Raw genomic sequence first — 130223 nt, 5'->3', positions numbered from 1 at the left:
AAGTGATATGCGGCATGCCTATATTCTGTGTGCGACTGTGGCAGTACCTGCATACGGAATGCTATGTTACAGTGATTTCCATGAAAACACTATTTCATATGCAGGTACAGCCTCACTCACACACAGAATATAGGCATGCTGCATATCATTTTAATCAGCCGAAGCTGCTGATGCCCCTAGGCATTCCAAATGCCCTAGGCAATTGCCTAGTTTGCCTATGCCTAAGGCTGGCTCTGGTCACAGCGCCAATGATCGAACAAGTGAGGAGCTCCGCCCCAGGAGAGGTAACACCCCCTAGCCGGCCCAAACACTCAAAATTTATACTGCATAGGAGTGCGGCCCCTGTTTTAGATTATTGATCTGGACAGATTCACTTATATGGTCACAGTGACCAGAGAATACAGCCTTAAAGGGGAAGTGTCCATCTACGGACTTGGTAAATATATGATGCCTTAATTCTAATTAATTTATCGATGTTATGATTATGTGTGGGTCATAAACTAATATATATATAGTACAATCTGACTATAATTCATCCATGTCAGCCTTATTCTAGATTCATTAGGGCAGATGTTGAATTCTACATTTAATCACTGCTGCCTTTGGCCAATATTGTGAGATTTGAAGTGGTCAAAAATGATTAGAAATGACAAAAGAAGGACTCTAGGAACAAAAAAAATCCCCAATTATATAAATGTAGCTTTTCCCCCCTACAATTAAAAAAAATAAAAAATCCAAACCAAAATCCAAATCCAAAACCAAATTTAAAGCCGGATCCCCCACTCTAAAATCCTTCAATAACAGACTCAAGACTTTCCTGTTTAATCAAGTATTTCCGTAATTATCGTTACGGAAGTTTCGTTTATGAAAATATTTTCTGTACTTCATTGTTCCTGTACTGTATTACATTTATTGTATCTTTTAAGCACCATGAGTCCTATTGGAGAAAGAGCCCTATAAAAATAAAATAATTATTATTATTATAAAGCCGAATCAGCGCCAATTCCAGCATACATGCCCCATCGTACATCTCTAATTATTACATTCATTTATTAGTAAACATTACTGAATTAAGAAAAATGATTTCCCCTATTATACCACCCCCGCCCCCATCTCGGGCGCAACAAGGGCTATAACGAACAGCTATATCTGACTCCCCTGTGTGCGCCACTGATAGTCTATATTAAAATCAGCCTTTATTTTGTAGAGACATCTGCTACCACTTCATGGAGACCTGTATTATTGCTTTGTGGAGTTGGAATGGGGTTCTCCGTTCCACCAAACATTCTAATTCTTTCTAGAACAATAAATGACACCTCCGTTGGCATAGGGGTCTCTGCAATTACAGTATACAGCATGCAAGGATATTAAAAACTAAATTTTCATTATTGCCATACACGGTTCCGATGGCTTTGAAGGTAGCCTCCAGCTTGTAAACCTTTTATCTTTTATTACAGCTGATTTCTGCCCTCGTATAAAAGGAGTTTTTTTTTTTTTTTTTCAAATCTTGTTTAAATTTATCATTATCCTTTTTTTTTTTAAATATCAGACATCTTCTTAGCCAATCACTAAATGAGTTTTATTCGGAGGGAGTGGGGGAGGGGGTCAGGTCATGTTCATCGAATATTACTTTGTGTTTTCAAATGGACTAGAAATGTTTACACTCATTTATCAGGTGATTTATTTGGAAGCTCTACTAAGTCCTAGGAACCGCAATGTATTCAAGTATATCTACAAGGCTGGATACAAGTTCTAAGGTCAACGGGTAGATGAACGGTAAGATTTATTTAGATCATACTTGCCTACCCTCCCGGAATGGCCGGGAGGGTCCCGCAAATTGGGTCCCCCTCCCAGCCCCCCGGGAAGGTGGGTAAGTCTCCCCTATTTTGACCACAGCCCCTGCTCCCCCCCCTTCCCCGTGGTATAAAATGCCGATTTCCGCGGGTCCGCGGTAGGGGGCGGGGCTAAAATGACGCAAATTGCATAATTTTGCATCATTTTAGACCCTCCCCCATCCACAGACCCGCAAATGAATGCGGCTTGTTATAATGGGGGCGGCGCTAGGTGACATCAGCCTGGCTCCACCCCCGAAACCTCGCCTCATCCCGCCCCCCCCATTCACTCCTCTCCGGGCTTCTCCCGGAAAGGAGTTTTTAAAAGTCGGCAGGTAAGATTTAGATGTGCAGATCCGGATTTACCCGGATCTCAAAATGGGATCAGCTGTCACATGTTTTGGCTTGGATAGCCAATAAGATCCCGTTTTGAGATCCGGGTAAATCTGCACATCCCTCTACAAATAAATATCGCTCGCAATATGATACGCAAACAATTATTATTATTGTTTATTTATATGGCACCACAAGGGTTCTGCAGCGCCTGACAATACATAGATAAGCAAAGAACAATACAAGAAAGATTGTGATTTACAGTACAAATGCAAATTAGGACAAGTACGTGGTAAATAAAAAAGACAGTTGCAGCAGCGGACACTGGCGCAATTATAACAGTGGCAGAGATATATTCTAAGCAAAGCAGGAGAGAGGGCCCTGCTCGTTAGAGAATTCCAGAGATACGGAGCACAACGGCCAAAGTCCTGGAGGCGGGAATGGGAGGAAGTAACCAGTTTGCAGGAGAGGCGATGTGCATGTGTGGAGCGGAGAGGGCGGGTGGGAGTATAACGAGAGACAAGGTCAGATATGTAGAAAAATGGGTGATAGCTTTGTAATTGAGCGTAAGGAGCTTGAATTGTATTTTGAAGGGAAAGGGGAACCAGTGCCCGGCTTGTAAGAGAGGTCTTGTAATTATAACAAGAAATAATAGCTACTGAACTATATAAGACTTAGGGGCAGATTTATTAAGCTTGGAGAAGAGATAAACTGGAGATAAAGTGGAGAAAAGGTAAAAAGCACCAGCCAATCAGCTGTGTTTGAAAAAGACAGTTGGGAGTTGATTGGCGGGTGATTTATCTCCTTTTACCTTTTCTCTGCTTTATCTTCAGTTTATCTCTTCTCCAAGCTAAATAAATCTGCCCCTTAAAGTGTAGATTTCACTCTGTGAAAATGTATTGTCCAATATAGTTTGTAGACTATACTAGGATATTATTCATACAATACAGTATATGCATTACCATGTAACCCTATTCACATTTATATAGAACATTGGCATGATGAGGATCTCCAGGGACAGGGGCGGAATCACAGTGACTCCGCCCCTCTGCCTGGATGTGTTTCCTCATCCAATTGGACGGCACAGAATTTATTATTGCAAGGGTTGCATAATTGGTGGATGGAACACATTGCATGTATACAGTGGGTTATCATAGTGTTACACTTCTGTCCCGGACCCGCCGGGACAGACAGTGTAGACGAGTGCCGGGGGAGACGTTAGCGGCGTCGCACAGCAACGCCCCTGGCTTCCGTCCCCACGGCATCGTCAACAGGCATCGGGGCGTTGCCGGGCAACGTCCCCGAGCGTCTCCGTCGGCGTGCCGGCGCGCTGAGGTCATGCGCCCGGCAGTTCGGCGCACGTCAGCGTCAGCGGGGATTTTGAATAAAGAGCCGGCGTCTGCCCAGGACAGACGCCGGTTATAGCTTTTGCACCTCAGGGTCTCAAGTGTTCCTGGTTCCTGCTTACCCATTGCTCCTGGTTCCTGTGTCCAGTCGTCCTGTGTCCTGTCGTTCATTCCCAGCCGTGTCCTCCGTTCTGTCTCTTGTCCTCCTGGTGTCCGTGCGTAGTCCAAGCTGTCCGTCCCCTGGTTCCCGCTGCCGTTGTCTCCTCGGAGCACAGATAAGTGGGGTTTATCCCCAGACTGCCCCTTACTTGTATCTTGATTCTTATGAAACACCTCTGTGTATTGTTACACCTGTTTGGTATAGGTTTGTGTTACATCTCTACGTATTGTTACGTTTACCCAGTTTGCTACAGAGCAAGGGTGACCTCGCCTTCTTGGGTTAGTTAGTCATCCCCTTGTTCATCTTTGACATTGGTGGCAGCGTTGTCAACTCTCAAGACCTGGTGGCATCGGGGGCGGAGCCTGACTAACGGGCTCTGTCGAACGCGGCTATTATAGGCGAAGCCTAGCACTAGCACGCAGCCATCAATCCCATTCGATGACAACGGAGTTAGGGTTGGCGAGGACTCCCGGATATCATAACATTATAACCGGCCAGACCATACTCTGAGACTGTTGTTGCCCCTACAGCTCAGAGGTTCGGTAGTCGTGGGGAAACCCAATCATGGATCCGTCACAGCAGGCTGCTGCCCACTCTCTTGCAGGACAGATGCACACACTGACGCAGAAATTGCAAGAGCTCACCCTACGGGTAAACTCACACGAGCAACGGTCTCAGTCTAGCTCCTCCTCCGGTGGGAGTCTGGAGCCCAGGTTAAATCTCCCTGACCGTTTTTCAGGTGACCGGTCTTTGTTTTTTAATTTTAAACAGTCATGTAGGCTTTATTTCAAATTGCGCCCAGGATCTTCTGGTTCTGAGGCTCAACGGGTTGGAATGGTTATTTCACTCCTGCAGGGAGATCCTCAGTCTTGGGCCTTCGGCCTTCCAGATGGTGCTGAGGCTCTCTCTTCTGTGGATGCATTATTCTCAGCAATGGGGTTATTATATGATGACCCAGACCGGGCGGCCTCGGCCGAGTCAAATCTTAGGGCCCTGCGTCAGGGGCAGGACACAGCTGAGGCATACTGTACTAAGTTCAGACGTTGGGCTATTGATTCTGGCTGGAACGACCCAGCGCTTCGTAGTCAGTTTTGGATTGGGTTATCTGAATCCCTTAAGGATGCATTAGTACAGTACCCCACTCCCAAAGACATTGATGGGATCATGCAGTTAGCCATTAAAGTGGATAGGAGATTTCGGGAGCGGCAGAGAGAAAGACGGTCTGGAGTGTTGCCTTCCTCATCTGTAGACGAGTCTACCGAGGTACCCGGAGACGAGCCTATGCAGTTGGGGGCCACTCGACTATCTTCATCCGAAAAAAACCGCCGACGTCTCAAGGGCCTCTGTTTGTATTGTGGGGGTCCCGGTCATCTTGCTGTTGCTTGTCCGCTGAAGGCGGGAAAAGACAGGGCCTAAGTGATACTTGGGGGGTTCACTTGGGCCTGTCAAGCTTTTCTCCCTCAGATTCTGTATTAATTCAGGTATCAGTCTCTGTTACCGATCGTTCTTGGAACGGATCTGCCTTTGTGGATTGTGGGGCGGCCGGTAACTTTATAGATGAAGGCCTGGTGCAACAATTGGGCCTTATGCCCATACCCCTGGAAAATCCCGTTTCTGTTTGTGGGTTGGATGGCTGTCCACTGTCTAAAGGCGGTATATCTTTTAGGACTCCCTCCCTTCGGCTGTCGGTGGGGGCTCTTCACTCCGAAGATATCACCTTTCTTATTTTTCACTGTCCTCTCACTCCTATAGTCCTGGGGCTGCCCTGGTTGAAAAAACACAACCCTGAATTTAATTGGGAAACTGGTGAGATCACTCGGTGGGGAGGGTCCTGTTCGGATGTTTGTCTCACTCTCCCTCTCCGTGTGATGCACCCCGATTTTCAAGCTCTCCCTCCTCAGAACCGTGATTTTTCAGATGTTTTTTCTAAAAAAGAAGCCAACACCTTGCCTCCTCAGCGCCCCTTTGATTGTGCCATTGATTTAGTGGCTAATGCCAGACTTCCTAAGGGTCGTTTATATGCGTTATCCGCACCTGAGTCCCAAGCCGTGGACCTCTACATTAAAGAAAGCCTTGAAAAAGGGTTCATTCGGCCCTCTAAATCACCGGTGGGGGCGGGGTTTTTCTTTGTTGAGAAGAAAGATGGGTCTTTACGGCCCTGTATTGACTACAGAGCTCTTAACAAAATTACGGTAAAAAATTCCTACCCATTACCCCTCATCTCCGTATTATTTGATCAGATTCGAGAGGCAGTGATTTTTTCCAAAATAGACCTCAGGGGGGCCTACAACTTAATCAGAATTAAAAGTGGTGATGAATGGAAGACCGCGTTTAATACCCACTCGGGGCATTTTGAGTATCTTGTGATGCCTTTTGGTCTAGCTAACGCCCCGGCAGTCTTCCAAGACTTTATCAACGAAGTCCTTCGACCGTTTTTAGGGGGTTTTGCCGTAGTTTACTTGGACGACATTCTCATTTTTTCCAAATCTCTTCCTGAGCATCGGCAGCACGTCCGCCTGGTGTTGCAGAAGCTACGGGAGAATCATCTATATGCCAAGTTGGAAAAATGTGAATTCGAAGTGTCACAAGTGACTTTTTTAGGGTATATTATTTCCCCTCAAGGTTTCTCCATGGATCCATCGAAGGTTCAGGCCATTCAATCCTGGGCTCGCCCAACCACGCTCAAGGCCATTCAGCGATTTCTTGGTTTTTCTAACTACTATCGCAAATTTATCCGCTCCTTTTCGGACATCGTGGCACCCATAGTGGACTTGACTCGGAAAGGGGCTGACCCAGGACAATGGTCTCAACAGGCGATGGATTCTTTCATAAAATTAAAGAAAGCGTTTTGCTCAGCTCCAATTCTGCACCACCCAGATCCCAGGCTTCCCTTTTTAATTGAAGTCGACGCCTCTGATGTGGGTGCTGGAGCAGTCCTGTCTCAGAAGAGTCCGGTCCATTCATGCGCTTACTTCTCCCGCAAATTCTCTCCAGCCGAGAGAAATTATGATGTAGGCAATCGTGAGTTATTGGCCATCAAATGGGCGTTTGAGGAGTGGCGTCACTGGCTTGAGGGAGCTCAGCATACCATCACCGTGATCACCGATCACAAGAATCTCTCTTATATTGAGTCCGCCAAACGCCTCAACCCACGACAGGCTCGGTGGGCACTGTTCTTCACCAGATTCCGGTTTATCATCACCTTTAGGCCGGGATCTAAGAACGTGAAGGCGGAGGCCCTCTCCCGCAGTTTTCAGACTTTCCAGGGGTCTGAGGTGAAAGCATCTCCCATTGTCCCTTGCTCAGTAATCATGGCGGGCCTGACCCAAGATTTAGCCACCTTAGTCATTGCTGCCCAAGCGTCGGCTCCTCAACAGACCCCACAGGACCGTTTATTTATTCCCCAGAAATTACGGCAGGCGGTTCTCAGGGACTTTCACTCGGCAAAAAGCTCCGGGCATCCAGGTATTGCCAAAACTTTTGAACAGTTAGCCAGGACTGTTTGGTGGCCCTCTATGAGGCAAGATGTCGACAAATTTGTGGCCTCATGTCTGGTCTGTGCGCGACACAAATCGTCTCGACAGTCTCCTATTGGGCCGCTGCTCCCCTTGTCCATTCCCAAGAAACCATGGTCCCATATTTCTATGGACTTTATAGTTGACCTGCCTCCGTCTAGCAAGTTCACCATCATCTGGGTTACGGTGGATAGATTTTCCAAAATGGCTCACTTTACTCCATTACATGGGCTTCCCACTGCAAAAATCCTAGCAAATTTATTCATCACCAACATCTTTAGGCTTCACGGACTCCCGGTCGATATTGTCTCGGATAGAGGTTCCCAGTTCGTGGCCAGGTTTTGGAGACAGTTTTGTGCAGCCTTAGGGATTCAGGTCAGTCTCTCCTCTGGCTATCACCCGCAGTCGAATGGACAGACCGAGAGGGTCAACCAGGCTTTGGAACAATACCTCCGCTGTTTCGTTTCAAAGTGCCAGGACAATTGGGCTGAGCTTATTCCATTAGCAGAGTTCGCATACAATAACTCTTATCATTCAGCCATCAAGAGCTCTCCTTTTTTCTGCAACTCTGGTTTGCACCCCAAATGTAGTTCATTCATGCCCCCGGTTGATCCGTCAAGATCCTCGTCCACTGTCTCGTTTTTTAGGAAAGCCTGGAAGAATGTACACATAGCCCTTAGACAATCCTCAGCCCGGTCTAAGATTTTCTTTGATAGGCACAGGAGACCGTGTCTCTTTAAAGTGGGTCAGAGAGTATGGTTATCCACACGTCATATTAGACTTCGACAGCAATGTCCCAAGTTGGGTCCCAGGTTTATCGGTCCATTTCCGATTATCGGACAAATTAACCCTGTGGCATTCAGACTTCAGCTTCCCAGGTCTCTGCACATCAATAATGTCTTTCATTGTTCCCTGCTCAAACCTGTCATCGGAACCCTTCCATCCAGCTCTACACGTACTCAAAGACCTGTCTTGGTTCGAGGGCATAAGGAGTATGTGGTGGAACATATCTTGGATTCCAAGGTAGTCAGGGGTCAGCTCAAGTTTCTTGTCCACTGGAAGGGGTTTGGAGATGAGGAAAGATCTTGGGTCCCAGAAATTTTTTTGCATGCGCCCCGACTAAGAGCGGAATTCTTTAGAAAATTTCCCTGGAAACCGGGTTCTAAGGGTTCGGTGACCCCTCCTCAAGGGGGGGTACTGTTACACTTCTGTCCCGGACCCGCCGGGACAGACAGTGTAGACGAGTGCCGGGGGAGACGTTAGCGGCGTCGCACAGCAACGCCCCTGGCTTCCGTCCCCACGGCATCGTCAGCAGGCATCGGGGCGTTGCCGGGCAACGTCCCCGAGCGTCTCCGTCGGCGTGCCGGCGCGCTGAGGTCATGCGCCCGGCAGTTCGGCGCACGTCAGCGGGGATTTTGAATAAAGAGCCGGCGTCTGCCCAGGACAGACGCCGGTTATAGCTTTTGCACCTCAGGGTCTCAAGTGTTCCTGGTTCCTGCTTACCCATTGCTCCTGGTTCCTGTGTCCAGTCGTCCTGTGTCCTGTCGTTCATTCCCAGCCGTGTCCTCCGTTCTGTCTCTTGTCCTCCTGGTGTCCGTGCGTAGTCCAAGCTGTCCGTCCCCTGGTTCCCGCTGCCGTTGTCTCCTCGGAGCACAGATAAGTGGAGTTTATCCCCAGACTGCCCCTTACTTGTATCTTGATTCTTATGAAACACCTCTGTGTATTGTTACACCTGTTTGGTATAGGTTTGTGTTACATCTCTACGTATTGTTACGTTTACCCAGTTTGCTACAGAGCAAGGGTGACCTCGCCTTCTTGGGTTAGTTAGTCATCCCCTTGTTCATCTTTGACATTGGTGGCAGCGTTGTCAACTCTCAAGACCTGGTGGCATCGGGGGCGGAGCCTGACTAACGGGCTCTGTCGAACGCGGCTATTATAGGCGAAGCCTAGCACTAGCACGCAGCCATCAATCCCATTCGATGACAACGGAGTTAGGGTTGGCGAGGACTCCCAGATATCATAACACATAGACCTGACAGTTACAGACGGGTCCACAGCCTAACAAATACACATCATTATAATTAGCAAATTACTGGATGCCAACAAGGAAAGAAGAGGGACGCAATCTACGCCAGAGGACCCTGGTGAGTATGGTTTTCTTCCACAGGTACCCCATATGGATTTTCTTCAGGACTGTCGGCCAAAGGATACCTACCTACGTGTCACCGGAGACTGCCGCGGGCTGGTAAATTCTAAAGGGGGGGGGGGCTTCATTGGGGGGGTCCTCACTTGCCCAGGATCCCTGCCCATGCTGACTGGTCAGGGGTAAATGCTTTGGCCGGTAGGACTTGTATAAAAAGTCGGTACTTGTTTCCTAGCACGGCCACAACGATCATAATCGCGGTCATCGGGGGTAAAATCGGGGCCATCGCGGGCATCGCATGCGCAAAAAAATCGGGTGCGATGGGCCAGACGCGATGCCCGCGATTTCCCCATAGAGAACAATGTTAAATGCCTCAATTTACCCGCGATGACCACGATTTTCCCAAACAATGTGAAATGGCTCAATTTACCCAAATTATCATAGGAACAATGGTAAATGGGCCAAAAACACCCCTGAACATTGAAATGTCCCCCCAAAAGTAGTTGACGCCACGACGTGATCAACGTGAACCCGAAGCGTGGCGAGCGCAGCGAGCCCGCGAGGGGCGGCGGTACGCGTCCTCCGACCTTTTCATACCCCTACTATCCACTAGGGCGTGGAGTGAGAATAGAATAGTGTGGCGAGCGCAGCGAGCCACCGAGCCCGAAGCGTGGCGAGCGCAGCGAGCCCCGCGAGGGGCCGCGGATACCTGTGAAGCCCGTGAAGGGACGCATTTACCTGTGAAGGTATCCGCGTCCCCTCGCTGCGCTCGCCACACTATTCTATTCTCGCTCCACGCCCTAGTGGATAGTAGGGGTATGAAAAGGTCGGAGGACGCGTACCGCCGCCCCTCGCGGACTCGCTGCGCTCGCCACGCTTCGGGTTCACGTTCATCGCGGGCTGGCGTGAACTACTTTTGGGGGGACATTTCACTGGTCAGGGGGGTTTTTTGGGCTTTCTGGCCCATTTACCATTCTTCCCTATGATGATTTGGGTAAATTAACCCATTTAACATTGTTTCCTATGGGATATCGGGGTCATCGCGGGTAAATTGAGGCATTTAACATTGTTCCCTATGGGGAAATCGCGGCCATCGCGGGTGAACCATTTAAGCATTTTTAGGCGCACACGACGCGACCGACCCGATTTTTCACTGTTTTCAATGCATTTCAATGGAAAAATCGGGGGCATCGCGTCGGTCGCGTCGCAAGCCACTATAATTACCCCCGATGGCCAAGATTTGTGGCCGTGCTAGGAAACAAGTACCAAAAAGTCTCCTCCAGCTGTGACATTACCCTGCTGGCTAGTTGGGCCCAGTGCTGGTTCTTGAAATACGGGGGACCCCTACTTGTTTTTGTTCCACCATATTTTGGGAACCAGGACTGGCCCTTGAGCCTGGTGCTGGTTTTAAAAAATTTGGGGGACCCATAGTCGATTTGCCCCGTGATTTTATGAAACTGGTTATGCTCAGGAGGGGGGACCCCATGCCGCTTTTTTGTTTTTACTTTTTTACACAAAATCACACATGTCCTCTAATGCACAAATTTTCATGACTAAAAATCGCACCATACTGCATTTTTTGGCCGCAAATCTGCACCTCATTAAATAGTGAAATACTGGCTAAAAAAATGCGATTAAAAAAATGCGTTATGGTGCGATTTCGGAACCATCCTTTTAAATGTCACCACGTGTTTCTTGTATCATTGTGATCAGTGTGAGGTACAAATGAAATACACCAACCCTCCAGCACATTGTAAAAAAACAAACAAAAAAACCCTCCTTTTTTATCAATCTCTTTTAGAGCTGTGGCAGGCTCTCTTACATATGCAGCAGCTGGGTTGAATGAAACTAGGATAATGTTAAGATTTAATTGATCCTTGAACAGCGCCTGGGTTATAAGAGAATGGATGTAACACGAGGGTTCCGCCCAGTGGCGTAACTATGAAAATTGTGCGCCCCCCCCCCCTGCTGAATTTCTGCAGCGCACCCCCCCCCCAGTAAATGTAACAAACACTTCCCACCCACCCACCCCCCCCGCCGCCACCCATGCCCCTGTGCCTTACCCTCCACTACTCCGCTGTGCTGTGGCTGGGACCCACTGGTTTTGTCTGCAGTCCCGGCTCCCCTACTGCCCTGACTTCAGCTGGTATGAAAACGGACCATCACAAAATGTCCGCCCCCATAGAGCAGACAGCCGGGTGGGCAGCTGACAACCTGCGATGTCAGGCATCAGCCTTGGACGTCCATAAAATGCAGGGCGTTCCCATGGGTGTTCCCCGTCCCCACCACCATCAACCCCAATGCTTGCAAACGGCTCGCAGAAGCCAATCGCAAAGGGGAGCTGCACATGCGCATAATAGACCATGTAAATGCAGGGCAGCCGAGAGGTATGCCGGGCCCAGGTAATTAGTACCCAACCCCCCCCCCCCCTCGGTGGCCCTGCGTACATGCGCAAAACATCGAGATGGGGACGAACTCGCAAAATAGCGAGTAAACTAGAATCACCCCCTATGGGTGGGCTACATAAAGGCCCTCATTCTGGTTGACTCACAAAGCTGCAAATTTTCGCAGATTAGCGAGGCAACCAAACCCCGCCCGCACGACTGGCCGCCTCCCCCTCGAATGCCGAGTTATCCTGCACACATGCGATTGGACGTTTTGCAAAAAAAAAATCATCCATTTGCAGCCTTGCTTGCAGGGGGCAGAATCATCCAATGGTCGTGGACCACGCTAACACTAGCCACCGCCAGGGGCGTAACTATGCCTCCGCAGCCCCCGCCATGGCGGGGAGGCACAGAGTAACTATGAGCGCCGGGGGGGGGGGGGGGCTGCGGGGCTATAGTTACCTGCTGCGCTGCTGTCTACTCTGTCCGGCCGCATCTGCGGTCACTGTCCCGTCACTCGCTCCCGGTGCCGGCTCCTGCTGATAATAAAAACTGACACTTAGAAAATGGCTGCCCCCAAATTGCAGACAGTTTTGGCAGCCATTTTCTAAGAGTCACTTTTCATTATCAGCAGGAGCCGGCGCCGGGAGAGACTGGACGGGACAGTGACCGCAGATGCAGCCGGGCACTCTGTCAGGTATGGGCAGGGGAGGGGAGGGAGAGGGGGAGGGGGGCGCCGAAAAAAGTGTGGCGGGGGGGTGCAAATTATATAGTTACGCCACTGGCCACCGCCCCCTGCTCTGCTCCATATGCCCACTCGCAAACAGCACCTACTCATACGCGTACATGCGCACTCGCAGGAAAAAAATTGCTTTAAAAACAATGTAACTTTTTGTAAGCAGTAATCATTAACAAGGAATGGTTTTGCCCTTTAAATGATAGCGGCTTTAAAAAACATCTGAAAAACTCAGACCCTGTTACGTATTACGCCCCATAATATTGATATCATATTACACCAGGAAGCAGTTACAGAAAGTGAGATGAGAATGAACGAAGGCCTCTGCAGTAAGACGCTTTCCTACTCCGGTTATCAGCGGTCGGAGATAAGTTCTAACCAGCTGACGAGAGATGAAGGGGGACCTGAGAGATGAAGGGGGACGTGATAACACTGTTTATGATTTTCGGAGTTGGCAGAAAATAATTTATGTGCGTTAATGATGTAAGATGGACATAGGCTCATTGCCGACAAAGAGATAGAATCCCGTCTGCGGTAATCAAGAGAGCATCTGACACAAAGAGAGATATTGATGGAGAAAGTTGGCGTCTGGAGCGGTCTTCAAGAAGATCATAAAGAATTTCACAGAGTCCCATCATCAATTTCTGAGGCTGTGTTTATAAGTTCCTGCGTTATCACACATCAGGCTTTGGCGATGTCGGGGGAAGTGGTGCGAATATCTGTGCGTCATAGTCGCGAGGCGCAGGCATCGAGATGCAGAGTCCGATTGGCGAATGAGGTGCACGGTTTAATAATTATTATTGAAAATGTATCTGGCGTTCCTGGGCGGTGACAGGGATGTGGCATGACGGATTCACAGAGACATGCTGCGTTATGGGCGGGTTAGGGGAGAGACCGGCTGTGCTGATAATCGTGTACAGGGATGATCAACTTCTTACATAGGACGACATACTGGGATGGAGAAAATGTACCTGCCTTAAGGCTGCATTTATCAATCAATATTTGCGGCTAAATCCTGGAAAACACCCATTTTGGGGGGTTAGCTGCAAATATTAAGTATCCCCAAAATGTATCAGGAGCGACAGCAGCAGGAATCTCCGATCCCTCCTGTACCGCCGCCGGCCGCCTCCCTCATAGGTTTCTATAGGGGATGTGAAGCTGCCCGATGTATCAACATTCTTTCTGAGCCCTTTCCCTGCGGATTCGGTATGAAATACCGACGGTCAAAATACAGACGGTCAAAATATCTACAGCTATTGACCGAAGGTCAAAATCCCGACAAGGTCGAAATTCTGACAAGGTCAAAATACCCACATATAGAATGTAGACAGGTAAAAAAGACAACATGACTTTCGGTCGACATTCAATTCTTCACTGTTTTTTGCCCCGAATGTCGACACAGTTGACATGGACACAGTTGGAAGTCAACCGCAGCCGCTCGCAATGCTTCGGGCACGGTGCCTTGCTGCGCTCGGCACACTATTTTATTCTCACACCATGCCCTAGTTGATGGTAAGGCATGAAATACCGCCTGTCGGCACATGTCGGGTCAAAAAACAGTGAAAAAAAAACCCATGTCGACCTCGCGACCTGTCGACCGAAAGACATGTAGACTTTTTCACCTGTCTCCATTCTATATGTCGGTATTTTGACCTTGTCGGGATTTTAAATGTCGGGATTTTGACCGTCAGTCAAAAGTTGTCGGTATTTTGACCGTCGGGATTTTGACTGTATCCCGTCCCTGAGAGTGGTGGATGATACATCCCACTATTAGAATCGCATTTTTCAATGCGATCCTGGGCGGTAATATTGCGCATTGTAAATGCGATAAATGATAAATGGGCCCCTTAGTAACATGATTCATTTCTATTGCTTACACATCAAATACTCATTATTCACACGTAATGACCGTAATGTGGAGAGTGCTCCGGCACAATCTCCATAGTGCTCCTTTGGGGAGGCGCCAGCCATTTACCAAGATGGCCGCCATTTGGTCTCCTGTGTATATTGCTTAGTGTGTTACACATTGTGTGTATGCTCAATATTGTTAACGAGTCATGCTCCCGGCGGCCGTTAACAGTGTTTTCTGTCATTTGTACATGCAGCTCAATTTGACCCCCCCCCCCATATAGAATTAGTGAACGTTACCTCACCTATGAAGACGCAGGTGTGTTGCAGCCAGTTTGGGGACGTGTGACTGCCTGCACCTGCGATCCCATACTACAAAGGCATTTGCGCACCTGTCTGTCCCTGGCCCTTTGTTGTTTGCTGCCCACAGGGGCCGATTCAGCCCTGCACACACAGGTCTAAAATGGTCGATGGTGGGCCTACTACGCAGTCGCATTGTCTGTAATTCGCATGTGCAGCCCCCAGCTGTGATCGCCGCCGCGTAACCCAGGAGTCACTCGGCGGCTACACGCGAAATCGGGGTGGCTGCCAGCATCGTGGCTCGTTCGAACGCTGGTGGGATTTCACGTACATGTGTGCAGCCGCCGAGTGAGTCCTGGGTCACGTGGCGGCTGCAAGTGACCCGGGAAGAGGAGGAGAATTCATTTGAAGGTTACTTACCCCCCGTGTACATGCGTTTGCAGCCCTGTGCCATTAACCTGTTCGATGGGCTCCGAACGCATGCAGCCCAGTTAGCAGATCTCGATATGGCCACTGTCCCAGCATCTGTTACAGTTGTCTTCCACCCTGATACTTTTCTCTTTCTCTCTGTTACAAAAAAAGGTAACATAGAATTGCGTTATTTTGCTTAATGTGGAGAACAGCAAGTTGCATCACTTCCATCCACTTGTTATACAAGAAGTGCCGCTGCAGCCACTCTATAAGCAGGACTGCAGCTAGTAAAGACACACTTCTGCAGATCTCCAGAAGCCTGTGATTTGCAAACAGACCACTTCACAGATGTAATTACATTTTTGCCCTAACATATTCACTGCCTGTCTAATGGTGTCAGTTAGCCTGACATGAGGGTTTTTTTTTTTTTACTTTTTCATACTTTCCCCTCCACGTGGACGAGTGAAGAGGGGACGCAGTACACTAATTTGGAGTCCTTTTTTTTTTTGCTAAATGCTTTATATGAAATATATCCTTAATACATGGCCTGTATAGTGGCTTGAGTAAATTATATAGGGATAGATGGCTGGGATAAATCCATCAGAAGATGTTTACTTGCTGGGACCCCATGATCGTTAAGGTTGAAGACCACCAATAAAGTGTGACGACCAGAACAATACTCTACCTGTTTTTCCAACATTTTCCTGGCTTTCATGTGAAACTTTTTGTTCTTTATTACGAGCCTCTATATTTAGAAAATAATAAAGCGTTCTTACAAAGAGAAATTGGGAAGAAAACGTCCAAGAACTTGGATCGAGTGAACCTGGAACTTCCAAGTCAACTGGTGCTTGATCTACTCAACCTGCCCCTCACTATTCATTAAGGTCAACTCCAGATTTGAGGCGTTTCCATGGAAAGTGCCCAACCGTTCCCAACAGTAGCCAAATATCACAGCTTGTAAACATCTGAAGAAGGATGGATCCCTACCAGTCGGCGCACCATTCTCTAAAGGGGCGTGAAGGTTATAAAATGCCTTTGTGCAGCAGGGCTTGTAGGCTACGGTGATGGGGGAGATGTGGCAGGGTTCCATTTGGAGAAGACATCAGCTGTTTTTATGAATACGAAATCCAGACCAGATTTCTAAACCATTCAAATAGGCGATCCAGATGCTGAAAATTACAAACTCTGAAAGAATGTGGTGTGAAGGAACCTCGATGCCTGCTTTTGTTACAGGCGAGGAGGACATTTGGAACGTACTTAGACAAGCGTGTGGAATAGCAAGGCGAGATTGGGTGACGCACTGGACCAGCTTTGTGTAGAAGTGGATAAACAAGCAATCAATTCCCAAGGAATGTTCTCGCGACCAGTTTGGCAATTGGATTTCCAGACCATCTGCAGGAAGACGGTGGAATACATCACATGATGGTACAATAAAATAAGATGAGCTTCAGGGCTGGATTAAGTCTTGGGGAGGAGGGGAGAAAAGTAGGATACCTTGGACACTTACAGTCTTCGCCGCCTCTCTCTCCTGTGGTCAGGAAGCTCTATGGGTAGTTAATGTATTCTTTCCTGCTCGCATTCTGGTTTACAAGTTCTTCCTCCTGCTGCACAAGAGGGAGAGCTGATCAGTTTGCACCAGCCAGGGGCTCCCCAAGCAGATTATGGCCCAGTTTACAGTGCACCCTGTGCCCCTACTTTCACCCCACTCTTATGAGCCCTTCTATAAATGATTCCCCAGTAGTGTGATATCAGATCCAGATCAGAATAGGACATGTGTGCCTACAGTGGTATAATAAGTCATATATAATTTTTAGTTTTATAATGTGCTATTGTTAGAGCAGACTGACGTATCCTCCACAAGGGCCTACATTACACTGCGCTCTGTGGGTGGACTGTTCCCCCCTCATACATGGAGTCCACGGTTTGTAAGAATTTCATTCTCCGGACTCAAAGGATTTTTCATTTCAGACTTATGAAAGCTGACCATAATTGAGATCATCTTCATTACGCTGGTCGGGTCTTTTTTTCTATTCATACAAAAATTCCTTTGTTAGAGGCATCAGAAGAAGAACTGACATAAGCTCCACGGAAACTCTGGTGACTAACGGGCCCACACATGCTGTCGGGTTTAGTATGATTTGCCGACGGACGTTTGACCAACGGTCATTATACAGACATGTGCAACTGATTGACATGATGAAAATAGCGACATTTAATACGCCGACGGGGTTAGGTGGCTCCGGTTGATAGGACAACAATGTCTAGGTTGATAGTCAGTATCACAGCGTAGACATTGACGGAAGGTCAACATGTCAATGGTCAACACATGAAAGAGTCGACATGAGTTCTTCTTTCTTTGGACTTTGTCATGCTTTGCGTGGCGGGCATACGCATCACACTAACTGGAGGTCTATGTTAACTAATTTGAGGTCTAGGTCAACCATCTCTTGTTGTTCATTGTCATGTCGGCGTTTGCTTGTGTAGGCCTTTTCTCGGTGTCAACCTAGTGTAGATCGACATTATTCAAATATTGACCTTGTGCCTGTCGAACACCCATGGTCAACCTATTCACTGTCTACCTAGTTACTGTCGACACTTTGATCAACATTATTATTATTATTAGAATTTTATTTATAAGGCGCCACAAGTGTTTCGCAGCGCCGTACAAAGGAGCAATACAGGGAGACAAAACTTGGCATATTGAATAAATAACAAAAATACAGTACAAATAAAGAGCACCACAGTTCAATACACATTACAGCTTAAATATAAGTAGTGAGGACTCAATCAACATACAGCTAGAGGCTTGAGGCCAATGATGGAGATGAGTATGCGGACGAAGATGGTCACTGAGTGTTGGAGTATAGGAGAGCTGTGAGTGACATGTGAAGAGAAGTGGGCTTTGACAACAGGAGGGAAGAGAGCCCTGCTCTGAGGAGCTTACAATCTAGTAGGAAGGGGAGACAGACAGATTACAAGAGGTGCAAGCAAGTGGGTGGTGGTTAGATAGCAGGATGTAAACAGGCAATGGGTCGGAGAACCAGCTAGTTTATGCAGTGGAAGGGTACGCTGTGATGAATAGGTGAGTTTTCAGTGCCCGTTTGAAGCTTTGCAAGGTCGGGGAGAGTCTGATGGAGCGAGGGATTGCGTTCCACTGAAGGGGTGCATCACGGGCAAAGTCCTGTACTCTAGCATGGGAAGCAGTGATCAGGGTGGAGGAGAGACGACAGTCGTCAGCCGACCGTAGAGGGCAGGAGAGTGTATGAATGGAGATGAGGTTAGAGATATAGGGAGCACTGGAATTAGAGACGGCCCTGTATGTGAGTGTGAGGTGTTTGAAGAGGATTATGTAGGGGAATGGGAGCCAGTGCAGATTTTGTAGAAGGGGAGTGGCAGAATTAGAGCGGCGGGAGAGGAAGATAAGCCTGGCTGCAGCGTTGAGGACAGATTGGAGAGGAGCCAGTGGGATCGAGCAAGGCCGGTGAGGAGAGCATTACAGTAGTCAAGCCGTGAGATGACCAATGAGTGGATGATCAGCTTAGTTGCACTCTGTGAGAGAAAGGGCCTGATGCGAGCAATGTTGCGTAACTGGAACCGGCAAGAATGGGCCAGGGCTTGGATGTGGGGTGCAAAGGAGAGGGAGGAGTCAAGAGTGACACCCAGGCAGCGGAGTTGATGAACGGGGGAGATGATGGTGTTGTTAACAGTGATCGAGATATTAGTAGGGGGCATAGCTCTGGGTGGGGGAAAGATAATAAGTTCGGTTTTGTCCATATTCAGCTTCAGAAATCGCTCAGACATCCAGGAGGAGATGGCAGAGAGGCAGTTGGAAACCTGAGAGAGAACAGTGGGGGACAGATCAGGAGAGGAGAGGTAGATTTGGGTGTCATCTGCATAGAGGTGATATTGGAAGCCAAAGGAGTTAATGAGTGCACCCAGAGAGGAGGTGAACAGAGAGAACAGAAGGGGGCCAAGGACGGAACCCTGAGGGACCCCGACAGGAAGGATAGAAGGTGGTGAGGTAGAGCCAGAGGCAGAGACTGAGAAGGAACGGTTGGAGAGGTAAGAGGAAAACCAGTTGAAGACTGTGCCAGAGAGGCCAATGTTTTGGAGTGTGTGGAGGAGGAGAGGGTGATCCACAGTGTCAAAGGCAGCAGATAGGTCCAAAAGGATAAGCAGGGAGAAGTGACCCTTGGATTTGGCTGACAGCAGGTCATTGGTGACTTTCACCAGGGCAGTCTCAGTGGAGTGAAGTGGGCGAAAGCCAGATTGAAGGGGATCTAGGATGGAGTGGTCAGACAGGTAGCTGGTGAGACGCCTGTAAACCAGCCGTTCTAGTAATTTAGAGGCAAATGGGAGAAGAGAGATAGGGCGGTAGCTTGTGGGAGATAAAGGGTCCAGGTTTGTTTTCTTAAGAATAGGCGAGACCAGAGCGTGTTTGAAGGGTGAGGGAAAGATGTCAATAGAAAGAGATAGGTTAAAGAGGTGAGCAAGGTGGGAGCAGCCAGTGGGGGAGAGGGAACTGAGGAGACGGGAGGGGAGAGGGTCCAAGGGACAGGTAGAGGGGAGAGAGGATGAGATGAGGGAGCGGACTTCCTCAGCTGTAGTAGGGCAGAAGGATGACAGAGTGGGGTAGTTGGTAGGGGAGGATGATTGGGGGGGGTGGGCAGCAGAGGGGGTATGGGAGGAGATATCATGTCGGATTATCTCAATTTTAGAGAGGAAGAAGGAGGCAAAGTCAGCGCCAGGCATCCAGGTTTAGGCACTAGTGGGGGGGGGGGGGGATTTAGGACTAGGCTGTGGGGGCATGGTTAGAGTTTTTAGAAGGGGCTACGGTCACTAGGTTAACTCTATTTAGGTCGACACGCATGTGTAGACTGAAGATCGATATGGCTAAGGTCGACAGGGTTGGAAGGTCAACACAAGCATTAGGTTGACAATGGGATGATCAATAGTCAAAACGCCGGCTTGAGTGTTTCCCCAGTTGTTATGGCCCAGTGTTGACATACTCCCCATTTGACACCGTCTAAGTGTTCCGCGTCTCCTCGCTGCGCTCGCTGTGCTCGCCATGTTTCAGGCTATTCAATTCTTGGTGGGTTAGGGTATGAAAGACCCCCTGTCGGCACATGTGGCTCGAAAACTAAAATTGTAAAAAAACTCATGTCAACCTTTTGACTGTTGACATCCCCTTTGTTGACCTAATGCTAGTGTCAACTCCCAACCCTGTCCACCTAAGCCATGGCGACCTATTTCAAGGGTCAACCTAAGGCCTGTTGACCTTCAGTGGTCAACCCAATCCATGTCGACCTAAATAGGGTCAACCTAGTGACTGCATACTTTTCTAAAAAATGTGATGCCCTTAGCAACCAATCAGAATGTAGCTGTCATTTCTCTATTGCATCCTGGAGAATGATTGCTGGAATCTGATTCTTCGTTATGGCCGACACCAACAGTTTCCATAGCTAGAAGCGTTAGTGAGGCTTTCCCATAGAGTAGGCCTGATGAATTTGGGGGAGGGGATACGGTAAGTAACCAGGCTTCCTGGTAACGCCACACTGCAGTGCCGGGGCAGAGCTAAAATACCATATGCAGAGAGATTTAGATTTAAGAGGGGCGGTGTCAGTGGCCAACTGGCTAACCACTGATTGGCTAAGAGGGCCATCTCTCACAGCTATCAGCCAATAGATCCTTGCTGCTGCTGCATCTCCATCAGGGGGATCCAAGTGCCTGCTGTCACAGTAAATGCACTATTGGTGTATCCAACTCACACTGTATCCGACCTCAACTGTATCCAATCCACCATGTATCTGATCCACACTGTATTCAACCTGCACTGTATCCAAACTACACTGTAACCCGCACTGTATCCAAACTACACTGTAACCCGCACTGTGTACGATCTGCACGGTTTACAAGTTAACATGCACTGTATCAAACCCACACCGTAACCCGCACTGTATACAACCATATCTGTATCCGACCCGCACTGTATCCAACCTGCACTCCAACCTGCACTGTATCCAACCTGCACTCTAACCTGCACTCTAACCTGCACTGTATCCAACCTGCACTCTAACCTGCACTGTATACAACCATATCTGTATCCGACCCGCACTGTATCCAACCTGCACTCTAACCTGCACTGTATCCAACCTGCACTCTAACCTGCACTGTATCCAACCTGCACTCTAACCTGCACTGTATCCAACCTGCACTCTAACCTGCACTGTATCCAACCTGCACTCTAACCTGCACTGTATTCAACCCACACTGTAACCTGCACTGTACTTGACTGACAGATCGCGAATCCGGTTCATACCATTTTACAATAAACCCGGGTCTCCCATCAGGGCCGCCACTAGTAATGTTGGGGCCAGGGACTGACCTTCAGTCCGGGCTCCTAGCGGCACCACCCCCCCTCGCACGCCGGCACCCCGCCCCCCCCCCCCCAATTACTTACCAGCGGTGGTGTCGGCGGCGGCGCAGCATCTTCTCCCGGGACTCGGGGCTCGAACCACTCACTGCACAGTGCAGCCTGCAGAGCGCCGAGCCCCTCTGTATCCTAGGGTCGGAGCTCTGCAGGCTGCACTGTGTAGTGTGTGAGCCTGGCCACCGGCGCCGGGTGGGGGCATTTGTGCAGGCGCTTGGGGGGTTGTGGTGGTGGTGCCATGCCACCGTGGGCAGCTGCCCGGGCCCCTCCAGAGGCTGGGGCCCAGGACAGTTGTACCCCTGGCACCCCCCTTTCGGCGGCCCTGTATCCCATTATACACAGGGAAAACTGGGGTTAACCTTTCTTATAACCGGGGTTATTGCTACTGTCTGAAAGTGTTATTACACTGTATCCAACTCGCACTGTATCCAACTTGCACCGTATCCAACTCGCGCTGTGTGTCCCCCCACTGTTACCTGCCCAGTATTTAACTGCACTTTTTAGTTGGTTTGCATTAAAAACATTTAAGACTCCCAAAAGTTTATATAAAACTGAGACACCACAATAAGCTTATATTTATCATTTCCGGAACTTACTTTTAAGTTCAAAACAGTTATAAGAAACCCACCGACACTTATAATATTAATTAGAGTTTATTAAGAGTTCAAGTACAGACAGGTTTTGGGAGTGAAAGATTTTGTTGTGGAGGGGACTGTCCTGAACCAGAACATATGGAGAAAGTCAGCACAAGCGCTGCATCTATCCCCCGACCTGTCCACACTCATTGGTTTCATAATAAAACTGCCCAGTAATTGTCCTTTGTGTCATCCTGGACCTACTCACCCCCAGCATGGTACAGATATGACTATAAGATCAATGGGGTGATGACCTTACTACAGTGACACAACCAAACCCTGGCTCTCTCTCATTCCGACAGTCACTCACCCGACAATGAGTCAGTTCTGGCATTAAGCAATGTACAAATGAATCTCAACTGTTGGTCATGTAGTACCAGTGGCGCAATGGTTAGCTGGCTTCCTCCCAGCACTGAGGTCCTAAGTTCAATTCCCCCGAAGTCCATAAGTTTGGGGGGGTTACCTTCAAAAACGTATGCAAGATTAATGTACATCTATCAAAATATGTTCTCTGAATTAATTTCACAAGGGTATGAATACTTTTGCTAGACACTGTTTCTTGTCTCCGCTTAACATAAATCAATAAAATAAAATAATAATAATAATAATAAAAATACTCATTTCAGTCTCTGGTTAAATTTTCTACGGCTTCTAAAAATGATAAGAGGTGAGGTTGCCCGTAGCAACTTATCAGAATCTGGGCCAGATTCACTAAGCTTCAAAAGTGATAAAGTAGAGAGTGATAAACAACCAATCAGCACCTGCCTGACATTTTTCAAACACAGCCTGTGACATGGCAGGTAGGAGCTGATTGGCTGGCTGTTTATCACTCTCCATTTTATCTCTTTTGAAGCTTAGTGCATCTGGCCCTCTATCTATAATTTTCTAGGATGCAATACAAAGTCAGAATCTGATTTTCCCCAATAGTGTGAAGTTCTTATAATCACAAAGATTGGCCAAACTCAATCCTAAAGTAGCTGTTAACAGTTCATGTTTTCCAGATCTCCCTGAAGCACAGATGTGTTCATTCCTGACATATTTCAAAATATCCAAAGGTGGTCTGGAAAACATGAACTGTTAGGTCCCTGAGGACTGAGCTTGTCCGCCTTCGGTATATGATCCATATTCCATTTCCAATACCCTGGACACCAGAATCCTTTGTTGTTATAGCTGGATAATAAAATAAAGGAACTGGTTACAAAGCAAATACCATTATTCCGATACGGACATATTTGTGCGTTTTCCATGCACTATTACACTTCGCAAAGTGTTAATTGGGAGTGACGGGTGAAACGCATTGGAGGCATGTGAAACCCAATACTTTGTTTTTAACGTTGAATCCCGGAGTATGTGAACAATTTTGAAGCAAGTGCTTTTTGGTGCTGGCAAAGTGCGTCCGATTTCATAGCACAAGACTTAAAGCAAATGTTTTTTTTGGCAAATATATGGAGAATGAATGGGGTCAGGAATTGCAAAAATTTGTACCGTGAAACTTTTTTATAGACCAGTGCACACATTACTTTAACGCAGACTGGGGTGGGAGCGAGCTGGGGGAAACAGTTGTGGATGTAAGACCCTCTAGTGGTTGTCTGGCTAATATTATTCCCAGCTATGTGTAATTCCAGTGTACGGACACACAAACCAGTAGCTCTTACTGGCAGGCAACTCCAGAATTGCCAAGAACAACCTACAGAAAAGTCCCAAAATGTATGGGATACGGTCATTAGGTCTACAGTAACTAAGTCGACAAGCATTGGGTAGACACCACTAGGTCGACACCACTAGGTCGACATGCAGCAAGGTCGACATGGGTTAAGGTTGACATGGGTAAGAGTCGACATGGGTCTAGGTCGACATAACATTAAGTCAACACTAGCGTTAGGTCGACATGGGCTAGGTCGACAGTCAAAAGGTCGACACGGGGTTTTTCACTGTTTTTTTAAGTTGACATGTGCGACAGGAGGTATTCCATGCCCTACTATCCACTAAGGCGTGGTGGGAGAATAAAATAGTGTGCCGAGCATAGAGTGGCACCGTGCCCGAATGCCGACTGTGTCGACATTCGTGGCAAAATACAGTGAAAAAACCCATGTCGACCTTTTGACTGTCGACCTATCCCATGTTGACCTAACGCTAGTGTCGACCTAATGTCATGTCGACCTAGACCCATGTTGACCTAGACCCATGTCGACCTTGACCCATGTCGACCTTAACCCATGTCGACCTAGTGGTGTTGACCCAATGCTTGTAAGGCACCTTAACCGATTCTCCCAATAACCCTTCTACCAGCGTAATTCCCCCCTTCCCACATACACACACAGCCTCACCCTAACTCTCCCCACCAGAGGCAAATGCAGGGTTGGGGGGGGGGGGGGTATGATCAACAGAGCTGCCACACCATGCAGTGTAAGGGACAGAGCAGAGCTGCTGCACATGCCCAGTGTACCAGCTTCTTCTACCACATTTACTGTATGTGCGGATCTGAGCCCACAGACATCGCACTGGACCAGAGAGCAGCTGCCAGAAGAAAGAGACAGGAGCCTAACCATGAAGTGGGAGTATGTGAGCTTATAAAGTGCAGTACTGGTTCTATTATGTTTGTGTATTTATTAATTATATGTGTAATCTTTTCCTGACCACTTATCTTATTTAAATGGTTGAAACAGCCTAAACTATAGACCATCTGTACTGTTTATTAATACTGTATTCCATACTGTATCCAGTGTATAAAAAGACCAATTTTTAGGGGCGGTAACCCCAGACTCCCATACTTACTCCAATGCGATGCAGAGTGGGAGACTTTGGATTACATCTGGAAACCCCCCTCTAAAAATCTTGTGTTTGCCACTGGCCACTAGTGCCTAATCCCCACCCCTCACTGCCTAACCCTAAGTACCCTTGTAGTTTCCTAAATGTAACCCCCCCGCAACCTAACCTCAACCTTGCCATCCCTATAGCTCACCGTTATCCCCCCCCCCCCATAGTTCCTAATCCTTATCGCCCCTTCCCGCAAGCTAGCCCAGCATACTTACCATTTGGTATGCCAGCATTGGGAATTGGGATGGGATTCATCAGTTAGGAGCGGACTGACTGACACTTTACCTCTCTCCACTTAATGACTTTTAAGGGCTTAGCACATCTGGCCCACAGTAACAGCCAATCGTCTCCTAACTGCCATTTGCAAGGCTGTTTGAAAAATGATAGTAAGGATAATGATATAAGCAATGACGGTAAGTTGGTCGGTAGTTTATCACTCTCCCACTTTATCACTTTTCAAGGCTTAGTACATCTGGCTAAGTGTGAAGTCCTGTTCGTACTGATTGAAGTAAAATGACAAATTTTACATCTCCGTCCTGTATACGATAAGGGATGAGGTAAGACGTCCAATTTTAAACGGTGATTTCAGCTAATCAATGCTGTACAAATGCTGACTGCATCACCAGGAGCGATCAGAATCTAATGTAATATATCTAATATATTTCTCTGCTCCACTCCAGACTCCTTTAGCTTTCAAATGAGCTGAAGTTTTTTTCCACAGTCCATTAATTCCCCCTTATAAGCCTGACCTGGAGGAGGCCCCATGGCGGCACCACCCCATCTTTGCACTATAAACTTCATTTATTCTTTTAAAAAGAAAAAGAAAGTCTTTAAAAACTCCCCAAATGCCTTTAACTTGGTCAATTATTTGGGGGCTGGAATTGTTTTCCCGGCGTGTTTACTTAATGTGTTTGCTGTTTTGTCTCTCAGGACTGTTTGAATTGTGCTTTGTGCTTAGTGTAATTACATTATATGGCTCGCACAGGGTAACCTTCACTGACAACATGGCTCGCACAGGGTAACCTTCACTGACAACATATATAGAGAGAAATGAGGGCTCTTAAACCATATGGACTTCTGCTTCACAATCAGGAATAGGCAGGCCGCATGTTTCCAGTTTAAATGCCCAGACAGTTGGGACATGCTGGGACTAGTGGTTCCACCCAAAATAAAATAAAATGGAATTTTGGAACTAGAAGTCCTAAAAGCTGATGGGTTAATGCTTGTCCTCGGTTCTGTTACATACTTTTTAATGAAGATTTAGACATCAGGCATTGTCAATCTGCATCCCTTTCCCAATGATCGACAGTGCTGGCGTTCTGGGACTGGTAGTTCTACAGGATGCACAGTGCTGGCGTGCTGGGACTGGTAGTTCTACAGGATGTACAGTGCTGGCGTTCTGGGACTGGTAGTTCTACAGGATGTACAGTGCTGGCGTGCTGGGACTGGTAGTTCTACAGGATGTGCAGTGTTGGCGTGCTGGGACTTGTAGTTCTACAGGATGTACAGTGCTGGCATGCTGGGACTGGTAGTTTTACAGCATCTGCCAGTACTTAGGACCTCTGGTAAAGTTTAAACATACATGGAAGGCAGTTATACAGATAATATGTGAGGTCATACTGGGGATTAACAACAGGGCATGATGAGACTTGTAGTCCCACAGCAGTTGAAGAGGGAGATAGAGAGAGAGGGGAGGAGAGAGGGAGATGGAAAGAGAGAGAGAGAGAGGGAGAGAGGGAGAGAGAGAGAGATTTGCCTTCTGCAGAGGTTTGAATGATATCCCACAGGCAGTGAGAGGGTTACACCGAACAGCCAGAGTGCTCAGACAGCACACTGCACTTGCAGGAGGAGGGTGACCGTCTGGTCCTGAAGGTCTGAAAGTTATCCAGTTTAGGTGAGACGCTGTAAGGAAATCACTGTGCTCCACCAGGGAGGAGGAGGATAAGGAGGAGGAGGATCAGTGTGGAGGGCATTGCTGTATTTAGGACGGCTGGATGCTGAGTGTAAAGGACCAGAGCACCACAACTGGAGCATCAGCCCTGCCTCTAGTCCTTCCCAGGCTACCAGCACAGCAGCACAGCCAGGACCAGCAGCACAGCCAGGACCACCAGCACAGCACACAATCCCATACAGGAACAGAGCACTGATACTCTCTGCAGGACTCCCAGCTGCAGCTCTCTGGATGCAAAGTCTTCCCCAGGACGCCCGGACTTCGCCTTCCTTCCAACCCCTCTGCAAACTTCCAGCACTCACCTGCTCCCCACAGACCTGATTGCTCCAATCTGATCGCAAGCTGCTGCTGCTGCTTTAATTGCTGTCTGCTGGGGGATTACTGAACAGCCGGCTGCTGGATTGCTGATTAGGTAAAATGCAACTTTGTAACAGTTTTGTGTGTAATGTGGAGGGGATGCTAGTAACAGGTGGATGCTAATCCTTTTACCTGCTTTATCTAATTACTTACCCCCACACATTCCATTAGGAAGATCAGTTCTTGGAAAGATCCCTTTAAAGTGCTAATGACGAGATGCTTTATCCTGCAGATCTGTGCAAATACAATGTGTGTAGTGGTTGTGGGTCTAATCTGCATCTCATTCTCCCCATCAGGTTGGGCTGAGGATGGCAGTGTGGAAGAAGAGGAGTCAGACCAGGTTCCTCTGCCCCAACTCTGGTCCTCACTGCTGTTAGGTGGCCCAGGAGGGTCCTACCCTTGCCCACAAGAGACCCCCTCTGTACATTGCATTCATTAATCAGCACTACCCTGTACCTGCCACCTGCCCAAATGCAGTTCAGGCTCTTTTCCTGCGCACTGATCATCCTGAACTGTGTGGATTACAGCCACTGTCAGAGCAACCGCTGGAGAAGGAGCAAGAGAGGTGAGTGCTTGGGGAGAGCGGAGGGTCCTGCTGGTTGGAGGTGTAGCACACACCTGGCTGTATGCAATGCATGTATCCTCTGTTCTGTATATTGCTGCTGCTACTGGGAGATGCTACTACAGTACCTGCTCTCCTCTTGCATTATTGCTGCTGGGACAATAGGTGGAGTAATACTACTGTATAAAACACAATGCACGCAATAGCTGGAATTCAGGGACTATTGTAGAACTTCTGGTTGCAGCAGATTTGTAGGTGTTTATTTTTTTTTCTTTTAATTGGGACACAAGCAATCTTAAATCAACCAAAACCGGTTAATATGCAAATTTTGGTTATTGTTTTGGAGCAGAAAAACAATGATACAAATCTATATAAGACAAAGTCTTCCCTAATGTCATTTATAAGGATATTAAAGTCACATTGAGCCATAGAAATGTCAGGTCGTTTTAATATTGCCCATAATCTACTACCCTAGGGGTGCAGTGTTGCTCCCCCTCATTTGCTAGTTATAAAAACTGATGGTTATACTGGTTTTCTTTACTGTGGGGGGCATATGTATATAGGCGTCAGTTGCTTATTGCAGGTGTATGCTATTTATGTTTGTAATGGGATATCATATAGCACCCTGGGTAGTTTGCTCCTAACAGGCATGCATGTGAGCTCCAGGTCTGATTGATCTCTCACAAATGTCAGTTATTGATTTAGACTTAAATAGAATGTTTTTCCTTGGTCTAAGATTGAAATCGCCTCCCAGAGCAGCAGACCGCATATACCAGCTGAGATGTTCCTGGAAAGCTCCGAAATTCTTACTGTTTATGTTCCAAATACAATTATTTCATTCACGTTACATTTGGAGAAACAGGACATGCCTGAAGCAGGATCGCTTTGTACTTCTAGCCCCAAACATACCCTGCTTCCATTAGGTAATAAGACCCCTTTATGCTAATAGTATTCATATATGCGGCTGTATTTACTAAGCTAGGGACAGTGCATGCCTTACACACACACCCCTACCCAACTACTAATAGGTATGTTTGAGGGAGGACATGGTTATTTAAATGTTTCATTTTAACTTTTGAACATACTGTTTTGACTGGTTATTAACAGTGTAGTAACCCATAGCAACCATCCTACCTGATATGCAGGGTACACACAGGATGACGAGGGTCCGATCCCATCAATCTAGATCCAATTCCGACCGATTGGATGTAGATTGTATGTTGATTGGGCCCTTTTCTGTCCTGTTCCGGTCGGTCAGTCGTTATTGCAGCAGGTAGGATCTGAAAACGACCATACACCCGGGTGCGGGTCGCCATCGGATCGGAACCCGCTCACGGTTCTCCGCGTGATCGTGAGCGGGTCGTCCTGGTGTGTCCCGGGCATTAGTATGAATCCCACTAAATGGAAGCTGATTGGCTCCTCTGAGTAACATATTTACAATATAGTACCACGCCTCCATGTGTATTTGCATGCCTGTAGTGACTCTCCAAGTTGTTTAACCCTTACAGTGCCAACGTCTCTGTGAGAGATGTGCAAAATATCCCTTAAAAGAGCCAGCGTCTCTCACATTTGTTATATAAATGAAAAAAAAAAAATATCGGGGTGAAATTTAATAGGATAACAATCAGAAAGTGAGTGATTTGGTAAGAAATCTCCAGGTTTTTTTTTTTTTAAAGCGTCAATGATTGCTGCTTTAAAAAACTGGAGATTTCTTACCACATCTCTTACTTCCTAGGGATATACAGTATTTACTAAAGGTCAATAGTGATTGACTTCACAACATTTGAAATCAATCTTGTTCGATGTTGGGCTTCCAGGGCTAAAACACACATTTACTATCCGTTCATTTTCTTTATATTAGTTTAAAAATGTTAGTAAATGTGTGTTTTAGCCCTGGAAGCCCAACATTGGTTTAAAAAAATAAGCAAAATCGACATTTATTATATAAACCCCCTAAAAAGAGGCGCAAGCAAGTTTTGGCTGTAATAGTGAGGCGATTGCAAAAGATCTCGATTAGGAAAAATGAAATAACAGCTGAAATTCTCAGTAAGGGTGGGAAAAAAGCGCAATTCCGAATGGCCGAATACGTGGGGTGGTCTCTCCTCCGCCCTTGTCCTGGTTTTCAGATTTTTGTCTGGTTCACTAGAAGTCTATTTGTCTGTTAAATCACATCAAACCAAATCTGCCTGGGTTCTCCTGTAGGACTTGTACGAATGGCGGAGGTCACTTAGTAAGGGGCAAGCTGTAGTTTGCGCACAGCGCAATTGTTATGCCAACCATAAAAGTGGTAATGATGCCAGAGGTGAGGGTTAAGGTTTTGGTAGCCCTGAAGGATTCCTTGGTTGCCTGTTTACCAGATTGAATAGATTTGCAGCACAGGTGATCTCGTGAGAACAGGGTACTCGTCATTACATCATGGATGATCTAGTAGTAGAAGAGTTAATTTTGAAAGTATATTTTTGGAAAGGTTTTAATAAAGTGTATTCATAGTGTGTTAAAGAATAACACACTATATATTTATTTATTAACAATTTCATATATAACGCAGCAAATTCCGTTGCACTTTACAATTGGAGGGCCCTGCTCGCAAGCTTACAATCTATTGTGTGTGTGTGTTTGTGTGTGTGTGTGTGTGTGTATAAAATATATATATATATATATATATATATATATGTATGTATGTATTAATTTGGTTTTTCTTATCTCCAGCCTTATCTAATAATGTGCTATAGCTAAGTAGTGTGTCTTAACTGTTCCTCAAAATAGTTTTGTAAGGTTATTTATTTTATTATTTACCAGTTATTTGTATAGCGCTCACATATTCCGCAGCGCTGTACAGAGAATATTTGAACACTCACATCAGTCCCTGCCCCAGTGGAGCTTACAATCTATATTCCCTACAACACATGTACACGCACACACAGACATTCTAGGGTTAATTATTGTTGGGAGCCAATTAACCTGCCAGTATATCTTTGGAGTGTGGGAGGAAACCCACACAAGCACGGGGAGAATATACAAACTCCACACAGTAAGGGCCATGGTGGGAATCGAACCCATGACCTCAGTGCTGTGAGGCAGTAAATGCTAACCACTACACCATCCATGTTTCTCATTTCAATTGTCATTTGCTAGACCATATTTAACGTTGACTTGCCCCTAGAATTGCGCAGTAAGCGTTCCCCGCAAACAGAGCTTTATTTTACCTCTGATTGAGAGCGCTTTCCGTATTTACAATACTACCCCTGGCTAGAAGCCAATTTCCCAATGCTGCCTCTGGGTCTGGTTATCATTACCAGGCTGTGTGTGCTTACAATGTAAGGAAATTCTAACCCTTTATAGGACACGAGGAGTTAATAACACACCAGGCCCCGCCTGGAAATTTCACAGCCAATAACCATAAAGCAGATTCTCTATAGTGACAAAGGAGAACAAATTGAAGAATTTGCGAACACAGCAAGGTATGTGTTCTGTACCGGTCCTTACATCGTCTATATAATACACCTTTTGTCCCAATGTAGCGTATGAGGGACTCTAGCAATGCCGCCTGGCATTCAGCATCACCGCACAGATATTATACTATACTATAAATGTTAATATGGTGCCATTCTACGTCTAATACTATAATCATTGGCTGTACAACTAGATAATGTGGCTAATGGGTCTGTTGTATGCTAAATCTTCCTCTGCCCGCAGTGCCTTTGTTTTGGTTGGTTTGTTTGTTTATTTGTTTTGTTTTTGTATTTCCTCCAACGATTATCTCTCCGTCCACAATATACAGTGTAACCTTTTGGGTTTGCAGACTAATGCATTTTGCTCTTGCTGTTCGCCGCAGCACTGAAATGTTTTGCATATTAATAATGCAGAGAAGAACCAGCGTCCCGCCCTTCTCTAGATCGGTATTGGTTGATACACTGCGACGCAAACTGTTGCACTTTAATTTGTACGCAGGAGAATAAAAATCGAAATATTACTTTGTGGAACTACAAGTCTCAGCATGATAGCACCAATCATTATGTTTGGAATTTAGGGTGTGTGTCCAAGGCATTAGAATTAAATATCAAAGGATGATGAAAAATGGTGATAGCCCCCTCTTCCCGTTACCCCCCCCCCCCAAATGCCAACTACCTTTCATCCACTTTGCGCTGGGATCCCCTGTGCGTGACTGCATTTCAACTGCTGCGCAGTGCAAAACCATCGAACCACTTGCCTGCCACAGCAGCTTTGCGTCCTTCTCTGAATCAGGCGCAGCGCGCAATATTTCATATCAAGCCATTGTTTGTAGAGCACCCTCGTGTACAGGAAGGGCGTAGACATTAGCTGCAGGGTTTTCACTGGCGTTTAACTGCCGCATAAGGAAATCCAATCAGGCTACGGACGCTAGGTCGAAACTATGAAGGTCAACGATACATTAGGTCGACACATTAAATAGGTTGACATGGCTAAAGTCAGAAGGTTGACACAAGCATTAGGTTGACAATGGAAAGGTCGACATGAGTTTTTCAAAGTTTTTGACCCGAATGTCAACATAGACACAGTCACAGTGTACCGTGTCTCCTTGCCCCGGCACGGTGCGTGGCTGCACTCGGCACACTACTTCATTCTCCCACCGTGCCTTAGTGGATGGTTGGGTGTGGAATACCGCCTGTCGGCACATGTCGGCTAAAAAAAAAGGGAAAAACTCAAGTCAATCTTTTTTGATGACTTGTGTCAACCTTCCGATCCTGTTGAAAAGTCTTGGGAGTGTTTTTTTTTAGTATTATTTTTTTTTTAATTTTAGGTTGGTTCTTTTTAATTAATGTGTGCCTCCCTTCAATATAGTACCCAGAGGAAACCCACACAAGCACAGAGAGAATATACAAACTCCACACAGTTAGGGTCACGGTGAGATAGTGGGCCAATCAGAACTTGGGGGCGGGGCTTCAGGGTGTCAGGGGTGGAGCTATGCTCAGTGTCCCGGGACCTTGAGAAAGAAAAGATTCTACTTTGCCTTCAATGTAGGGAAACCATCTGGTTCTCCCACATTGATGGCAAAAGTATTCAACATCAGCCATAAACCATCGATTTCAAATCGTCGATGGCCATCCCTAGTCTGCATGTAATGTAGTAGGCAGTCCTACTGATAGTAATACACTTATAGCCTAATGTATCAAGAGTAGAGGTTACTTTAATCATTACCCAGCTGTGATTCGTCAGCCATCTTTCTGCTTTCATAGTTGACTCATTTTTTGGTTAAGTGCTGTGTTGGTTGTCCCCGCTGCATGCTGGTGTTTATGTTCCTGAGGCTTGGAGAATAGGCTCTAAGTGACCACAAAATTAGATTTATGGTCGTTTCGTGAAACTTTTTTTTTTTCCTTTTGTTTTATGTAATTGTCTTAAACAGAGACCCCAAAAAAGTACAAGATGTAACTTCTCCTCTCCAAGACCTTTTTATCTGTCGGGTCATCTTGATGGGAAAAAAAAATGTAAATGATTTCCCTGCCAGATCTGCGATTACCCCAATTAATGATCATTCTGTCTTTGGCGAAGCGCCAAGAACATAAGCCGAAGACCAGCGTGAAGGGTTGGATCATGTAACGGGTTATTGATCATGTGGTTGCTTGTAAGTACGTCTGGCGTAATCTCTTGTAACACCCCTCGCTATCTGTATGTGCCTAATAATCTAGCACTTAAGTTTAATATAACATACATTATGGTTTCGCGGTGCCCAGGTTAAGAGGTCTCCAATTTCCCGAACTGGTCCCGATTTGTGCATTGATTTTGTGTACATGTGACGGAATGACTTCCAACCCGTATCTCGTTTCCAGTACGTTGTCATCATTTTAAACGAAAAGTTAATTTAAAGTCATTATGCTGCAAATTGGGAGCAATTCAGATTTTGGTTCTTGTACGGGTCTAATGGCCTCTTGTCGGGGACGTCTTTGGTCAAGATGGTATCTTTAGAGATGAGTTAAACATTTGGTGAGGTTTAGAGGTGATGACCTTTATAAGACTGGGAGGTACAGGGGGCGTGAGTGTGTTTTTCATGACCCACAGATCCGAATTTACTAAGCAGCACTTTTCAAAGGGGAAATGTTCGCTATGTCAACTCTATTAGAGTCTACATAAATTGGCTCAACCACTGAAGGTCGACAGACCTTAGGTCAACACCTGAAATAGTTCAACGTGGCTAAGGTTGACACGGTCAAAGTCTACACAAGCATTAGGTTGACAATGCAAAGGCCGTTTTTCACTGTTTTTGAGCCGACATGTGCCGACAGGCGGTATTTCAGGCCCTACCTTCCACTATGGCGGGGTGAGAGAATACAAAAGTGTGTAGCGAGGTTCCATGCCTGAAGCATGGCGAGTACAGCAGTACATGTAGACTGTGTCCATATCAACTATGTTGATTTGGGACATTAAAAAATATAAAAATCTCATGTCAACCTTTTTGGCTCTTGACCTAATGCTTGCGTCATCCTGTCGACCTGGTTCAAATGTTGATCTAGGGCCTGTAGACCTTCACTGATCAACCCAATGCATGTCGACCTAAACTGGTCAACATGCTTTGGGTTGACCACTGAAAGGTATGGGTCATTCGACCCAATGAGTCTTCGGTGGTTTTGGCTGCTGGATTTAAAGGGGCGGCACCATAAAATATAAAACCTGGCATGTTTTGATTTTTTTATTTGTTAATGCTGTTTCTCCTTTAAATCCAGCTGCCAAATTATGGGTTGAGTTGACACGTGAAAGGGTCGACATGAGTTTTGAAAGGATTTTTTTTTATTTAAATTTTTTATTTTTTTTATTTTTTTTTACTATTTCTAAGTTAACATATACGTAATTAATGCACCTGGCCCGACGCATGGCAAAAAGAAAAAATCAATTCAACATGTTGCTTCTGTCGACCGTTGTCAATGTCGACCTATTGATTATCAAGGTCAAAATACCAACATATAAAATGTAGACAGGTGAAAAAGTCAACATGACTTTCGGTCGCGAGGTCGACATGGGTTTTTCACAGGTTTTTTTACCCGAATGTCAACATATACACAGTTGGAAGTCAAGCGCAGCCCCTCGCATCGCTCGCCATGCTTCGGGCACGGTGCCTCGCTGCGTTCGGCACACTATTTTATTCTCCCACCACACCCTAGTGGATGGTAGGGCATGAAATACCGCCTGTCGGCACATGTCGGGTCAAACATTTTTTTCACCTGTCTACATTCTATATGTCGGTATTTTGACCTTGTCGGGATTTTGACTGCATCCCCTTTGATCCATACCCGCCAAAACCAAGGAAGATCAAACGCTCTGGTTAGTCAATTTAGCCGGAGCGCCGCAATTGTTGCTTTGGATAAATCTGGAGCACACCGCAAAGTGTCTGAGGTCTGTCGGCGAAATTAAATGAGCTCTTTAAAGTCATTGCGGGAAAGTTTGTTTCTACGTCTCCTGCGCTTCGCTGGAGCGGTTCTGCGCTGCGTCTCTCTAATTGTCCGACCGTTATTGCTGACCAGATCTCTTCCATACCTGTACTTTTAAACTATGTCGTTCTTAAGCGCCATAAACCCCGCACTACACAAACACGCCGACCTCTCATAAAATGCCCAGCAAAATGGTTTAAACATTTAAGGTCTTGTAAATTTTTCAGTAACTAAAACATTAGATTATAAAGTGGTTTATTTCATCTTGACGTTGTTTCAACAGATGTTTTGTAGAATTCTGAACCCCCCCCCCCCCAGCTTGTATTTGATTGTGTTGCTCAAAAGTGACCGGACAATCTGTGCCAACAAAGGGTATACTGTGTCTTTAATTAAATGTGGAACTACTTAAAACGCTGGCTAGACGGTGAGAGGTGATTGTGGCCTTAGTCCGCAGCTTAAGTATTTGTATTGTCAGGGAGAAGGGTGAATAGAGATCTAACTCAACTTGTGAGAATTGTCCCCTTTACAATAACTCTTTAAGCTGGTTTTAATTGATCTCCAACCACACTGGACAAGTGGATTAACCACAGGGGCATGATCTGATCCATTCAGTGGCCAACATTTGATTACCAGCGACATAAAATCCTCAATATTTATGGTCCGGGGCATTCAGAAGTGGATGTACACTGTCAATGCTTCTCTACCCCCCCCCCCCCCCCCCCGGCCTCTCTTCTTTCATAGGTACTTTTAAGTTATTTAGAACTTTTTTGTAAATAGAATTTGGAACAAAAGTATTTTATTGCAAGACCCAACTGTGGACAATTCAATTTACGGTGGGGGGTACAACCATTTGTAAACTCTGTGTGTTATCGTGTTTGCTTTTGTCCCAGAAAACAATGTTGTGTATAGATAAGTATCTTTTAGACGCTTGTCTGTACCAATTATACTCTGTTTATTTGTATATATGTTTCTTTTGTTGGTCAATAAAATATATACAAGGATTACAGAGGAGAGAGGATATGGGCTATATTTACTAACATGCACTGGTAATGGTCACTGTGTACCGGCTTACCACAGCTGTACTAAACCATTACCGATGCAGCTCAGTAAGTGACTGCCTCCCTGGAACTGTGGGATGCAACTTACAGAACTGTCCCCAGAATGAAGAAAATGGCGGGTAGTGAATGCTCTAACATATGGCTTCAAAAACTGTAATATGCCAAGCCTATTGCAACTGCGTAAGTTGCCATCACGCCATAATCTCGGTAATCGCTTAAGAGGATGCAGTAAGCACTGACAATGATGGGACCAAACATGTCCTAAGGAAAGATACTCAGCCTAACAAAATCTATATTTAGGAGTATTTTGGGTGTGGTGGGGTATATTTTAATGTTGCTTGGGAAGTTGGACAGGTTTGTAACCCGGAGCCAAAGCCCTTTAAACAAAAATAAAATGAACAAATTGGATGGACGCGGACACCCAGGCTGAGCATTTGGGTCTCATGCATCCCGCATAGTTGGTTGGCCCAATTTTTTGAATGGGGATGAGCCATGATTAGTCATTTCGGGTGGGTTCCCAACAAGGTTGCTGGTTGGCATTATTCCGGACATTAAATCGGGACACTCTGGTTTAATACGTGTCCCTTGTCGGGCTTCAAATTGCGCGTTTGGTCCGTTTACCCATCAGAATCTTACTGACATGACAAGGAGATGGGTGCTAGATTCCTGGACTGAGAGCCAATCCGGAGTTTGGGGTGTAGCAAACACTACATTGTATGATTGGGACTTTTCCACATGCTGCTGCTTCACTGCCATCTTAACAGCATTATGGGCCCTGGAGAAAGCAGTGCAGTCGGGTCCCTACCTATTCAACCACTCACAGGACTAAAAATTATTTTTCTTCTGTCTTCTCCGCCGTGGAGGTGGCTCCTCCCTTGGAGCTTCTCCCTGATCACGCCGGGCGGGATGACATCATGACTGACATTCAATGCGACCACTGGAGAAGGAGAACTGGCTAGCACTAATGCTATTGTCCTTAGAAATTTTGGTACTTATGTAGTATCTGGGCTGCCGATTTTTTTGATTGTATGCCTTAAGTTAAGGCATACAATCAGATGCGATGCGATATCGCATCGCATCGCATCGCATGCGACCATCGGATGCGATGACCCGATTTTTCCATAGGAATCAATGTTAAAATGGACTGAGTCCATTTTAACATGGAATTCAATGGGAAAAAGGGGTCCTTTTCATACCCCTACTATCCAAGTGGGCATGGAGTTGGATATAAACCTGTGGCGAGCGTAGCGAGCCACCGAGCCCGAAGCGTGGCGAGGGGACGGTATTCTGTGTCCCCTCGCGGGGCTCGCTACGCTCGCCACGCTTCGGGCTCGGTGGCTCGCTACGCTCGCCACAGGTTTATATCCAACTCCATGCCCACTTGGATAGTAGGGGTATGAAAAGGACCCCTTTTTCCCATTGAATTCCATGTTAAAATGGACTCAGTCCATTTTAACATTGATTCCTATGGAAAAATCGGGTCATCGCATCGCATCCGATGGTCGCATGCGATGCGATGCGATATACCCGATTTAGAAAACGGCAGCCCAGATACTACATAAGTACCGAAATTTTTTATTTGCCATGCCTTATGCTGCTCTGGGGCCCCTATGCTTGTGGGGCCCCTAAGCAGTAGCCCACCATGGAAAGATGGCCATGTGGTTCTTGCTAGTACATCGTTTATGAAGCATTAATGCAACTGGGGTTTGCTCAGGGATGGCTAACGTTGACACGCAGCTGTTGAACTACACATCCCAGCATGCCCTGCTACAGCTTTGCTTTTTGTACATGCTAAAACTAATGCAGGGCATGCTTGGATATGTAGTTCAACAACAGCAGGCGTGTCAAGGTTAGCCATCACTGGGTTAGGTGCTTATAATGTAAATAGATAGAACATATACATTAAATAATCAGGGTGGTTTTATTGAGCAATCAAGACCATGTTATATGAAGTCCTATGGCCTATTGAGTTGGCCAAGTTGGATGGGTCATGTGACCCACCAGGGCCTGTAGACCTCTAGATTACAGTATATGGTTAAACTCCCCCTGTCCTGATAACCCACTTACTTGGAGGACTGGGGGTAGAATAACATCATTATTTATACAGTATTCTGAGCTCACCCCTGGTGTACCACACTAACTAGACAGTGCAACCAAACAAAAGATGCCTCTTGTTTGGACAGTTTAAGAGATTTCCCAAGAAGGGTCCATTTCTGACCTGCCCTCCGCCCACCGAACTTGGAGAACTTTATTTCATATATTGATTTGTAGGGCAGCAACTGTTGGACGTTTGGCTCAATAGCAAAAATAATCTGTGAAATGATCTAGTATGCGAAAATGGCTGCTGTCGTCAATCATAGAAATGACTGATTAATGATCCCTCTCTTCCCAGTAATTAGTACTTTATCGCCTTCGATATGGCATCCTCCATCCTTAGCATACAGTTGAGTGGTGTCTTATACGTAGAGGGCCTGATTGCTTATCTGCGAAGTTGCAGGTGACTGCGAGTAGATAGCCGCAATCCAGACAGAAAGAAAACACAACCCGCGCAAATGTACGGGGGAATTCCACAACTCTACAGAGTTCCACAACTCTGCAACAGAATCAAGCTGTTCAAGGCCGACGGTGTCTTCATGGAACCACCCTGAAAACGCCCGGGCACATCTGTTTTTTTTCCCTGGCACTCCCAGAAAATAGGCAGTTACCACCCACAAATGCCTACTTACTGTACGGTCAGTCAAATTGTGAGGGGATTGCAATTTTTTTTTCACTTTTTTTACTGAACGCTACAATCCATGTGCAGTCAATCAATATGATTGCAAATTCACACATTTGCAATCAAATCTGAATGAGATACATTGTCCGGTCCTGGCGGCAAAGCTTTAGGATGTTAGCCTGTGTCCCATTCCTGCTGATGTCATTGCTCTGTGGTCACCACTCTGGACGGCTTGGCTGCCGTACTGTATTTTGGATTTTTGAAATGGCACCTGCTAGAGGACCGCTTGTAATCTGAAAGCTGGTTTTATTTTGTAGCAGGTAAACAGCAAAGGCAAAAATGGTTACCATACCCTCCAACATGACCCATTCCATTAGGTACAAAATGCTCTGTTTCTGGACTTCCTTACCAGTGGCAGTTAGAGGTTGGACTCCAGCACAGTCCAATATTCAAAGAGAGGGGGTCACATCAACTGCCAGTGAATCCAGGACAGTGATGTTTGGGGTTGCAGTAGGCGTGGCTCCCCTATTTGAATATTGGACAGTGGTGCAGCCCCAACTCTGTAACTGCCACTGGCAGGGAAGTCCAGAAACAGAGCATTTTGTACCTAATGGAATGGGTCCCTACCTTAGCCCAACCTCCCCTGGCCTATCACCTGGGCAGCTTTTTCACCATCAGGAGCCCTGACCCTCTGCCCAGGAAACACTTCTATCAGGAAAGCACAGGTGCTGCTTATCCATCCAACCTTGATCATATCACTTTTCTTGCTGCTGCTGCTGCTGCTCTAGTACTTGGACCAGATCCTTCCTTCGGAAGTATTCAGTCCCTGCCTATCTATCTATCTATCTATTTATCTATCTATCTATCTATCTCTCTATCTCATACATTTTTATTTATTTATTTTTACAAAGGAATTTTTCTTCAATAGACGAATGCATTCGCCCGGACTTTGCAGCTGCCGCTCTACAAATTAAAAATGGTGTTTATTGGTATCCTGCGTTGTCTTTCTTGTAAGTGCAGTTTAATAAGGCTTACGACTGTGCTTTGAAATGGGAAGGGACCTAAGATGACAATTGTTCAGGGGAAACAAAAAAGCATTCCTAGAATCCTGCAACTCGCTCTGAAACATCTGCTAATGTTTAAATAATCACTGTGGGGCATCGGCCGCAAAAAATGTCTCTGGCGCTCTCGGCCTCTCTATTACATGATCTCAGATACAACATAATAGAATTTTCTTAATGAAATAAAAGTCTTGGCCCGAGCCGGGCCTTTAACTCGGTAGAAATCAATTGCATCCAGGCTGAAATGAAAATCAGGTCGAACATTTCACTTCATTTAATGTTTTACTTTTGAAACCAATTTAACAAATGGCTTTCAGCCCCGTTTTTAATGCCCTCTGTATAGTTTATGCCGTTTATTAACAGGCGCAATCACAAATCGCATAAAGCAGGGGCGATACTTTTATTAAGCCTTTACAGTGTGTAATAAAGGCAGGGTCAATTAGCGTTTGCATCGCCATTATATTACGGTTGTTTAATGCAATGCTGTCCCCTAAATAGTCTGCTGATGAATTATATATAATGGATTTAAAACGTACTTGCCTAATTTTAATTTCACCTCTCTGGGAGAAGCCCGGAGAGCTACCACATCAGGGGGGCGGGAGCAAGTCTGTCATCATTTGGCCCCACCCTCCATGCAAGAAAACACTGTGATTCGCGGTGACGCAAAATGCCTCGATCGCGTCATTTTAGCCCTGCCCCCTCTCCACAGACCCACGATTTCAGGTAATTACACCAGCGGGCAAGGGGGGATCAGGAGCAATTAGCAGAATGTGGGAGACTTGCCCACCTTCCCGGAGGGCCGGGAGAAGGACCATTCCGGGAGGGGTGGTAAGCCTGATTTAAAATGAGCTAGTTGTGCACAATAACCCCCCCCTCCCTTGTAGGAGCTGTTTGGTGCTTGTGTCTCTCAAAAAGTTTGCTACATCTTCCGCTGGGAGAGCACATCACTGACATGGCCGAGCAGCAGCTTCACTGGCACTAAGCTGCCAGTGTTGTTGGTGGGCAAGTCTTGGAGACAGTGGCGTAGCTATAAATTGGGCGCCCCCTCCCCCCTAAAATAAAGCCCGCTGCTTACCCCTCTGCTCGCCGCCGCGACCCGCAGATCTACTTGTCTCTTGTCTGTGATTCCGGCTCTCCTCCTGGCAGGCTTGACCTTCACAAAATGGCTGCCCCCTTACAGCAGACACTTTTTGAGGAGTGTGGTCCGTAACCAAATCGTGTGCAAATTACAAATAATTTAAACCAGACTGTTTGTATTGCAAAGGTTTAAAGTGTTTCTGTAAATTCTATTTGGCTTTGGGCCTTTCATCTGATTTGTTGTATAGTATCTGTATAACCTGGGGAAATGTATACGCTGGCTTGTTAATGGCACTTCAGACATCGCCCCCTGTACACTTCTAATGTAATAAGTTGTTATGTGGAGAACTGAGGGGTGCACCCGTCCTTAGTGGGGACTCCCAGAGACCCCTGAGGTTACGTTTCCTAATCTGCACATTTACATATTCGTGTTTAATGGTAGCCGAATGCTGCATGAAATGCTCATATTGGTTTCTGTGTCTAGATTCTCTGTCATTAATAAAGACGTGCGTCAGTAAGAAGCCCTGTGATAGCTACCACCAAGGTCGCTGCCAGAAATTCTGGGGCAAAGGACTGGCAAAATAGGCGTGGCTGAGGGGCTTCTGATTGGCTGCCTCTCCACATGCTCCAATTGGCCTGAGGTCAGCACCAATTTTAAAATGTAATCAGCATTTTCTCCATGGCCACCTGCCTGCAGTGAGCTTGCGACCTGTACCAATCCAGGGGTGGGCCTCCATGCTGCATGTGCGTAAGCAGGGACCAGTGAGGAGGAAACGGGGGATCCCTCTCCCGTAAAATTCACAATTACTTAATCCATGGGCTAACTCCATTGTGTATAAGAGGCACTACTACTGTGGGCCTTCTGTATAAGAGGCACTACTACTGTGGGCCTTATGTATAAGAGGCACTACTACTGTGGGCCTTATGTATAAGAGGCACTACTACTGTGGGCCTTATGTATAAGAGGCACTACTACTGTGGGCCTTATGTATAAGAGGCACTACTACTGTGGGCCTTATGTATAAGAGGCACTACTACTGTGGGCCTTATGTATAAGAGGCACTACTACTGTGGGCCTTATGTATAAGAGGCACTACTACTGTGGGCCTTATGTATAAGAGGCACTACTACTGTGGGCCTTATGTATAAGAGGCACTACTACTGTGGGCCTTATGTATAAGAGGCACTACTACTGTGGGCCTTATGTATAAGAGGCACTACTACTGTGGGCCTTATGTATAAGAGGCACTACTACTGTGGGCCTTATGTATGACTGGCACTACTACTGTGGGCATTATGTGTATAAGCGGCACTACTACTGTGAGAATTAGGTGTATAAGTGGTGCTACTGTTGACATTGTGTATGTGATGCCCTACCACTGTTGCATTGTGTGTAGGGGGCACTACTTCTACAGATCATATGTGTATTAGCAATACTACTGCGGGCATTGCATATATGGGGAACTACCATATGGTGTAAGGTCTATAAGGGGTACTACTGTGTGGTGTAATGTAAGTAAGAGGCCGTACTCTGCATTGTAAAGTGTGTAATGTGATCTATAATATGATGTAGGGGCACTATGGGCGGTATTCAATGAGAATACCTGCGAGGTGCAGCGAATCCTTTTTTGGATTCGCTGCACATTCGCCACGTTCCGGAGCCTCGCCGGCTCCGGTATTCAACGAGTCAGGGGCAGCGAGCCCCTGACCAGCGAATATGAGCTCCTGCGGCGAATGCCGCAGGGAGCATGAGGACGTGGCAGGCAGAGAGATGGAAGTCTCTCTGCCTGCCCCAGAACGTTTGTGGGGGGGAGGTGGGCTCCCCGGGTGCCAGGCAGCACAGGCTGCCCCCCGGGGGTGCCAGCAGGGGACCTATATTCACTACACCCGATCGTAACGATCGGGTGCAGTGAATATATGAATATGTAATGAGCGGCTCGGCTCCGGCGCCCCCTGCTGGCTGCTGTGTAAAAAAAAAAATATATATATATATATATTTTTTTAAATGAAATATATATTCATGTGCTTACAGCACATGAATAAAAGTAGCATGCCCCTCCTCAGAATAAAATTCCTGATTTTTTTACACCAAATGTAAAAACCAAAACACTTTATTTTAAAAGTTCACATTCCACTTCTCCATCAAAAGATAGCGATTGCTACTCGGTGAATCATGGCGAAAAAAACCTTCAAATGTATTCGCCATGTGGTCATTGAATAGGGTGATTCACCGTTTTAGTCCAAAATTCGCCAAACAGCACAAATTCGCCATAAAAACATGGCGAATCAGGCTCATTAAATACCACCCTATGTGTGATGTAATTTGAATTGGGGATAGTATTGTGATTAGCAGCGCGCTTAGGAGCATGCACCTGCATTTTCCTTTTTTGTGTTACATTACATATACCAGGGTACTACTAATACAGATGATATTCACCACCTTTAACATAGATAAACGCCCACATGTGCAGACACAGTCATTGGGGCTAGGGGTCATAATGTCGACATGGCTGAGGTCAGAAAGTTTTTTTTTTTTGTCTTAAATTTTGATGTAAGTTGACATTGACACCGTACACTATTATATTCTCCCTCCACGCCCCAGTGGATGGTTGGGTATAAAATATCGCCTGCCGGCTCAAAAAAAGTGAAAAACTCCTGTCAACCTATTGTCTGTTGACCTTCCCATTGTCGACCTAAGGTTTGTGCCGATCTTTCGACCTTAGCCATGTCAACCTATGTCATGTGTCGACCTAAGCCCTTCGAACTTTAGTGCTGCTGCTATTGGGCGCCCTGCAAATACACAACTACCTTAGCTTCTATTAGCTTTATTAAAGTTATTATGGAGGCAGACAACATAGAACATAACAGGACTTAAGGTGCCCATACACTGCCTGTGATGTCTCGCAACAGGGTACGGACAGCCGAAACCCAGCGAGCCGCCGGGACGCATGCGATCCGTTGTGATGGATCGTATGCATCCCTGCTTCCCGCCCGCCTTGCCGCCTGGAGGAACGGGTGATCGGACGGCCAGCTGGTCCGACCACCAGGTCGGATCCGATGCGCACGGGACCGCGCATCGGACCCGACGGCATGTCAGGGAGAGGTGATTTTGTCCGATTTAATGGGCCGATTGATCGCAATTGGCCGAAATCGGACCAAATCATCTTGATGTCTAGGGGCCTTAAGTCATTGGTTTACAATCCCCGCTTCTTTTGTTTATTTATATTTTATAGGCACACCTGAGGGGAGGAGCCAGATGCCTGATGGGACGCAATGCTAGAAATGTTTGTTTGACGAGAGTGTAACCAGTAACCAAATAACTAGCCACACAATCAGGAGGGAGCCTTCCAAAGGCAAGAAGCTTACACTGGCCAAAACATGTGCATTACATGTGATGTAACTAGATAAAAGCAACCCTCAATTACCACATGAAAAGGAAAACAACATAAACATCAAAGAGGGGTCCAGGTCTCGTTCCATTTTTCTCCGTCTGATTCCTTTCTGGGCATCATCTCTCACTGTACATTGTTATAATTCGATGGTGGCAACTAAGGGGTAAATTTACTAAGCTGGGTATTCGATTGCACATGGGATTTTGCCCATATCAACAAATTAGATTTTACGTCATAAATACCACCGGAAGGAGGATAGGCAGCAGGTCCGACCACCGACTTGGATACGATGTGCCCGGGTCCATTCATCGGACCTGAGGGGACATCAAACTGACCCGATTTGGGCAGATTTGACAGCCCGAGTCTTCAAAATCATCCCACTGTATTGGGGCCTTAAGAGTTCCGTGCACGAAACACATCGGCACAGGGCCAAGCCCGTTGTACCGTTGACCACCGCTTCATTGGTCTGCGTGCCGCGCACTGTAGTGGATAAGCTAAGCAGAACTTGACCAATGAATTGACCTTTTATACAATTAGTGGTGGTAAAGACATTAATGACTAATTGAATTGAACTTCCCCAGAGAGACAACTCATTTGTCAGAATTACTGCGGCAGTAACAGGAAATGAGTCCCGTAGTTTTCAGAGATCTGAATCTGAAGAAACTTAGATCTCCTAGACTTTGCTAATTGCTACTTTCTAACTACTGTTTAGTCTGGTATTAAGGATCGGTGGGATGGGGAACATTCCTAAATATATGCTGCAAATTTCTAGGTATCCCACAAAGTGGAAGGTCAGGAAGGTGATCAATTTAACACCGGTATTAACCCTACTTCTGAAAGATCTCGGGTCTGATTCAGATTTGTACACAATGCCAATGGTCACGCAGCTGAGCCTTTATCTGTAGACTGTGCACGCGCCAATGTACTCTATCGCTGCCGTCTGCAATCAGCAGCAACAATATAGCGCTATGGAGGCAAGAGGGCCCCAAACCGGTCTCTTGCTGAGGGCCCCATGAGGTCTGAATCCGCCTTTGGGCTGGGAGCTCCAAGGCTTAGCACTTACTCTAGTCTGCGGAACTGGATATGTACAGGCATGACCGATCGCTGATATGCTCCTCAGGTTGGGGCCTTTAGTTCCACTAATGGACATTTAAAAAAAAAAAAAAATTTGTATAAATAATAATATAAAAAGTTACAAGGAAAGCAAATTTCAATTCGCTGTTGTGACTTTACCACCCCAATAGTTTGACTATCAAACGCTGTTTTTTGCCGGAGGGATGACTTTTTTTCCTCGCTTCAATGATTAGTATATTACAATGTTTGTTGATTTTTTTTTTTTTTTTTTTTTTTTTTTTTGCGTTTTTAATTTTGTATTTCTGCTTTTGTAGAAATTATTGAATAAAATGTTTCACATTAAAGAAAAAAATGCAGATGCAAATCCAAAAACTACTAATCAGGATAATTGTAATCCTGCAATAAATGTCAGGCGCTTGGCATAATTGTGGCTGAAAATATGGGCCCACCCACCGCGACCAGGTGACCTGAAGGTGGGATATGTTGCCTATCGTAACCAATGAAATTCTACTTCTCATTTATTTAACACCTTCTAGAACAGGGGTGGCCAAACCTGTCCTCAAGATGTTTTCCAGGCCACCTGTGGATATATAGTCGAAATTAATGCAGCATGTTTTAAAATGTGACAGTTAGTAATGACTACAGCTGTGCACCAGCTAGGGGATCTGGGGAATGTGACAGTTAGTAATGACTACAGCTGTGCACCAGCTAGGTAACCTGGAAAAACGTGGACCGTTGGTAGATCTCGAGGACCGGTTTGGTCACCCCTGTTCTAGAAGATAATAGATAGAAAATGGTTGCTATGGGCAACATCCTCTCTTCAGTAGAACTCCTATCTTAGTAAATGTACCCCCTAAGGGTCAGTCCAGAGCACATTAGTATTTATGGTGTGCATCTGCATTTTCTTTATTTTTCATTTTTTCCTGTGTGGAACGACAAGTCGCAGCATGATAGCACCCCTCTTTATGTTTAGAATTAGGGTGTGCAGTCCAACCCCCCCTCCTTCATTGAAAGTATTTCCATGTGTATTTGTATTTGCCAAGGAGATTTTAAATAATACATTGAATAAATCTGTTTACGATGAACCGAATGAAGTGACTAATGTTTTTTTTCTAGTTTAAGGTCCTGTAAGACGCATGTTTCACATTCATATGGATGAACAAAATTGGCATGCAGGATGTATGGTCTTTTTAAATGATTTAAAACTGGCTTATTTCAACCCACACTGTTGTTTCCTATCAGCCCCCCATGTCCCCCAACTATTTTGTTTGGAATTTGTAAAATGATTCTGGGGCTCGAGGTCGGTGGATCTCTGCGAATATGAAAACAGTGATTTTTCCTGAGCTCCTCTCTCTCATACAGTGCAGATTGATTACCTACCGACCAATCAGTTCAGGGGCCAGATTCTCTAAGCTTCAAAAGTGATAAACAGCCAGCCAATCAGCTCCTGCCTGACATTTTTCAAACACAGTCTGTGACATGGCAGGTAGGAGCTGATTGGCTGGCTGTTTATCACTCTCCAATTTATCACTTTTGAAGCTTAGCTAACCTGGCCCAATAAATGTAATTTTTCAAACCCAGCCTGTAACATGACAGGTAGGAGCTGATTGGCTGGTGGTTTATCACTCTCCATTTTGTCACTTTTCAGGCTTAGTACATCTGGACCAAAACACGAAGGATGGTGCATTGCTCTTTTTGGGTGGGGTGGGGGGACCTATCCAACATCTGGAAACGTATACATTCTCAGGAGGAACACGGGGGGATCAGAAGGGGTAATTTGCGTTATTCTTTTGTCATGTTTATGTCCCCAATTCTGTCCCGTGTTTTTAATCCTGATGGATCTTATCAAGATCAACGGATAATAGTTTTATTTACTCTCCAGGGCTAGGGATTGTATATAGTAGGGATGTGTAAGTACCTATATAAATACTATCTAGTCTGTTATTGCATGATATTCATTGTTTCTGTAGCGTCAGTGATGGGGGGTGTATCTATCTATCTATCTATCTATCTATCTATCTATCTATCTATCTATCTATCCACACATAACAGGTTCTCTGCACTCTCCTCCATAGGTGCCGATTTATGTTTTTGCTGGGTGAATGCTCAAGCCAAAAATATGAGGGAGTGGCTTCATGGGAAAGGGGCGTTGCCACAAACTAATACTGATTTATATTATGGAGCACAGTCTCCAATATTCAAATTATGGCAACAGTGCCAAATACATAAATGCCCACACAGTGCAGGTACAAAAATCCCCCCCCCCCCTCCCCACAGTGCCAAATACATAAATGCCCACACAGTGCAGGTACAAAAATCCCCCCCCCCCCCCCCCAGTGCCAAATACATAAATGCCCACACAGTGCAGGTACAAAAATCCCCCCCCCCACCCCACAGTGCCAAATACATAAATGCCCACACAGTGCAGGTACAAAAAGTCCCCCCACAGTGCCAAATACATAAATGCCCACACAGTGCAGGTACAAAAATCCCCCCCTCCCCACAGTGCCAAATACATAAATGCCCCCACATGCAGGTACAAAAATTCCCCCCACAGTGCCAAATACATAAATGCCCCCACAGTGCAGGTACAAAAATCCCCCCCCCCTTCCCCACAGTGCTAAATACATAAATGCCCACACAGTGCAGGTACAAAAATCCCCCCCCCCCCCCCCCACAGTGCCAAATACATAAATGCCCCCACAGTGCAGGTACAAAAATGCCCACACAGTACCTGTGCCAGTGACGAGGGAGGGGCAGTACAGTGGGACATGGGCGGGTGGGCTGCTGCTGAGCAGGTGGGTTCTCATCGATTTCTGTGGGTGCTCGGGCCCTCAAGCACCCACAGAATCGGCACCTATGCTCTCCTCTCCACTGATCAATCACCCAGGGGCCCTCTAGAATTTAATGTACACAGAAATGTAATGGTGGAACTCGTGGTACACTACATATCCAACGTTTTGACGACTCATGATTTTGGAACAATCTTGAAACTTGTAGTTACTTGAACGTCTCCATCCCTTTTTCTTGGATCTGTACCATGAGGTATCTCAATATTTATCTATCTATCTATCTATCTATCTATCTATCTATCTATCTATCTATCTATCTATCTATCCACACATAACAGGTTCTCTGCACTCTCCTCCATAGGTGCCGATTTATGTTTTTGCTGGGTGGGTGCTCAAGCCAAAAATATGGGGGAGTGGCTTCATGTCATGCCACAAACTAATACTGATTTATATTACGGAGCACAGTCTCCAATATTCAAATTATGGCAACAGTGCCAAATACATAAATGCCCACACAGTGCAGGTACAAAAATATCCCCCCCCCCCCCCCCCACAGTGCTAAATACATAAATGCCCACACAGTGCAGGTACAAAAATCCCCCCCCCCCCCACAGTGCCAAATACATAAATGCCCACACAGTGCAGGTACAAAAATCCCCCCCCCCCCCCACAGTGCTAAATACATAAATGCCCACACAGTGCAGGTACAAAAATATCCCCCCCCCCCCCCCCCACAGTGCTAAATACATAAATGCCCACACAGTGCAGGTACAAAAATCCCCCCCCCCCCCCACAGTGCCAAATACATAAATGCCCACACAGTGCAGGTACAAAAATCCCCCCCCCCCCCCACAGTGCCAAATACATAAATGCCCACACAGTGCAGGTACAAAAATCCCCCCCTCCCCCACAGTGCCAAATACATAAATGCCCACACAGTGCAGGTACAAAAATTCCCCCCACAGTGCCAAATACATAAATGCCCCCACAGTGCAGGTACAAAAATCCCCCCCACAGTGCCAAATACATAAATGCCCCCACAGTGCAGGTACAAAAATGCCCACACAGTACCTGTGCCAGTGACGAGGGAGGGGCAGTACAGTGGGACATGGGCGGGTGGGCTGCTGCTGAGCAGGTGGGTTCTCATCGATTTCTGTGGGTGCTCGGGCCCTCAAGCACCCACAGAATCGGCACCTATGCTCTCCTCTCCACTGATCAATCACCCAGGGGCCCTCTAGAATTTAATATACACAGAAATGTAATGGTGGAACTCGTGGTACACTACATATCCAACGTTTTGACGACTCATGATTTTGGAACAATCTTGAAACTTGTAGTTACTTGAACGTCTCCATCCCTTTTTCTTGGATCTGTACCATGAGGTATCTCAATATTTGGAACCCTCCCCATAGAAATCCTGTGTTTGCCGCTGCTATGGGCGGTATGCATGCGCAGGCTATCATATCAAGAATTGCACCCCTGCCTGTCAATTCTCAGCCGTGCTTAAGTTCCTAGGTGGCAGACATTTTGTGGGCTGAACTGTTGGATATCATTTCTGAGGTGTTTCATGCATTTGGCGAGTGTGCCAACTGGTAATGTCTAAAATGGCTGCCTCTACTATTAGTAGCTGACAGGAAACACACCTATATTGTTGGATAAATAGAATTTGATGCTATAGGAACCACTTGGCCTGTCTAGTCTGCCCTAGACACATGTACATGTACGGGAGCCAATTAACCTACTGGTATACTTTTGGATTATGGGAGGAATCCGGAATATCTACGGAGAACATACAAACTCCAAACGCTTAGGGCTGTGGTGGGAATTAAACCCATGATCTCAGTGATGTGAAGCATTAATACGAACCATTACACCATCCGTGCTGCCTGAACCTGTTCTATACATGTGAAAGTCAATTCCAAATAATTAATTATATATATTTGATGCATATGCTTCAGTTTACAGGTCTAGGGAAATGGGTGCTTCTGTAAAGATTCTGGTTGGCAGACGGTGGGGAAAAAACGTAATAAGTGTGATATTTGCAGACCTAGCTGGATCTTTCTGTTCATATTTAGCACATTTATTATTATTATTATATTTGCTATGGTTTTATTTATTTGGTGCCGCCCGGGTTCAGCAGCGCCTAACAATACATAAATGAGAAAAAATATTTTATATTATACAGTACAAGGCAATTTAAGATCAAGTACTTGGTAAATAAAGACAGTTGCATCAGGGGACAGGACACTGAAGCAATTATTAGTGTGTTTGTGTTTATATAAAATATATGTATAATATTCTAAGGGGAGCATGCCTGTCCTACTACAGTAGGAGCCAAAGTTTTGACTATATATATTATATACATTATAAATATCTTTCTTGCCTTATTCTAATCACTGCATGTCCCTGTTGTACAGTATACATGGCTGCTGGATGACCATGCCTGTAAAATGAAGTCAAAATCTGTAAGTTGTTACCTCTTTTAACACAAAGTTCAAAGTTAAAAGACCCCTGCAGCATAGTTTGCTATGTACTTAATGATCTCCCCCCTCCCCCCTTACAAATTGTACAGTACACTGCCCTTTAGAAGTGTCTCAGGATAATAAGTACGCAGGAATTGTCTTTGGCCACATTTACAGGTTGTTCAAATTAACTGCATAAAATTCTCCCATGTAGCCAGGTGGTCAAACTACGGTTGGTCGAGACACTTTTAAAATGAACCTTTATAAACTAAATGTAGCAGCGAGTGATTGTCCTGCAGTTGATCTTCTCTCTTGTTGGACTATTTTTACTGAATGGATTTCTAATTCCAATTCATACTGAATATTTTTTTCCCCCCATGTTAACTTAGTTCTGTAATTCAAATGAGCTTCTTTTTTTTTTCCCAGCAATTTGAATTTGTTCTGCAAAAGAACATTTAAAAAATGATCTTTTCTAAAATGATACGATTTAGCGAATTATCTCCTAGTAGGAAACCTCGTGCAGTTTTGCATGTTGATTATTAAGACCATGGAGTTGTCCAAAATCCAGCGACTACAATTTTGGGTTACATTCGGCATGAAGCCTTTTCACATAGGAAATTTGCAGCAGTGATACTTCCGTTTCAGATTTTCCACCTTGCGGATATCCATTGCATCGTATTTCATGGAATGAATCATTTCTGAATAAAGCTGTGCTACAAGAGGGACCTTACATTTTGTGCGGCGTGGTTGTGCGTAAAGGAACGTTGGGAAATTCAGCTCGCGCCCATGCAAAGTTTTGAAACAGAATGAGGCTCATGCTTATCAGAACAGTTTTGAAAATACTGATCCCTTTTCTCGAAAAAATACCAATAAATGGTATCTAAGGACATTTTCCTTTGTATTTCTATAAATGGATCACATGTTGGAACTGCTACCCTCAGCCGCTACTAACTACTTATGTGTACAATGAGCGTATATCTTAGAGATGTGCGATTTTCCTGAAATACAAACACGCCCAAACTTAGGGGCTCCAAATCAAATGAGTTTGGAATCACATGGGGGTTCCGATTGGAACTATGGTGTCTATGTACTAAGGTTTGGAAAGAGCCCAAGTAGATGGAGATAAAAAATCAGCCAATAGGCTCAAAGCTGTCATGCAACCGGCTGTATTTTTTTTTAAATGACAGTTAAGGGCTGGTTGGCTGGTACTTTATCTGTCTTCACTTGATCTTTCTCCAAGGATTAGGGTCTCATTTAGATCTGAACACAGGGCTGTGAATTCGCACGACCAGATGTATGCATGGTACTCTTATGCCCGTGCGAAGATAGCCAGTGATTGACAACCTGTGGCCATTTGGTGCAGTACCCCTGCATTTTCTGGGAGTGCCCAAGAAAATGCAGGCATTCCCCCAGCCATTGGGATGGAGGGATGCTGACATCAGCAGTGGCCTCCTTCTCCCCGCGGCCTTCGCAGCGCCAGGTAAGTCCTGGCTTACTCATTGCTGCGAACTGAGGGGAAAACCATTCGATGGCGAGTGATTGAGAATGGTTTTCCTCTTATGTACATGGCTGCGAACAAATTTGCAGTCATGCACATGGGTGGAAATTCACTTGTGTGGGGCCCCAAATACTAACAGACCAGCAATCCGGTCTGAATCGGGCCCTTTGTATTACCGGCTCAGGTTTGTCGCCCGAGTGGAACTGTAATTTTAAAGCTGAAATTGTTTTTTGCATGTGAACAGGTCAAAATGTCATAATCTTAGCGGTTTTATCGATGATGATTATATATTAGCAATGTTTATTGATTTTTTTTTTCCTTTTGTTACTTTTTTGTCTTTTTCTATTTTATTATAATTTTATCAATATTTTTATTTAAAGGAATCCAAAACCAAACCATATTCAAACCAAAATACTTGAGGGTGGTTTTTACCTATACCAAATCCAAACCACGGGTGTCCTCGCGCATCTCTCTAGCATATAGACATGGTATCGGTTTCCCTCTGAGTGGAAAAGCGCTATGTTTTGATACTTTAATCTCCGTATACACTGACTTCCACATCATCATCCGTCTTTTCAGGATTGTCCTCACATTTTGCATTCTTAAATGGAGCCCACGGTAATTTGATGTTCAGCAGATGAAATGCCTGAGTATGTTCTACTTAAATCTATCTGGAAGGCTTAAGGACGGGAGGAAGGAAAAATATTTGAGGAGATCAGTTGAATGTGGAGGAACACAAGCAACGTCACCTGAGAAGGATTAATGCTGACTAAACCTTGACCTGTTCGAGGCTCCTCAGCTACAGTTCATGTTGATACCAGATCAGTTGATGGCCCGTGTGTTCCACTTGCTGGATGATCCTTTGCGGCTTAAGAGTCTCAAATATAGTTCTGTGCCTGGCTGCATCAGATGGTAAATACAGGCTATTATACTGATTTATTTTTTTCATTTTTTCCGCCAGTAGATAAACGTTACATCCATAGCCCCATTCCAAAAATAGCCCTCTCCCATCCTAAAAATCTTCATTTTAAATGAAAGAATATTCTGAACTTTTTTTATTTAATTACTGTCATTGTAGGTACACTGGCAAAAACCTTCAAATATGCTGTTTTCGGAGGTTAAGCCACTTACAACATTTGCACCAAGCCCCAGATTGCGATAGATTTCTCTTGCTTGGATGGAGTATACAATGCCAACTTCAGATGGCGTTGATCACACTGCCCCTCTGAGAGGAATCCAATCCCAGACCACACACACGGAGGGGAAGGGAGGACTCTGGGTCCTACAGTATATTCAAAATTCCTATCATCGCAAAGGGCAGCTCTTACTGAATAAAACGGGAGGCTTGATGCACCCCGGCATCCTCTCTCAAATATAAAACGCCCTGCCTATTTGTGAATATATACAGTACTGTTAAAAAATAAATGCTTCCTGGATTGAGGGTCATTTTAATACTTTGTTTAGCTGATGATCTAAGATACGGACATTGTGGTGTTCGGCCCTGCTCCTATTTAAGTAAAACCGAGCAAGTAACCTGCGGATGGACCTGGTCCTGGATTACCAGGCAAGATGTAACAGCGAGGAACCTATTCTGTAACAAGAAGGGGTCAGTGTTGGTTCAAGTGGGATGTCAAAATCCATATGTTAGAAACATGATCCATGGCCGCTAATGTGTGTGACACATGATGTGAAACACATTAGTACATGGCACTCGACAACTGCTAGGAACACGTATAATAGATTTGTTGTACTCCAGCGTTTGATAAATCTCTGCTTTCTGACTCCCAGACAGGAGAAATTTCACTTTGAAATACTGCAATTGTTTTATGGCCCTTTCCAGTGGGCTGCGCGGCTGTCTTGGGACGGCCGCGTGATTCTGACGGGTCTGTGGATCAAGCACCGCCGTTTAACCTGGAACCTGAAACAGATGTTCAAATGAATATTGTGTATGCAGATAACTGCAACTGTACATGAAGACTGGTATCCGGATGGCTGACAGACAGTGTCTAGGTCGGCACGTATGGTCGGCATGGTTAAAAAGACGACACAAGCAAGGTTAATGTGGCAAAGGTTGACCTGAAAAGATCACCCTTTTTAATATATTTTTATTTTACCATGCCTGATTGGCCAGGAAGCAGTACAATACTTGGTGTTTGGGTGTCAACCTTGTATTCTGCAGCATGGCTCTCACTGCCAATATCCTCTGTCATCCTGTATGTACGGACGATGGAGGATGTTGGCTGGTATCACGCATCATCAGTGACATTGTGCCTACACACTGGACGATATTTTCGGAATTCTCATTCCAACCAATCGGAATCCACGAAAATAATTTACATTCGTCCAGTGTGTACCCAGCTTCAGTACATAGGTCCCTTTTAAACCTAAAAATAGCAAATAGAACTGTAATTGGAGAAGCCGAGGTCACCATATTTAATAATCATAATAATTGCATTTAATTATTAATTGATATGTATTGGGGTGCGCTCTTGCCAATAAATGAAATTGGGGGTGGGCAATAGGACACTGAACACTGCTAATAGCTGACCTACAAGTACATAATAAATACAGGACAATACTAGACTTGCCCAGCAACCAATCATCTTGCAACTGCCCGTTATCTATCGCTGTCTTTGAAATGACCAAAGCTGATTGGTTGGTTTGGGCTTGATACTTCCCCCCTGACACACACAAGGGTTTTAATGGGGCAGGATATTGTGCAGTGTTTAAATTTCATCCCTAAACAAGAGCTTTGTGTTCTGTGTTGGACTAGAGGTGATTGTGAAATGTTTGAACATTAAAGTTGTTTTGGAAAGCGAGTAATCCCAAATAGGCGGCAGGTGGTAACATGCGTATAAACCACTGTAATATAGTACATGCACTTTGCTATAGCGCCGACAAATTATGTTGCTCTTTGCTAATAAAGGCCCCTTTGCCAGCAGAGCTCACAGCCTATGTAATCCCTACGAAGCTTCGGACTGGGGCATGAAGGGCCCAACAGGAAATGCAGTGGTAGGGGCTTTTGTGTAAGGGGTGTGGGCATTCTCCAGAGGGGGAGTGTCCAACGACCAGAGACCTTTGGCTAAGCATTAAAGTCCATGGTCTGGGCTCATTGATAAAAAAAATATATCATGGATATAGATATTGCACATGATAAATAGCAACAATGCACTGTAGCAAATACACCTGCAGTATAATGTAACCTATGTATAATTCAAATGTACTGTCTGGAACCTGATCCTTAAAGGAGCGGCTGGGCCTTTAGGTAATATGGGCCCATTGGGAATTTCCCGGTGGGCCAGTCTGACCTTGTCTTTACCACACAAATGCACAAGTACTGTACAACTAACTAACCATCATCCTACTTGTAGGTTTTTTGGCTGTAGCTGAAAATCCATCCAAAAATATAATTTATAGCCTTGCCTATATGTTGCCTCGCAGCACGTGGGGATTTTACGGTCTACTACTAACTTTGTTTCTTCTCTGCCGAAAAGAAACTGAACGCATTCTATAAATCTCAACTTCCCCTTTATTTCCATCAAGAAAACTACGTACTACAGCAGGTTAATGTGGGGCAGATGTTTGGTCTTCACTTTGGGCAAACCTTCCAATATACAAAAATGTATAAAATATATATATATATAGAGAGAGAGGTAGACGGCCTGGCACTCCCTCAGCTGGGATTCAGTACCTGGGTGCCTTCTGGAACAAACAGGTAGTCTCGTAGGAAGGAACAGACAGCGGCACTCCAAGGGTTTTCAACAGCGTGTATTAAAGCAAACCAACGTTTCGGGGTATCATTCACCCCTTTGTCAAGGTTTAAGTGCAATAACAACTTAAACCTTGACAAAGGGGTGAATGATACCCCGAAACGTTGGTTTGCTTTAATACACGCTGTTGAAAACCCTTGGAGTGCCGCTGTCTGTTCCTTCCTACGAGACTATATATATATATATATATATATAAGATATTTTTTTTTCCGATTTAGCTAATGGTTTGCATATACTTTAAATTAACACTAGCATAGTTTTGGAATGATAAAAATGTATACATTTATGAATTTCCCTTAAGGCACTCGGGTCAAATCAATAAAATCATTTTTTTATTTTATTTTTTGTATGTGTTAATTTGATAGCCACATTTATTTTATTACACATTGTAGTTTTGATTGTAAAATAGCTTAAAAAAATGCACTTTGTACTGTGAGTGTTTCATTTGTTATATTCTTGTTTATTTTTTTGTTTTTACCATAACTTTATTTTTAGTAGAAAACTAAGTAGGTCCTAAGTTTAGCAGCCTGGGGTTAAAGAAAAAAGAGGTTTCACTGTTGAAAAAGATAAAAAGATTGGCCCCCTAATGTGGTAAACTTGAGTTACAAGTTACTCCAGAACCAAAAAAAAAGCAGCCTTTTACTGTTCTAATGTGAGTGCAAAGGAATATTACATTTCGGGTACTTGTTTTGTACGTGTCTGCACTGTGGCCCTTATTCTAGTTGATTCGGTCGGATGTGTATTTTCGGACAGGAACCGCCTTCCGTACAGATCGCTCACACCGTCCGAATGCGAGAATACGCCGACCGAACGGACCGGATTTTTCATTAGAACACCTCCTCTATCTGTGGGAACCTCCCCCATCATCAGCGAACATCCGGCTATGTCAGTTGTCCGCCCCCCCCATGTGCGTCACAGCCAGATTACCATACGTACGCCCAGCGTTTTCATGGGAGCGCCCATGAAACGTAGGGCGTACGCATATGGTAATGAGCCCAAACGGCCTTCACACCCCTCTCCACCCCCTGTTCGGATTGTTCCAACCGATCATTTTCTGTACATAATTCACACTGTATTCGGACGTGCGGATGTGCGTATTCACACATGCGCAGATACGCTTCTGCACATGTGCAATCACAAAACATCGGCCGGCCGTCCACATTTGGAGCCATCCGACTCAATCAGAATAAGGGCCTATGTTCCTCTCTTTCGGAGGAATAAGAACATCTGACGTTTAATGAAGGATTCCTCCTACTAGTATCTGGTGTTCCTAGTATGAATACAGACCATTGAACCCACTGGAGGCTAAATATTTTAGTTATTTATTTATTTATTTATTTATTTTCCTCATTAAATTCTTGTTTTTGGAGTTACTTGTAACCCTAGTTTATCAGCATAGGGGTTCAATTTCGTTGATCGTTCCTGTTAACAACTTATTTTTGAAATATAGAAAGTAAGGGATAAATTTACTGAAGATTATAAAAAAATGAAAAGAGGTGATGTTGAATCAGATTCTGCCTATCGTTTCTCTATAGCATCCTTAAAAAGGATAGAATCTGATTGCTATGGGCAACATCACCTGAGGATTATACTGCTTCCATTTATGATCAGTAACCTAGTGGAGCAGAACCATAAATGAACTTGAGTGCTTGGTTTGTTTCTACACAATCTACGTCAATATTAACAATTTGGACAATCATAGGGGGTGGTCCTAACACACCCCTGCCCCTCCTCCTATAAAAGGGCTTCTTTATATGTCCTGTCTAATGGTTTGTGAAGTCCATCTGTGTTGGCTGGCCACACAACTTAAGTGGACCCTACCACTGCGTTCCCTAGCGGGAGTTTCATGTACTAGTTCAAAGACTCAAACATCAGGTCCAGCAGACCCAGGTCTTTGTAGCAATGGGCCAACTTCTTCTGGATCACTCCAGGAGGTAACAATGGTCTTGACAGGATGCAGGAAGATGTTCCAAGCAGACAACCTGCCTAGGAAGGTAACACATTCCTAGGGTAGTGGGTGGCAGCCCACCTCAAAACCACCTAAAAAAAAAAACAACATCTAGTATTTGTACCTTCAAATATGGGGTTCCTGCATTAAATCAGATATGGAGTTATGTGTTGGTGATGATTTTTTTGTAACCTGCCCATGATCCAGTTCCATCCAACCGAAGCTTAACTGTACATGGTAGACACTTGGGCAAACAAAGTTGCGGTCTGTTCAGCTGCAATGAGTGATATTTTTAATTTTAACATGAGCTTTTGGCCACACTTGCTGAATAACTTTGCCGAGTTGTCCGGAATTTGGCCTTCAGCGTTCCAAGTCCATGACCCGACCACTACTTTGCATAATGCTCGGTTTGCCGCCATCCCAACACTATTAATATGTGATACATTCCAGGAAAACTGAATTTGCAAATATGGTGCTGAGGGGAAAAGCAAACCTAGGATAGGAAGATTGAACTGCCAACGCATAGCCTGATCAGCTCGCGCAAGCTTTGACCGCTATTTTATTAATCTCGCCTCTTTAGCAATTTCCATTATTGTGCATCAAATTCATTAGTTTGGACAGTTCTGGCATTTGGAGGACAGCGAGGGGGCTGGTTTAGGGGAAATGAGCAGGCTGGGGTTCCACTTCCAGGACGAATTGCACATTTTAAAATTTAAAATTTCAAAAAAATAAAATTAAATAACTTTTCCCCTGTTATTTCAGATTTACTTCTGGGCGTTAGAACATGGAAAAATATTAATTATATGGCCACATAACCGTAGCACTCAAGCACAGTGCAGTCACCACGTGGCAGAGAGAATACTATTGTTATAGTACAGTATATACCACAAAGTTGTCTGTGCTGCATTAATATGGCCAAACCTTCAACAAAAGAGATCACAATAGAAACATAGAATTTGACGACAGATAAGAACCACTTGGCCCATCTAGTCTGCCCCTCTTTTAAACCTGTTACCTCAAACCATATTTGATCCTTATTTTTTTGTAAGGATACCAATATGCCTATCCCAAGCATGTTTACATTGTACTACTGTATTTGCCTCTACCACCTCTGATGGGAGGCAATTCCACTTATCTACTACTCTTAGTAATTCTTCCTCACATTTCCCCTGAATCTTCCTCCCTCTAGTGTCAGTGCATGTCCTCGTGTTCTGCTGCTCCTCTTCCTGTGAAGAATGTCTCCCACCTGTACCTTCCTCCCCCTAGTGTCAGTTCATGTCCTCGTGTTCTGCTGCTCCTCTTCCTGTGAAGAATGTCTCCCACCTGTACCTTCCTCCCCCTAGTGTCAGTGCATGTCCTCGTGTTCTGCTGCTCCTCTTCCTGTGAAGAATGTCTCCCACCTGTACCTTCCTCCCTCTAGTGTCAGTGCATGTCCTCGTGTTCTGCTGCTCCTCTTCCTGTGAAGAATGTCTCCCACCTGTACCTTCCTCCCCCTAGTGTCAGCGCATGTCCTCGTGTTCTGCTGCTCCTCTTCCTGTGAAGAATGTCTCCCACCTGTACCTTCCTCCCCCTAGTGTCAGTGCATGTCCTCGTGTTCTGCTGCTCCTCTTCCTGTGACTAATGTCTCCCACCTGTACCTTCTTCCCCCTAGTGTCAGCGCATGTCCTCGTGTTCTGCTGCTCCTCTTCCTGTGAAGAATGTCTCCCACCTCTACCTTGTTAAAACCCTTGATATATTTGAAAGTTTCTATCATGTCCCCCCTTTCCCTTCTCTGCTCTAAAGTATACATATAAGATCTTTTAGTCTTTCCTGGTACGTTTTGTGATGTAGGCCATGCACCATTTTAGTTGTTCTTCTTTGTACAGTCTCTAATGTATTTATATCCTTCTGGAGATATGGCCTCCAGAACTGAACACAGTACTCTAGGTGAGGTCGTACCAATGACCTATACAGTGGCATTATTACTTCTTTCTTTCTACTGCTGATACCTCTCCCTATGCAACCAAGCATCTGACTTGCCTTCTTCATTGCTTTGTTACATTGCCTACCTGCCTTTATATCCCCTGAAATAGTGACACCTATACAAGGCTGCTGTGCGTGGTGATGTTTTATAGGTGATAAGCCCCTTAAACACTAGAGGATATTGTAAAAGATATCGCTCAGGAAGGGCCTTTTAAAATGTTGTCTAGTGTGTACACCCAATATTGTTAATGATATGTTCTCCCGCGCATCTTTAATGACCACCTCCTGTCTGCTGAAAATGTAAGTCAATTTGGCTATATAGCCAAACAACCTGCATGTGCAGCGGATCCTGGTGACATCACTGAACAATATCATTCCATGTGTACTCTCCATATTGGCCACCTGCGGACTGTATTGTTCAGTGATGTGACTTGTATCATACTGAATTAACTGCAGCAAGGGTCACCTAGCGTGTATGGGGCTTATCAGCCATAACATTAAAACGACTTACCTAATATTGTATATGTCTTCCTCATGCCACCAAAACATCTGTCCCGTCGTGGCATGGACTAGGTGGAACTCGATGGACTAACGTCTTTTTTTTTTCAACCTTAATTACTATGTCACTATAGATTGTAAGCTTGCGAGCAGGGCCCTTCTACCTCTTTGTTGGTTTGCTACTACACAGTTTGTTTTATCACGGATTCCTTTTGTAAAACGCAATGGTATTTCCTGCGCTATAACAAACTGTAAATAAAATCAATATTACGTAATTACTAAAATCTCTGTAGGTATCCTGCGGTATCTTGCACCAGGATGATAGAAATAGATACTTTTGGGGTCCATTTACTAAGATCGTAACCAATCAGATTCTAGATTATTTAGTACCTTCTAGAATATAATAGATAAAATAAGATTTTTTTTTGGTAGCTATCTCCTCTTCAATAGAACTTCCCCTCACACACCTGGCCATGCCTGCGTATTACCTGGCACTCCCAGATAACAGCCGCTCACCACCAAATGATTCCCAGTGTGTGTGTAGCCCAGGAATTACTCAGCGGCTGTGATAGAATCAGGCTGATCGTGGGCGGAGCTGATGTCACATGACTTCCCCTCATACACCTGGCCACGCCTGTGTATTCCCTGACACTCCCAGATAACAGCCGCTCACCATGTAATGATTCCCCAGTGTGTGCAGTCTGTGCGTAGCCCAGGACTTACTCAGCGGCTGTGATAGAATCAGGCAGATCGGGGCCAGAGCTGACATCACATGACTTCCCCTCACACACCTGGCCACACCTGCGTATTACCTGACACTCCCAGATAACAGCCGCTCACCATGTAATGATTCCCCAGTGTGTGCAGTCTGTGTGTAGCCCAGGACTTACTCTGCGGCTGTGATAGGCTGATCGGGGGCGGAGCTGACATCACATGACTTCCCCTCACACACCTGGCCACGCCTGCGTATTACCTGACACTCCCAGATAACAGCCGCTCACCATGTAATGATTCCCCAGTGTGTGCAGTCTGTGCGTAGCCCAGGACTTACTCAGCAATGTGATAGAATCAGGCTGATTGGGGGCGGAGCTGATGTCACATGACTTCCCCTCACACACCTGGCCGTATTCCCTGACACTCCCAGAAAACATCCTTGCTACTATATCAGGGAGTCTCCTGCAGAATGCAGGAGGGGAGGTAACTATGATGTAACAGTAATGTGGGCTAGGTGACATGAGGGAGATTGCTAGACTAATGAGGGAGAGAGGGAGATTGCTGCTATGTCAGGGAGTCTCCTGCAGAATGCAGGAGGGGAGATAACTATGATGTAACAGTGTAATGTGGGCTAGGTGATATGAGGGAGATTGCTAGACTAATGAGGGAGAGAGGGAGATTGCTGCTATGTCAGGGAGTCTCCTGCAGAATGCAGGAGGGGAGATAACTATGATGTAACAGTGTAATGTGGGCTAGGTGACATGAGGGAGATTGCTAGACTAATGAGGGAGAGAGAGAGACTGCTGCTATGTCAGGGAGTCTCCTGCAGAATGCAGGAGGGGAGGTAACTATGATGTAACAGTGTAATGTGGGTTAGGTGACATGAGGGAGATTGCTAGACTAATGAGGGAGAGAGGGAGATTGCTGCTATGTCAGGGAGTCTCCTGCAGAATGCAGGAGGGGCAGTAACTATGATGTAACAGTGTAATGTGGGCTAGGTGACATGAGGGAGATTTCTAGACTAATGAGGGAGAGAGGGAGATTGCTGTTATGTCAGGGAGTCTCCTGCAGAATGCATGAGGGTAGGCAACTATGCAACAAATTCATAATAAAATGTTTATTATCAAAGCCCTGAGAGAGGGGCGACAGACCTGTGTCGGCATGCAGCAACGGCCGCATTGCATTCTAGCTAAAGTTTCAACATAGTCTCTACATACAATGCTTTTGCAGAAATGACTTTTCCCAAGACACTGTGAGACGTTCCCAGCCTGATTCTGGCTCACAGGTTTGTTGTAACGTCAGAATGATTCTGCCTCTTTCCTGTATTACTCTGTGCAGTCTGTACGCCGGCTCTGCTGGTTTTAATCAACTGTAAAACATCAGTGATCCACACCGGATTTCAGATGGATGAGGGCGGCTGTGGTCATGTCAGGGCTGGGTTTGTACAGCTTGTTAAAAGACAAAAGTCTGTGCACAGAATCGGCTGGAACTGCTTCCAGGACTTACCAGTAATGTTACAGCGCTGTCACTGACTCAGACGCTGACTCCGACATTACACATTGTAGCAGGTGAAAGTCTGTTCTAAAGTGTTTAAAAAGCAAAAGTCATGCGGTCATCGTGCAGGGTTGCCTTGGAGGTTACAGTATATAGGGACGATAATGTCTACGTCGACATTCATCGACATTTTCAGAAGATTATGGTCGACATGGACATGGTCAACACTCAAAAAAGTCATTTTCATGTTTTTTTTGTGTGTCTATGTCAACACATGTCTTTTTTATTTTAATTTTTTTTTTTTAATGAAAAAAAGGGATCCAGGATCACGGCTGTTGATCCCTCCCGACAGCCGTGAGCCTGGCCCGTTTGCGTTTTGATTGACAGCAGAACGACAGGCGGGATTCAATGTCCCCCTGCTGATTGGCGCAAAGGGGGCGTGGCTGCGTAAACGGACGTAGATTGTCGATCTGCGTCCGGGATCGCGACAATCCCCAGCCGTTATTGGCAGAACGGGCCCGACAGCTTCTAATGTCGGGCTCATTCTGCCGCGATCCCTCTTCAATGCTGTCGGTAAAGACAGCATTGAATAGGGGCCCGTCGCTATTTCCCCCGTCGGGAATAGTGGCGGGAGATTGAATACCCCCCAAAAGGTGAAAATCTCAGGTCGACATTTCTTCATGTCGACCTTAAACTTGAGTCAATGGCGACCATTTCAAGGTGTCAACCTAGTCACTGTCGACAGTTAATGGTCGACCTATTGATGACCTAGACATTGTCCCAGTGACCACATACCGTCCGGCGTGGAGTTAATGTAGCTGTTTTCCCTTGTAGGATGGAAACCGAGCGGGGGAAGCTGTAGTTGTATCAGATGTAGCGGGAGATGTATCAGATCTTGGAAAGAGATACAGGAGAAGTTACCCAAAGCATCCAATCCACTTTCCCCACTCACTCTATCCAGGGGCGGATCCAGGAAAAAATGACAGGGAGGGCAACACAATTAATAAAGGGCGGCGCCGTTGTGTGAGCAGGTTTCTAGGAAAGGGTGTATGGCCCTAATAAAACATGTTTGTGGCCTCAAAAGGGTCACTGTACCCAGTGGTGCAAGTATAAATGATTTATTAGTGGTACTAGAAGTGCGCGCCGTAGTGTGGCCGTGGCCACGTGTCGTAATGGGTCATGAAACTAGAGGCGATCTGACAATCGGGGCATGGCCATATTATGCTACACTCCATAATGCCTATTACACAGTAAACCACACGCCTTAATGCCCATTACACATTATGCCCACACCATATTGCCCGCTTCTCATTATGCCCCACACCGTGATGCCCACTACACATTATGCAACACAAAATGATGCCCATTACACATTATGCCCCACACCGTGATGCCCACTACACATTATGCCCCACACCGTGATGCCCACTTCACATTATGCCCCACACTGTGATGCCCATTACACATTATGCCCCACACCGTAATGCCTATCACATATTTATATCACATAAGTGTAGCTTACCTACATGCTAGTTGCCAGGAGCTAGGTGTTCTGTGCTTGATGGCACAGGGTGTTTCATGCTTGTTGTCATTCGAGGATTACATGCTTGTTGCCCTGGGGAGATCCATGCTTGTTGTCACAGCTGGGTTGGCCAGCGTGCATCTATGAGTCCCACTGGCACTCCTCCCGGGCCTGTGTTGGTTCCTCTAATCATGTGTGCAGGGGAGCCAATCCAGACAGATCCTGGCCAATAAGTGAGGACTTACTGTCTGACAGACAGGCAACCCAGCAGAGCCCTTATGTGTCGGGGGTAGCCGAAACTTGAAAAAACAAAAAACGAAACAACAGGGGGGGGGGGGGGGGGTGCCCAGGTCCCCCGCCCCCAATCCACCCACTACTCTATTATAGTCTATGAAAAGACAGAAGCAGATCGGTTACTCCAGGAAACCTTTCCATTGAATTTCTTTACAAGACATGATACACCTGCCCCCCCCCCCCCCCCAATCAACTGGTACTTTGGGCCAGATGTAATGTAATTTTTTTTAAATCCAGCCTGTAACATGACAGTTAGGAGCCAATTGGCGGGTACTTTATTTCTGTCCACTTCTGGGGGGGGAATGTAAATGTTTGCCTCCCATCCCGGCACTTGTGCGTGCCCGCCGGCGGTATTTGATTGTTTCTGCCCACGTGCACACAAACATCCTTTTCTAGACTTTAAGTTCACCACCCCCAGGGGGCAGCGAGCTAAAAGTCGAGAAAAGTCACCCGTTCGGTGATGCAAATGGTGCTTTTCTCGTCGCGCCCATTAGTTTGGTAGGGTGTAGCTGCTTTGCGCACATAAACTCGTCATTAATGGGCGCTATGAGAATCAACATTGGAATATCGTCTCCGCAATCTCCTGTCACTTTAGATGGGAGATCGGGCGCAATATGACATTTGAATCCGGCCCTCAATCTCTACAAAGGGCAGATTTGTCCCAATCCCCATTCCACATTGAAATAATTAGGTACAAAACTAGCGTGAAAGCTCTTTCCTGTGAATGGATTATATGTTGTGCCACTACCAATGCCAGGCACCACCCCCTTGTTGCGACAACTGCGCATTTTAGGGTAAAAAAAAAATGACCTCTCTCTCTCTCTCTCTCTCTCTCTCTCTCTCTCTCTCTCTCTCTCTCTCTCTCTCTCTCTCTCTCTCTCTCTCTCTCTCTCTCTCTCTCTCTCTCTCTCTCTCTCTCTCTCTCTCTCTCTCTCTCTCTCTCTCTCGCTTATTGAGGCTACATGTATGCGGACAACCTCTGTAGTTACGTTCTCTCAATGTTACTTTTAGGACGAGCTACACATCAAAGCTACGCTGTGCACATTTCTGCAAATATTGAACCTTAAGGCTCTAGTCTGGATCTAAACGCCCTAAATTATTTGCATTCTTGTCTAACACTTTATTGCCCGCAATCACAAGCGATGGTCGCTCTTCCAAAGAGAGCAGGATTGCAAAACCAGTTTTTTTTTTTAAACTAATTAAAAAACAAACAAAAAAAAATTACTGATGGTTCTTTGATTGAATCTTTACTGAAAAAAATATATAACCCCCAGCAATACTAAAAAGAAACTAATGAAAGCTTTCAAACACTCTAAGTCGCCGTTCTTGATGTTGTCTTACTTTACTGGACTATTATACTTGCAGGCTGCAATTAGCTGTGATTTATTATTTTTTTTCACTCTGAACATGACACTGTCAAAGTTCAAAGCATATCTATGGTACTGATAATAAAACGAATTTGGGTGCACATGACTTCAGGTGTTTGCGATGGTGGTGACGTCCCCCCACTCGCTACAGGTTCCCTCCGTGGAATAGGATTACGCGGGGTAATGGCCCTACAGGAAGAATTGCGCCCACATTCCTGGTGTTTTTTTATAGCCGTGCTCTTACTGGAGTTGTTAATGTTCTCCAAATATTAAGGGTTTGTCATTTGTTCCCTTAACTTCTCTTTTTTTTTTCTCAACCCTTTAAATATTATAAATGTTTGCAGATCAAATGCAGAGAGGAAATTATATTTCGGAATGAAAACCCCTATATAAATTGTTAAATAGAAATTGCATTTGCAATTTTAAACATTTACACGCTGTTAAATGCGTTTCATATGTGACTGGTTTGCGAAGTGTTTATACAGGGAAATTGTGAAGAAAGGAGTTTGATTCTTTTGATATTTTTTTTTCTATTTTTACAATATTTCCGTACAAGAGGTTTAGATAATCTTAGGCTTTTGTAGGGTAAAAAAGAAATTCCCCAGTTCTAAGTTTACGTTAAGACCTCCTATGCTTTCCAAAGGTCTGATCGTTCCGCACTGTTGGCCATTTCCCGGGTTTGGTGGCCTGTGCTGGTTGTTGTTGGGTAAAAACTGAATTTAGTTTGACATTTTTGGTGGCCTGTGCTGGTTGTTGTTGGGTAAAAACTGAATTTAGTTTGAATGTTTTCTTGTTTTCAATAGTGATTTTATAATTATTATTATTTTTATAATTATTATTATTACATTTTATGTACAGTATAAGGCTCCAAAACATAGGGCAAATATAAGAAAATACAGGGTACACAGGGACTAAACATTACAGAAACTGAGACATTACAACCGCGCACAGGAAACTATTATTAGCACAATTCTTACACACAATACAGCTGGGATGTAGGGAAGCAAAGGAGATGTCTGCGTACAACCAGGGGCAGCTGCCGGTGGTATCGGTGAATGGCGATGTCTGCGTACTACTGGGGGCAGCTGCCGGTGGTAGAGGTGAATGGAGATGTCTGCGTACTACCAGGAGCAGCTGCCGGTGGTAGAGGTGAATGGAGATGTCTGCTTACTACCAGGGTCAGCTGCCGGTGGTAGAGGTGAATGGAGATGTCTGCGTACTACCGTGGGCAGCTGCCGGTGGTAGAGGTGAATGGAGATGTCTGCTTACTACCAGGGTCAGCTGCCGGTGGTAGAGGTGAATGGAGATGTCTGCGTACTACCGTGGGCAGCTGCCGGTGGTAGAGGTAAATGGAGATGTCTGCGTACTACCAGGGGCAGCTGCCAGTGGTAGAGGTGAATGGAGATGTCTGCGTACTACCAGGGGCAGCTGCCGGTGGTAGAGGTGAATGGAGATGTCTGCGTACTCCCAGGGGCAGCTGCCGGTGGTAGAGGTGAATGGAGATGTCTGCGTACTACCAGGTGCAGCTGCCGATAGTGGAGGTGAATGAGTACAAGTGAGTAGAGATGCCGGTATAGATAGGCGCTAAGTAGGAGAAAGCTGTGAGAACAAGAGGGAAGATGGCCCTGCTCCAAGGAGCTTACAGTCTAGAGCAGGGGTGGCCAAACCAGTCCTCGAGATCTACCAACAGTTCACGTGTCTCAGGGGGATGCGGTCAAAATACAGACGCCGGAATCCCGACCACCATAATGCCGGCACTTTGTCCCTCTATGGGTGTCCACGACACCCATAGAGGTTGAATAAAATAGTGTACCAAGCGTAGCGATGCACCGGGCCCACTGCGCGGCGATCCACGTCCCCCCCCTTGTCGGCGATCCAGTGGCCTGATCCGCGGCGATCCACGGCATTTCAGCGGTCGGGATTCCAACCGCCGGCATTTCATACCGAATCCGTCTCAGGCAACCTGTGGATCTATAGTAGGAATGAATGCATCAGATTTGAAAATGTAACAGTTAGTAATGACTACAGCTGTGCACCGGCTAGGTTATTTGGAGAACATGGACCTTTGGTAGATCTGGAGGACCGGTTTGGCCACCCCTGGTCTAGAGTGAGGGGAGACAGACCGGTGACATAATTTGCAGGCAAGCAGGCCTGTAGGCAAGAAGTGGGCATGGCAGGGATGACCAGAACATGAGGCTGGGGTTAGTGAGAGCGGCCTTGGTACTAGGTTATGTGGAAGGGTAGGCTAGGTCGATCAGATATGGGTGTTCTGTCCCCTAGATCAATTACATTGAGTTTAGATTGCACAATTTAGTTATGTGACCATATAAAAGACTAGAGGTGTATGCTATTAAACAAAACCAGTAACTTCTCAGGAGTAGAGTTCAGGTGTCCTGAGTTATCCAAATTATCTTATGGGAACTGGTCCTTGGTCCTTAGATGATAAAGTTGGTGGTGATGAGTCTAACGAGTTACAAATGCCAAAGTTCAGCAATAATTTTATATTCATAAACAATTGGTTACGGGTTAGTGTATGTGGGATTACATAGGATGTACTATATAAACAAAAATAAAGCCCACCCCCATATTATTGGGGTTATTATTAAAGGGGCACTAAGCTAAAAAAGAATATTGACTAGCATTATCTAGAGCAGTGGTTCCCCAACTCGTCCTCATGCAATGCCGCCAGTGCTTGTTCTCCAGGTCTGCTCACAGAATCGCAGATGTAGTAATTACAGTAGCTCCACCTGTGGATCTTTTTAGAATGTGTCCGTGAGTAATGAGTACACCTGTGCTTCTGCCGAGCAACCTGTAAACCGTGAACTGTTGGGGGTCCTTAAGGGCCGAGTTTGGGAACCAATGATCTAACCCTAGGGGAAGAATTAATGACTTGGTTCCATCAGGACCTCGCTCGTTGCTACACGGTGAGTTACCGTTTGCACATCCCCCATAAGATCGGCATCCTCCCAGAAACCAGGTATAGTCCTATATTACAAAGATAGGAATTTGTTTCTAAATATTTTCATCTGATTAAATGCTAGGGGAAAGCTAAAATACAGGGTAAGAGTCCCCCAGGTGGCAGGGCGTCCTCTGTTACTAGAACGCTCTTGTTGCTATTTAGTTGCCTGGTTTGTCATTATGTCATTCTTTATTGTGATGATGTGTAATTACAGCTTAGGAGGAGCGTAGAGCTTGGTGTAAACACAAGACACTGAATCACCCCTGCAGTCCACTACCCAGAATGCAAACCTCTGCCAATATAGGGTTAAATCCCACACATCAAGCACAAGCGTTCTTGCATCTGTTAATTTGCGATCACATGCTTTTGTTTTTTACATTGGTCTGGATTAATTATGCCTTAGTCGTTAGCTAAGAACATTGGGCCTGATTCTGGGTGGTTTGCAAAAAGCAAACTCCTTCTTTAATGGACAAAACCATGCTGCACTGCAGTGGGGCAGATGTAACATGCACAGAGTGAGTTAGATTTGGGTGGGGTGTGTTCAAGCTGAAATCTAAATTGCAGTGTAAAATGAAAGCCGCCAGTATTTACCCTGCACAGAAACAATAAAGCACCCAAATGTAACTATCTCTGCACCTGTTACATCTGCCCCACCTGCAGTGCAGCATGGTTTTGTCCATTAAATAAGTTGTTTGCTTTTTAAAATAAGAATCAGGCCCAATATCTGGTCATGTTTATAGTGTTCTGCAAAGGGGATGCGGTCATTTGGTCGAATGCATTATGGTCGAATGTCATTACATCGAATCCATTAGGTCGAATTGCTAAAAGGTCGACATGATTCTAGGTCGACATGGGAAAAGGTCGAAATGATTCTAGGTCGAAAGGTCATTAGTTCGACAGGTCATTAGGTCGACAAGGTCATTAGTTCTACATTGTCTAGGTCAACATTCACAAAGTCGACATGGGGTTTTTCACTGTTTTTTGAGCCGACGTGCTGACAGGCGGTATTTCATGCCCTACCATCCACTAGGGCGTGGTGGGAGAATAAAATAGTGTGCCGAGCGTAGCGAGGCACCGTGCCCGACGCATTGCGAGCGCAGCGAGCGATGCGAGGGGATGCAGTGCACTTTAAACTGTGTCCATGTCGACTGTGTTGACATTCAGGTAAAAAAACAGTGAAAAACCCCATGTCGACTTTGTGAATGTCGACCTAGACAATGTCGAACTAATGACCTTGTCGACCTAATGACCTGTCGAACTAATGACCTTTCGACCTAGAATCATTTCGACCTTTTCCCATGTCGACCTAGAATCATGTCGACCTTTTAGCAATTCGACCTAATGGATTCGATGTAATGACATTCGACCATAATGCATTCGACCAAACGATCCCAACCCGTCCCATTATAACTGTTGGGAATGTTAACTGCAGAGTATTACCCCCCCCCCCCCCCCGCCCCTCTCATTTACATTTCAGAGTGCATCCCCTCCCCATGCTATTCCCCCTCTGTAGCAAGTTGCCAAATATGGGAGACTTGCCCACTTTCCCAGGTGACATGGTAGCACCAAGCGCCTTTCTATGCACCTTTTTCCTTTTTAAAATGCATCTTATTTCACATTAACCAATATGATGCGCAAACAGCTTCTGCTGAGTAAAGTGATATGCAGCATGCCTATATTCTTTTTGTTACTGTATCTGCATAGGAAACGCTACATTACAGTGTTTTCCTAGAAAAAAAGTGCTACTTATGCAGATTTAGTCCTATTCATGCACAGAATATAGGCATGCTGCATATTATTTTACTCAACAGAAGCTGCTTGTGTGTACTATCTGCCTTTGTGAATAAAACACATTTTAAAGAAAAAAGATGCACAAAAAAAACACCCGGCACTATGGAGTCACATGATGCTCAAGCATTATGGGCCTCATTCTAGTTGACTCGGACGGATGTGTATTTTCGGACGGGCACCCAGTGTTCTTAGCCCCGCCTACCGTACGGATCGCTCACACCGTCCGAGATAAGGCGCCGACCGAACGGACCGCGAGTGGATGTTTCATGTGAACAACTCCCCCATCTGTGGGAACCTCCCCCATTCTCCGATGGTTGCCGACCATGGAATGATGGACCGAGTGGTCAGGCAGCACCGAGTGCTCCAGAGCACACGGACATTTCTCCCTGCGAAAGCAGGAATATGTGCGGGCAGCATACGCATATGTTAATGAGCCCAAACAGCCTTCACGCCCCTCTCCACCCCCTGCTCGGATGATTCCGACCGATCGTTTTCTGTACGGAATTCACGCCGTATTCGGACGTGCGCTGCGTTCGCACATGCACATAAAACGCCTCTGCACATGCGCAAACACAATACATCGGCCGTCCGACCGAACACGCAGCCTTCCGACTCAATCAGAATAAGGGCCTTTGTGTAACATGATGTATAGGGCACATGGAGGCTAGATTTATGTGGGCACATCTGTATGTACTGTGTGTGTATATGTATAATTAAATGCATCTTCACTTTATTTCTAATGATTTGATCTGTGCTTGAACACTAGTAATAAGAAGATGCAACTTCTTTTAAATGACACAATTTCCTTGTGTGTAAATGACACAATCTTTAAAGAGATAATGAATTTCCATGTGGCCTGGGGATTGTGGTGTTCAAAGGTTCCACAATTAGTTTCTGAAACATTTTAGAGGAAAGCGACTCTTGAAAGCAGAAAGCTGTGATCTGTGGGAACACGCGCCGGCTCGTTAGATGTATGTAATGCACGTATAACCGTCTGGCTTCCTATTGGCAGATGCCGAGGATCTTTTTCCATTTGCTGCCTCTTTCATTCCCGCAGTGTTCGGACACCACTTTGATTGATATACGTAGCAGTTGTCAGACTTCTATACACTTCCTCTCTCAAACGTCAACTGTTGTATATTTCTTGCCACCTCCACGAGGGGCAGATGGATTTTCGTAATGTGGGAACCGCAAGTCAGGATTGTGATAGATTGGTTTTGTCTCTTTGACCGTTGGCACAATCAATTGCCTGTGACCTTTTGGGGTAGACCTACTGACTGTCTATCTCCTTGGATTTAGCATTGCCAAATAGCAAAACTGAAGCAGAGCATGCTGGGATGTGTAGTTCAACAACAGCTGGAGTGTCAAGGTTAGCCATCAAGGGTCTGTCTAGACACTGTAGACCTATCAACCGGAACCAGTCTTGATGGGCTTTTAACTAGTGCAGTTGTCGGGGAACAGGGGTAAAAATGAAATTCCTGTTGGTAATGGACGGTCGCACGGCCAAGACACAGCCGGGCATGCATATGTATCTATATGCATGCCCATCTGCCATCTGCGTCTCGGCCGTGCGACCGTCCATTACCAACAGGAATTGAATTTTCATTGCATATAGGATCTATATATAGATTCTACGGATTCGGTATGAAATCCCGACGGTCGAAATACAGAGACTGGAATCCCGACCGCCGAAATGCAGACAAGGGGGTGCCATGGATCCCCCCCCCCACCCCTTGTGGGCTCGCTACGCTTGGAACACTATTTTATTCTCCCTCTATGGGTGTAGTGGACACCCATAGAGGGACAAAGGGTCGGGATTCCAACCGCCTGATTCCACAGTATATGCATGCCTGACTGTGTGTGTGTGTGTTACAGTACTTTAGTGTACAAGGACCTGGCTCAGTGCAGTGCGTCAGGCCCTTCTATGTAACACGCTTCCCTGCAGGGCCGCCGGCAGGGGGGTGCTATGGGTACAACTGTGCCAGGCCCGGGCGCTCTGACAGAGGGTAGAGCCCGGGCAGAAGCCCGCCAGCACCCCCATTCACTGCAGCAGCCCTCGCCCGTGGGTCAGCTGGCTGCCATCCCCCACTACACAGCGACAGGCTTACTAAAAGTTGCTGCCAAAGCCCCCACTCATGATACTCACTCACGCTCTACCTTGACACCCCCCAAGGAACAACAGCATGTCTAGGGGCAACACGTCATTGTCGCTCTCCCTTCACTACCCGCGAGATGACTGTACATGACTTTAATGGTCGCTGTTAATGAACAGCTGACTCCTCCGGTGCGTATAAATGCAGTGTGTGGGGGCTCAGGTACGGCCACCCTGTTGCCCCTCCCTTATTCAGGCTCTGTAGCTTAGTTATTCATCCAAATGTAACTATCCTACTACCAGTGTGTATTTGGAGTACAGGAGAAAGCCAGAGCCCTGGTGGAAACTTAAACAAACGCTGGGAGAATCAATGTACATTGGGCCTGATTCAGACCAGCCTCACGAACAGGTCAGCGCTGCCCACCACCCCAAGGAATGCCCGACCATTGAATGATTTTTCTCGCCTTCGTTAATTAGTCAGTCTAAACTGACTTTTATTTCTGCCGCAGATCGCCAAAAATGACTGACCAGAGGCGTAACTAATATTGTGGCGCCCCCCCTGCCAAAAAATTACCTTACCCCTCCGCATGCCGCCGCCGGCCCCGCATTCAGTCCGGCACCGCAGATAGCCTCCGGGCTCCGTCTCCTGTAGTAATGAAAAATGACACGACAAAATGGCTGCCCCCGTACAGCAGACGGCGGCGGCCTCCTCTAGCATCCTTAAAAACTGTCTGCTATTAGGGGGCAGCCATTTTGTCGGGTCGGGGTCTGACCAGAGTGCCCGGGCGGTGGCTGCCTTACGGTAGCTACGCCTCTGTGACTGACGTCATGCACACATTATAGCTATACCAGACCCAAAAAAGGTCAACACTTTTTTATTTTGTGTGTATCCACACACAAAATAAACCATGGAACCGTGTACATTCGTGGGCTGGAGTCACTTGCCATGATTCTGGACAATCCACGTGTATGGTAAATGATGAAAAAGTTGAAGAAAAAACGTATCAACCATATGTATGCAGACTGCTGTCAAGTCGACAATTTACATGTTGACCTTTTAATCATTCCATCCTTTTGTACCTGTCTACCTGATGCATGTCGACCTATTGACCGTTGACCAATTGTCCTGCTACTGTTTTGGTCGATATCCGTGGAGGCTCCAGAGGAGGGGCTGCAGCACAGTGCTAAATACAAAAAGGGGAGCCACACCCACTGCCAGTGAGTCAGTTTTGGAATGGCAGTTGGTGTGGTTCCCGTGTTTGAATTTTGAAAAATGCTGCAGCTCTAAACAACCCACCCCCCCACCCCCTTCCTGGAGCCGCCACTGGTGGTTATCTAGACCACAGTGCTGTAAGTTATCCACTGTGGCAGTAGTGCTGTTCATTAGAGTGCAAGCTTCTGGAATCCCATAACGCAATGTTACCCATCTCTTATTAGTTGTTGTCTAGAATGGTGTACCCCTACCTCTAGTAAGTGCGTCATTGCCATGCATTTGTTACAGACCTCACCGACATGTATAAACTTGCTGTATCTGGGATCAGAGAACTGAGCAGGGAGAGAAAACCACTTAATATGAATGAAAATCAATATCTGTATCTTTATGGATATTCGGGGGGTAACTGTATCTCTTGTAATGGATCTCTGATTGGTGTTAGTATGATGTCACCTTAATGGGCTTAAGGGGAATCTAGAACCTCTAACTCAATTCCATGAGCTTGCTTTATTTTAAACCAATAGCAACTGAAAATTCTAAGAAAGAAATGTATATGAACAGCTGGGGATTGTGGGTAATAATGGGAGGCGAAGGCTATAAACAACATATAGTACCACGCTGTATGCTGTTGGTAGTTGCTGTGCATGGATCTCTCATTTTTAGTTTTCATGATTTAGGACCTCAGTGACCTGTGACACCAATGGGGTAATTTCAGTTAAGAGGGTCACTAAAACAGCATCAATTTGCACTTTAGTAACAATATGGGGCTACAAAGTAAATTTGCGCATATTAGGAGCAAAATCAGGGTGACAAAGGGCTGGCATTGCAAGGTAATCTGAATGGCGCACCTCCCCCAGTGGCACGTGATACTTGGGGGGAGGATGCAGCAATGGGAAGTAAATGCTCATGGTGGAGGGGGGATGAGGTTGGCGCTGCTTTGGCGATCAGGGTGCCCCAACACGAAGGGGGCAGTAACATGATAGGGGGAGACTGATAATGTTGGCCTACGGGCTGTCTGACCCTAAAATCACCTCTCCACCTCTCCCATGTCATCCATTAATTGAATAAACCCCCATATGAGTTTATATCTGTACTATATGAATGACTGGGCTAAAAAAATAGGGATAAGCAAATTGGTTTAGAGGAAGATGTCTCTAAATAAATGCTAGGTAAAATCTGATTACTACGGGCGACACTTCCAATTGGACTATACGCTTTCTGTTTATACAATATTAACAACACTTTATAATAGCAATAATATTGACCCTTTGAGTGCCCACATCTCTGAGAGAGGTGCAAAATACCCGCTTAAAATACCAGCGTCGCTCACATTTGTTATATAAATTCAAATAAATGTTGTTTAAAAAAAATACATATATTTCCTATGCAAGGTAAACATGACAGGTCATTATAATGAATTAAAAATGTTTGCTTGGCATTTTTCACACCTCTTTTGACAAATTGAATTCGCACTCAAAGGGTTAAGTAGCTCATTGATCGACGAATAATGAAACTCGTTATGTATGATAACTGGCGCTCCTAGCCAATCAGCTCCCGACTCTCATGTGTTCAGGAAATAACCGCTAGCTTGCTGGTTCCACTATTGGAAAAGAATTGCCATTGGGAAATTACAATTCCATATTCTTCAACTGTGTTACTAAAGTGAAGCGCAGCCCACATCTAGCGATCATTACTAAAGGCCATTTTCTAACGTAAACCTCTTATCAGACCATCAATTCATTATTAACAAGGCAAAGGGCTTCTTCAACTGTGTATAGGCAATATGACCACTTTAAATTTATATATGGATCCACTATGGTCTGTTCCGTCTGGCGCACTAATCATTTTGCTTGTATAGGGCTCATTCTCCCAAAAGACTCAAGGCTCTTGACAGATCATATCATATTAGATCTTCAGAACTGTACAGAATCAGTCTACATCGGCTCCTACTGGGCAAGATATGGCGAGGGCGGTAGCCGGGGGTTGGCCAAAAGGGTCTCAAACCGAAGCTTCTGCAGAGACAACCTGCACGTGGGAAATGACTGGATAAGACATAAGTCATGAACACCATCACGACACATTGTCACCCATCTCTCCCCCTCAAACAGATTTAACAGGCAACTAGGGTTGACATTATGTGGTTGACACAAGCAAAATGTCAACACGTGAAATGGTCAACCATTATTTTTTCGTGGTTTTTTTGGTGGTAATTTGTACACTTCAGCTCGTGGATCCCCAATCAGTGTACCACGTATCCTTGCCAGGCTTCAGGCCACTTTGCTGTGTACGTGGCTGGTAAAGTGCGGAAAAGTTCCAAAAATGTAGGAAGAAATCATGAAAACTGTTGACCTGCTGCTTGTGTCTACCTTTACTTTATGACTTCCTTGTGCACACCAACCAAAGACACCGTTGACCCATCATCCAGATCTCGCTGGGGACTAGGCAAAGATTGGTTGCTACTGTGTTTTTATACCACAATTGTGCGACTTCCTAACGGTCCCCTAGCTTGGGGATTTATTTGATGGAATAGACTATATCATTGGTGCCCTGGGAATTACTGTAGCATTTTTACACCCTATAGTTTTATAATGTGACTCTCTCTCTTCACGAGCGCCGGTGTCTAGTTGGACATCGTCAAAGCTTCTTGCAATCGAGAACAGCGCTGTTTTTGTGGTGCATTCTGCCGCAATGTGCTGCCTGCTCAAACTGAATGATTGCATTACGCCAGAATATTTATGCATGTTTGGAAACATAACACCGTGACATGTAAACCAATCTCCGATGCAATAATGGCCCTTTTCACTTAATGTTTTTCCATTTGCGAGTCTGATTGCCATTTCATTTATTTTCCCTGGTACATGGAATCTGGAATAATCGCCGCGTGTCACTGTCATTTCTCAGTCGTGTGCGAGCTGCCTGGTAGCAGCGACATCAAAGGGCAGGTTCTAGGCTGCTGACACAGTGCAGCTATGTGTAATCCCTACAGGGTATAGTGCAATAAACACAGGGCGGGCCGGAGTCTGACAGACGCAGCAAATTCTCACTCATTACCGCCGTCTTTCTAATGATTTTTTTTTGTGCCACAAATGTTTCTGAATTGATGTTAACTTTTTTGTTTTTGTGTTGATTCTAAAATCTTTATGTAAAAACAAAACAAAAACTTTTCACCTCTTAAACTGGCTGTACACTAGGGCGATTTAGAATCGCAGATATTTTGCATGCGCTCCTGTCGCCCGCTAAGAGATCCAGGCAGCTCAAGGAGGGGGATTGTGTGGCACTTCTCCAAGGGGAGATGTCATACAAGTGTATGGGGGGCCTCAAGGGATCAAGGAGAGTATTCAGTGTCTGACAGGGGTGTGAAGGGCCAACAGAGGGAATGCTGTGGTAAGGGACCATGTTTAGGGGGTGTGGCCAGTCTCCAGAGGGGGTGTGACCAGCCACCACAATGGTTTGCCTGACCATTAAAGAGCATAATTGCCAATATACGGGTTGCTCCTGGCTTGGGATGGCAGGGGGAGTGGTGAGGCATTTTGGGGCATGGTTTGTGACACTGGGTAGGGGTATGTCCACAAAATCGCATCATCGCTGACCTGACCCCGCTACACAATGTCGAGATTACAGGCAGGGATGGGGCCTTGATGATGTAATTCACTGCAAATTGGGTAATCCACCCCCGGCTGTGGAAGGAAAGCAGGGGGCCTGTGGATGGTGGTGGCTGGCCCAGAGAGTTGCCCACTTAATTGGGGGCAGGAGTAGACTGTAGACGATACGCCACACAGTACAGTAAATCATAATAATGCAAGTTCACAGCCTTGAAGATGATCCCAGGTGGGGGCCCAACTGGGAATTTCCCTGGGGTAATTTATCAAAGCTTGGATAGAGATAAAATTGTGAGAGATAAAGTATAAACTAATCCGCTTCTAACTGTTGTTTTTCAAACTGTCTCTATTGATGATATCCAAGCTTAACCTCTTGGGGGAAATGTATCAAAGCATCTGAAGATACAAAGAATAGAAGTTGCCCATGGCAACCAATAAGCTTCTGTTATTTTATTCAAGGTGCTAGATAAAGGAGTTAGAAGCTGATTGGTTACTCTAAAGGCAACCTTTGATACATCTCACCTTGTGCATCAGAAATTGTCAAACCGGAAACACATCTGTTGATATTGCAGGTTGCACTGCAGGCGCATATAGTTTATGTACCTCTAGGAAGTTGTCATAGGTGTTCGAGCAGTACACAGTGGGGGTGATTCTGGTTGGTTTTCAGAAGCAAACTCCTTCTTTAATGGACAAAACCATGTGCACTGCAGGTGGGGCAGATGCAACATGTGCAGAGAGTTGGATTTGGGGGAGTTATTTTGTTTCTGTGCAGAGTAAATACTGGCTGCTTTATTCTTACACTGCAATTTAGATTTCAGTTTGAACGTCCACCTCCTCACCCATTCCAACTCTCTCTGCAGATGTTACATCTGCCCCACCTGCAGTGCACATGGTTTTGTCCATTAAAGAAGGAATTTGCTTGTGCAAACCAACCAGAATTCCCCCCCCCCCCCCCAAGTATCACTGTCCATTGTCACTTATACTGCAACCGGAGCATTACAAACCGGGACATGTTCCTCCTTATTATCCACTCGGTGCGTGAGTGCATAGGAACAGTTGTGTCTGGCTATACGCATTTCGCCACTTGCATAGACTGCAGGCTCACAATCATAGATAACTGCCCAACAAGTAACCTGGGAAAGGTTAGAGGTTGCACTATGATCTGTTGATATTTTATCTTCCTCTTATTTTTTTTAAACCATTGACATCCTTCCATTCAATTATTTATTCTAATTGTTCTTATTTTACTTTACAGCCAATTATGGGACGAATCCATCGTGCAAAGGTTGCCTGTCGTGCTCGAAGGACAACGGGTGCATCCGATGCCAGCCGAAGCTGTTCTTCTTCCTGCGGAGGGAAGGGATGAGACAGTTTGGAGAGTGCTTGCATTCCTGTCCTTCAGGATACTATGGACTACGATCGCCCGACATGAACAGATGTTCAAGTAAGAGGATTTATGGCCTACGTCTCTGTTTGATGTGATAGTCCGCGGTCAATCCCACCCAAAGTTATTGCATTGGAGCATGTACGTCCAACGTTGAATCCTTTTAGTTTCCCTTGCAAAATCAGTTGGGTATGCGTTAGAATGTATTGTCACGTTTTAATAGGGCCGTATAACAAACCCTACCCCCACTTGTCACCCACACCTGTGCGACCTGAGATAAGTCACCCGTTACGTTCTGCAACAGTAATTATTTATTTTTCTTCGGTTTATTGTATATTACTGTATACTGAATTGCAGTTTCCTAAAATGCTGTGATAGTGTAAGCCTAATATAAAGGGGTACATAAGCTCCTTTGCAACATTAATTTAAATTGAAGTTAGAATTGGATTTTTTGGGCGCTTTGTGTCATTATGTCCATATTGCAAGTCTGCATAGACTGTGTTGGCATCAGTAAAGTGTTGACATGATTAGAATGTCAACAAGAACATTCTTGTAGGAGACTTTCAAATTTTTTTTTATTATTATTTTATTTACTTTAATTTTATTGTCCTGCCCACTTCCTACTGAAACAGGCAAAATGTGGGAGGCTAAATTACACTTCCGTCCCCTTCACCCTCTCCCTGCCACCCTCTGCCTCTCCCTGTCACCTTCTCCTTCTCCCTGTCACCCACTGCTGTGTTGCATATTGTGATCTTGTTTTGGGGTGAAAGAGGGGGGTCCCAATCATATTGTTGCACTGTGGCTCACCACCATAGGCATGCAGATGGGGGTTCCGGGTGTTCCCAGGCACGCCCTAATATCAAACACACCCCTCTCTGCTGATGCATCTGGCCTGCAACCCACAGCGGTCGCAGCGCCGCACTCACATTCTGTCGCTGGAAACCCTTCCAAAATGGCCACTGCCTTGGAGGAGACAGACATGAGAGGTCCGGCCGATGACAGGAGTGCAGAGTGCTTTTAGTAACACCCAGGCAACTAGCATGCAAGTCCACTTGGCAACAAGCATGCAGCCCCTCGCCCTGACAACAAGCCTATAACTCCCCCCATGGCAATTCGCATGTAACTGCCCCTAGCAACTAGCATGTAACTGCCCCCTAGCAATGAGCATGTAGCTCCCCAAAAAGCATGTAACTTCCACCGTTGCAATCCCCCGTGGCAATGAGAATAACATCCTCCCCCAGGCAAGCAGTATGTAACTCTTGGCAATGAGCATGTAGGTAAGCTTCACTTAATATGTAAAAGGCATTATGGTGTGTAGTATAATTTGTAGTAGGAATTACATTGTGTGGTATAATGTGTACTGGGCATTACGGTGTGTGGCATTATGTGTAATGGGTATTGCGGTCTCAGGTATTATGTGTAATGGACATTACGGTGTGCGGCATTATGTGTTATGAGCATTACGGTGTGTGTCATTATGTGTAATGGGCATTACGGTGTGTGTCATTATGTGTAATGGGCATTATGGTGTGTGTCATTATGTGTAATGAGAAATACAGTGTGTGGCATTATATGTAATGGGTATTACAGTGTGTGGCATTGTATGTAATGGGTATTACAGTTTGTAGTAATGGGGATGTGCTTTTTTGGTAACCTTTAAAAAAAAATGGTGTGGGGTCCTCCTCCCTCAGCATAACTAGACTCAGGCTCAGTTTCCCAGATACGGGCAGGGGAGGGGGGGGGGGGGGGGAGTGATGGGTAACCCCGTATTTAAGGGACCAGGCTCTTGGACTGGTCCTTGTTCCAAAAATATGGGGGACAAAATGAGTAGGGGTCCCCCCCTGTATTTTTAAACCAGGACCGGGCTGCAACAGCCGGCAGTGTCATGCCACAGCTGTGGGGACACTTTTTATACAAGGTCCCCTAACGGGTTGATGGTTTTTGTGTAAAGAAAAAAAATTGATTTTCAATTTTACATTGGGTTATGCAGTGAAACTTGGGCAACCGCAAGTCCCAGCATGCAGGGCATTAATGAGCTTGCTGGGACTTGTAGTCCCACTGCATAACCAATGTAGAAATAAATGCACACACACTCCACGGAAAGTACACTTTTATTCACATACATGCAAACACACACTCAATCAGACATACTCACCATACCTGGTACCCACGCTTGATAGGTATCGGCTTCTCCGGTAGAGGGTTCAGGGATAAAAAATGAAAAAACTCATGTCTCTATCCCCCGGACTAGAGGAGCCGCATAACTGTCACATCTTTTGACCATTAAGGGAATCCCAGGGACGTGCGTCATGGTAACACCATTGACCTCAGTCATTGGGACTCCCCTAAACCAATTCAGGGCTCAGCTTAGCCCTGATTGGATGTAGGCATTTCCATGGAGACACTTACATCCAATCAGGTCTGACCTCCTCCGGAGCAGAGCACTATGACAAAACATCTGGATGTGAATTTGAATTGTTTTTTTTTTTTTTTTATTGGGTCACAGCGTAAGGTGCAATTTTTACTGAAAATTGCACACTATTACATGTGCAATTTTTACCAAACGTGCGATGTCGGAGAAAAATCGCACATTCTTAGAAATCGCACCCTATTACATCTTGGCCAATATCTCTGAATCCCGCATTGCATGTTGGGAAATCTAGGCAGATTGCCTGTATCCATCACTTGGCGTAAGTAGCTGCCAACAATGGTGTAAATAGGGGGCCTTTACTAACTTTTGCTATGGGGCCTATGAATATCTAGGTACGCCTCTGGCCGCCAATGATATCAGTGCACGTTTGCAGCAGCACAATCCTTGTGACCCACCTCCGAAAAGCCCGCCGTTCCTGTCCTTGGGATTCTAATCCTATTTGCTAATGCCCTGTTAGTGCCTAACACCACCCACACAGCCGCAAGAGAGAATATGGCTGACCTATGCGTCACTCTGGGACGGCCGCAGTTTGTCACCGTTGCCCATGTTCTGCTGCGGATCATGCGCACTGCGAGAAATGGCCGCTCCATATGAAATCATGACCTACACACAAGCCCTAGTACAAATCTGCATGCATACACTGACACACGTGCTTAGCTTGTCCATTACTGGCCGATGGAAAAGTCAATGTATTGAATTGTTCTTTCATGAACTGATTTTTTTATTTAATCTTTAGAGATAATGTCACTCCCTGTCTTCAGGGCTTCAGTTTAAGAAAAGACAAAACGTTTCCTTTTGTACATTGTTCAGCCTAAAGAATCTATATGATCCTCGGAGTGTTTCCGACTGACGTGCAGTGAAGCCGTTCACATGATCTGCCAGCCGTGTACAGAGCGCTGACTGTACAATCAGCTGCCTGAGAGGCTCGCTCTCCCTTTTCATGACAATATATTGATGTCTTCCCTTTGCTGCTGTCACAGTATGACAACCTGCGAACAAAACCTTCATTATCCTGCTCTGCTTTTTCCAACAATACATGTCAGAAGCGGAATGATCGCAGCGTCGGCATGACGTCGTGGAAAGAGCCCTTTTTGGACCACATGAATAAAACCAGTTTTCAGAAATTCTTCATTTTAGTATAGAGTCAATATGGCTTGTTTAAAAAAGGTATTGTCAGGCCGATGTGTGCTTGTGGATTTTATCGGCTGTCCTTCATTTCCGGGAGAGTCGCCGACTTTGAAGGTGTGTCCCTCCTTCATAGCCCTATTTTTTGTCATTTGTCATCTATTTTGATTCTTACGGCTTCATAATTGAATGCATATTGAAGTGGGTTTCTTGCGAATAAAATGAAGATCATTTTGACGCCGCAGATGTGTCCTCCTACACCTAGCCTCTATGTAGTACAAGATGCCTGGCAGGTTCCGTACTGCTCTGCTAACATCACTTGTCTTTTCTTGCCGAAAATGTGTCTAAAGGCCCCATACATGCGATCTGGGCACATTTCATCCAATTCCGACGCATCAAGCTGAATAAATCGAATAAAAAGTGACGAATCGCGTTTTTTTAATCTCCGAACCCGATGCGCAGGACCACACCTCAGATCGGAGCCGGAGATCTCAAGGGCTGCACTAAGGCCTGGTACACACCAGAACGATCCTGATTGTTAGTAGATCGTTAGCAGATTGTGTGATGCTCGCACGATCTGTTGGAGCACACAATCTGCTAACGATCTGCATCCAATCTGATCCCAATCCGATCTGAGTCAGTATCCAGTTGAATGGATCTTTTATAGATCCTCACTGCAGCAGGTAGGATCTGTAAAACGACCAAACGACAGCGGGGACGCGCATCGGATTGGAATCGGATCGGAATTGGACCTAAACATGCCCAATCTACATACAATCTGCATCCAATCGGTCGGAATTGGATCCAGATTGATGGAATTGAGCCCTAATCGTTCTGGTGTGTACCCCCCCTAAGGATTTTCCATTGCTGGGATGACATGCGATATCGTATTCGGTCCTTCTGAATACAATATATAACATGTGATCGTGCAGCTTCCCATATGGTTCTCTCCGAGATGTCGCAGTATTTCATGGCCAATGTGACTAGGATACACAGAGAATGTGGGCAATGGGACTAGGAAGCACAAGGAGAATGTGGGCAATGGGACTAGGAAGCACAAGGAGAATGTGGGCAATGGGACTAGGACGCACAAGGAGAATGTGGGCAATGGGACTAGGAAGCACAAGGAGAATGTGGGCAATGGGACTAGGAAGCACAAGGAGAATGTGGGCAATGGGACTAGGTAGCACAAGGAGAATGCGGGCAATGGGACTAGGTAGCACAAGGAGAATGTGGGCAATGGGACTAGGAAGCACAAGGAGAATGTGGGCAATGGGACTAGGACGCACAAGGAGAATGTGGGCAATGGGACTAGGACGCACAAGGAGAATGTGGGCAATGGGACTAGGATGCATGACGAGAATGTGGGCAATGGGACTAGGATGCATGACGAGAATGTGGGCAAAGGGACTTGGATGCAGACGAGAATGTGGGCAATGTGTCTAGGACGCACTGGGAAAATGTGGGGAATGGGACTAGGATGCATGGGAAGAATGTGGGCAATGGGACTAGGACACATGGGAAGATTGTGGGCAGTGGGATTTAGGATGCATGGGAACATGTGGGCAATGGGACTAGGACGCCCGGGGAGAATGTGGGCAATGGGACTAGGAGGCATGAGGAGACTGTAGGCAATGGGACTAGGATGCACAGGGAGAATGTGGGCAATGGGACTAGGAGGCACGAGGAGACTATAGGCAATGGGACTAGGAGGCATGAGGAGAATGTGAGCAATGGGACTAGGATGCACAGGGAGAATGTAGGCAATGGGACTAGGATGCACAGGGAGAATGTAGGCAGTGGGACTAGGATGCATAGGGAGAATGTTAGCAATGGGACTAGGATGCACAGGGAGAATGTAGGCAATGGGACTAGGATGCACAGGGAGAATGTAGGCAGTGGGACTAGGATGCACAAGGAGACTGTAGGCAATGGGACTAGGATGCACAAGGAGACTGTAGGCAATGGGACTAGGATGCACAGGGAGAATGTAGGCAATGGGACTATGATGCATGAGAAGAACAAAAGTAGTAATCTAAACCATTTTACATCATACGTGTGAGAAATCATCTTTAGAACTTCAACAACCTGTTCACCAAGTGCCTCATATGCCCGTACGGGTAATCCTATTGAGAGTTAATCTCGCGGAAGGGGGATCTGTACTACTTTTTCATAATAAATTGTTGGTCTGCTGATGGATCCACACTGTGTTTGCCATGTTATAATTGATCAAAAGATAACGGCAGATGTTATTACTCATTATTACAGTCTCGGAAAGTATCGCTGGATTTGGCCGTGTGCCAGGCTTCCCAGACAGAGTAATAGAAAGTCTAAATGTCACTTTGCTTCAATCGTCTTATCCAATCGCCTTTGATGTCGCTGCGAGTTTGGCATAACTGGCTAATCTGGCTTTTGTTCAGCCCTTCGCCGCGAACACATCATTTCTGTAATTGTCTTGTACGTTGTCTGTAGGTTTCTTTCTTTTTAGTCTTCATTCACTGTATTATTCGAACTGACCTCTGAACAAATTGTTGTTGATTATTTGTGTCAGAGTTAATCTAGATAAACCCGTATGGTAATTCCCAAATGGTCTATGTACAGTTTAGGCTTTAATCTGGTTTGTATGATGAGTTCATTAAAAAGCAAAAGTAATTTCACGTTACCTTTCCCTAATCTGAGCTGCTATATATTTATATAGCCACATTTGGGGCAGCACAGGCGGAGTAATGATTTGTGCATTACTGCCTCACAGTGCTGAGGCCATGGGGCCAGTTCCCACCATGGCCTTAACTGTTTGGAGTTTGTATGTTCCACGGTAATATTGTGTGGGTTTCCTCCAACAATCCCAAAATATATACTGGTAGGTTACGTGGGAATATAGAGTGTAAGCTCCATTGTCACAAGGACTGATGTGAATGACCAAATATTATTTGAAAATTGTAAAGCGCAATGGAAATTGCTGCGCTATATAAGAAACTGTAAATAAATACAGCGCTGTGGATTTATGTGTGCATTAAACCAATGTTCAGGAGGGTTCAGCCCATTATCGAACCTTGTGAAGGCAGGAAGGTTATTTCTCCTTGCTACTGGAGTATGTCCTCTCCTCCACAGCCGCTCCCAGAATTCCATGAGTAATATCATGGCTGCCCTGGTGTTCTGCACAAAACGGGAGGGAACCGAACACCAGCCACACTGTGCAGATCGTGGGCAGTATGCAATGCTCCCGATTCGTCAATTTTTTTTAGGGCGAATCTGGCTGTTTTCACTCCTTGCGGTGAATCTTTTTCACTGAAAATCTGATTCACCCTATTCAATGTTCACTTAAAGCGAACAGTGAATGCCGGCCAGTTCTCCATTTCATGCTTGCTGCAATTCTCTGGTGTATTTCAATGGGGTTTTCACTGGGATTCGCCAAGAGTGTATTCAATGCTAGGATGGAGAACTGCTTTCAGCATGATTTTCGCCATGATTCACCGTTTTGCGTTCAACATCTTTTTAAGGTGAACTGGAAAGTGATCTTTTAAAATAGGCTTTTTTTTTTCAAAAAATCAGATTTTTTTTTCTTCTGTGAAGGGACATGCTATTTTTATTCATGTGCTTGGAGCACATGAATATATATTTAATTTTTATTTATAGTATTTTTTTAACATTTTTTTTTAAACACATTCGCCAGCAGGGGGCCGGGAGCCGCTCATTACATATTCATATATTCACTTCACACTGCTCCCGCTCATTACATATGCACGAGCGGGAGCAGTGCAGCGGCGCCCTACCTGTGTCCCCTGCCAGCTCTCCCGGGGGGGCAGCTTCTGCTCCCTGTGTCCCCTGGAGCCCTCCTCCCGCCAACACATTCTGGGGCAGGCAGGGAGGCTTCCATATCCCTGCCTGCCGCGGTACCCTGGCTCCCGGCGGTATTCGCCGTCAGGGGCAGCTAGCCCCTGTGCGTTGAATAGGGTGATAGGGAGGGCTGGCAGTGAATCCTGCAGCCCTCCGAAACCCTGTGAATGTGCAGCGAATCCTAAACAGGATTCACTGCACATCGCGTAATTTATCATTGAATACTGCCCAGTGAGTTGGGCAGGTGCCGTCAGATTACTGCGACCTCATTCTCAGATCACAGCACCTGAGCAATTGCCCTGCTTGCCCACCCCTAGATCCGCCAATGTTTATGGATTTAGGCAGGTAAGGGTGTGGTAATGCAGGATTCAGACATTCATTAGTCGGCCCTTGACAGTTTTGCCTGTGGCTGACTTCTGCATGCTATCAGACAGTGCTAAGGTACTAAGGCCTCTTAGAAGGAATGGCTATCAACCATGAATCATAATCTTAAATGGTTTATGGCCGATGTAGAATATTTTTGCCAGATGGTTTCCCCCCATTGATGGCACAACAGAACTAAATATTTCTTTTTCTTTATTTTCCCCAAGGTGCCATGACACTGAGCATACCTTTTGTCTCCTAACTGTGAAGCCCCACCCCCTGATTCTGATTGGCTCACGGGCCAGCCAGTCAAAGAAAATGGATGACCATCGATAGTTGAAACCATCAACGGTCATCTGTCACATAGTCTGTTACCATTGATGGCCGGTTACAATATTGCCATCGACGGTTTGCTCATTCGTGTATTGTTAGGCGCTGCGGAACCTTTGTGGCGCCATATAAATAAACAAAAATAATAATAATCTTAATGGTGCCAAGCTTCATTGCCATCGTTTCTGGGGAACGGTGTTCTAAACACCAGTACCACAAACAAACAGGTCATGTTTTCTGGATGTATTTAATGATGCACACAAAATGTAATCTGCCTTGTTGGATCAGTTATTGTTTCACCTGTTCCCGCTGATGGAAATCCAGAAAACATGACCCGCTGGGGGTACTTGAAGATTGGAGTCGAGAACCACTGGCCCGGAGCCTTAGCTGTACAGTTCATCTACAGTGTACATTAGATTTACACACTTTTTTTTTTTTTTTAAGGTGCTTTTGAGGTCTCAAATATCAGAGTGGTTGCTGGAGTTTATCACTGCGGAGTGGCTTCCTGTAGGCAAATCCTAGCGACTCTACTTCACCCACGAATATAAATAAATAAAATGTTTTTGAACAAAAGGCTCCTTTAGAGCATAAAACGCATGTGGCTCTGCCCGTATATTTCTCAGTTGACCTTGACTGCTTTATATATATAAAAAAAAAACTAAAATCTATACATTTGGAAACAGCCTCAGGGAATTTGCAAATGGTTATTTCAGAAGTTCTATATTTCTCAGACACAATGAGACCAAGATGATTTATGCAATTGACCAAGAGTGCAAGATTTGTGCCGTCTGAAATTAGTTCCAAATGCGCCGGGCTGTAGCTCCATACGCCTGTGGATGATTTGCGCTGATGCCAAATATTGGGTTTCAGAAATTAACCGCATATTCCCCATAATGCACCTGATTTATAACGTGTGTGCCCGTTGTTCTTGCAGGTAAACACATACTCAGTTTTATCTTTCATCTTTAAAAAAAAAAAAAAAATATATATATATATATATATATATATATATATATATCATTTTTTTTTTTTTTTTTTTTTACATTTACAGTACTTCTGTAGTAATTCCAGATTTGTTTTTTCATTTTTTTTTATATAAATATATATTTTTTTGCTATGGGTCCAATGCACCCATACTCACTTATAATGTATGAGGTTATGTATGAAACCTTGGGGAGTGATAAAGTAGAGAGATAACACCACCAACCACTCAGCTCTAGTGTTTGGTGGATACTTTATCTTTTTCTACTTTACCTCTCTCCAAGGGCCTTATTTTGGTTCACTCTTTCTGACAAAATCCTTCTTAGATGGACAAAACCATGTGCACTGCAGGGGGGCAGATGTAAAATGTGCAGAGATAATTAGATTTGGGTGAGTTATTTTGTTTCTGTGAAGGGAAAATACTGGCTGCTTTATTTTTACACTGCAATATAGATCTCACTTTGAAGTAAAACCCCACCCAAATCTAATTATATCTGCACAAGTTACATCTGCCCCACCTGCAGTGCACATGGTTTTGCCCATCTAAGAAGGATTTTGTCAGAAAGAGTGAACTAAAATAAGGCCCCAAGTTTTGCTACGGCTTCCCCAGTGGCAGTAGCTGTCAGTAAATATATCCTACAGTAGCTTTCAGGACTGTCCTGCTTTTTAATAGTTTAAGGGGGGTACTGAATCCAGGATTTCAACTTTCGAAATGTCCCGACCGCCAGAATCCGGGGCCGTTTTCAGTTTTTCCAACAGGAACTCGACAGCCAGAGTTCAATGTTCTGGCTGACGAGTGTTGGTGTGGGTTTTTTTTTTTTTTACAAAATGGCCGTGGATTTGACAATCCATGGCAGTTTCCGACAACACAGACTCGGAGACGGGTCTTTAGCAAGTGAGTACCAGCTGGAATGGTGAGTCCCGGCCGGGATTGAACACATTAACTGTCGATATTTCCACTGTTGGAAATATTGGAAGACATTTGAATATCTCCATAATACTTTAATTACTTTTTAGATCAAACAGGTTCATCTAGCTTTATAGTATAGATCTATAGGGACAAACAGCAAGTATTGAGCATATTGGCCAACACTAGTATGTGACCCGTAGAAATATCACGATTATAGCACTAACGATGGACCCATTCATCATCTGTGAATACATTATCGGGTAGGTGAGTTACCTTACATCCATATTCTTCCTCTGGTTATGACGCCCTGCATGGAGCATAATGGTAACTGGTTGTGGAACTTCTCATTTAGCAGTTTTTTACTTTATTAAATATATTTGTATATATATTTTTATAATGTATTCATTGACTTGTGTATATATATTTTTATAATGTATTCATTGACTTGTACATTTCCTCTTTTGACATGATGCGCTTTGCTTTCAGCACACGCGTTTCACCAGCTGTTTTATTTTCAAAAGTCTGAGATCCCAGTTTTGCTCGGTGCATTGATCATTACAGCATCCAGAGAGAAAGTTTTGCCCAGGGAAATTAGGATACAGGGCTTCGCCAATGGCTAAAACCCATAGACGAAAAATAGAAAAAATATCAAGTTCAACGCATTTTACTGAAAATTGCGGTAGGGTTCATACAAGGTCACAAATTAGAGATATTATATCACACTAGAAAAAATAGATACTTTGATGGCGTTAGCGGTGAGGTACGGATGCAGAATACCAATCAGCCTGTTCAACATTTTCATGATGGGTCAATGAAACCAGTAATATGTAATGGAACATTTGCAATATATCAGGTAGCGTTTCTCCAAGCCAAATCATTTATCTTTTTTTTTTTTTTCCTTCTTCTCGTTGTAGGGTGCAGAATCGAGAATTGCGACTCTTGTTTTAGCAGAGATTTTTGCACAAAGTGCAAATCTGGCTTTTACTCTCATAAGGGGAGATGCTTTGAGGAATGTCCGGAGGGATTTGCCCCACTGGATGATACAATGGAGTGCGTCGGTAAGTGAATCTCTCTTTATGGTAACTGCTGCGATTCTTACTTGGTTCAGCTTGAAATGCAGGAGTAAATCTTTATTACCTGAGAAATACTACAGTGATGTTTAGCTGAAAACCTGCAAAGTTCTAATGTAACAACCGATCCCGAGTCATGATTTTGCAATTGGTGCATATGGACTTCCACCTCACTGTGTGTTTTTTTTGTTCTGTTTTTGTGTCCCAGATGGATGCGAGGTGGGACCTTGGAGTGAATGGGGAACGTGCAGTAGGAATAACAGAACGTGTGGGTTTAAGTGGGGCCTGGAAACCAGAACACGACAGATTGTGAAGAAGCCGGCAAAGGACACGATCCCTTGCCCAACCATTGCTGAGTCCAGAAGATGTAAAATGGCTGTGAGACACTGCCCGGGAGGTAAGAGAGGAATCCGATAATCCACTGGTGTTGTCTTGAGTGGGAGGTCATTGTATACATTGTACAGCTGAAGATTTGGCCTTAAGATTTGGGCTTCCCAAATTCTGGACCTTGGTGGAGAAATACTAAGTTCATTTAAAACTGCAATTTGTTCAAAGGCGAATCCATGTAGCCCTTTACTGGGAGAACCTCTGCCACTACCTTAAATATCTGTGGTGACCAATCGGGTGCTAGGTACATTACACAGACACCTTCACTTTGCTCTGAATGACTTCAACAGGTAAAGTTTCTCCTCCTACGTTGTGCCGGATGAGTCAGACTAGCACCTACTGTAGGTGCTAAGACTGAGAAGGTGGCCTTCTGATGGCAATATGGTAGCAGGTTACTATAGATTAAGCTAACGGTTGACCTCTATTTCGATAATGACACATACCCAAATATATTATACAATGTACTGTCCAGTAACTAAATTTTGCTAGTTTATGTGCAAAATGCTAAGAGTGGATGCTTAATGTTTGGTCCTTGGGGCCTTGTTCCTGTAATGCTAAGGAGGGGTGCACCTTGCTGCAATGAAGCTTCGGAGTAAGCTGGTAAAATACTTTATTGCGGTCCGAACATGTGGACAAGCATTGTCACCTGCTGCCCACTTACAGGTATATTTAGAAATTAAGATGGTGCCCATCCAATCAGATTTTAGGTTTGATCTTCTAGAAAGCCGCTGCATAAATGATAAGTAGAATCTCCACTTCTAAAAACTCACACTTTAGTAAATATATGCCTTGAATCTTCCTCATTCTGGATTTTAGTGTGAACAGAGAATAGTCTGTCTGGCTATACTCGGAGCTGTCCAGTAACCGTTTTTCAAAACAAAAAGTTTCAGACTACGGTATTTTGAAGCAATCTTTTGGTTCCAGGCTGTTAAATCTGCTAGACCGCTCTTAAAAATCTCTTCTTGGCTACACCTGATGCGCAAACGTACGTTTCACCGCTCCCCTAATAACACTGTCTTATTCTTTTATATACTGTAGTTGGATGTATTAAGCCCTTGGGGCGTAATTGGGCCCAGGCGAAACCTTGGAAGTAATTTTTAAGCTGAGCTCAGCTGGTGTAAATCACTAAAGGAAGATTAAAAAAGGGACACACCCGTGTCCTGGTTCTTATTTGTCAGATGACCGTCAACTGCGTTTTGCCAAATATTTTGTTCTGCATTCTGGGATATTTCACACATATACATTTCCTGTTATTACTGTGTAACTGTTCTAGAGTTTTATTAGAATAAAATCTTAAGCCTTTATTAAAGCACACTTCCGGCCATCGTCGAGGTTGCGTGCGTCATGTTTCTTGCAGCATTCCCTGTGCTACCATTAATGACTGGTGTAACTCTGGCACCCTTCTATTTTAAAATCTGTTCCAAGAGAATACAATTTAATATGGTGCAGTGACATCGAAGCTGTGGCACTAGCCTGTCTCTTACCCGCCTTCCGTTCTATGCAGATAAAAATTATGTATGCAGAATAGAAATGGTGACTTTGGTGGAACTCTGGCACCCTTCTATTTTAAAATCTGTTCCAAGAGAATAAAATTTAATATGGTGCAGTGACATCGAAGCTGTGGCACTAGCCTGTCTCTTACCCGCCTTCCGTTCTATGCAGATAAAAATTATGTATACAGAAAAGAAATGGTGACTTTGCTGATTGACTTGGGACAGTTGGGACGATGTTGGCGGTGTGTGTGCTTTAACAGTGTGATTGCTTAAAAGTACCTACAGCCTACATGCTCAGATACTCACGTTATGGTGCCCACGCAATGCGCAATTATTGATCTTTTAGTTCAAAACGTATTTCTTCTAGTTGATATCGAACTGTTTATTTTCCAGTGTAGTCAATATTGCAGAGCAAAATAGTATGCGCGTGCAGGTATTTTTGTACTACATTGCATGTTATTGGACTACATACTATTGAAGTGCCGTAAAAATGGGGTGTAGTTCAAATCTCATGTAGTTCTAATTGCATAGTGTGTACAGTCCAAATGGCATAGCACACATTGTCTAGGCGCTAATTGCACCTAGCACACGTCTCACTGTGTGTGGGCATCATTAGTTCAGCATGGACAAAGACACTGGAATTATTGAGCTGTATTCCCTTGCTTGCATACGTTTTCTGAATGTGAAACTAAATGCATCAATAGAGTACAAGCATTTACCGTTAGCGTTTGCTACTGAGACACCCAGCGGCAGCTTTGCGAGTACCAGCAGCTGTGTACAAGGGTAATGATCAGTCGTTATTCAAACCTCTGATTAGCCCAATGTTGCACGGCCGCAGTACGCAAGGCACTGGAACCATTGCAGCTGCATACAAGATCAGTCGCAGGCTGAGCCATGCCTCAAATACGGTCTTAGCACCCCTGCGCTTCTGCCCCCACAGTATCCCAGACTTTCAGTTATTTTGCAGATAAATCCTTATTGAGATTGCAATCACAAGAACATCAGGGCAGTTGCCGGATAATACAAAGCCGGATTTAGATATCAAAGGGCCCTAGGCAAGATACCTGTTTGGGGCCCCCCACCATCAAACATTCCTTACCGCTATAAATTTGCTTTCCTCTTACACATTATGACCTGCACCATAATGCCACTTACACAATATACACCGTACTATAATGCCCCTTACACATTATGCACCACACCTTAGTGTTTACCATTAGTGTTTTAGTTGCAAAGGAATTGGCACCAGTTAGCAGATTAAGATGATCAAGAAATGCAAAGTCCGTGGAACTCCCATATAGGGCTAGCGGATAGGGGAATTTGTATATGTGTATATTTGTATATGTGACGTAGTGCCAAGTTTTGCGCCCCCTGCCGGGGAAATATTGCCCCCCCCATAAATGTAACCCCGCCTCCTCCGCCCCCCCTTCCTGTCTTACCTTTCCCCTCACTTTATGGCTGGAAGTCGGAACCGCAGATCTACTAGTCTGCGTCCCGGAGCTCCTTCTGGCTCCTTAGGACAAAATGTCCATCACAAAATGGCCGCCCCCATTGAGCAGACCGTTTTTAAGGATGCCAGAGGGGGCCTCCTCTAGCATCTTAAAAACTGTCTGCTCTAAGGGGGCGGCCATTTTGTGATGGACATTTTGTCCTAAGGAGCCAGGAGGAGCTCCGGGACGCAGACTAGTAGATCTGCGGTTCCGACTTCCAGCCATAAAGTACAAACGCGGCGGTGGGGTAATGCAAGTACTGGGAGCGTAACAATAGCTCCCGCAGACCCCGGCTCCCACAGTTACTCGGTGCCTCCCCGCCACCGCTGGGTCTACGGCGCTATTGTTATGCCACTGTTTTATATATATTGACCAGTGTGTACTGGGCTGTGATACCATACGCTGTTCTGTATGGTTATGCCGCATTTTATACTTCTTTTGCGACCCCTACATTGGTCAATCTGTCTCTGAACCCAAAAATGTTCTATTCTTGCTGTAAAACATATACTGTACATTAGGTACAGCACATCATTATTACACGTTCAGATGTTGGTGGAAACCTTTTTATAAACTAATTCCTTGACTTAAATGTCTGTCTTCCCTAATTATTCTCACATTAGATTAAAATACCATAAGAGATTTGGGTTAATGTATCACCAGATCAAAAGCCGGTACTTTCTGTCCAGTAACATTTTTACAATTCCTCTCTCTGGAGAGCTGTCTCTATTTTTCTATTTTACTTTGTAAGATTGTTTGACACGCGTATAATTCACGGAGGGAAATGTGCTGGCTGTTCCGTCGACTGCCCGCGAGATTAGGAGATACAGTGCTGGCCAGCGGCAGGTACCGCCGTGAAGCCCCGGCCAGCGATCAGACCTAGGTCATATTTGGGATCGTTGTTTGGCAAAGATGAGAACACAGAATATTTTACTTTTCTAACATAACAAAACTCTTTTCCCCTTCCTTTCCTCTCCCCTTGAATGCTCTGTATTGGCTGAATCTTCTATATTTAATTATTACTGTTGCCGATGATTTTTGCGGCCATCTGAATTATTTTGGGGGGTGCGGATTTGGAATTAAGAAAATTCCAAAAAGCTGGTTTTAGAACCACTGAAGGGTTAAGGTGTAAGGAATCTTCTCTGTGAACCTTTAGAGGCATGGCAGAGGCCGCCAGATTGGGGAACAGCGGGTGACTGCCAATTTCCTATTTAACATTGCTCGCTTGTTCCCACCCTAAAACTACATTTCACTTTTGGGTGGAGTTATGCCGTTACTTTCCTGTCTTGTTGGACTCGCTTGATGCGGAGGTCCCAGTGGAGTGGGGAATACTCACAGAAGCTCTTGTGCGGGCTGCCATGAAGATCTACTGCATCGAATAAGACCTTTATAAACTCCATATTACCATTTAATAACGATCCATTTCATTTGTCTGCCACGGAATTCTAGCTCCAATTTTAAATAGAGCCGTCACAAATGCATGGAAAAAAAAATTGGAATTGGAATACTTGTGCTGGGTATCACAGCTTAGCGGTAAAACGCGTGAGCCGAGATCCTATACCCAAATCTTGCTCTCAAGTTGCACGTAGGCAAATTCAGATTTCAGGAAGGTCTCCTGCACCAAGGATGGGACTGGTCTCCTTTCATTAGTCCTAGCCAATCAGTCTTGCGTACCATATAATTTGCAGGCCGAGACATGCCCCAAATACGGTCAGGACACTCCTGCATTACCATACCCTCCAACGTGACCCATTCCATTAGGTACACAATGCTCTGTTCCTGGACTTCCCTGCCAGTGGCAGTTACAGAGGTTGGACTCCAGCACAGTCCACAATTCAAAGAGGGGGGTCACATCAACTGCCAGTGAGTCCAGGACAGTGATGTTTGGGGTGGCAGTAGGTGTGGCTCCCCTTTGTGAATATTGGACTGTGCTGCAGGCTCACATCTGTAACTGCCACTGGCAGGGAAGTCCAGAAACAGAGCAATTTGCCTAATGGAATGGGTCATGTTGGAGGGTATGCGTTACTGCCCCCAAATGGTCTCAGACTTTCAGTCACGTTACAGTAGGCATGTCCAAACTATGGCCCTCCAGCTGTTGTGAAACTACACTTCCCAGCATGCCAGTGGCGTAGCTAAGTTTTTTGTGCCCCCCCCGCGCCGTTAGGGGGGACGCCCCCCCCCCCCCGCCGCCACCCCGCCAAGCACCCTCCGCCCATGCAACCCCCCCCCCCAATCCCCCGCAGCCTTACCTATCGCACTGGTCCCGGCAGCTCCGTTCTTCTGCTGAGGACCACCACAAAATGGCCGCCCCCATACAGCAGACAGTTTCAGAGAACGGGGGCGGCCATTTTGTGGTGGTCCTCAGCAGAAGAACGGAGCCGCCCGGACCAGCGAGATAGGTAAGTCTGCGGGGGATTGGGGGGGGGGGGGTGTAACTATAGCATCGGGGGCTGCGGTGCTATAGTTACGCCGCTGCAGCATGCCTTGCCATAGTTTTAGCATTTCCTAATAGCAAAACTATGGCAAGGCATGATGGGACTCGTAGTTTCAAAACAGCTGGAGGGCCATAGTTTGGACATGCCCGCTTTACAGATAAATCATGAGCATGTGACCTCCTGGCAATGGGCACGTAACATCCTGTCAACGAGCATGTGAGCTCCTGGCAACAAGCATGTAACCCCCTGGCAACAAGCACGTAACATCCTGGCAACGAGTATGTGATGCCCCCGGCAACGAGCATGTGACACCCCCCCCGGCAATGAGCATGTGATGCCCCCCGGCAACGAGCATGTGACCCCCCCCCCGGCAATGAGCATGTGACCCCCGGGCAATGAGCAAGGGACCCCCTGGGTGATTACAGTATTTACTGACCACTTGTTGCACTAAGTCGGGTCTTATGATGACCGGGGGGTGGTGATGGTTAATGTGTATGTAAGAAGTTGCCGTGGGGTGCATAAATCGCCTCAATAAATGATGACCTAGGGGGTCTCGTTATTCCATCTTAAAAGCCTTTACTCCAGTGTGAATGCTGAAGTAATAAATACTTTTCATTCATTCAGTTCCCAGAAAACAGTCATTGATGAGATGTCAACATTTACACCCAAAAAAGTGAAAAACTCACGTTGATCTCTTGCTTACGCCGACTGTTTCTGTGTCGACCTTGTGGGGTCCACTTAATGGAATTCAACATAAACCTGGTCTGGGAGTTATACCACACCCCTCTAGTAGTTAGTTAGCAGCAGAATTCTACCAATGGAAAATCGTCACGTTCAGGCCACCAATAGGATCGATGTTATGGTCCCCGTAGAGTAAAGGGATGCCAAGGGTTAAGATCATTGACCTGTGTACGATATGCAAATAAGCTGCCGCCACTGAGGGGGGACAGGCAGCGGTAAATCCCATTTATACGCCAGCTATTGGGGTATCACTGGCTGGAAAGGTGGATGTTATCTGTAACAATGTTGCATAAGATACTGTGACTGTATCACTCGCCAGGTGAGGGATACAGTTAGGTGTGTGAGACCCCTCTCTGGGGGCCGTCCCACCCCAGCCTACGCATCGTCATTGGTCTTATTTGAAGAATTTGGCGACAGGCCATAGACCTGCAGGGGGCCTGCACATTTATATTGGGTATTAAATATCATGTTACACCAGTAAAGGGAAACAGATGTGCTATTCTTAGAAATATCTATAGAAAACCCGAAGGTCACCGCTGGGTTAGACAAAGAGAAAATGATCCCTAAAATATATTGCACAATGGAGATGTCGGTCTTTTGTCTTGTTTTCAGATGACAGCGGCCTGTGCTGCTGCGGGAGGGCGCTGTGTAAATGCTGCTGCTGTATAGTAAGTCATGGGCTCCTATCCCCGCTCTGCTGTCCGACTATATCTCTCGTCAGCGGAATTCCCTCGTACAGTGATCAGTAATCACCTGTCCTGTTTTATTTACTTACTGTACCTGCAATACTCTATTATATATATTTGTGTGTTATTTTATATATACCGTGAGTGTGTTAATAATTTTTTTTATTATTATTTTTTTAACCTTGTCAACACAGTCAACACAGTCAACATAAACACTAAAACGTACCACCGCGTTCCCTCGCATGGCTTGCTGCGCCCACCATGCTTTGGCCATGGTGCCTCGATACGCTAGTGGATAGTAAGGCATGAAATTCCGCCTGTCGGCTAAAAAATAAAAAAACAGTAAAAAAAAAGCACCGTGTCGACCTAATGATCCCATTGACCTAACCGATTTCGCTCTAATGGCCCTGTCGACCTTACTGCGCGTCTTACATGCAAGTCTTGTTGACCTTGCTGCATGTCGACCTAAAGTCGTGTCGACATATCTGCATGACACCTAGTGGTGTCGACCTACTTGGTGGTGACCCAATGACCGTATCCCATATGTGTATGTGCACATTTACCATGTCGACTAATTTCAGGTGTTGACCTAAACCCAGTCGACCATTGAATGTATGTTGACCGTCATAGGTGACCGTATCCCGTTTTTTTCTATGGGCTGCAGGACCACAGCCTCCCCCCCCCCCCCCCTCTGCCTAAGTGAAGCCAGATGCAGTCTGGGAGACTGCTCTGGCTTCACTGTGACTGTTCGTGACTTCCTATTGGAAGTCCAATCTGCCAATCACCCAAGGTGTTCCTTCCCTCTGGGGACGCCTCTATGGGCTGCTTCGGCTGCAGCCCATAGAATGCGGGGTTCTGCGCATGCGCCGGTCACGGTGCCTGTCCTCTACAGTGTACACACAGTGGGATCAGCGGAGACCAGCAGGGGGTGGAAGCAGCAGAGACCAGTGGCAGCGGAGAGGGGAGGGGGAGGCATCTCTGCCAGTAGCAGCCCCCCTACCCCGAGGTAGAGGCCACCACCCGCCGCCATATAGTTCCCAACAAATCTGTTTATACAAATTTGCAGACTTTTTTTGCAGCTGAAGTGGGGATAAATGAGCCCATTGATAAATGCTCCTGTTTGTTGTTACTAACATGTTCTGACTGGTCAGTTCAAAAAGGTTAATTTGTCAACATTGTGTTCTTTCAGTGTAGTATTGCAGATGTTTCCCTAACATGATACTTTGACAGGGCCTCAGTGCTGCTGGAAACACAAGACCGCTCCTTTTCCCAAAATCCCAGGGGGGGCGGTCTCTGCTGGATGTCCTTTAGACAGGAAGGTATCCTGTAGCAAATCTGTGCAAGGTGAGACGTATTGGGACCAATAGTCTACCCTATGTCAGATGAATTGAGGCTTCGGCTGCAGAAGTTCAAGAAAGGGTCATAACCTTGCGGGATTTTTTTGGGTGGGGGTGGGGGGGGGGGGTGATCCTAGTTCTCTGACATGTGGCAAAATGATCTTGGTCTTTAGTGTCATTTCTATTTTGTCTATCCTAATATGGTAACTGATCGCACTTTACATGTTTGACCTCCGAGCTTGTTAGCTGCCCATTTAGTCATGTTGTGATTGACGTCGTTTTGTTTTCTGGACAAATACAGACGTTTTGCAATTTGTGAAAGCAGCGACTTGGGGTCACCTGATCAGGAGGGTATATAGCACTATAGAGCGGTCTACTGAAATCAGCGTGTTATTACACTGAGCAGCGGTTCCAAGCGGTTTTTCTCTCCCGTACCCCCTCCTCTCATAAATCCCCCCCTCACCCATAGGAGTAGCGGAGGAGTAGTGTGCGGTCAGGAATCGGGTCCCTCTGTGTCTGTGGATGACAGTCAAAAGGTCGACATGTGAGTGGACGCGGTACACTTTGACGGTGACCGTTGTTGACTATGTCGACATTCGGGACCAAAACAAACGTGAAAAACTCATGTCGAGATTTGACTGTAGACCTTCCCATTGTCAACTAATGCTATTGTCGACCTTCCAACCCTGTTGACCTTAGCCGTGTTGACCTTTTTCAGGTGTCGACCTAAGCCCTGTCAATCTTCAGTGGTCCACCCAAAGCATACCAACCTAAATAGGGTCGACCAATGACCCATACCCATTATTGTGACCTCTCCGCTTCCATACGCTGAAACACTTAGTGCTGCTGATAGATGGAGAGAGATGGCTATACTGCCCCCTTCTGGCTGTGCTGGAAATTGTGAAGAACTAGGACAGTCTATGCTACGGCCCATATGCACTGGGGGATGCGGGCGCTGGGGGATGAGGGCGCTGGGGGGTGAGGGCGCTGGGGGATGCGGGCACTGGGGGATGCGGGCGCTGGGGGGTGAGGGCGCTGGGGGGTGAGGGCGCTGGGGGGTGAGGGCGCTGGGGGATGCGGGCGCTGGGGGGTGAGGGCGCTGGGGGGTGAGGGCGCTGGGGGATGCGGGCGCTGGGGGGTGAGGGCGCTGGGGGGTGAGGGCGCTGGGGGATGCGCACTGGGGGATGAGAGCGCTGCGGGATGAGAGCGCTGGGGGATGCGGGCGCTGGGGGGTGAGCGCGCTGGGGGATGAGAGCGCTATGGGATGAGAGCACTAGGGGATGAGAGCGCTGTGGGACACTGGGATGAGAGCGCTGGGGGATGAGAGCACTGTGGGATGAGCACGCTGGGGGATGAGAGCGCTGGGGGATGCGGGCACTGGGGGATGCGAGCGCTGGGGGGTGAGGGCGCTGGGGGGTGAGGGCGCTGGGGGATGCGGGCGCTGGGGGGTGAGGGCGCTGGGGGGTGAGAGCGCTGGGGGATGAGAGCGCTGGGGGATGAGAGCGCTGGGGGATGCGGGCGCTGGGGGGTGAGGGCGCTGGGGGATGCGGGCGCTGGGGGGTGAGGGCGCTGGGGGATGCGCGCGCTGGGGGATGAGAGCGCTGGGGGATGAGAGCGCTGGGGGATGAGAGCGCTGCGGGATGAGAGCGCTGGGGGATGCGGGCGCTGGGGGGTGAGCGCGCTGTGGGATGAGCGCTGGGGGATGAGAGCACTGGGGGATGACAGCGCTGTGGGACACTGGAATGAGAGCACTGTGGGATGAGAGCGCTGGGGGATGAGAGCGCTGGGGATGAGAGCACTGTGGGATGAGCACGCTGGGGGATGAGAGCGTTGGGGAATGAGAGCGTTGGGGGATGAGAGCGCTGGGGGATGAGAGCGCTGGGGGATGAGAGCGCCGGGGGATGAGAGCGCCGGGGGATGAGCGCGCCGGGGGATGAGAGCGCCGGGGGATGAGAGCACCGGGGGATGAGAGCGCCGTGGGATGAAAGCGTTAGGGGATGAGAGCGCCGGGGGATGAGAGCGCCGGGGGATGAGAGCGCCGGGGGATGAGAGCGCCGGGGGATGAGAGCGCCGGGGGATGAGAGCGCCGGGGGATGAGAGATCTGTGGGATGAGAGATCTGTGGGATGAGAGATCTGTGGGATGAGAGATCTGTGGGATGAGAGATCTGTGGGATGAGAGCGCCGGGGGATGAGAGCGCCGGGGGATGAGAGCGCCGTGGGATGAAAGCGTTGGGGGATGAGAGCGCCGGGGGATGAGAGCGCCGGGGGATGAGAGCGCCGGGGGATGAGAGCGCCGTGGGATGAAAGCGTTAGGGGATGAGAGCGCCGGGGGATGAGAGCGCCGTGGGATGAAAGCGTTAGGGGATGAGAGCGCCGGGGGATGAGAGCGCCGGGGGATGAGAGCGCCGGGGGATGAGAGCGCCGGGGGATGAGAGATCTGTGGGATGAGAGCGCCGGGGGTTGAGAGCGCCGGGGGATGGGAGCGCCGGGGGGGTGAGAGCGCCGTGGGATGAGCGCGCTGGGGGATGAGAGCGCTTTTTTTCACATCTATCGCTGGTGACTGCACCGATGGCCATCCCTAGTGTGAATTCGCAGTAATATTGTGTGTATGGAGGGATCGCTGTATGTGAGGTCTTTGCATCTATATTGATCCCTTTATAGCACAGGCAGATGTGAGGGTACATGATACATGAATCTATTTACAAGGTGATTGACAGGAAGCCGGCATTAGTGGGTGGTCACCGGACGTTTCCTGGGGCGCCGGCTCCACCTCCGATCACCCTGTTTCTATCGCACCGACAGAGGGAGTTCTGGGAAACGCACTCGGAAAATCCTTTGATGGTCGGTGAGTTGCGGCTGGATTCGCAGCAATGTCATTCGCAGACTTCCACAGGGCAGGTTTTCTCTATCTGGTCACAGAGCTCTACTAAATCGTCCATCAGCGATCAGGTCTGAATCAGGCCCATTGTACCCATCTATTGGGTAGGTTTGTGCTGGCCTGGACGGTGATGCTGTACTGGTGGGATTCTGAGGAGGGGATATATTTGCTAAGTCGACAGTATGAAGGTCGACATACATCGGGTGGACCACTAAAGGTCGACGGGGCTTAGGCCGATACATGAAATAGGTCGACAGGGTCGGAAGGTCAACAGAAGCATTAGGTCGACAATGGGAAGGTCAACAGTCAGAAGTACACTAATATGGTGTCCATGTCGACAGGGACACAAAAAAAACTTGGAAAAAAATCTTGTCGACCTTCTCCATTGTCGACCTATTGCTTGTGTCGACCGTCTGACCCTGTTGACCATAGACCTAATGTAGGTCAACTTAATGTATGTCGACACTATGACCCCTGGAGAGTGATGGAAACTTACAGAAAACTTCTTGGCATTGTTCTACTGTGATGACTCTGCCGTTCCTCCCGCACTCCGCTAATGCTCGCTAAGCACAGCACTTACCATTTGTTACCTGTCCAAAATATGCAGGCACGGCTCCTAAAGTAGCCAGCTCGGAGGGATGATTGATGGCGTATCGCCCCAAGTAACTGTTCCACTGTCATATTGTTCTTCTTCCTCAGACATGAGATTATTTATAGAATGGAAAGATGGGGAAAAGCCATTAAGGCCAAATATGGCCACCCCCACCCCCCACCCCCCATACACAAAAAATACATTATGGATAATATATTGAAACTTGATCTGTCCGGACGGACGGTGTAATGGTTAGCATTAGTGTCTCACAGCACTGAGGTCATGGGTTCCATTCCCACCGTAGCCCTAACTGTTGTGGAGTTTGTATGTTCTCTCTGGGCTTGTGTGGGTTTTCTCCGGGCACTCCGATTTCCTCTCATGGTCCAAAAATATACTGGTAGCTTAATCCGGCTCCTAACAAAATGAACCCTAGCTTGGATGCACATGTGGTAAGCTCCACTGGGGCAACAACTAAATATTCTTTGCAAAGCGATACGGAATATGTGTGCGCTATATAAATAACTAATAATAAATTTATCTATCATATATATCTAGATCTTAATCATAATCGTGCTATGTTGATGATGGACCTATTGTTACCTGGAGGCCTGGAGATAAACGGTTAATGTTGAGTAACATGTTAAATGGTGCGGCGGACACTTTTCTAGCGATTTCCACACTAACAGCAGCGTAGAGTCAGAGCAGATCACTGGAATGGTGCAGATCACTGGAAAAATGGGTCGGCGGCCATTTTTCCATTGAGTTCTTCAGAGCGGTGTGAGCCTCCCATGAGGCAGGTAGTAGACTCTGCTTTACATATCCAGACGGAACCAATAATCTTCTATTCATCACCGAGACGACATGATTTTAATAATTGTCATCTCACTTGACAAGTAACAGATTTGCCTCTGACTTTCGTAACCATAAGTAGCGTTGGCCAACATGAGGATAAGTGTGAGTGTGTCTCATTACTCAGTAGTACGCAGAGCCATCACTAGCCCCAATAACATGAAGTTGTTTGTTTCCTCTTTGGCTTTTCTAGCATCTTATGTAGTAGTTTAGGACCTACTGTATTGTTTTCTTTTTATATGGATTTGTTAGATCATTGATGCTTCCGTTTATTCCTTTCCACCTCTCCTTGGTTTCACCTCCGCATCTCTGTGGCTGAGTTCTGAACGTTGACTTGGCCATTCCAAAATCTTGGTTCAGCCCTTCGGTTGTTTGCTAGTGGGCTTTAGACCTTTGCCTTGTTGTCCATTTCAGCTAGATGAGTTGTCAAACAGATGGCCTCATGGTTAACTCAATGCTTGTGAGGTGTCGTAATCATGTTGTTGCAAAACAAACCCCTCCCGGCAAACCACCCCACCTTGGCCCACTCTGTCCAAAAGTCTTCTCTTTCATTATGATGCAACATTGAAAACCGTAATTGTACTCCCAATGTCTTTTGGGGAAGAGACGGAGCGGTCTCCTGACGATTCCAAAAAAGCTATACTCGTATCCTCAGCTTTCAGTGATAGTCATAAACGTTAACATTTTATGATGTTGACAGAAGCTTTTAGATCCCTTTACAACTTATTGTACCTGCTTTTTGGGTGAGTTTTCTCAGATGCTCCTAGCAAGGCTGGCAACTGTTTTCCGAGTTCTCCATGAGTAAACAATCTTCCTTATTGTAGAGTGATGGACCTTTAAATTGTTTTCAAATGGCCTTTCTAACCCTTTCCAGATTGTGCGGCAACAATTGCTTCTCTGAGATCATTGCAGATGCCCTTTCTCCTTAGTTTGATATAACCACAAACTTGAATGTACATGTGTGTATACATATGTGTCTGTGGGGGGGAGGTATGTAACCTTGGTAAGACAGAAAGACCCAACTAATCGCTTTCTGTGGTTTAAAAATGACAGTTAGAAGTTAGTTGGTATTTTATATCTCTTCAAAGGTTTCGCTATATGTCCCTGTGTGTGTGTGTGTGTGTGTGTGTGTGTTTTCAAGCAATAATATGCAGCAATTTGTAAGCCAAAACACATTGGCAGTGTTTCGTATGTTGTGCACTTTTCTTAATTTAACATACTGCGTAAGAAATGTATCAAAACTTCTAAACCAATGAGAAGTGGACCAGTGGAGAAGTTGTATAATAGAAATTGGAATGAAGGTAAACGTGGTGCCTGATGAATTTTGGAGTTCGCCCTTCCGAATTCCTTGGGGTCTTACCCTAAAGGTACTCCACAGATTATAAAGACAAAAGAAATGGGTGGAATTCAGATACTAGGCGCTCTCCATATGGACATACAGTGGAGAAGTTGCCCCATAGCAACCGACCAATTTCTAACTATTATGGATCAGGTACATTCTGTAAAATGATAGGTAGAAGCTGACTGGTGGCATAGGGTTAGGGTATTTTCTTCACTTGTACTTTGGATTGATATATCGTCCCCATAGTCCCAGTGGCATTCAAAATAACCCATAATTACCTCAACTGTTGAGTTTTGCAGGATACCACTTGCATCTTGGATTTCTCTCCTGAACTCCCGGAAGACCATGAAGCCTCTCAGAATCTACCTGACTGTCCACTTTACAAGTGAACAATCAGCTGGACCTCATTCCCCACTTTACTAACCTGGGAATTGCTAATTCGTATAGCACAGGGGTGTGGAACCTTTTTTGTGCCAAGGGCCGTTTGTATGGGGAAAAAATCCTTCGGGGGCCATATGTAAAAATGTATCTTACAAATTGTTCTGCTGCAGCCGTCCCACGCTAGGACTGACAGTCTCCGGCAGCTGTTGATTAAGAGAAATCTTGCGAGAACTACCGACCTCTCACGAGAAATCCCCTGTACTTGACTCCAGGCAAAGCCGCCGGGAGGACCACTCAAACCGGCTGGGGGGCCACATACAGTCCCCGGGCCTGAGGTTCCTCACCCCTGGTATAGCAGGTGGTGGAGTCACGAGGATGTGTTCATCATGCCACACCACCCATGACTGTTAGAAGGTATATTGCAAGAAGACCTAAAGGGATTTGGTGTTGGATATCAGGAAGGTGGAGTCACTGGTATAACTTTGCCACTTCCTGTCACCTCATATGACGGAGAGAGGAGCGTTCCTCCTTCCCTGTTCTTCACGATAGACTGACAGAAGGAGGAAGTCTGTGGACAGGTCCTCTTTAGAACAGGAAAGCTCTTGGCCATTCTACAGTAGAAGACTTCTAATGTCAATTTCCAATTGGCAAGTCTGAAGAACTTCATGATATATAGGGCTTCTTATATGTGACTTTAACATTTTGTTCTGTTGATGGGCTTTTACTGTTCATCCTACTGGTCCGGTTTTGAACCACCTCAGACAAGCGTTACATAGTACCTGTGTCAATATGTAACAACCCGTAGTAATTGTATACATTTGGGCCATAGCATTTATATGCTTTGCTTCTTCCTGGCTTTTCTTCGATAGATCTGTGAAGACCACGGTTCTGTAAATCTTTTAAATCTCCGACTATCTATGATTTAAACTCTTGGCTAAAATAACAAAAGTTAAAGCCATTACATGCTGGAAAAAGGTGGAATTTTGGCCCAAATGCTAAAATACTTAATAATACGCAGCTTTCAAACCCCTGAACTTATCCGGAGTGTTTCCAGGCTTGGTAGGTTCACACCCCTCCCTGGTACAAGTGCGGTGTAAACAGACACAAGTGTTTGTATGGGATACGGTCACTAGGTCTACAAGCATTAAGTCGACATGCAGGAAGGTCGACATGGGTTAGTTTTAGTGTCCATGTCGACTGTGTTTACATTCAGGACAAGACAAATGAAAACCCCCATGTCGACCTCCCCCAATGTCAACCTAATGACCCTGTCGACCTTCCTGCATGTCGACCTTCAGTCATGTTGACAGTCATGCATGTCGACCTAGTGGTGTCGACCTAATGCTTGTCGACCTAGTTGCTGTCTGCAGGGCCGCCAAGAGGTTTGCCGGGCCCCGGTAAAATGTGGGGACGTGGCCTAATGACTGGAGTTGTGACCACCTCCTCCGATTAGGCCACACCACCAATATGTTTAGAGGGGGTGAAAAAAACTCTAAAGTCAAGGGGGGTGTAATTGCGCCCCCCCCCCCCTCCCCTCAGCAGCAGCACATACCTACAGCATGTGTGCTGACAGCAGGCTCAGCATGACCTCTTACGCTGTCAATGAGACGCTCATGCTGAGCCTCCAGCAAGCCTGGGTAAATAGTACCTGCCCCCCCCCCCCCCCCCCCAGCGGCCCTGGCTGTCTGTCCAATCATCCATACCCGTTTGTACAGATGCAGGCCATTTGTAGATTTGCCATTTTTAGTTCGGCAATTCCTGGTTGCCTATGTATCACTTGCAATGGATGAGTTTGCTATAAAGGTCATATTTCTGTAGGTGTTCTTCTACAGCATAGCGGTACAGCTTCACCTTGTTGTCAAGGGCGTAACTACCATAGGTGCAAGGGGTGCAGCTGCTATGGGGCCCAGAGCTGAGAGGGGCCACCTTCCCTGTCACAGTTACATGTGTTATATACAGGGTGTAGCTACCATAGGTGCAGGGGGTGCAGCTGCTATGGGGCCCAGAGCTGAGAGGAGCCACCTTCCCTGTCACAGTTACATGTGTTATATACAGGGTGTAGCTACCATAGGTGCAGGGGGTGCAGCTGCTATGGGGCCCAGAGCTGAGAGGAGCCACCTTCCCTGTCACAGTTACATGTGTTATATACAGGGAGTAACTAGCATAGGTGCAGGGGGTGCAGCTGCTATGGGGCCCAGAGCTGATAGGGGCCACCTTCCCTGTCACAGTTACATGTGTTATATACAGGGGTGTAACTACCATAGGTGCAGAGGGTGCAGCTGCTATGGGGCTCAGAGCTGAGAGGGGCCACCTTCCCTGTCACAGGTACATGTGTTATATACAGGGGTGTATCTACCATAGGTGCAGGAGGGGCAGCTGCTATGGGGCCCAGAGCTGAGAGGGGCCACCTTCCCTGTCACAGTTACGTGTGTTATATACAGGGGTGTAGCTATAATAGGTGCAGGGAGTGCAGCTGCTATGGGGCCCAGAGCTGAGAGGGGCCACCTTCCCTGTCACAGTTACATGTGTTATATACAGGGTGTAGCTACCATAGGTGCAGGGAGTGCAGCTGCTATGGGGCCCAGAGCTGAGAGGGGCCACCTTCTCTGTCACCGTTACATGTGTTATATACAGGGTGTAGCTACCATAGGTGCAGGGGGTGCAGCTGCTTTGGGGCCCAGAGCTGAGAGGGGCCACCTTCCCTGTCACAGTTACATGTGTTATATACAGGGTGTAGCTACCATAGGTGCAGGGGGTGCAGCTGCTATGGGGCCCAGAGCTGAAAGGAGCCACCTTCCCTGTCACAGTTACATGTGTTATATACAGGGAGTAACTAGCATAGGTGCAGGGGGTGCAGCTGCTATGGGGCCCAGAGCTGACAGGGGCCACCTTCCCTGTCACAGTTACATGTGTTATATACAGGGGTGTAACTACCATAGGTGCAGAGGGTGCAGCTGCTATGGGGCTCAGAGCTGAGAGGGGCCACCTTCCCTGTCACAGGTACATGTGTTGTATACAGGGGTGTAGCTACCATAGGTGCAGGGAGTACAGCTGCTATGGGGCCCAGAGATGAGAGGGGCCACCTTCCCTGTCACAGTTACATGTGTTATATACAGGGGTGTAGCTACCATAGGTGCAGGGGGTGCAGCTGCTATGGGGCCCAGAGCTGAGAGAGGCCACCTTCCCTGTCACAGTTACATGTGTTATATACAGGGTGTAGCTACCATAGGTGCAGGGGGTGCAGCTGCTATGGGGACCAGAGCTGAGAGGGGCCACCTTCCCTGTCACAGTTACATGTGTTATATACAGGGGTGTATCTACCATAGGTGCAGGAGGTGCAGCTGCTATGGGGCCCAGAGCTGAGAGGGGCCACCTTCCCTGTCACAGTTACGTGTGTTATATACAGGGGTGTAGCTATAATAGGTGCAGGGAGTGCAGCTGCTATGGGGCCCAGAGCTGAGAGGGGCCACCTTCCCTGTCACAGTTACATGTGTTATATACAGGGTGTAGCTACCATAGGTGCAGGGGGTGCAGCTGCTATGGGGCCCAGAGCTGAGAGGAGCCACCTTCCCTGTCACAGTTACATGTGTTATATACAGGGAGTAACTAGCATAGGTGCAGGGGGTGCAGCTGCTATGGGGCCCAGAGCTGACAGGGGCCACCTTCCCTGTCACAGTTACATGTGTTATATACAGGGGTGTAACTACCATAGGTGCAGAGGGTGCAGCTGCTATGGGGCTCAGAGCTAAGAGGGGCCACCTTCCCTGTCACAGGTACATGTGTTATATACAGGGGTGTAGCTACCATAGGTGCAGGGAGTACAGCTGCTATGGGCCCAGAGATGAGAGGGGCCACCTTCCCTGTCACAGTTACATGTGTTATATACAGGGGTGTAGCTACCATAGGTGCAGGGGGTGCAGCTGCTATGGGGCCCAGAGCTGAGAGAGGCCACCTTCCCTGTCACAGTTACATGTGTTATATACAGGGTGTAGCTACCATAGGTGCAGGGGGTGCAGCTGCTATGGGGACCAGAGCTGAGAGGGGCCACCTTCCCTGTCACAGTTACATGTGTTATATACAGGGGTGTATCTACCATAGGTGCAGGAGGTGCAGCTGCTATGGGGCCCAGAGCTGAGAAGGGCCACCTTCCCTGTCAGTTACATGTGTTATATACAGGGTGTAGCTACCATAGGTGCAGGGAGTCCAGCTGCTATGGGGCCCAGAGCTGAGAGGGGCCACCTTCCCTGTCACAGTTACATGTGTTATATACAGGGTGTAGCTACCATAGGTGCAGGGAGTGCAGCTGCTATGGGGCCCAGAGCTGAGAGGGGCCACCTTCTCTGTCACCATTACATGTGTTATATACAGGGTTGTAGCTACCATAGGTGCAAGGGGTGCAGCTGCTATGGGGCCCAGAGCTGAGAAGGGCCACCTTCCCTGTCACAGTTACATGTGTTATATACAGGGGTGTAGCTACCATAGGTGCAGGGGGTGCAGCTGCTATGGGGCCCAATGCTGAAGGGGCCACCTTCCCTGTCACAGTTACATGTGTTATATACAGGGGTGTAGCTACCATAGGTGCAGGGGGTGCAGCAGCTATGGGGCCCAATGCTGAAGGGGCCACCTTCCCTGTCACAGTTACATGTGTTATATACAGGGTGTAGCTACCATAGGTGCAGGGGGTGCAGCTGCTATGGGGCCCAGAGCTGAGGGGGCCACCTTCCCTGTCACAGTTACTTGTGTTATATACAGGGGTGTAGCTACCATAGGTGCAGGGGGTGCAGCTGCTATGGGGCCCAGAGCTGAAGGGGGCCCGTTTTTGCTGTCTAACTAATGTTTTACATACATTTATCACAATCAGTTGCTAAATAGGGGGCCCTTACAAACTTTTGCTACGGGGCCAACACAGTATAGCAGCATTCAAGATATGTTGAAATGCTTTTTATTGAACGTACTGTACTGTATTTTGGTGAAAACATTCTACTCTCAGCTCCGTTAGGAGGAGAGTCCCTGTGTTCATTTGCTGGGCAAGACTGATGCTGATGAGCTAAGCTGCGGCCTCTTAAATGCATTCACGTTCCTAATGGAGTATAATCTAATTTCTTCGCTCTGGAATCAAATCTTCTTGGCGCCAGAATCTCTGAGTTTCTTTCTTTGTTCGGTCAAGAAAGCCATTTTTTTTTCCCCGTTTGGCTATATCAAAGGCCACAAAATCGACAGAAGATTTCTTTATGTTTTGGATATAATTCAATGTTAAAGTCGATACGCAGGTATTCGGTAATGCCCGAAAGTACATCCATGACGGGTAGAAAACTTATGTCCGTAATATTGTGAACAAAGTTACATATTCGCCTATTTAGAAGTTCCCCTGATGGAATCTGTAACTTCTTTCATCCAGAGTACGCTGCTGGGTTTTAAATGTGTTGTTTTTTTCTTTCTTGTAACACAACACATGAAATTGGTTCAGAAAATGGAAAAAGAATATTTAATGACCCTTCTACGCAGGTGCAATGGTCTTGTTTCAGACACTCTGTGCATGGGCTGTGCAGGCAGTGATAGAATGCAGAATGTCTGATATTTGGCAGCCTTGAGAGTGTTGCTAAAAATGCCGGTGTTACGCAAATCTTTGGAGCGTGTATCCAGCAGCGACCGCGTCTTCCGATTCAATGATTCGGGCATCTTCGTTCATAGTTGCATGTGAGGTTGAAAAAAAGACAATTGTCCATCAAGCTCAACCTATATTAAACATACCTGACGTAACGGAGTCATTTTAAGCTAAACGACCCCTTCTCTAGTTGCCAATGTATCACTGATACATTGGCAACTAAATGCCGTCAGCTCCCGCCCCGTTTTCTGTGATCAGCGGCGGAAATAAAATTCAGTTTATACTGACTTCTATTACCGAAGGGGAGAGAAATGATTCGATGGTCGGCAACCATTGAATTATCCCCCCCACTTCGGCCGCATGCTAGGGATTGTGTTCCCACATACATCCACTCACAGGCTAGCGGGGCCGCGGGTGGCGCTGACCTGTTCGCTAGGCCTGAATCAGACCCACTATTTCTTCTGGCAATGAATTCCGAACTTCAAATGCCCTGACCGTAAAGAATCCCTTCCTTCGGAGGGTACGAAATCTCCTTTCCTCTAATCTCAACAGGTGCCTGCGTGTCTTATCCATAGTCATCAATGTAAACAGAGATCCTGACGGTTCCCTGTACTGACCCCTGATATATTTGTAGATATTGATCATGTCCCTTCTGAAACGCCTTTTCTCCAGTGTAAACATACCCAGCCTGGCTCACCTTTCCTGGTAGCTCAACGACACCAGACCCCTGATCAGTTTAGTTTATCTTCTCTGTCCCTTTTCCAATTCAATAATATCTGTTTTATGGGATTCGGTATGAAATCCCGACGGCTATTGACAGATGGTCAAAATCCCGACAAGGTCAAAATCCCGACATTTAAAATCCCGACAAGGTTAAAATACCGACATATAGAATGTAGACAGGTGAAAAAGTCAACATGAATTTTGGTCGACAGGTCGCAAGGTCGACATGGGTTTTTCACCCTCTTTTTACCCGAATGTCGACACAGTCGGAAGTCAACCGCAGCCGCTCGCAATGCTTCAGGCACGGTGCCTCGCTGCGCTCTGCACACTATTTTATTCTCCCACCACGCCCTGTCGGCACATGTTGGGTCAGAAAAAACTGTGAAAAAACCCATGTCGACCTCACAACTTGTCGACTTTTTCACCTGTCTACATTCTATATGTCGGTATTTTGAACTTGTCGGGATTTTAAATGTCAGTATTTTGACCTTGTCAGTGTTTTGACCTTGTCTGTATTTTGACCATCGGTCAATGGTTGTCGGTATTTTGACCATCGGGATTTTGACTGCATCCCGTTTTATGGTGTAGTGCACAGATGGCAAATATGAGAAACCTAATGCCTGATGTAGGTTGAGACACTGTTACAGAGTGTCTTAGTACAGTACGAAGTCAGGAAATGTGTTCACCTCTTCATCAGGCATAATGTTACTTGCGTTCCGGAGCAATCAGGCCCCGTGTGATTTCTCTGAGGCTTTCTCCGTAAAAAAAAATTAAATATATATATTTTTTAAATGCAAATGAAACATCTGTGAATATATGAATTTACCGCCATGCATAAATTCATTTGGAGTGACTGCTTGTGATTAAACATAAACTGCCGGTGTATACTCACGTATATGATCATAATAAAATGTAATCTCTCAGAACGTAACCGAGAGGATAAATGGAGGGTGAATCTATTCAAATTGTAAACGCTTGGAAATTTGTTCAAAATAGCTTGAATAGGCCTCTACAAAATCATAAATATACGTTGTAATTATCCATTCCGATAGCGTTATGCACAAACGTTGCTCGTCAGTGACCCCAATCGCAAATAGGTATATTTTATTGTGATCGCTCGCTGGTCATGAGAATCAACCATCAATACAAATTAGCAGGACAACAAATCGCTGTCATGTGTTTCTGATTTCGGCTACGACCCATTGTTTGTGCCTTAGAGGATTATGTAATAAAACATGGCTTCATTAAAATATTAAGTGCCTCCAGATTTTTGGCCGACACTACAAAACCGCTGGGGATCACAATCAGTAACATGTTCCAGTCAGTGCAGTGATTAGAGCCTGTGTTTCGGGACTGCGATCACATTTATTAAGAGATTTGGTTGTAGTAAACTACTGTTCCGTGGCAGGGTAATTATATACAGTCACTAGCAATAAGCTGCAATCTCTGTGACAGAAGGCGCTGAATTCGTTCCTGTAATTCTGTTCACCAAGCTGCGTGGGACTAATTGTTCTGCAAAGTGTTCTCTTCATACTTACCTATCCTCCCGGAATGGCCAGGAGGTCCCCTCCCGGCCCCCCAGAAGGGTGGGCAAGCCTCCCACATTTAGCGGGTCCCTCGCATCAGTCGCCGCACCCCCTCCTTCTGCTGGTTAAATACTGGCATTCGTGGCTCTTTTGGGAAGGGGGTGGGGCTAAAATTATGCAAATCACATCATTTAGTACCACCCCCTCCCCGAAGAACCGGAAAGCACTGTATTATCAGGAATGGGGTGGGGCTTAATGACAACAAGCCGTGAGCAAATGGGGCTTTTCTCGTTGCTCGCTAAAAGCAGCCATTGAGTATCGCCCCCAATCTCCTGTCACTTTAGACGGGAGATCAGGCTGGAGAAAACATTTCAATCTGGCCCATCGGGCTATATTTACCAAAGATCGAATTCTAAAACAACCTGGAATCATTAAACATCGGCATAAAATCAACCAGTTTTTCTAGTTCAATAGAACTTTTATTTACAATCGATTTTTGTTTCCACTTGAATTCGATGGTCTTTTGGTTTCTTGTTGAAATTCTAAATCTGTTCTACTCATAGGAGCGAAAACTGACCAAGTTGTACAAAAGCATCCCGATTGGCCAAAACATGTCACATGCGCTGTGTTGCCCCAGGGCTAATTTGCATATTTATTATTTTTTTTTTAAATCATTACTTTTGACTTTACCTGAATGAATGCAGTCGGAGCACCCCACATCTTCTCTCCTCATGTTTAACCATCGTACCGAGGTTTCAGACAATCTGACATTCAAGTCAAATAGAACGGTTTCTATAGCATAAGGAATGACAAATTTCAATCTATTCTAAAAATTGACTGTCAGTATTTAAATAGTGCACACTGTATTAAGCCTTAACAAAAGATAAATGCAAAGTTGGTAAAGGGGGGGGGGCTCTAGCATCCGCGCCTCCTTACCGCCGGCTACCGCATTCATAATTATCGCATATGCACTAACATATGCGATAATTATGGCAAAGGACAGCTCTTAAGAGCTGTCCTTTTGCAGTGAGAGTCAGCGGGTCCCACGTGGACCCGGTGGCTCTCCCCTCCCTCCCTTACCCGGCACTGCTGCTGCTGCTGCGCAGGGCTCTCCTCCTTTCTGCACCTTTAAGAGGATCATGCAGGTAGTGCAGTGCAGGGAGGAGGAGGTCACAGGTCCGGGCAGCACAGCTCTGTGCTGCCCGGACACAGGTGAGGGGTGGTCGGTGCGGGAGGCAGTGGGTTTGCGTTAGAAGCCCATAGGCTTCTATCGGGCATTGCCAGATTTTTCTGACGATGCCCCGGCCGCGGTAACCCGGCGGGGATGCTTAGAGCATCCCAAAATGCGGTAAAAACCAGATAATGGGGTTTTTACCGCATTTTTAGTTTACAGAATCTCCCCCAAAGAGAGAGAAACGTCCAGCCAATCAGCTCCTTACTGCCATGTTACTGGCTGTGTTTGCAAAAAGTCAGTAAGGAGCTGATTGGCTGGACGTTTATCTCTCCTTATCACCCTTGCATTTATCTCTTGTTAAGGCTTAATACATCTGCCCCAATGAAACATAAATGTTTCCCGATGTTCTATTTCAGTTGTTTTGTTTGTTTTTTTAGGTTGATTTTGACCATTTTATTGTATTCATTGTATTGGTCAATTTTGTCTATTTTTACCCTTTTAGTAAATCTCCAACATGATTCTGTCCCATTGGGGCAGATGTATTAAGCCTTAACAAGAGATAAATGCAAGGGTGATAGAGCGAGATAAACAACCAGCCAATCAGCTCCTAACTGACTTTTTTCAAACACAGCCTGTAACATGGCAGTAAGGAGCTGATTGGCTGGACGTTTATCTCTCCTTATCACCCTTGCATTTATCTCTTGTTAAGGCTTAATACATCTGCCCCAATGAAACATAAATGTTTCCCGATGTTCTATTTCAGTTGTTTTGTTTGTTTTTTTAGGTTGATTTTGACCATTTTATTGTATTCATTGTATTGGTCAATTTTGTCTATTTTTACCCTTTTAGTAAATCTCCAACATGATTCTGTCCCATTGGGGCAGATGTATTAAGCCTTAACAAGAGATAAATGCAAGGGTGATAGAGCGAGATAAACAACCAGCCAATCAGCTCCTAACTGACTTTTTTCAAACACAGCCTGTAACATGGCAGTAAGGAGCTGATTGGCTGGACGTTTATCTCTCCTTATCACCCTTGCATTTATCTCTTGTTAAGGCTTAATACATCTGCCCCAATGAAACATAAATGTTTCCCGATGTTCTATTTCAGTTGTTTTGTTTGTTTTTTTAGGTTGATTTTGACCATTTTATTGTATTCATTGTATTGGTCAATTTTGTCTATTTTTACCCTTTTAGTAAATCTCCAACATGATTCTGTCCCATTGGGGCAGATGTATTAAGCCTTAACAAGAGATAAATGCAAGGGTGATAGAGCGAGATAAACAACCAGCCAATCAGCTCCTAACTGACTTTTTTCAAACACAGCCTGTAACATGGCAGTAAGGAGCTGATTGGCTGGACGTTTATCTCTCCTTATCACCCTTGCATTTATCTCTTGTTAGGCTTAATACATCTGCCCCATTGTTTGTTACGTAAAGGGAGCTGCTGTGGTTTCTAAGCTACCATAAAGGGAGGTCAAAAGCTGCTGCAAAATGAAGTTGGCAAATATGTGTCAATTTCAATGGATTATGTCATTTTATTAAGATCAAAAAAATGAAACAAAAAAAATACATCCTTTTTTTTCCTCTTTTGCAAAACAAATCAACAGTTAAAATTTTCCCCCTTTTCTCGTTTTAGGGAAGCGACCGATGAAAGACAAGAAGAACAAGAAGAAGAAAAAGAAGCTACTTGAGCAGGCCCAGGAACAACACAGCGTTTTCCTTGCTACAGACAGGATCGGGCAGTAAATGGACAATTCCTCCGGTGGATTTCTTCTTCGCTACGTGCACAAAGGCTGCTACAGTACAGTACATGCTCTCGCACACCGATGAACTGCAGAATGGCTGCTTTCACAGTATTGTTACAAATACCTTGTGAACATAATCGCTAGCCCTATTTGTGTTATTTATACTTAATATTTTTTTTTTCACTTATCCGGAATCTCCGAAAAAAGCGGAAATACTGAGTTGAATCAGTGATGTGATGTAAATGTGTCAAAAGACTTCTTTTTTTTTTTATATAATTTTTTTTTATTTTTTATCCAGTGCCTACGACGGAAGCTACCAGTATATTGAAATGGGACTGTTATCAGATTGACAGGACATCTAAAAATAATAATAATAACGGACGAGTGTATATTTCTGTAAAAGAAAACAAAAGAAAAACGAGGAGAAAAAAAAAAAAAACGATTTGGGAGTAGAAATTGAATGAACAGTTTTTCAGTTTTATGGTTTCCATACTGTACATTTAAACCATTGTAATTTGAAATGTTTGTTTAGCTGATGTCGGTCGTCGTTGCCTATTATAACAAAACAGTTGTGTAATGAAACTGACGCTAATGATACAGTACTGCAGCAGTAACTGCCTATTTTCCCAAATAGCGCAGCCGTTATGATTTGTACAGAGTCCTGAGACGGTAATTATAATAAACGTCTTTACGGTGTAAACATTTTGCCTCTTATTAATCTTTTGCATAATGAACCCGTAAACATCGGCTGTTGTTCTCAGTATGCGCATAGCATATCTGTAAGAGATGTGTGTGGTAGAGGGTGTGGTTTATAGTGTCGGCATGGTCAAAACGTCAACACAAGCAGTAGGTTGACATGGAAAAGCTGGACATGAAACAGGTTGACATGAGTTTTTTTATTTATTTTTGGACATTGTATAAGTGTGCCACCTCTTGCATGACTCCCTTCGCACGCCATGCTTCGGGCACGGTGCCTCGCTATGTTTGGCACACTGTTATATTCACCCTCTATGCCCACTTGAGAATTAAAGTATGAAAAAATTTGAAAAACGTTTTTCATATGTTGACCTTCGCCTGTCCACCAATAGTGGTCGACCTACTGACGGTTGAGTGGAGTGTGCACTTCCACCTACTGTATGTCAGTTAAAAGTTTTGGGCATGTGCCGTTTATTTATGCATTATATTTTTTATTAATTCTATTCTCTATATCTCTACAAACAGAATTTTTGGATTCTACCGTTTAGCGTAAGCAGCGGAAGTATTTTACTTGCATTTAGGCGGTGATTCTGGTTGGCTCGCTAAGCAGCGAAGCCTTCTAACGTCGCCTGCTGGGCGTGCAAATGCCCGACCCCCGCCACACTCCGATCATCCCCGCTGCTTTGCGAATTGATGTTTTGCATAAACATCCATTTGCAGAGTAGAGTATGGGGGCAAAAATCCTTGGATGGTCCCCGACCATTGAATGAATTTTCCCCTGCTCTGGTCCGAGAACAGGAGAACTGCTCCTGATGAAGACGTGTTGACATGGCGAAACGCTTTGAGCTCTTATTTACATCTTGCTCCAGTTTTACACCACGGTATACCAGCTTTCCCGGACCTGCCTTCCCTCCTTTTGTGATTCCAACATCCCAGCTTTTACCAACAAATGGTCGAAGGCAGCCAACTCCATACATATCCACCAGCCGCTGTCTAGCCAAATTGGATCCACAAGTTGGACTTACAACCGGGTCCATATGAATCATATCCCTCCAGAAGGAGACGTTTAGCTGATCATCAACCACGTGGACCATCACCGTTGGTAACTATAACAACCACGTGGGTACCCACGAACTATTAATTTCCACACTGGAGCAACTTTGACCAATTTTTAAATTTACTAATTTTTACCCCCTTTTTTCCATTTTTATACTCCCCTACCTTTACCTTTTTTAGAGAATTCTCTAAATGTTGTTGTATGTATTGCTTTGAATGTAATAAATGTTTTTCTAGCCTATTGTAGGTAAATATTTTTCAGGACAAACCCAAGCGTTGTATTCCTTTGTTTTTTCTTGAGAACAGGAAGGGTGGCGGATGTTCTATGACGTCCGCCACCCTCCCCAGGCATTTTTGTGGGTAATTCAGTCCCCATGCGAATGCGCCCAGCCCTATGGTGACTATGCAAGTGGCCGAAGGTGCCCGCGCTGCATGTGTAGAAATTCACATGCACAGTGCGAAAATATTGGTCCCTGGTGCGAACAGAATGACCCCCCCTAATCCCATGTTGTTATCCCAGTCTCGTACACTCCAACAGAGATTGCGCATTGGGAGCTGAACACGTGTTTCCAAAACAATGTATATTAACATAAATAGTGGCGACTGTAAACCAGAACTCGTTGCTTTGGGAAATTGTAGAAATAAGAGTTCCTTAATTCGGGTAAATAATCTCCTTTTATAAACACAACGTTAGAAGTTTCGGTAAGTCAAGCGCTCTCTATAACTTACTTACTATGATGCTGCCCAGTTAGCTGGAATAGGATTCTGATGGTCAGGATTGATTAACATTGACTCGGTCATGCTTTGTGAGGACAAGTAATATGGGAATCATTACAAGTCGGCAAGTGGAATAAGAGGGAAAACATTCCTTGCGCACATACGATCGTAGTACAGACACATTTTTGCATCTGTTCCCAATATACAACTCGGTGTCGTGCATGCATTGTTTTCAGAAATCCCTTTTATACCCCACAACCGTACTGCTTAAAGATTGCAATCAGCTGTTCCCTTACTGGCTGCGATCAGAGATTATTCTTCTATTTAATCAATGAATCCTCAGCCTGCATTTGATATGTCTCATAACGAGCGACTGATCTTTTAAATTAAAATGATATCTTAAGTTTCTTGAATGGAACCCCTTGCCGTTTTGCAATAGATACTTAATACATCTGTGGTTTCCATTCAGTTTTTTTGGGTGGTTCTATTTTGAATCCAATACACTCAAAATAACAGATGTAAGGGTACTTGTTTCCTAGAACGGCCACAATCGTGAGTGATCGTGGCTCTTAATTAAGGGACACGATCCTCACGATGTGGCCGATTTTTTACAATTTTTTCCGTTTGATTGACAGAAATCGGGTCAATCGGTCGGTCGCGACCAATTAAAATCGGCCGCGATGCGACCGACCGATTGACCCGATTTTTCCATAGACTTCAATGTTAAAAAATCTTTTAACATTGAAATCGGTCGGTCTTGTGCCATTATAATGGCACAAGATGAGATGGGCTTGATTAAGTCCATCTCACATAGGGAAAAATGATAAAAAAGGTGAAATGGGCCAATATGACCCATTTCACATTTTTTATGTGCCCGCCATGACCCCACGATAGACGTCAACCCGAAGCGTGGCGAGCGCAGCGAGCCCGCGAGGGGCGGCGGTGCGCGTCCTCCGACCTTTTCATTCCCCTACTATCCACTAGGGCGTGGAGTGAGAATAAAATAGTGTGGCGAGCGCAGCGAGCCACCGAGCCCGAAGCGTGGCGAGCGCAGCGAGCCCCGCGAGGGGACGCGTATACCTGTGAAGTTATACGCGTCCCCTCGCGGGGCTCGCTGCGCTCGCCACGCTTCGGGCTCGGTGGCTCGCTGCGCTCGCCACACTATTCTATTCTCACTCCACGCCCTAGTGGATAGTAGGGGAATGAAAAGGTCGGAGGACGCGCACCGCCGCCCCTCGCGGGCTCGCTGCGCTCGCCACGCTTCGGGTTGACGTCTATCGTGGGGTCTAGCCCACTTAGTAACATTTGGGGGGGCAATTGAAACAAATCTGGGAAAAAAAAAAAAAAAAATCGGGTGAAAAATCGGTCGGTCGGATCGGTCGCATCGTATGCGACCAAATCGCATGCGATGCGATCGATCCGATTTTTTATCTTACGACCACAACGATCTAAATCGTTGTGGCCGTTCTAGGAAACAAGTACCGATGTAAGTTTATCTGAGGTACAGTAGCCAAGAAGATCCGCATGCAGCATCTCATGTACTGTTACCTGGATCCTGGAGCAGGTAAAGTACCCACAGGTAACAGACAGCCCACTGGCAAAAGCTTATTTTTATATTTTATATGTATATATTTTGTATATGGCAAGGATAGCAGGATCTCCATGTTTAAATAGATAACAGCAGAAGAACATGGATCCAGTCCAGTTTTTTATTTCAGTCAGGTATGAACTGCAGTCAAATGGAGAATTTGCGGAATGGAGATTGGTTACAGGAACCCTTCTCCAAATAGCAGAAATCCCGGCGCTTGTTTGTAGAAATTAGTAATTCATCAATGTATAAATAAATCTATCTTTGGACACCTACTGCTGCCCACGTCCCAGTGAGTATGCCAATACCCACGAGATATATAGAAACAAAAACCCAAAAGGTGGGGCGTAATGCGCTGTTAGGTGGAAATACTCTCCGAATACCACTGTCTACAGAATGAATGATAACGGACACACTGTTTAAATAAGTAACAGTTTATGTAAAAAAGGGTTGCAATTAAACTTACAATATCACATTTGAATACAGTTAATAAAAATAATAAAATAATACATTTATAAAAAATATATAACACTAGAGAACAATAGCTAGGTATATATTGTTGGATCTCTCCTAAATGTCACCGAGCTGTCTACAGATTGAGTGATGAAAATCCACAAAGCGATGGGTTAATTGACATTGACACAAACCCATCGCTTTGTGAATTTTCACCACTCAATCTGTAGCCCTGTTAGCTGCCTTTAAGGATCTTGTCTGTATACAAGGAAAGGGCTCCTGATGCTGGATAGGCCAGCCAGGTGATAAACTGGGGGTCTGGGGTATGTGAACTGCTGCAATACCTAATATATACTAGGTGATCCATTGCGCCCTCCGCGATGAATCACCTAGTATATACGGTCACACCGTTGTAAGGGGCTACGTCCGCAACCCCCGGAGCGTCGGGTCTGGCCGCACCCCCCCCTTCCTGGAGCAACGGCTCTGAACACCCCCACCCCCCTGGAGCAACGGCTCTGAACACCTCCCCCCCCCCCCCCCGGAGCAGCGGGTATGCCCACCCTCCCCCAGAGTTGCGGGTCTGCTCGCACCCCCCCCCCCTCGCTGGAGCAGCGGGTATGCCTGCAACACCCCAGAGCAGCGGGTATGCCCGCAACCCCCCCCCAGCTGGATAAGTGGCGTCGGCAGACCCTACTCCGCTTCAGGGGGTGGGCATTCCCGCTGCTCCAGCGAGAAAAGGGTGTGTGGGCAGACCCGCTCATCCAGCGGGAGTGCGGGCAGACCCACTACTGCAGCGGGTGGTTTGTGGGCAGACACGGTGGTCCGGGGGTGGGTGCCCTGGGGGAGGAAAGGGGGGCGGGCAGTGGTGTTGGCAGACCCGCTGATCCAGGGGGGGTGTGTAGGCAGACCTGCTGCTGTCGGAGGGGTGCATCCGGTCCCGCTGATCCAGGGGGGGAGTGTTGTGCGGGCAGACCCCCGCTGATCCTGGGGGTTGGTGGTGGTGCGCACATACCCGCTGATCCGGGGGGTGCGGGCAGACCCGCTGCTCGTGGGGGGGGGGGTGTCTGTGTGAGCAGACCTGCTGAACGGGGGGGGGGGGGCGGTGCATGCAGACCGGCTGCTCTGGGGGGTGCAGACCCGCCAACGGTGGTTGTGGACAGACCCGCTGCTCGCTCTGGGGTGCGGGCAGACCCGCTGCTGGTGGAGGGGGGTGCGTGCAGACCCGCTGATCCTTGGTGGGCGGGGCGGTGCGTGCAGACTTGCTGCTCGGGGGGGGGCAGACCCGCCAATGGGGGGACGAACAGTATGCGTTCTGACCCACGGGGTGTGTGTGCTGGCAGACCCGCTCACGGGGGGGTGGGCGGGCGTGCAGACCCGCTTGCAAGGGGGGTGGTGTGCGGGCAGCCCTGCTGGGGGGGGGGGTGTTTGGTGTGTGTGCGGGCAAACCCACTCGGGGGGGGGGGGGGGGGGGTTTGTAGGCAGAATTGGGGGGGGTGCTGGGATGCACCCACCTGTTGGCTGTGGTGTATAATGGTGGATGGTGGGCGTGTGCTGTAGCCCTGGCTGGGGGTGGTGTTTTCCAAGGGGGTGGGGGTGTGTATAACGCTGGTCTATCCCTAGGGGGGCGGGTTTGTGTATAACAATGGACGGGGGGGGGGTGTCCTAAGGCAGAAACTATGTGTGTATAATGCTGTCAATCACTCACCAGCGTTATACACACAAGGGATGAGTGACAGATCTGGATAAATATATGAGATATATTATATAGTGCATCCAAAAATTATTCACAGTGATTCACTTTTCCCACATTTTGTTATGTTACAGCTTTATTTCAAAACGGGAATAAATATTTTTTTCGCCTCAAAATTCTACACAATACCCCATAATAACAACATGCACATTTATTAAATAAATAAAAAAAAACTAAAAAATCACATGTACATAAGTATTCACAGCCTTTGCCATGAAGCTCAACATTGAGCTCAGGTGCCTCCTGTTTCCTCTGATCATCCTTGAGATGTTCCTACAGCTTAATTGTAGTACACCTGTAGTAAATTCAGTTGATTGGACATGATTTGGGAAGGCGCACTCCTGTCTATATGGCCCTTATTCTGGTTGGTGCGGTCGAGCCGCATATGCGGCTCCGACCGCACCAGACGAATCCCCGCCCACCATACGGTTCGCCACGGCCGTCCGTACACGGACGGCTGGCGAACCGCACGAAAATGGTGGAGGCGTACGCCTCCACCATGCTGGGAGCTGCCCCCTGCATTCGATGGTCGACGACCATCGAAGGCAGGACCGCACGCCGCTGCAGCTCCCGCAAGCTGAGACCACACGGACAATCGTCCGTGTGGTAGCTTGTATGGGGGCTGAAAGCTGACATCCGGCGACGTCAGCTTTCCGCCCCCATGAGTGGCGTCATGCCCTCATTACCATGCGTACGCCCCGCGTTTGCATGGGAACGCCCATGAAACGCGGGGCGTACACATAGGGAAATGAGGGGATGAAGCCCCTCACGCCCCTATACGCCCCCTTTGCGGCGTCTAAATTTTTACCACGGAGAATTCCCCTGCACATGCGCAGAGTGACCTCTGCGCATGTGCAGAGAGAAAACATCGGCGGTACGGCCGCACGCGGGCCGTACCGAGCCGATTAGAATAAGGGCCTATATGAGGTCTCACACTCGAGAGCACAAACCAGGCATGAAACCAAAAGAATAGTCTGTAGACCTCAGAGACAGGATTGTCTGCAGCCACAAATCTGGGGATTCCATCATCCGTACATGGAAGACGTTCGGAACCACCAGGACTCCTCCTAAAGTTAACCTGCCATCTTAACTGAGCGATCTGGGGAGAAGGACCCTAGTCAAGGAGGTGACCAAGAACCTGATGGTCACTCTGCCAGAGCTACAGCATTCCTCTGTGAGAGAGGAGAACCTTCCAGAAGGATAACCATCTCTGCAGCAATCCACCAATCAGGCCTGTATGGTAGAGTGGCCAGATGGAAAACACTCCTTAGTAACTGGCAGTGGTGGAGAGGTGCCCCCTTGAGAGCAGGAGCCTGGTGGCAGATGACTCCATTGCCTTCCAGAGTTCTGCCTCTGGGAGGTGTGTTCTTAATGAGTGTATTAACGTAAACAAATCATGATAAATGAAGGTGTGTAAATAAACAAAAAGCAACAAAACACAATTGTGTAGGATCCATAAAGATATACCTTTTCATTTTATAATCTTTATGTTGATATTAGTGATTGTGACAATAATTGTCTCTGATTCCACCAATAAAAAGTGAAACCTAATCTTATAAGGATTACAGCGGAAAACGTAAAGGGTTGTGGTTTTAACACAGATTGTTGCATGAGCAGGATCCAATAAGGTAGTAATCTGTACCCATATAGAACCACAACCAACTTCATTAATTAGTAATTATTTCATCCTCTATATAATAAGAAATAACAAATTGAAACTCCAAGGATGATAGGTGGGCAGTGAGACACAATGATGATTATTATTTTTAATAATAGTTGTTTATTTGTCTATAACCTGATATTTGACATATCAGACCGTTTTATATACACAAGATACATGTTCAATTTTAATAAAGAATCTATACTTCCCTCTGTGCACCAGGAAGCTCGCCACGCTTCGGGTTGACGTTGATCGTGGCGTTAACAATGGGGGGGCATACAATGAAAAATGGGGTCTGGGGGGCATTTAACATTGGGGCAAATGTAAAATCGGGTCTCAGGGACCATTTTACATTGGTTTCAATGTAAAAATCGGGTCGGTCGCATCGCATGCAATTTTTTTTATCGGTGATAACATGATATTGGAGACGGTCTGAACATCTGTTTTATAGCGGTTTATAATTCACCGTTAGGGCTAGAGCAGGCATGTCCAAACTGTGGCCCTCCAGCTGTTGTAAAACTACACATCTCAGCATGCCTTGCTATTGTTTTAGCATTCCATAATCGCAAAACTGTGGCAAGGCATGATGGGACTTGTAGTTTCACAACAGCTGGAGGGCCATCGTTTGGACATGTCTGGGCTAGAGGATCTCTGGTCAACAGGTGAGTTTCAGGTGCTTTTTAGTTTGGTTTCCAGTCTACAGGTGAGTTTCAGGAGCTATTCAGTTGTGTTCCAGTCTACAGGTGGGTTTCAGGTGTTCTTCAGTTGTATTTCAGTCTAAAAGCGTTAATAATTTTACCCCAAAGTACCCCCCCCCCCCCCCCCCCGCGCATTACCGAGCTTAAGAAAGAATTATGCTGGAACACTCTTCGGCCCATCATTAGAACCATTCAGAACATAACTACTGAATAAACAGTTGTGTTTGTTATATAAAAGTAGCTGCCCAACCAGGGCCGGTGCTAGGGTGTCCGGCGCCCTCCTGCAAACCATCCATTTTGCGCCCTTTCACATTGCCATTGCAACAAGCTGCAGCCCGATTGTGGGAGTGTATGCAACATGCGATCCTATGGAGGATCTCGGGTGCATGTACATGTATGCATACACCATCTCAGTGCTGTGTCCGCAAAATGTTGCAGGCACTAAAGGTGCCCATACATGCTGCGAGAATCGCATACGTTATGGGTTAGATCACATCGCTCGGCATGCATGCAATGTCTGTGCGATGCGATTCGAAAGCAGTACAAAACGTATGTGCAGCACATACTTTTTGTACTCTGCGATGCGATGCCCGCGGGAGCGCACATTTCATCACACGCTGCTATTGCAGCGTGTATGGCCACCTTTAGGCACATAACCCAGCCTATTATTTAAAAAGTGTCTAAATTAATAAAAAAAATCTACAATTATTAAAAAAATTGTTATAAACATGTATAATAAAAAATCTCAATGTTCTTTTGCTGTTTAACTCTTGTGCAGTCCCTCCTCTTCTATCTGCGTAGGCAGGATGCTACTACACCCCTCTCGTGACTGAGGGGGAAAGGAGGGGAGAGAAGGAGCAGATGGAAGAAGAGGGGAGGAGATAGAGGGGGCGGAGTGTTGAGGACTGGCAGTTGCACTGGCACAGCACACTGAGAAGAGGGAAGCAGGGGAGGCGGCGCTGCTGCATGTTCGTCATTTGATTGACAGCTGACAGGCGCAGGGAGCAATGGGTAGGGGGCGAATCTGGACATGACATGTCATCCAGGCATTCACAGACAGTGCTTTATGCCTCAGCGCAAGTGTATGTGAGGAAGAGGGGGCAGGTCGCAGGAGGAGGACAGTGTGTGCATGGTGCAGGGAGCTGCTCAGCTTTTCCATACTGACGCCCGCTGTCAGACAGGCACTGTGGGCGGCATGCAGGCTGTGTGCAGGGAGCAAATCTTTATACTGCCGCCCGCGGGCAGCGTGCAGGAGGCAGTGACAGGGCTGAGGCAGCTTTAGCAGAGCAGGGAGGGAGACAGCGCCTTTTCAGCATGGCGCCTCCCTGCTTTGCAGGAGCTGCTGAGTGGGTAGCGCCGGCCCTGTGCCCAACAATTGTAAAAAAAGAAACGATTAGATTTTCACGGATATGTTTCCACACCAGACATCTGCTGAACGCTGCGCTCGGCTGCAGAACCGGCTCGGAGATAATCAGGAGCAAAAACAATTTTTAAAAGATAGTGATATTCTGGTCTCGTTCCTAAAACAAACTTTATTGCCATAGGAAAGAGTTTGAGAAGATATAAAGATATAATTCAGTCCTGCTAACGACTGATAAGCCGGCATTTGTTATCTCCCTCCAGAGGCGTGCCTAATTGCTGCGCCTCGTTTTCCATAAATAACAGGGAAACGTACACTGTTCAGTCTTTATTTCTAATTGATGACAGTCACACTTCTCTCCCCTGAAACATGTATAGAACTCAACGTATATTTAGAGCGCAAATGAAGGATGAGTGAAACGGCGGAAAATGTCATGTAAATCGGGGCGCTGCGGTGGAAGAGGCGGAGGTGAGATGTTCCAGTGATAATGCTCTCCGTGCTTTAACTTCGCCTGTGCCGCTTGTAGGATCCATTCCAAAACATTTGCTCATCTCGGAAACCGACATTCTCATTGAACATCTATTGACATAGTGCAGGCATATGCTGTAGTGTTGTACAATATAATCAGGAACTATTCCAAGGGGGTACACTTACTACGGTGGGAGTTCATTTAAAGATGGGATGTTGCTATGGCCAACCAATCAGATTCTAAGTATTATGTTTTAGAAGGTGATAAATAAATAACAACTCAATTCTGATTGGTTGCTATGAGAAACATCCCATTTTCAACAGAACTCCCATTTTAGTTAATAAGCCCCAAAATGGCTATTGGCAAAGAGGTCAGAAGGCCTTGGATGCAAGTTTACATGGCTAAGGGTGGACAGGGTTGGAAGATCGACACAAGCATTAGGTCGACAGTCAAAACTCGACATGAGTTTTTTAACGTTTTTGTTGTCCCGAATGTCAACGTGGACACCGTCAAAGTGTAAAGTGTCCCCTAACATCCCCTGCTTCCGGCACAGTTCCGTGCTGTGCTCGGCACACTATCTTATTCTAGCACTACGCCGTAGTGAATGGTAGGGCACTCGCTCAGACGCTACCCGGCTGTTTCCGATTCTTGGCCTGCAGCTCTGCGCAGCATGACGGTCAGAGGTCACGCTGCGCAGCCACTCTGCCTGCACATTGCTCCGCGGCCCGGCGCCTGGCTGCGACTCCAGCGCAACATCTCCCCGGCCGGGCTCCCAGCCGCCTGCCCGCACAGCTCCTCTCTGCTCACGCCCGCACCATAAAGGTAAATATGCAGGGCTTTTGTTTTTTTTCCTTTTTTTATCAGGAAGCCAATCCAGGGAATCCTGGGATTGGGCTTTTTCAATCCCAAATACCGGGATTGAAAAAAATGCCCGGGGATTGGCATCCCTAGTTGTATTGTAAATTACTAGATGCATTTATTACTACTATTGGGGTAGAAAGCTGGAAATCATTCAATATCTACCACTACTGCTATCAGTTTGCCCCTGGGTATGTTGTACCCGTACTTATTTATTTATTAACAGTTTCTTATATAGCGCACACATATTCCGCAGCGCATTACAGAGTATAGTTGAACAGTCACATCACTCCCTGCCCCAGTGGAACTTACAATCTTTTTTCCCTATCACATGTAGACGCACACAGACATTCTAGGGTTAATTTTGTTGGTAGCCAATTGACCTACTAATATATTTTTGGATTGTGGGAGGAAATCGGAGTGCCCGGTGTAAACCCACACAAGCACTGGGAGAACATACAAACTCCACATAGTTGCTGGTCCCAACTTTAAAGAAAACTGCGGACCAGTAGTCCACAGGCAGTCAGGGCCATAATTAGGGTAGTGCATAGTGTTGCTGATTGTGTTTTAAAAAGTACAAGTAGCTCCATATAGGTAGAGATCATATAGTTATCATGTAGGATCAAATAGCTCAATGAGTAGGGTGTTTGACTGCAATGCAGCAGGTTATTAATTTGAACTGAAGGCAAAGACATCTGCCTGGCCGAATCATCAAGACAACAGATGCACAAAACTGCTCACAGTCCTACAGGTAGCAAGAATTTTTATACAAATGTGGGCGTGGGGTGCAAGATACGGTGCCATGCAAAAGAGCGTAAAGCATAGAAGTTACCTCCCCTCCTGCACAGCGGTGTAGCTAGGTGCCATGGTGCCCGGAGCAAGGGCATATTTCGTGCCCTCCTCCCGGTAATGAATTGGGGGCGTGGCTAACATGTGTTGGCATGTTACATTTGAAATAATATAAGACACTGTAACGGAATCTGCTGCACTATATAAGACACTGTAACGGAATCTGCTGTGCTATATAAGACACTGTAACGGAATCTGCTGCACTATATAAGACACTGTAACGGAATCTGCTGCGCTATATAAGACACTGTAACGGAATCTGCTGCACTATATAAGACACTGTAACGGAATCTGCTGCGCTATATAAGACACTGTAACGGAATCTGCTGCACTATATAAGACACTGTAACGGAATCTGCTGCGCTATATAAGACACTGTAACGGAATCTGCTGCACTATATAAGACACTGTAACGGAATATGCTGTGCTATATAAGACACTAACGGAATCTGCTGCACTATATAAGACACTGTAACGGAATCTGCTGCGCTATATAAGACACTGTAACGGAATCTGCTGCACTATATAAGACACTGTAACGGAATCTGCTGCGCTATATAAGACACTGTGACGGAATCTGCTGCGCTATATAAGACACTGTAACGGAATATGCTGCGCTATATAAGACACTGTACCGGAATCTGCTGCGCTATATAAGACACTGTAACTGAATCTGCTGCACTATATAAGACACTGTGACGGAATCTGCTGCGCTATATAAGACACTGTAACGGAATCTGCTGCGCTATATAAGACACTGTGACGGAATCTGCTGCGCTATATAAGACACTGTAACGGAATCTGCTACGCTATATAAGACACTGTAACGGAATCTGCTACGCTATATAAGACACTGTAACGGAATCTGCTGCGCTGTATAAGACACTGTAACGGAATCTGCTGCGCTATATAAGACACTGTAACTGAATCTGCTGCACTATATAAGACACTGTAACGGAATCTGCTGCACTATATAAGACACTGTAACGGAATCTGCTGCGCTATATAAGACACTGTAACGGAATCTGCTGCACTATATAAGACACTGTAACGGAATCTGCTGCGCTATATAAGACACTGTAACGGAATCTGCTGCACTATATAAGACACTGTAACGGAATCTGCTGCGCTATATAAGACACTGTAACGGAATCTGCTGCACTATATAAGACACTGTAACGGAATCTGCTGCGCTATATAAGACACTGTAACGGAATCTGCTGCACTATATAAGACACTGTAACGGAATCTGCTGCGCTATATAAGACACTGTAACGGAATCTGCTGCACTATATAAGACACTGTAACGGAATATGCTGTGCTATATAAGACACTGTAACGGAATCTGCTGCACTATATAAGACACTGTAACGGAATCTGCTGCGCTATATAAGACACTGTAACGGAATCTGCTGCACTATATAAGACACTGTAACGGAATCTGCTGCGCTATATAAGACACTGTGACGGAATCTGCTGCGCTATATAAGACACTGTAACGGAATATGCTGCGCTATATAAGACACTGTACCGGAATCTGCTGCGCTATATAAGACACTGTAACTGAATCTGCTGCACTATATAAGACACTGTGACGGAATCTGCTGCGCTATATAAGACACTGTAACGGAATCTGCTGCGCTATATAAGACACTGTGACGGAATCTGCTGCGCTATATAAGACACTGTAACGGAATCTGCTACGCTATATAAGACACTGTAACGGAATCTGCTACGCTATATAAGACACTGTAACGGAATCTGCTGCGCTGTATAAGACACTGTAACGGAATCTGCTGCGCTATATAAGACACTGTAACTGAATCTGCTGCACTATATAAGACACTGTAACGGAATCTGCTGCACTATATAAGACACTGTAACGGAATCTGCTGCGCTATATAAGACACTGTAACGGAATCTGCTGCACTATATAAGACACTGTAACGGAATCTGCTGCGCTATATAAGACACTGTAACGGAATCTGCTGCACTATATAAGACACTGTAACGGAATCTGCTGCGCTATATAAGACACTGTGACGGAATCTGCTGCGCTATATAAGACACTGTAACGGAATCTGCTGCGCTATATAAGGCACTGTGACGGAATCTGCTGCGCTATATAAGACACTGTAACGGAATCTGCTGCACTATATAAGACACTGTGACGGAATCTGCTGCGCTATATAAGACACTGTGACGGAATCTGCTGCACTATATAAGACACTGTAACGGAATATGCTGCGCTATATAAGACACTGTGACGGAATCTGCTGCGATATAAAAGACACTGTAACGGAATCTGCTGCGCTATATAAGACACTGTAACGGAATCTGCTGCACTATATAAGACACTGTGACGGAATCTGCTGCGCTATATAAGACACTGTAACGGAATCTGCTGCGCTATATAAGACACTGTGACGGAATCTGCTGCGCTATATAAGACACTGTGACGGAATCTGCTGCGCTATATAAGACACTGTAACGGAATCTGCTGCGCTATATAAGACACTGTAACGGAATCTGCTGCGCTATATAAGACACTGTGACTGAATCTGCTGCGCTATAAAAGACACTGTAACGGAATCTGCTGCGCTATATAAGACACTGTAACGGAATCTGCTGCACTATATAAGACACTGTGACGGAATCTGCTGCGCTATATAAGACACTGTGACGGAATCTGCTGCGCTATATAAGACACTGTAACGGAATATGCTGCGCTATATAAGACAC

At 46.0% G+C, this 130223-nt stretch overlaps 1 protein-coding gene across 1 annotated transcript; it reads left to right on the top strand.

Moving 5' to 3' along the window:
* Positions 1-26754: 26754 nt before the first annotated feature.
* On the top strand, positions 26755-116027 carry RSPO2 (R-spondin 2). The gene is made up of 6 exons (XM_083186696.1): positions 26755-27253; positions 27495-27763; positions 78769-78957; positions 89789-89932; positions 90153-90341; positions 115219-116027. Exons 2-6 carry the CDS (start codon positions 27670-27672, stop codon positions 115326-115328), a joined length of 726 nt encoding a protein of 241 aa, XP_083042822.1. The 5' UTR covers positions 26755-27253; positions 27495-27669; the 3' UTR covers positions 115329-116027.
* Positions 116028-130223: the final 14196 nt, after the last annotated feature.

The sequence above is a fragment of the Crinia signifera genome, chromosome 5 (genome assembly GCF_055691185.1).
Source record: "Crinia signifera chromosome 5, ASM5569118v1, whole genome shotgun sequence".
NCBI lineage: Eukaryota > Metazoa > Chordata > Amphibia > Anura > Myobatrachidae > Crinia > Crinia signifera.
The sequence above is the reverse complement of the archived record's forward strand: the minus strand, read 5'-3'. Positions and strand labels throughout refer to the sequence as shown.

Bases quoted from the DNA above. Each gene is read 5' to 3' on its own strand.
- RSPO2 (XM_083186696.1), top strand. From the start codon at position 27,670: ATGCAGTTCAGGCTCTTTTCCTGCGCACTGATCATCCTGAACTGTGTG. The intron at 27,764-78,768 runs GTGAGTGCTTGG...TTTACTTTACAG, and splicing joins CTGGAGAAGGAGCAAGAGAG to CCAATTATGGGACGAATCCA. The intron at 89,933-90,152 runs GTAAGTGAATCT...TTTGTGTCCCAG, and splicing joins TGATACAATGGAGTGCGTCG to ATGGATGCGAGGTGGGACCT.